This window comes from Lichenostomus cassidix, chromosome 1, assembly GCF_008360975.1.
Source record: "Lichenostomus cassidix isolate B80296 chromosome 1, HeHo_3.0, whole genome shotgun sequence".
NCBI lineage: Eukaryota > Metazoa > Chordata > Aves > Passeriformes > Meliphagidae > Lichenostomus > Lichenostomus cassidix.
Window position 1 is genome coordinate 100498377 of NC_139479.1, and position 144179 is coordinate 100642555.

General features: G+C 40.3%; 4 protein-coding genes across 7 annotated transcripts; 2 read left to right on the forward strand and 2 right to left on the reverse strand.

Annotated features, from left to right (window-relative positions):
- Nucleotides 1-385: 385 nt before the first annotated feature.
- Nucleotides 386-32952, reverse strand: GABPA (GA binding protein transcription factor subunit alpha). 3 transcript variants are annotated; one of them, XM_085074553.1, is made up of 10 exons: nt 32836-32952; nt 28010-28110; nt 19397-19541; nt 18457-18541; nt 13625-13870; nt 9919-10113; nt 9056-9112; nt 7894-8034; nt 6405-6597; nt 386-1764 (listed from the first exon to the last, which is right to left on the reverse strand). In XM_085074553.1, exons 2-10 carry the CDS (start codon nt 28084-28086, stop codon nt 1536-1538), a joined length of 1368 nt encoding a protein of 455 aa, XP_084930679.1. In that variant the 5' UTR covers nt 28087-28110; nt 32836-32952; the 3' UTR covers nt 386-1535. The 3 variants fall into 3 exon arrangements, with proteins under 3 accessions (XP_084930679.1, XP_084930663.1, XP_084930671.1); XM_085074537.1 differs by lacking the exon at nt 32836-32952 and adding an exon at nt 32562-32701; XM_085074545.1 differs by lacking the exon at nt 32836-32952 and adding an exon at nt 32314-32447.
- A 476-nt stretch (nt 32953-33428) lies between these two features.
- On the forward strand, nt 33429-36853 carry ATP5PF (ATP synthase peripheral stalk subunit F6). Its single transcript, XM_085074592.1, has 3 exons — nt 33429-33664; nt 34960-35084; nt 36730-36853. The coding sequence occupies exons 1-3, from the start codon at nt 33495-33497 to the stop codon at nt 36756-36758; spliced, it is 324 nt and encodes a 107-aa protein (XP_084930718.1). The 5' UTR covers nt 33429-33494; the 3' UTR covers nt 36759-36853.
- Nucleotides 36854-37461: 608 nt separating this feature from the next.
- On the reverse strand, nt 37462-87619 carry JAM2 (junctional adhesion molecule 2). Of its 2 annotated transcripts, XM_085074568.1 has the most exons (10): nt 87211-87619; nt 56668-56733; nt 52199-52312; nt 50599-50751; nt 48705-48910; nt 46438-46540; nt 44886-44993; nt 43525-43540; nt 42732-42765; nt 37462-41799 (listed from the first exon to the last, which is right to left on the reverse strand). In XM_085074568.1, exons 1-10 carry the CDS (start codon nt 87263-87265, stop codon nt 41767-41769), a joined length of 888 nt encoding a protein of 295 aa, XP_084930694.1. In that variant the 5' UTR covers nt 87266-87619; the 3' UTR covers nt 37462-41766. The 2 variants fall into 2 exon arrangements, with proteins under 2 accessions (XP_084930694.1, XP_084930704.1); XM_085074578.1 differs by lacking the exon at nt 56668-56733 and having other exon boundaries at nt 87211-87616.
- A 12155-nt stretch (nt 87620-99774) lies between these two features.
- Nucleotides 99775-110076, forward strand: MRPL39 (mitochondrial ribosomal protein L39). Its single transcript, XM_085074652.1, has 10 exons — nt 99775-99902; nt 101177-101383; nt 101613-101752; nt 102385-102484; nt 103761-103828; nt 105097-105209; nt 106774-106839; nt 108060-108213; nt 109218-109265; nt 109941-110076. The coding sequence occupies exons 1-10, from the start codon at nt 99860-99862 to the stop codon at nt 110025-110027; spliced, it is 1026 nt and encodes a 341-aa protein (XP_084930778.1). The 5' UTR covers nt 99775-99859; the 3' UTR covers nt 110028-110076.
- Nucleotides 110077-144179: the final 34103 nt, after the last annotated feature.

A 144179-nucleotide genomic window follows, 5' to 3' on the forward strand; every position in this document is an offset into this window, starting at 1 on the left:
TATCTGTGGATGAGCAGCCACCTAAAAAAGCTTTGTCCTCAACACATCTTTAGGATACACACAAGTGTTTGTATTCTCTGTCTTCTGCCTGCAAGTGTGACCATTCTGGCTCAGCTCAAGAGCAGCAGCCCAGTGCTCTCACTGCTCAGCACAAACACACTTTATGTTCAGAACTTCACTGTTCAAGAACTTTGGATTTAAGGTTTAAGAGTAGCTCAATCCCTTGCAGAATTAAAGGTCTTCCATTGTAATTGTTAAGTGTTACCAGAGCGGGTTTAATTTATAAAAAGTTGGAAATATCAATGGTATTGAAGGTATCCAACCTTCAAATTGCACCATTCTCAGACATCAAAAGAAGCAGTCTAACAAGCACCAATACAGAAGCTCAAAAGCTGCAGCCTACTTTTTATTGCATGTGTAAGTTTGCAAGAAGCACTGTGAGTAGCTCAGAATTCAGGATACATCCCAACTATTACTAACTCATCATCCAGACTTCAAGTTGAACCCACCTCTTATTTTTGGCTTAAGAAGCTTCAAAAATATCACTTGAAGTTCAAAGAGAAATTAATTTTAAATAAAAAATACCTCTATGTATTTAATATACATTAGACTGTACAATGATTGGGAAAATAAACTTCAGTTCTCCGTAAAACTATTTTCAATTTACTTTTTGTTCCTAACCAGGGACTACTGACTGTGATTAACTTAAGTCTTCGGGTACTAAGGTATATCATGCAGGTATAAGCACCTTGCAGAACACAGCATTAAAACTCCCCACCAAAACAAGCTACTCTTTCAGTGAGGGCTGTTTTTTCAAGTTTTAGAATCACCTGATGGGGGATGACAGTGGTGGAAGAAGTTCACCTTTTCTTTCTGCGAAATGGCTAATGTCAAGTACGTATTTCAAAACAGGTATTTGCCTCATATGTGCATATTATTTATATATTACAATGGAATACTCATAATTGGCTTCTCACCTAAGCCATATCTAAACCTGGATCTCCTTCTTCAGCACTGATCTCCAGTTAAGTCTAGTCTTAGTCTTCTTTGCTTATAAACACAGAAGCTATTTTAAGAACTTGATGCTTTGTAACATTGAACATGTCTTTCAGCTCTGCTTGATAAACTGAGAATAATGAACATATTTTAAACTTTGAAAGCATCAAATGCCATTTGGTAGTTCAGCAGAGAACAAAAGACTGGAAAAGGCTGCATTCACACAACTAATCAGCCTGGGGACTACAGGGACTTAATTTTTGTTTAAAGTGTTGCAGAAATTACTTTGCACAGCCATGGTCACAGCACTGAGTGGTTCCACCTCTCACTAGCTGCACAATTTGGGGTGATCCCTTAACATATATTAAAATATATGCTGCTAAAAGATCCAAATTTATGCAAGTCTCAGTTCATTATAGAAAGTCATGCTCTATATTGAATAGTCAAGAAGCAAAAGAAGTTTCCAAATCTGATAAGGAGCACCAACTGCTCTGGTTATAGAGGAAAGGCCTTAGGTTCCCACTTACAGGTCCCAGTGCTTAATTATCTTTCTCTGCTTGCAGGGACGCTGTAGCCAGTGCCACTGCTGTAACTGGCTGTGCAATGCCATGGAGCTGCATCTTGGCCAGTTTCTTCTGCTCGCACTCTGTGACCAAGCGGTTCAGCTCCGCTGCACTGTACCCAATCAGAGTCTTCAGGTCACACACAAATTTGTACACAAACCTCTTGCCTTGCACTTTGCAGATCATGTCTCCATCATAGTAATACCTGCAAAATGGAAAAGAAATCAGCAACAGACATTTTCAGCATCTGTAAGTTTCATATGCATCTGTCATTAACTTAAGGTCACTAGCGGCCAAAATATTATTTTTCTCGTCAAGATTTTCATAATTTCATATACCAAGATACTGTTTAGGCATTTTCTTAAATGAGAAAAGGGAAGTGTTGAAAATAGTCTCCCTACCTTAGTATGTTAAAGAGAAACAAAACATGGTAATTATTTTACAAGCCATTGGAAGCACCATTTCAGAAATAAGTCTTAGAGCAGTTTAAAAACAGCTTGGGGTCTTATATATGGTGCTGTGCCTTAGTAAGAAAATATTGTCTTTCCCCTTATTATTGTCCTTTACTTTGCCTTTCTGAAGAAAAAAATTAATGCTGGGAACACATTGAAAATTACCAAGCAGTTTCTGTGATATGAAAGCAGTCATTCTCTCCATACTGTCTTCAAAGATGGAAATAAAACTATAAAGACATGGGTTAGATTAGTGGGGTTTTGTCAGTTTGTTTTGGTTTGTTTGTTTTTGTTGTTGTTTGTTTTTTTTATACTTCATATGCTGGCAAAACGACATCTTTGCCTTTATTTACAACTAAAAGTGAGTTCTCTAACTAGAAATACTTTTGATATTGTGTGACAGAAGAATTATCAGACTGGGCAGAAATGTAGTGAGGTATCAAGGTCTACATGACACCATACCCCCCCCCCCGCCCCACCTCCAGAGATAGTTATAAAACTTTAGCTCACACCAATAAAACAGAAGTTAGAATCTTGCAGTTAGGTTGCTGATCTTCTCTCACTGCAAGCTTTAATAGAATGCATGTCACATTTCTCATTAAGCAAACTTAAAGTGACTGGGATGTAACTTGGATTTGATGAGCTTAACAAGCTTGTGATAAATATAAAAACTCAACCAATACAAATCACAGAATTTAATTTCCTCAAAACCATCACCCAAATGTAGCACAAATGAGCACAGATTTCTTGACTGCCTAAAACTCATTCCTGTGAGTGACACGTTCATAAAGCAAAGACAATTCTTGTTCACTAGCAAAATTAAGTCAATTAAAAGATGAACTCCTGACTCTGAGCTCTAGTGGAAAAGAGGTAAGTTACTAAGAATCCAAGAAAATTCTTCAGATGTCTCAAGTTCTGGAAGAAAAAGTCTTTTAATTTCTTACTTTTGAGGGGCAGGACCTAATAGCAGGACCAAAGAGAGATGAGACAGGCTATGCAGAGAACAATATTAGTAAGCCTGTTGGTTACTGAGATCATGCAAGAAGCCACAGAGGTCTGTCATGGAGTACAGGAAGTGTCAGAGGAGCTTATTATTGCTCTGTGGGTAAAGATATTGTGGTTTGTTTGCTAAAGCTCTACTTCAGCTTTCTCCTGAATGACATACAGTTCTAAAAAAGCTTCATTTTCAGTCCTTCTCCTCACTCTGCCCCTGAAACTACCACCTGCCTCCCTCAACTCCTCCATGTCTTTCTCCACATCTCTACATTTGCTCTTGGCTGCTACTACAGCTTCCACCCAGCAATTCTCCAGGTCAGCCCTGTCCTCCAAAACATCTCAGCACCAGCTGAAGGAACTGTTGTGGAATGGTGTCCACACTTTTAGCCTCTTACTTTTAGCCCTTACTTTTAGCCTCAAGGTTTATTTGCAGTGGGTTGGATGAGCTCTGCAACCATGAGGTTCAGATGTGAAGAATTCATGTTCAGAATTTATGTTCAGCTTTGAAGTAGAGTCTTGTAGTACTGGACAGCATTGGAGAAGAAGGAGCAATAAGCTTGTGTGTCCCTCGTGTGTGAAGTAGTGTGTTGTGGAACGGTGTGCAGACACTCATGCTAAATATGACAGGGTAGAGGACATAGAGAAACTGAGCTCTGCTAACTTGTGGCAATATGAAGCATCCACAGAAATGCAAAGTTTGTAAAATGTAGCCATGGCATATATCAAGTGGCACTGGCCATAATTTTTTAGAAGTTATTTAACTCTGTACTAGCCTTTACATTTATTGTACAATCCCATATAATCATTCCTGTCTCAAAAAAGGCTGTAGAACAATGCTTTAAAAAACCGAATATACTTCAAATGTTTAATCCACATTACTGATGTAATCAGTAATAATTAGGAAAGGAAAACGACCACAAGAAATTAGATCATGTTTATGCGAAGGCCCAAAACATGCAACATTCCCACATCTCATGCTTGAAACACTCAAGTTAAAATCAGCCAATGTGGCAAGAGGATATTTTCAATATTATGTTGAATGCATTTCTGATTACAGCATTTGCCTATTCAAAAATATAGAAAGCTAAAAATAAGTAAAATTAAATACCCACGCAAGATCACAAAGCCACTTAAATGTTCCAAGACACAAGGAAACTTTGTTTCAGAAGAATATAGGGCATGAATTATTTTTCTTCAAGTCTCACTTCCCTATTGGATAACTAAAAAGATCTGGATTTTTAGAATATTTACCAAGATACGTGTAACAAAAAAGCTGCTCTTCCCTTTCTGCCCCTCTGCCTCAGTTTCTTTATCACCCACTTTTCCTACAGCTGGGCAGAAGAGCCAACATATTTCTCAATAATATCAACATAATCTTCTCTATTAATCAATAACTGACACAGTGATTCCAATACATTGGTAAACAAAACACATCACCATTTAATAAACTTTAGCTTGGCAACAGTGTTTATCACAGGAGTAGTACGAGGTACCAAATACCCCTTCAGACACTGAAGTATTAGAAAACATGTCAATATTGGTGCAGCTGCCACAATAACACCACTGTGAGGAATGTGATTTCTGTAATTCTGTGACTAAAATATAAACGTGAAACTTCTCTACTAGTGATTTATGCAAATTGCTGTTTAATTCTCACTGATAAGAACATTATTCCAAAATTCTTCAGCTGCCTTTGATATCTTCTGTGGAGTTTGTTGCAAAACCCGAAAACATTAGCATGGTTCACATAATTTTTATGTTTCAGAAGGTTTTCACATATGCCTTTAGTACAAAGACTCACAGATACACAGGTTGGAAACATGGGAATGGTATTGGAACAACACAGGCTGGGGAAGAGCTGTACTGGAAAGGTCCTGCTTTGGGCAGGAGGTTGGACCAGAGACCTCCTGTGGCCCCTCCAACCCAAGGGATTCTGTGATTCTATGAAAAAAATAACATTCTAATTTAATATATAAACAATGCAAGAACAGCCATACAAGACCAGACTAAAGATCCATCTAGAACACGAACAGACTACAGCAGACTGAAACACAACACCTAAGGAAAAGCATGCGAGAAAGCATCTACCAATGCTCTTTCTTGCTTTCAGTGACCCAAGGCTCAGGAACTGTTAGAGGTTTCATCTTTCAATACATAATATCCTTCAAAATATTTCTTTTTCATTAATTTTTCCACTTGTCTGTCAAACACATAAAATAATTCTGGAATTCACAATATTGTGCCTAAAAAGTTCTAAGACAAAAAAATGGTATAGTTAAACTGTACTTACAATCATTTCTTACAGAGGTATTTTCAAACAGAAGTTGATTTTTTAAACAATGCTAGAGGAGTTTACTTAAAAAAAAAACAAACCAAAAAAACAAACAACCAAACAAGATGTAGCCAAAAGTGAAAATGCTAAAAAGTAAAACACAGATCTCAATCAATATGCAACTTCACTCATTCAAACAGAATTTCTAAACCTGCTGAAATAATTTGCAGGATTAGGCAAAAAACACCTTTCTTGAAAACAAGGCAAGAGAAATATATTTAACCATATCAGAATAAGAAATCAGTTCACTCTCAATGATTTCCGAGAATGTGCATGAATTTTCAAATGATTCCAGGGACTAAAATAATCAGGAAAAAGTAGTCTAAAATCCAGTTACATGCATTCTTCCCCCTTCTGAAGTACATCACCCACAATGATTCAGTAATACAAGTCTCTTTTACCAATGTCAAACTACAAAATCACAACAGAATGAAGATTCTGAAACACTTCCATTTCCTCAGATCACTGTGACGTTGGAATTTCAACTGTTGAAACTTAGCTGTCAACTGTATTTTTCAATTTAGGACCCACACAATAGGAACAATGAAATGGATCAATGAATATTTGAAGCTAGAAAAGGTTGTTACACACAGAAAACCACTAACAATTACAGAAAACTATCTGCTTTGTTCCATAACAAGAGCAATGGAACATGGACAGTAGAACATAAAAGTAAGTTAAAAATTCACATATTTCTGTATTTTCACCAATAATCAATATTGTTTGGCACGCTACTAAAAGCATAAATATTGAAGATAAATAAAAGAAGTGTATTTCTGAAAGTGATCTACTCAAATTAATGATCTTGCAAGAAAAAAAATCTACTTTCAAGAAGGTATCCTACTAGTTATTCCTTTTTTAATAATGTAATTTAAAAAAAAAAAAAAAGCAAAAACCATAACAAATACCTCACCCCTAAGACTAGCACGATCTCATGGCAAGGACCAGGTTCAGAAGATTTGGTTATGCGTTTACTAAAAAAGCTGTAAGTTGCATTATGATAATTAAAAAAGAGGTAGCCAAATGAAAGCAAACCACAACCAATGAGCTCCTGAAGTTTCTTACCTCAAAGCCCGACTAAGCTTCTCATAGTTCATTGTGGGCTTGTTCTTGCGCTGTCCCCATTTCTGAGCAACCAGTTCAGGTTGATTTAGTTTAAACTCTCCTTCATCACCAACCCAAGAAATACAGTCCCGAGCATCTTTGTCCGTCAGAAGTTCTAACAAAAACTGCCACAGTTGGATCTGGCCATTGTTTCCTGTTGAAATAAGAATAACAAGTTTGACTTACCCATTTATGTTCCACTCATACCTAAAAATTTTCAACCAACATATTAAAGCAGACCGATATAGAACATGCTGGAAGGAAAACTTCCGCTTAATTAATCTCTTCTAATGATTCATTTGTAAGCATTTTCCCGCAAAATTATCACTACCCATTTTTATTAAAAAAATTATGAACACAGGAAAGAAATGAATCAAGATTATGCATAAATCTTCCCCTAGAACTTCAAACCCCCAACATTATAATTTATACACATATCTATCTTTAAAGTAGAACAGATTTAGCAAGAGCTGCTTATTCCTCTTCACAGACACATGTATATATGTATAATAGAAGCTGTTTCTCAAAAAAAAATTGCTCTCCAATTTTCAACATGAAATACAAGGAATACAAAAGAAACTCCCAAATTTCAGCTTACATCAGTGTAGCATCTTTCATGTCCAATCACTGAGATTTCTTTCTAACTCAAGTACCGACAGTTAAATTCCTAAATTCTCAACGAGATACATAGAGCAGACCTGATGACTAAAGAGAGAAACACGAAGTATTTCTCACTAATGTCAGCCAATAAAACTTTGACCTAAAAATTCTAAATGACATCATTAGAGGCCTTTATAGAGTCTAAAACAAATAAAAACTCAAGGAGGAAGAAAGGATTTAAGAGAAAAATTCACAACAGTACAGACAAGCAAAACAAAAATGACCGCAAGAAAAAAAAAAGAAATTAATAATCAAAGAGTATGTAAAAACAACAGTAATTCCAAAATTCAACTATAAATTTAACGTTCAGACATGCATTCATTTAATTAAACAAGAAATATGAAACTTTGTAAATTCTGAAGTCACCAGATTGGGGGGAACCCAGGAGGAGGGCAACAGACATTGCAAGTGGCAGCTAGGCTACATTTTACAACATACAGTTTCTTTTCTTCCCTTTCCACAAATACGAAGAAGTTAAAAGCTTGAATAAATGCTATGCAGTGGTTTGAGAGGACAGATTGTTAAGGGACGGGGAAATTTATGCATTTCATTTCCTGCAGGATGGAAAAACTGCAGCACCATGTTGACGTGGTGCTTGTGTGAGGTGACCAATCTGCCAGGGCTGCAGGTGCGTGCCATGGATTTCTGTACCTAACAGCTCCCTTCATACCACACAGACTTCTACAAACCTCACATTTGGAGCTACAAAGACATGTTCTACCAAACCATAATTCAAATTAGAGAGTTAGTGTTCAGTGCATTGGCATGTAAAAAATAATGGAGGCAATACCTGTTCTGTTCCCAGGGGAACTCCTGTCTTCCCCAGAGATCCTTGGAGCTCTCTGTACTTTAGCTGCCTTTGCACTGCTGTTTATCACTTTGATGGTGGTTGGGGTAGCAGGCTGTACAGACGCTGGTATAATCTGCACAGCTGTAGAGCAGAGAATGTTGCAGAACATCAATTATAAATTGCTGGCACAGAAAGAGGCATAGTTTATTTATTACCTGTATTATCATAAAATCGAGAAGCTAGTCTTTTTCCTTTGCTAAGAAGGTACACTGCATTAAGTCACGATGCTAAGTATAATTTAAAGACTTTTTACCTCTCCTGTGAAAATTGTAGTTTTAGACTCATTGCAGAAGTGTCACTTTAGTTTATTATCATGTGTGCTACACACTCCCACAAAAAGAACCCAAACTCTCTCATGTCTTTGTTTTCATCTTCATGCTGTTCCCACATGATCTGCCCTAATGCACTTTTCACTATAATCATTGCACAACCTCTATACCTGATATTCAAACAGCAAACACCTTCTATTGCAATGGTGTAGGAGCATGCAGATGCCCCACTCAATCTGGCTTTAATTAGACACAACCATAGGACATAATAGTCTGTCTATTTAACATATAAGCTGCTTACAAGTCTTCTGAAAATTGATTCATTTTAATAATTGATGATGCTGCTTCAGCTGAAAGAATGATTTTCAAATAATTGGAAAGGTACTTCAATGTATTATTTCTAATACTGGTTTCTAAGTAAGTAATCTCTTTCACAGGCCCCTTCAGTTTTTGGCAACGCTTTTTAATTTGAAATCAGTATTTTAATAGATCCATTCATTAATGCAATATATAACCTAAAGCCCCGAAACAACTAAAAACCTCAAATACCTATCCTAGACAGCTTATTTCAAGAAAGTGGAAAATCCAATATCCAAAATGAAAGTTATAAACTTCCATAGTTCAGGTCAAACACTACTTTGCAGCCAATACCAAAATATAGAGAAACTCAACGTTATATTTTGAGGTTTAAAATATGTCCTCTTCTCCTCCCCAAGGAAAAATACTCTTTTAAATAATTTTTAAATGCTATACTATCATAGTGCTGAACCACAGTAGAGTGCTAAACCTGCAAACAGTGAATTGCGTGAATTAATGCTGACAGAAGTACTTACGCTGATCAATAGTAACGGTTGCTATTTCCCCAGAGTGTTCTTGGCTAGCCAACACATCTGCAAATTGGAAAATAACCCAGCAGGTTTATATTTAACCCGCAAATTTCAAGTCACCTGAAGATCAAAAACTTTCATATTTCATAGGGCAAAAAAATAAAAATTTTATATCAGTCTGCAAGAGACATGCACAGCTCATGGTCTTACCAGTGGAGACATTTTACATCTGCCATTCAATTTTTAGAAGGGAGTACATGGCAAATTTCCACTACCTTATCCATTCCTCATCCCCAAAAACTTTCAGCTGTATTATGTTAATGAAGATGGAAATAGTTATTAGTCTAGCAAGTTACATCCAAGCATGGTAAATCTGAAATCCACATATATGTTACTGTATTATGCACATACTATGCATCACTTAGCAGCTGTGTTGTGTACCATCCAAGAATTCCACTGTCTCTGCTTAATAATCTCCACTTCTTTATGACACAGAAATGTCTGTTTCGTAACTCACGATCAATATTTAATTATAGAACTAACAAATTCAGTAGATGCACAAAATACGAAGCTTTATAAAAAACAAAGGAGGAATAATCATTCACTATCTTCTACTAGTTATGAGATTTGATAGAAGACAGGCAGTGTTTAGTATGCAGACATGTTTCATGACAGCAGACATTCTAATATCTCCTGTTACCTTGTATTGATACCCTCATTTTTATCCCCAATATTAAGGGGAAAATGACTGCCTATAATTGGTTTCATATTTCAAGACAGAAGATTAAAAACTAGGAAAAAAAAAAAAAAGAGAAAGAGAAGCAGGGAAGGGGAACAAGTAAAATCAGTTACAGAAAAATCTGCCATACACTTTCGAAGAAGCTCCAGGTGGCTCCAGAGAATTTCTCCCCGTGGGACGCGCTGGAAGAAATCTTCTTGGCTGAGGCTGCAGAGCTCCCGCCCAGGAATGCTGAGTGTGTTGAGGTCAATGTCAGTCATGCTAAACTCCTTCATCACCCACACCACCCAGTGGAGCACCTGATCAGTCGACCACTGAATTGGGTCTGGAAAACAGGGATGAAACTGCAAATCGTCTCATCACATACTGCAAGGCTCTTCCTCAATTATATAATAACTTCCATAAGAATAAATGCATAACACCAGGAAGCAGTTACTTGTGACCAAATCCAACTGGAAAGTTGGTGACTGCTCTTAAAATGGTGATAGAGTGGTGTGGGTTGGTGGGGTGATGGAAAGAGCTAAAGAGGGATTTTCTTTAGTGAAAGTTTTTACATCAGAACTATGGCTGACATATCTCAAACACACAAAAAAAAAGATTTTTTTCTTTTTTCACAGGTCTTTAGCTTCAAAAAGAGTACTCTCTCTCACAAGATTGTCTTCTTTAAAAATGTTGATCAGTTTGCCATTGTGACAAAATATTACATTCTAAACTCATTCAAGTAATCTCAGTTTCTGCTGACAGAAAACACCACTGTACTGGATGTGTTTGGGATGGATTAATTTTCTTCCCAGAAGCCCCTATCATGTTGTGCTTTAGAATGTTAGCAAACCAGTGTTAATAACACACTGAGATGTTTTGGCTACTGCTGAGCAGTGCTTGCAGAGACATGCCAGGCCACAAAGATGTGGCTCAGCCCAACCCAGAGAACATAAACCACCCAACTAGAAAGACAATTTCGAAGAGACCAATGGGCTTGAATTGGTTGCAACCCATGTTCTCCTTCCTGGCCATTAGGGACACCCAACCTCTTGATGGTGAGGTATATTATAGACACCTGCACCAGGAATCCTGTTGAGATTGGGATTGTGCAGTGCTCTGTAATTGCTGTATTCATCTAAGTGTATCTTACCTTTGTACTCTGTTTTTAATGTAACTTGTATCACTCTGCTAAACCAGAAATCCCATGTAATATCAACCATTTTCAAGTAAATTTGATATTCAATATTACACCCTCCACACAGGGAATATCTAAAAGATATTAGTGGTTGGAGTATTGGACTCCAATGCAAGGGCTTCTCTGTTTCTCACTCAGCCATCCCAGCGAGTAGGCTGGGGGTGCACACAGAAGCTGAGGAGAGACAGCTGACCCCAGCTGACCAAAGGGATATTTCACCCTTCAGGGAAGGCTCAGCAATAAAACTGAGAACCAGTTTTTTTGAAGTAACCCTTACATACAGCCTGGCTGGGCATTGGCCTGCTGGAGGTGAGTGATTGCTTCTGCGTGACTTTTTCAAGCCAGAGCATCAAGTTTTGGTATGTTAACGTTGTATACAATATATTAAAATACAGTAACAAGTAAGAACTAGAAACTAAAGCAGCGATATTTACTTTTCACTGGAGCAGAGTGATTATGCATTTTTAAATTCTGATATCCCAAGCAGATATCACATTGACAAGTTTTTATTTTAAGATTTAAAATAAATAAAATTAAGAATTAAGGAAATTTAAGAAAACTAAGAACTAAAGAAAGCAAAATTTTCTAGGTCTATAAACACTTATCTAGGAGCTAAAAATTTAATTTTGTGGTTACATGGCATCATTTTTCACTGACGCTACCTAAAACAACGCAATATTGCAAAAGACAAACTGTGGCAAAACACACACCACAAGGGAGTTGGTCTTCCAAACATAAGCAGCAGTGAACTTTCATTAAAAAGCTGCGAATTTGTTCTCATTGACAGAACACAATCTGCAAGGAAACATAAATCAATACTTTCTCTAACCACTTCCGGGGTTTCCAAGCTTTCTGCTGCTCCCTTTTCTGCCTTTTTCTCATAACAATTAGTATTTTCCTTCCTTCTTGGTACCAAATATTTGGCTTCTAATTGCAGAAATACTTTTAACAGAAAAATATTTATAAACTCTAATGAAATGCACCCAAAACATAATGAGAAAGCCACAACATTTTAAAGACCTGCAAAAAGCTAATATTCCATTTGCAGCAAAGCAGAGAAGTCTGTAGGGATGAAGACACTGAACCACTACTTTTCTGAATGATTATTTACTCACGGGACTTTACTCTTAACATCAACATACCCTGTCTTCCGAAAAGACTCAAGAAATAATTTTGGATTATAATGTAGAACCTAGGGGCACCTTATTTCAGCCCAAGTCCCTGCAATGTCTACTCAGAAAGCATTTAAAATGTTATTCTTTCTAGGAGTGTAATTCAGCACATTTTTCTGATATCAAGAGAACACCATTATTTGTAATCACAGATCTCTGTCACAATGAACTAGTATGATTTTCCTGCAATCTGCAATCCTATGACCCAAAAATCACTTAATTTTTAAAGCCACAGTTGTGGGTTACAGGGTTTTCTTAAAGTATCAACATTATAAAAGTTTATTAAAATACTATTCAACACAACAATATTGGTTTAAGTAATTTTCTTCTGATATTAATGTGAGAGCATGATGAAAAGTATTAGTCTGCTTCCGATAGTCCCTCACTTTTTTTTTTTAAACATTGTGCATCAAATCCCTGATTATCAACATATGTAACATGATGACAACTATTTTTGAATTTTTGAAGCAGCCATGAAGAAGCCATTGCCTTAGTTATCAAAAATACACTTGAAATATTGGCAAACTACATGTCCTGCAAAGACCTGTGACTTGACTGGAATTCTTAAGCACTTCCAAATATCCCCCTTGCCAAATATATTCCAGTTTTACAGGTCTGCTCATATACAACAGCTCCATGAATATGCCAGACACAAGAAGCAATTCAGCTGGATAATCTCCCAAACATGACACAGGTCTAAATCCCACGGCTCCAGCTCAATCTTAAACAGACATTCAGAGATGTTTTTATAAGCTAACAGTAAAAGAGCAACCTGCCAAGTAATAACATTAACTCAAAGAAGAGGACCATCTAGCAGAATATTTATTTTCAGTTCTGAATCATCTTCCTCCAGTATCATTAAGTCCAGTACAGCTTTTCATGCAAAATCTGATTTAACAGAATATGCAGAATCCTGCAGTCCATGAACAATTTGTTTCAGCAACTTTTTAGGCAATGCCCACCAAATACTGAGTCTGTCCAATTCCACGCACACCTGAAGAGCTTTATCACTAACATACACATTTCTAACAAGGACAGGAAGAAAAGTGGTTTCTAAAAACTGCATTGACAAGGTAGTTATGGCGTGAAAGCACTCATTTAATGAAACTATTACGAGCATTCATTTTACTTCTCTTTGGTTTTTAGATTAGGTACTAGGAAAAAATTCTTCCCTGCGAGGGTGGTGAGGCACCGGCACAGTGCCCAGAGGAAACTGTGGCTGCTCCATCCCTGAATGTGTTCAAGGCCAAGCTAGATGTGCTTGGAGCAACCTGGTCTAGTGGAAGGTGTCCCTGCCCATGGCAGGGGATTGGACCAAGATGGTCTTTAACGTCCCTTCCAACCCAAACCATTCCATGACTCTACAATTCCCTCATGCAGATACTTGCATTGTACTTACCCATATCACAGGTTTCCTTCTCTCTCTTCCTTTCTGTTCTGAAGAGCCCAGCCCCCAGCTGAATACACCCATAACTATGCACTATTACCGTAAGGTATTCCAAGGCGCTCCTGCTCCTTCCGGTAGCCTTCCAGTGCTGCAGCCCATCGCGTCACTTGCTCAGATGTTTCATCTGAAATGGTTGCAATATGTTTTGTTCCGTCCAATGTTATCACTTGAGCTTCCTCAACAAGGTGAGCTTCAGCCTCTGCATGATGAGCATCTGGATCAATCACAACCTCCACGGTTTCCACAGGCTTCACGATTTCCAGGATGTTCAACTTGGGCTCTATCCCTAAGTACAGAAAGAACACAAAACTTAAAGACAGTAATGCAAATATAACAAAACCATTGTTTTTAAGCTTTCTGATTAAGAGGGTTAGCAAACTCAGGAAAGAAGCAGGATACAGAAGCGTAATCAAATTTCTACGAGTGTCCTAAATTAGAATGACATATTATATGTCATTATTATATGCTGTATAATGACTCTATTACACAGCATATACTTTAGTAAGGTAAATAACAAAGCTGTCCCTCTTTCTTCCCCTGCTATTACAGCTTCCTGTTCTATTTAACTGATCTATTTCACAGATCTTGAATGGAATGTTCAGCCTGTGGGCTGAACAAGTATTTTGGTCTATAAGGAATATACCAAATTAAAACCCCCAAAACAAAAAGAAAAAGCGACCTCCAAAAGGACCCTGAACAAGCGTCCAGCTTTACTCCAATGATGAGGCATTTCTTTCAGCCTTTACAATACTTCCCGATATCTCTGGGGTCTACACACAGTAGTTAACACTTCTTTTCAGTACTCTGCAGCAGGCAGTGTGTTAAACAGCAAGTTAAAAAAAAAACTAGAAAATTCTTCACATTTTAGGCTTCATCAGCTATTCATGTTTTGGCTTTATGTCTGTCATTTCAGATGTTAGATCATGGAGCTACAAGATACATGAGAATCTACTGTGCAGCAAGAAAGAACATGTTCACTAATGCTTTGTATCACCACTAGCTCTGTTGTCTTCTGAGGTGTTTTGTTCATCTGGTTCTTTACTACATTTCTGACATTGTACAGAAGATTTTTCAAAATTATTTCAACTTTTGTGACATATAATTTTAATTATAATGCAAACAACCACACTTGTATTAAGAGATTTTTATCAAACATATTTTCACATAAAAAACCCCAAACTTTACAATTCCATTTCATCATGAGGTGGAAAGCTTTGACTAAGGTTATGCTGATCAAAGTAGGATTCACAGAACATCATATGGCCAGAATAACTTCAGTATCTGTTGCAGAATAGAACTTGTGCAAAGTGAGCAAGACTTATGTTAGCTGAACATAGGCCTCAGTAAAGCCCTAGCAAGGTGCCATGAGAAAAATACCTAAGAGCCACAGCTGTGCCTCTTAGCTGTGGGAGAATTTCATAAGAATGGGGAGCGATCAAGGAAGATCTCTGAATGTGTGAGAATGGAATTGCAGTGTAGATTGTGGCCTGTGTAGCTATAAATAGAAACACTGTTAATAGTATATAAGTCTCTCATATTGGAAAATAAATGGAGCTTGCTTTATTTCTCATATTAAGACTGCCGCTTGCTCACTCTCGCTGCGATTTCTAACGTCAAGTATCTTATACCACAAAGATACTACTTTTACACTTCGTGTCTTTCCTGTCTAATCTATACTAAAGCTTAACATGAGATGGTTCTGCAGGTAACAGCCTTAAAACCTAAAGCCACAGCTCAGTCATAGTTTGTAAGGGAAAACAAATAGAGTAAGTACTCGTATTACAAGTAAGAAAAAACCAAGACTTTGTCAGACAAGTATTCCTCTAGATTTTAAAAGGCATTCAGCTTGAAAAAATTACTAGAAAGGGAACAAACAGTACAAAGACCGTAGAGTACAAAACTCAGCAATGTGAAATCAAGGATGTGAAAACAGATGTAGACAACCAGCAAACAGTTGATTAGATGAAGCAAACATGAAGAAAAAGCAAACAGGTATCTTACTCAGGAGAGTATTTTATCTAGGCCATCTAAATTAACACACACAACATAGGCTTCTTTCAAAATCAGTTAAAAATGCATAAGAGAAGCCACTAAGGGTTAAGATTCTATTTTTGATCTTCAAAAAAGAAAGTAAAGAAAAAATCTTCTAGAGAAGTACAGTTCATTATTGCTCAACAAAATAATTCACTGTGTGTCAAATAACTACATGTCAAAAGAACTTTGTGCTTTATCCACAATAAAAACATGGAGATCAAAGCAATGAGTCTGTAGAGGAAACAGCTTGGAAGTAAAAATGTGAATTAACAGTCTGCCACCTAACTTACTGCAACACTAGATCAACATTAATTCCCTGGGTTTGTCTGCATCCTTCCTCACATCTCTTCTCCCTTTACTTACTGCATAAGAGATGATCAGTCTTCCTTGGACAGCACCTAAGCTGTGGAACACAATGCCACACAGCCCAGAAGTATAAACTTTTACAAGCAGTACAAAGGTTCAATGATAGGAGCTACCAAGACACATGCAGATGTTGCCAGTACTGCCAACTGTCTGAAGGTAGGGAATATACTGGGGTGATGACTGACCTATAGGGAGCCTGCTTGGTTTTTCCATCCTGAAATACCTAGTATTAACCACAGTCAGAGACAAGACATTCGTCAAACAGCGTCTTTAATCTAAATGAGTGTCATTACACTTATGATTTGTTCCTTTACATACAAAAAATAACAACAGCCTACTCATTTCAGAAATTATTACAGAAAAATAAAACCCAAAATATTGTTTTGTGAAGGCCTTCAAAACCAATGTTTTTTTTCAAATTCTACAACATACAATGGAACACAGCTACTCATAGTTCCACAGATATGCAAGAGGCCCAGTTCACAGCAGTATAGAACTGGGCTGCACTCAAAGTTGCTGTTCTCACAGTGGCAGGAAAACCACACACATCACCATTCCTCTAATGAGAGGAAATGAGTTAGGGCAAGGCAGAGCACCAGAACAATCTTTCTACTAAAATGAAAAAACAGGAATGGTATTTTATCTGCTGTAGTATGAAATGCTATAACAGAACTACACTGAAGTTCAACTATAGAAGAACAACTGTATTTCACCTGGTATCTGAATTTAAGCCAGCTGATCAAAATTTGATAGAACATTTGAACAAGACATAGCAGCTTTTCTTTCAAGAACTAAGAGAGTCCAATCCACCACAATGATTAGCATCACTGATTACTCCTAGCTGAATTCTATACATTATACGAGTTCGGGAAAAATAAACGTAAGCGAATTGAGAATCTCTCAAAACCTCATCCATGCAAGTAAAATATGAGGATGGCATAAGAAGCTGTTTTTCCCTCTGGCTCAAAGGAGTACTGTGGTAAAGAGTAACAAGTCCATTTTCCTGTTAGTGATCCAAAGATCTTCCTTTTATTTATATTAATGCTATTTGTTTTCTGATATTCTGCCCTGCCATATTTTACATGCTTTCAACAGTCAGATTTCTTGTGAGTTGGGTAAGTATCAAGGCCTGAAAAACAACACTGAGGACTGTTTCAAAGTGATGCAGAAGTACTTAATATTCAAGTGTTTCTTTGAAGAAGAGGGGGAGGAAGGTGTGACATGGCACAGAGCAAGAAGCTCCTTGTGCTATGGTCATGAACCTCAGTTTTAGATTAAAGGGAAAAAAACAAAACACAGGAAGAAAATGGAAGATGATAGTAAAGATATTTATCACTCACATCCTTTTCAAAATGGAAGTCTAAACATTGAATACTAGAATTTACTGGGCTTGAATTAAGAGCAGTTATTCTAGTTCCTTGAAGGATATTTCTATTCTATTTTAAAAGCAGAAAGGGAATTACATATGGGGAACTGAGGACTCAACCTGACGCTGAGCATTAAATGCAAATTGTGTCTTGCTAAAGACTGCTAATGCAAAGCAGAAAATTTTTCTCTGTCTAATCTACAATGAAGCCAATGGAAACAAAATGGGCTCCCCAAATTTTGCTGATTTGCTTTCCTGATGTAACTCAAAATAGATAACTAATTTACTCCAGTCGGAACTTGTCCCTGTTTGAAAATATGGAAATAAACACCTGTAGCTGTTCCCATAGCCCAATATGAACATTGTCTTTAAAGAGTGGTAGCTGTCCTTCCATTCAAGACAAAGAGGGGGCAAAGCAGAAAAGTAGGACAAAAAGCAAAACATTGAAGCTGCTAGTTCCTGAGGATTTGACAAGGGGAAATCTTGTCATGCTAGATAATACAAATAAAAACTATGCCTCAACAAATCCCTACCTACCTGGTTAATGCTCCTGTCACAATGGTTTACTTCTGATCCAAAGAAAACAGACAACAGACAGGGATCCTGAACCTTGATAAGTGTTTTCAGTTAGCTACATTTACTTTCATGTGATTGTTCCTAAAGCACACAAACTCACTCATTTCACAGGGATTAAACTGTCACCTACCTATAAAAAATCTTTTGCATACTTCGATATTTGGTCTGATATGAGTAACTGCTCAACCTTGGATTGAGTACTCATACAGTAACTGACACTACTCGACAGAGAGTTGTGTGGGTTCTGGATTTAAGTTTGATTTTGTTACTTATAAAAATGGTATGAAATTCCTCTAAAAACATTTCAAATAGCATTAGTCCATTACATTTATTTTAATTTTACTACTTTTTAATTTATTTTAATTTAATACTTGTAACTACACTACACAATGAAAAAGACATTCTGAAGCTCTGTGACCATTCAGTGATTTTCTCAATTTTACAGCTAGGAATAGGAGGAGATTACATTTGCTCACAAGTATTCCTGCAGTATTACTTCACCTGTACAACAGGCAAATATAACTGCTTACCTTGCCTAGATATTACTTGCACACTGAGTTGCACTGTTCCATCTGTTTTCACTCCTTGATCAAAAAGGCTTCGATCTGGGTCCAGCTTGATAAAAGCATAAAAAAATTAAAAATATGTATTAGTCTCACAGTTACAATAAACTTATTCTCCTTTAAACTTTAGAAACACTTGGTGCCTGAAGCAGATTTTCTGAACAAGTGTGCAAATATTTTTAGTACTGTGTAGACATAGTACATAACAGAAAAAACTGATCATATTTGAAACTTGCCACTCTGTTCCATTTAAGGTATTTTTGCTTACAGGAACATTTTTTGACCTAAAAGAAGCAATGCAATACTGGGAAGTATCTTCATAACCTGAAAACTATCTACAGGTCTTTTTCTGAGTTTTTAACACCTTCATAAAAATTCTTATAACGACATTCTCCTGTTATATCTGGAAAAGCCACAGATGTCTGATTATAACTTGACATAAAATACATATCTAAATGGAATGCAAGGAAGTTATACTGTCTAACATATGGCAATGCCTGTCAAAACAGGGGGGGGACTTCTTGAGTAATGCTTTGCTACCTCTATACTTGAATAATATAGAAATCTCATTTAGATTCAAAACAAGATTAGACTTGTTCAGGCAGCAACAAATGATGTGGGCTACCTCACGACAAAATACTATGGTCATTGCCCTCATTCTTCTTTCACTTGCAAGGTGGTTTCTTCACCTCTCACCAGGAACTCAAAAAATATTTTGATTGTGTTGATATGGAACTAATGTGTATATATTAAATAGTCTGGTGATAATGAACCTGACATAAAATTAAACTCTTAATCATAATTATTATTCCACATGAAGCATGAACTCCACGGACAATGGAAGGAAGGGAAAAAGTACGTAAAACAATTCTCCATTAAGAGGTTAAATCATAGGCTTTCAATTTACCTGGATATCTTGCAGACAAATTTCATGTGCATCCAAGGAACACTGCAGTCTGGGTTCCAGCAACTTCTTAAGATTTCCAATGGGTTCATTGATGTCAAGAGCCTGACTCACAAATTCTGCTGTGGTGTAGGTTTGCTCGACAATGCTTAAATAGCAAATCAATATAATAAATCATTACCTACATGTTAATAGAGCAGACATAAGACAGCTTAATAAAAGTTAGAAGTAAACTAAATAAAAAGTAAAACTGACTCTGAAATGTTAATATCATGCAGTCTCAGTTTGAGTACCCTTCATTTGAGTAGAGAGTGAATTACTACATTTGGTCTCATTAATTTTACACTGGTGTAACTTTACTTTCACCCTGTTACTGCTAAAAAGCTGGGTTACATACCAAGATTCAAATCACATTTTCGAAGAGAGTAAGCTGTGGTTAGCATATTATATATTGTAACTTGCATGTACAGTAAACTAACTTTATTTGCTTTGCTTGGACAGTATTAAAAAGACATTCAAGTTAAAAGCAAACACAGAAACTTAACAGAGAGGGAAAACAGAAGAAAAAAATTGTTCACTCTTATGCATAGCAACTTTCCATATCCTTTTACCAGTCAGCACAAGAATAACAAGCTTAAGACACACAAGGGACAACCAGAAGGAAGTACAACAACATGGAGCCTTGAAGTTACATGTCATGGTTCTCCTGCACTACAACAATGACAGTATTGGCACAGGCATTCATAAATGTCATTGTTACGGGACTTGTTATAAAAATGACCTTTCACAGTTGGACTCTTCATGTACACAGAAGGAAATCAGAACATACACAGACATAGTCTGTAAGTACTAAAGATACACAACAAGCTCAGAATAATAAGAAGCTAGTAGGTGGCTTTGAATCAGTTCTCCAGAATAGGTTCTTAAAGGGTAATCTAACCAGCCTCAGTTCCTTCTATCCTACACATTAACTGACACTCTGAGCTTCCAAATAGTAGTGAAAATTAGAAGGGAAATATTGGGAACTAAAAATACAGTGTTACGGCCCAAGCAGCTGAGATAGAACTCAGTGCCCTTGAGAATGTGGAGGATTGGGATGAAATGGGAGAAGTGCCAGAAGAAAGTGAAGAAGAGATGGATTATCCCAGCAACCTCCCAGAAAAGTATTACAGATAGTATGAGCCGTTATCTCTCCCCAACCACTCGACGCCTGCATATCTCTGTGTTAGACATTGGTAAATTTAGACTGTAAATTACTTGTATTCACTTTTCTATTTGTTCTGAAAACTTGTAAACCCACCCAGTTATGTACCCTTATAACCTGTTGCAGAGCCTTTGTTCTGGGCTCTTCAGATGTCTCTCCAAACTCTCCTATCCCCTATGTAACACCCAATAAAGCTGAAGAGACCTCATCTCGTCCCCTCGCCTGAGTCGACTTCCAGAAGCCCAAATTCATCTCCTGTGTTGCTCAAAACAGCCCTTCTCCCCACTGAAAGAACTTTCCTGTGGCATTTAAAGCACTTCTGGTCATGACTTCAGAAGTAGCCGCCGCAGATGGTGCTCCCGTGTGAGGAAAACCACAGATCATCGTGTGAGGAACATCGTGGGAGAAGACGCTGAAACCGCGTGAAAAGAAGAAACCGGGAGAAACAGCAAAAAACCGGATTTCAAACCCCTCCGAAAAGCCGCGGCTGCAGCCTGCCGCCGAGCGCCGCCGCGCCGCCCCGCCGCCGAGCGGAGGAGGGGAAAGCCAAAACACCCGCAGCCACGCGTGAAATTTCCACCTGAGAGCAACACCAAAACTTTCCAGCTTTTGTGGGAGCCTACGCCCGATCGAAGCGAGCGTGGACGCCTGGAACGCGACCTCGTGACACCGACATTTCTTTGCCCCTGACCTCCTCACGGAAGAGGACCCACGAGTGGTGTAAGTCCCCCGTGACATTGTGGGAGTGGGAGAGGGAATTCCCCACCCAGTGCCCCTGCAGGGCAGAGAACGAGTCTCGCTGTAGGGGGAGGGTCAGAGGAACTGTTTTAGTTTTTGTTTTTTGTTTTTCGGCTTAGAAAAAGACCACCCCCCCCGCTTGGACAGCAATGGGCTGCTCTTTTTCTAAAGTCGCGAATCTGAGAGGCGAGATTGAGTCCAAATTAACCACACTTTTAGTTCAGAACGGAGTTTTCTTTAAGAAAAGCCATTTAACATCTTTAATACGTTTTATTTTAAAATATTGTCCCCCCGAACACCCACAAGACATCCTTTCAGGGGATTTCTGGGACGAACTGTCCGAAAAAATCTCCTTTCAATGCCGTTTACATGAAAAACTAGCCCTCCGATTGTACCCCCTGGTCTCCAAAACTCACAGTTTAGTAACTGCTGCTGAAAAGCTTTCTTTCCCCAGTTCCCCTTTATTATCCCAACACCCTTCTCCTTACCCCTCTATCCTAAAAGGAGCGAGAAATCCCCAGGTAAACCGTAAAAGTGCGCCCAGGAGCTGCCTGCGCTGGGACCCGCGGGTTTCTCTCTCCCGCCGAACCCCAGACAGAGACTGCAGCTCTGTTTCAACTCCTCCCTCAACCCCTCTTACCCCTAATCCGCGCTTTCCCCGATCTCGGAAAAATAAAACCAAGTCCGCGCCAAAAAACGCTGAAAAATCCACCCCAAACCGCGCGGAATCCACACAAAGGAATCATGGCCGCGACAATGCCTGCCTCCGTGGGCGTGCCCGACGTTCCCCTTCCCAGCATTCGTCGCGAGCATCTTCTTCCCAGCATTCCCCTTCCACCTCTCCTTCCGCCCAATCGCGTCTTGACTTCCTCCTATCTACTCCTCCATGTTTACCCGCAAAAGCCTCCCGCGGCTTTCGCCGCGGGAACAGAACCCACTCCTACCATGATCTCACTCCCTCCTCCCTCTCCCTAGATCCACCCCCTTCACTCCCTCTCCCAGCCCTGTCCACCGCCTCCTCCATGACGCCAGAGGGGCGGTCCGAACCCCGACAAAACACCTCCGGAGAAATTTCTCATGGACGCAGCCATTTTGACAGGAACTCCAGCATGTCAACATCCGGTGGTCAGACCCTCATAGCTGCGCCCGCCCGGAGGCAGAAAAAGCAGCCACCTCCTTCACCCCAGCACCCCTCTCAATCCCAACTCTCTCCTAATTCAAATCACAGTTCCCCCAGTCCCTCACCACCCCAGATGAGCATCCACAGAGGCAAAACACAAGCTGTCACTTGGTTTCCAATTCCACATTCAGTGAGAGAAAAAGTTTTAAAAGCTGCAAAAAATTTTGGCCAAAATTCAACCTATTTTAATTCATATTTAGATTCAATACTCCAATCAGAAACCCGTTGTCCAGTGGACATTCGAAGCATTATATCAGTGCTATTAACACCAGCACAAATGACACTCTGGGAATCACATTTTAAACGGAGAGTCCAATCTCTTTTAACAAATTATAAAACAAACCCTAACCTGCAGCACCTGACAATGTCAATTCTCATTGGATCAGAAGAAGGATTTAATAATCCAATTGAACAAGTGAAAATCATTACAAAATCAATTCAATTAGATTTAATAACAGCAGCACTTCATGCCTTAAAGGCTGTTCCTTCAAAACCAGAAACCTTAGTACCTTTCATGTATATCAAACAAAGCCAAACTGAATTATTTACTGATTTCATTGACAGGCTGACAGCAGCCATTGAAAAACAATTTAAAAATCCTGAACAGCAAGAAGAAGTCATAATTCAAACAGCCTCTGTGAATGCAAATCCCAGATGCAGACAAATCATCTCATCTTTACCCCCAAGCACAGAAATTACCTTATCATTACTGATCAAAGCCTGTTCACGTCCATCTTTAGAACCCCCTCTCCGAGTACCACAATTCCCTAAAGCCTATACTTCCCGACCTCGATCCCATTCCAATCCACAACCACAGTATACCTGCCACAAATGTGGCCAGCCCGGCCATTTGGCAAGAAACTGTCCCAATATTTCCCTCTCACGTTCTTCTCCTTTTCCTCCGAGAACACCTACGGAATCCCACACTGGAACCCCAAACACCTCGCGCCCTGCGTCACAACAATCTACACCTCAAATCACCAGAAAACCCTCCATTCGTTTTAATCCAGCCGCAAATGAGTCATCAAAAAACTAAATTATGAACGCGAACACTCACCGCGTGCAGAAAAAAATAGTGAGACCCGAGAACTGAACTGGACATCAGATTCAGACACCGATGATGACACGTTCCAGCATTTGCTGCCAACAGACCCTGACCAAGGACACACAACATCTATATTCTGGTCTGAAAACCTGGCAAAATCTCGTCCTTTGCTGACAGCATCCTTAACATTAAATGAAAAGACAATTACTCTTACTGGACTGGTGGACTCTGGAGCAGACATCACCATCATTGCACGCCGAGATTGGCCTTCCCAATGGCCTCTCACTGATTCCACCACACCCATTATGGGAGTGGGAGGAAATGCACAGGCACGTCGAAGTGCCCAAACAGTTGTTTGTGTAAATGTAGAAGGAGCAAAAGGCACTGTCCGTCCCTTTGTGGCGGACCTCTCATACAGTCTGTGGGGGAGAGATTTGCTCTGCCAATGGGGAGCAAAAATTATCATTCCATCTCCTAAAGAGCAGGTTTTTTCCACCGGGGCCGTGGTGGAGGGCGCTATCCCACGTCTTAATTGGCTGAAAGAAGAACCTGTGTGGATTGATCCATGGCCCCTGCCCCTTGAAAAATTGAAAGCCCTCAAAACCCTAGTGGCAGAGCAACTTGCAAAAGGACGAATTGTTCCTTCAACAAGCCCGTGGAACTCTCCAATCTTTGTTATCAGAAAACCTGGTAAGGACGAATGGAGACTTCTCCATGACCTTCGAGAAATTAACAAGGCCATGGAGGACATGGGATCTCTCCAACCCGGATTACCATCTCCGGCCCTTTTACCCTCAGACTGGAAATTGGCTGTCCTTGATCTGAAAGATGCTTTCTTTAGCATTCCACTCCACCCTGCAGATCAAGCCAAATTTGCATTTTCAGTGCCTTCTCTGAACAACTCAGAACCACTCCAAAGGTTTCAGTGGACTGTTCTCCCTCAGGGGATGAAAAACTCACCTGCAATTTGTCAGCAATATATTGCACGAGTTCTCGCCCCTGTGAGACGACAGTTTCCTGAAGTCCGCATTCTGCATTACATGGATGACATTCTGGTGTGTGCTCCAACAAGCCCAGAAGTTGAAAAAGTGCTCACAGTCGTTTCACATGTGTTCACAAAAGCAAGTTTTGATATAAGACCAGACAAAATCCAAAAAACAACACCAGTGAAATACCTGGGTTGTACCATCAATGATCGTACTATCCGTCCTCAATGTTTGAAAATTGGAAACCTCCCACGCACATTGCGTGATTTACATCAACTGTGTGGCTCCGTGAATTGGGTAAGGCCTCTCCTGGGTATCACAACTGAGGAAATGGCCCCCCTTTTCAACTGTTTAATCGGAGCGGGGGAGCTAGACTCCCCAAGAGAATTAACACCAGAGGCTGTGGATGCACTGGGAAAGGTGGAAAAGGCCATATCGGAAAGGCAAGCCCACCGATATGACCCAGACCTACCTTTTGAGCTTGTGGTCCTGGGGGAAGGCCGATACATCCACGGGTTAATTTACCAGTGGAGTGTAGACCGACCTGATCCACTGCTTATCATCGAGTGGATCTTCCTCCCCCACCAGTTGGCGAAAACGTTAACTACCCGAGATGAATTTGTATCCAAGGTGATCAAAAAGGGTAGGTTAAGGCTCCGTGCCTTAGCAGGTCAGGACTTTGTTTTCATACGTGTGCCTTACAAAGCTGAACAATTGGATTTTGAAATGCAATTCAATGAACCTTTGCAAATGGCTCTCGAAGGGTTCTCTGGCCAAATAACATCAAGCCATCAAAAACACAAACTTCTAAGTACAGCATTTAATTGGTTTGAAAAACCAAAACTGTCACAAAAACCAATTCCCAACGCCTTGACTGTATTTACAGATGGCTCAGGCACTTCCAAAAAGTCTGTTATGACTTGGAGGAACCCCGCCACAGGACAGTGGGAGTCCGATGTGCAAATAATCGAGGGGTCCCCACAAGTTGCCGAGCTTGCTGCAGTGGTGAGATTGTTTGAAAAATTTAAAGAACCTGTCAATGTTGTCACAGACTCTGCCTATGTGGCAGGAGTGACATTGAGAGCAGAAAAGTCGGTCCTAAAACAAATTGACAATCCGAAAATCTTTTCTTTACTCCTGAGGCTTGTGACAGCCTTGTCCCACCGGGAGCATCCCTATTTTGTGATGCATGTAAGGTCACACTCCGATCTGCCAGGACCCATCGCCGATGGAAACAGTAGGGCTGATCAATTGGCAGCTTCTGCCCTGAAACCGAATACGCCAGACCACTTCAGCCAGGCAAAGTTGAGCCATCAGTTTTTCCATCAAAATGCTCACGCCTTGGCCAGGCTATTCGGAATCTCTCGAGAACAAGCAAGAGCAATAACTAGGGCATGCCCTAACTGTGCCACCGACGATCTGCCCACTTACCCTATGGGTGTTAACCCTCGAGGAACTGAGAGTTGTCAGGTGTGGCAAACCGACGTCACACATGTTCCCGAATTTGGACGATTGAAATACGTCCATGTGTCAATGGACACATTTTCAGGAGCAATGTTTGCATCAGCCCACTCTGGGGAGAAAACAACAGACTGCATCAGGCATCTCACCCAAGCATTCGCCACACTGGGCATCCCGGGGCAAATCAAAACTGACAATGGCCCTGCATACTCATCCAAACGATTCAATCAATTCCTCGAAGAATGGGGGATCAGCCATGTCACCGGCATCCCTCACTCGCCGACAGGTCAAGCAATTGTCGAGAGGGCCCATTGGACCCTCAAAACAACACTTTACAGACAGCTGGGGACCACAACAGAAGTCACCACACCTCACCTCCGGTTGGCCAAGGCGCTCTATGTCATCAACTTTTTAAATGCCTCGGCCGAGGAGCCCATGCCGCCTATATTTAGGCACTTCATGAACGACAAGAGAGGAAAATTGAAAATACAACCACCTGTGTTAGTTCGGAATTTAGAAACTTTAAACATTGAAGGACCATTTCCCCTGGTAACCTGGGGACGTGGTTACGCGTGCGTATCCACGCCTACCGGGCCCAGGTGGGTTCCAGCAAAATGCGTCAAGCCGTACACAGCTGAAGATTTCAAACACCATCCCCCTCGAGTGAATTTCGCGAAACCAAAACAAAAATTCAAACCCAGTTGGGAACGACTTTCAATCCTCAACTGGAAACAACAAAAACAAATCAGACTCAAAGATCCCCCTTTAGTTAAAATACCTCTTGAATCATACATATATTCCTTAGCGAATTTTGAGTTCCCGAAACCAAAAATTCTTCAGTATTGGGAAGACCCTTCTAAGTTTAAAAATGTTATTTTTGTTTAATCATGTTTGTTTTGTAGGTTTCACGATGCTTCCCTCGTGAAAACCTTGGTGTCAGTTGTTCTCATTGTCACGTTTGTTCTTTGCTGTTTGTGTATATGTAAATCTATCATTGTAAAAGCAGTTTTATCCTTTTTATTTGAAAACAAACGGGGAGATGTTACGGCCCAAGCAGCTGAGATAGAACTCAGTGCCCTTGAGAATGTGGAGGATTGGGATGAAATGGGAGAAGTGCCAGAAGAAAGTGAAGAAGAGATGGATTATCCCAGCAACCTCCCAGAAAAGTATTACAGATAGTATGAGCCGTTATCTCTCCCCAACCACTCGACGCCTGCATATCTCAGTGTTAGACATTGGTAAATTTAGACTGTAAATTACTTGTATTCACTTTTCTATTTGTTCTGAAAACTTGTAAACCCACCCAGTTATGTACCCTTATAACCTGTTGCAGAGCCTTTGTTCTGGGCTCTTCAGATGTCTCTCCAAACTCTCCTATCCCCTATGTAACCCCCAATAAAGCTGAAGAGACCTCATCTCGTCCCCTCGCCTGAGTCGACTTCCAGAAGCCCAAATTCATCTCCTGTGTTGCTCAAAACAGCCCTTCTCCCCACTGAAAGAACTTTCCTGTGGCATTTAAAGCACTTCTGGTCATGACTTCAGAAGTAGCCGCCGCAATACAGGTTGAGGTAATTAAGTCAGAGGGTATCCTATGGTTTCAATGGCCCTAACAACAGTACAGTTGATACTGAGCGTACTTTCTGCTCTGTTATAAATAAATGATCCTGAATAAAAATAAAGCAAAGGACTAGAAAAATGGCAAAATTCATCTCACTTACAGAAGGATACACTGAAACTGAACAGTTTGCAGCACACACAAGGACCTACTACTACAGACATTCAAATAGGAAAAGTAAAATACTAGTAACGTAGCAAGAGATAACCAAAACAGTTTGAGATTTAAATAACTAAGACTGAGGAACATGACAGCACTATACTGATTTCCTATAGTGGCTACATTTCCACTTCTAGAAAACCACTGTTTAATTAGATAAGAAACAAAAAATCTAATTAGTTAATTAATTGCTGCCTAAGGACCCCAAAAAGCAAACACAGTACCTACCTTTCTTCAGTGCATTCCTGTTTCTCAGTTCCATCAATTTCAATTTCTATCAGCTCCTCTGCCTCTCTCTTAGTCATGGCTGCAATGTCTTAAGAACAGAGCTATGAACAGAAAAGAATTTTTTGTGAAAGACACAGATTAACAAGACTAGACAATGTTTTGTGTCCTATCAAACATTTTTAAAACCAAATATCAGAAAAGCCTTTTAAAGTGAAGAATTAATCTAAAAATAAACCCAAAAGCTAATACAGATTTCACAAAATATATTAGTATACCAGTCCTCACACAAATGTTCTAGAAGCAAACACCAGACTATTAAGACATTTGCACAGAGCCCAAAGCCTGAATCTCTTGGAGGCACCCGAATTTATGGATTTTTTTGTTACTACGGGCCACTTATAGCACAGCACGTCTGAAAATTCAAAATTACCTTCCTAGCATGGCTGAAAGATGCTTATAAATTTAAGCAGCATTTACATGAAATGCTGCAGGAGGAACTTAAAGGGAAGATCCATGATTTCTTCACAGCTAAATAAAGTCAACAACAAAGTGTTTGTTGACTATCCAATCTTTCCACTCATGCCTCCCACAGGTGAACAGCTGATGACATGAGCACAATGAATGTATCTTGCAAAGTCCCAAACCAAAGCAGGATGTTAGCAAAGAAGGGGAAGCTATTCTGTGACGACATTGTCACTAACACTGCAGATTTTCATGCCCTGTAGAACGCTGGAGTCTGCTGGGAACATAAGTGGGAAAGAAAGAATTACAGCATTTGGTCTGTAAAGACATAGTTTGTCTGGTATTACTGTGTTTCACAAATGAGCACATATACCATAACTATGAAATACATATGATAAAAACCCAGGCCCAATTATATTAACAGTTTACAATAAATAACATCAGGAACTCATAGCAAAACAAGCAGGAAGTAAAAGAACAGAGGAAGAAACAAACCACTGGAGAAAAAGCAGAACATGACTAATATTTAAATATCCAAAATAGAAGAGATCACCAAGATTTCTACCTTGGAATCATCCTTTCCCAGGGACTACTCTATGCCAAACTCAACTGTTAGGAAGAGTATCTACTGAAGGCAAGATAATAAGGATACTTATAATCTTTAAAGCTTCTCAAAAGGAATAGTAACCAACTATGTTTTACAGCTGCTACATTAACTGTCTAAAGAAATTCAAACTACTCATCATCTCCTTCAAAAACTTTTTTGTAAGATCAGTTGTGAAAAAATCAAGTCTGCATGTGGTTCATTCTGTAAGAAGCTACTAAGGTTAGGAAGTAAAAGATCACCTTGTCAGTATCTCACTGCTAGAAGCAAACCCAGAACCTGGTCACAGATCTGTCTCTGTGAAAATCTCCAAAGGGCCAGGGTAATGTCCAGTAAACAGGGCCCCAGGGGTCCAATTCCTGTATCATCTAATCTTGTGTATCATCCTCACAGTAAGTAAGAAAGACTAAAACACAACTTCTGAAGAATGCAGACAGGCTTAAATATCTGAATGCACCAATACCTGCATGGTTACAGGTGATCTGTCACACTGTTAAAAAATATTTCAAAACCAAGGTTTGAGCAACGCCCCTTACTGAAAACTCCCAAAGAAGCAAACTTCTTTGGTATGACAAAAAAGGGGTGAATGTCCATATTAGCAATCAGATTAAAAACACAAAACAAAGGTAAATTATCTTTTTTGTTTTGTTTTTTGTGATGAAGGGAGGTTACCAGTAAGGTCACAAAGGTGTTAGGCTGGGATTTCTGTTCCTTGATGTCTCAGTTTGAGATAAATTTGGCGGGGGGGCGAGGGGGGAGGGAAGGGGTGCAAATGCTCCCAAGTTCCAGTGAGCCCCTCCCCCACCTGGGCCTAGAAATTATTTCCTTAGAGGAAAGTGAAAATTGTTTCTTTAACAAAACAAAAAAGTGCTACAAGGCACAGGAAAAGGGAAAAGGACTTATTAAACCTGAGCAAACAGCTGATAAATCTCAGTATCCCTTTTTCCTTAGGCATAGTTTCCACCCTCCAGGGGTTCCTGGGGGCCAGGCAGGGTCGCTCTGGTGGCTTCCCAAAGGATTCCTGCCCACCGTCCTCTCAGGGCTCTTCCGACTCTCAGATGAGAAAGGAAGTTGAAAAAAAAGTCCAAGAAGAAGATGAAGAAGCAGTCCCAGGGAAACAGCTTCTCGCTAGCTAACAGCCCAAGCCAGCGAGCTGAGGCAAGCAACCTAGCTAGCAGCAGCTGGAAGCAGGATCCAGGAATGCTGCTCCTGCCACACACTCAAGCTGAGAAACCTGGGGGAGAGTTTCAAGACAACCTGCAGCCAGCAGAGCTTCTCTGGCTGCTGAACCTGGCTTAAAGGAACAGGGTCACATTTCTGGGCATAAAAGCCGACGATGAGGAATACAGGGTTATCATAACGTCACCCAAAGATACCTAACATATTCATATGCCATTTATTGAGAAAACAGTGTGGATTTACAGAAAAAACTCACCATTTTGATAGATTTCTGGCAGAAAATATTCAACATGGCTAAATGCAGAATGATGCAGAGTGAGAAAATATTACTGCCCATAGTAACAGTACAGAATTAAGGTAATTAAGGTAAGGCATTTGCAAGTCCCTATGGATTGGACTCTAAACTGGCAGCTGGACTAGTACCTATTCACTCCATCTTCAAATGCAGTTCATGGCTGAATCTCACAGGTTCTGCTATATTTTTGGATCTGTGGAGGGGTAGGAAAGGGGAACACAGGCACAAAGAGCAGATATACAAAGAGGAAGAAAGATGGTTCCACTGAGCACAGACACAAAGAAGGGACACAATGGGTGTACAGAAGAACAACATGATGAAAACGCATAAACTCATTAAAGTTCATAGAAGCCTAACAGGGAAAATTATTCAGTCTTTCCTATGCTAGCATAAAGAGACATCATATGATATAAATACTTCACATGAAGTCTAGCAGTTAGTTCCTACAGGATGCTACAGAGTTTGAAAGTGAACATAGGTTCAGATGGGACTGAGCTGCCTGACCCTTCCCTGAGGGCTACTGAGAGACAAGAATGCTCCAAGAGCCTGGCTTGCCTGGGAGGTTCGTGTGGCAAGAACACTACAGCAGCATTTGTTCAAAGGAGCACATAAAACTGTGATGGATTTGTGGAAGAAATCTGACCTCCACTAACATATGAGAAGGCACTTGTCAACAGAGCCTTTTTCCCTTGTATGACAGCCCAGTGCTACTCCAGTATCTTTTACAGTCAGGAGAGTAGTCCCTTTGCTCTGTTTAAGATTCGACTTTTCCCTAGAACACAGGGGGTTAAGCAAGGAATGAGCCCAGCATGATATGCACACATACAGTCTCTGAGAATTAATGTTTGTGAAATGGGGTCCAGTTCTGGAGCCCATACACATTATCAGCTGATACTGAAGCCCAGTCACTGGAGTTATCTGTACCCCAGAGAAGCTCTGGTGTGTGCAGCACATGGTTCCTATCCATCCATATTATCCAAATTGTAAATACCAACACAAAGCAGGTAACAAAGCAGACAACCTGTCCTTTACAGTTCAGATTTACAATTAAGATAGTGGAGCACTGAACAGGATGAGGGGAAATCACGCCAGATTTGATGTGTCTAACTTCTTTATCGACAGCCTGAAATGAGAAAATAAAGACAAACTGGGATCCATGGTTGTGCATGTACCTGGCCGAACAACAGGACGCAAATGATGCAAAATCATGGAATCAATTAGGTTGGAAAAGACCTTCAAGATTATCATGACTGAACACCACCATGTCAACTAGACCATGACACTAAGTGTCACATTCCGTCTTTCCTTTAACATCTCCAGGGATGGTGATTCCACCACCTTCCTGCTCTTCACCAGCTTCACCACGTGCCTGTTCCAATGCCTGATCACCCTTTCAGTGGAACGTCTTAGTGTCCAACCTAAACCTCCTCTGGCACAGCTTAAAACTCTTATCACTGGTTTGCCGAGGAGCAGAGCCCGATCTCCACCTGGCTGCAAACTCCTGTCAGGGAGTTGTAAAGAGTGACAGGGTTCCCCCCGAGCCTCTGTTTCCCCAGGATGACTCCTCATCAGACTTATGCTCCAGACCCTTCACAAATCTGGGCTCCGCTGCCCTTCTCTTCACTCCCTCCAGCCCGTCTACGTCCTTCTGGAAGTGAGAGGCCCAGAACTAGACACATCACTCGAAGTACTTCGCACCAGTACAAGGGGAAAGCCACAAGACGCCACATCCTGTTACGGTTTCACCCAAAACAAGGTTTTTACCAGCGGGGATAAGTCTTTGCCCGCTGGGGAGGCCTCGCGAACCCATGTCCGTGCTGCCCGAGCCCCGTGGCGAGGGCACTCCCTCCTTGATGCCGGGGGCCCTTCCCCGCGACCGCCGAGGCCCCATCTCCCCGCAGGCCCCGCTTCCCGCGGCGCCCCCGTGTCGTTGTTTGAACCCGAAACGGAAATAGGATCGCGGAGCCGCCGGGGGAGAAACGGAAACAAAACACGGGCCGGGCCGCGCTTACCCGCCGCCACCGTCCCTCCGTCCGTCCGCCCGCCGCACCAACACGTCCCGCTGCCCGTCCGCGACCGGCAACTCCCGCGGCTCCGGGTCCAGGTATGGCTCCGGGAACAGGTCCGGGAGAGGGTCCCGCCAGGACCGGGGCGGCGTGCGGGCCCTACGCGGGGAAGGCGCGCGACACCGCCGCGCCTCCGCGCGAACTACGGCTCCCGGCGACCCCCGCGCGGTACTACGTCTCCCGGCGGCTCCCGGCGGCTCCGGAAGGTTCCAAGCCTTACCTGGAAGCAGTTCTGTGAGCCACGGTGCGTGCTGGGCTTTCCCCGCTGTGGCCCAGGTCCCGGGGGGCACCGAGCAGGGCCGAGCGATGTGTGGGGATGAGGAGGGGGGAGCCCCGGGTGTGGGTGTGGGCGCGATGGGGGGGGGGGTGGTTCCCGGCGTGCACCGCGCGGGTCCGAGCGGAGGCGGTGGTTGCGGTGGTTTGGCCAAGGTGACTCTGGCCAAGGTGACTCTGGGAGAGCTGTGCTGGCTTAAAATTGTCACTTTTTTTTCTACTTAAACAATGCTAACAGCGGAATTCCCAATTTGTCTGGGTTGTTTGGTCGCGTTTCCATACAGAACGGGCCGTGGAGCTGCGCTCGTGGTGTCACAGTGCCCTCGGGTTTAATGGCTGATGGGATTTCACACCATCACCCACTCCCTATGCTGTTTTAAATAACCTTTGAATACCTTTCTGCTTTGAAGTTCAACTCCAAAGTACATTTTTTCTTCTTTATGCGTTTGTCTTAATAATATCTTAGTAAAGGAAATACCCCTTAATTACTTTGCTGGCTTCAGCTCCAAGCTATATTTTTCGTTCTTTTTTATGCATTTATATAACAATGGTTAATTCTTTTTTCCTGTTTTAGTGTTTTTTAATGGTTAAAGGAGCAGTGTCATCATGATCCTGCGACAGATCCTGCGGCTTTCCTCCCTTTTCCACTCCACTGTGTCTGTTCACCTGCGCAGGAACATTGGGCTCTCTGCGATTGTCTTCAATAAAACAAAAGAGCTCGATCCAGTTCAGAAGCTCTTCTTGGACAAGATCAGAGAGTACAACACGAAGAGCAAGTAAGTAAAGGAAACTATCATAAGGAGGGGGCTGATGGCAAAAGGGGTAGATGTGTTGATTTTGACATAAAAACATCGGGCATGAAGTGTTTGACTTTTGACTACGGTTTGATAGTTTTGTAGGCTGGTGTCTAAGTATTTAGTGTGTTAAACATAAAGTGCGTTTTCCTGCAACACTTTATTGATGGTGTCACTAGTGAGAAAGCTTGTTCTTGCATACCTAATAGAAAATATCAGGGTTTTTTTCCCTTAAAAAAGAAAAAATCTGATGTCATTCTTCTTGGGCAGTTAAGGCACTCAGTTAAGGTCTCTTGCACACTACATTAATATACTGGTCTGTTAATTTTTACCCATATGCATGCTCTACAAATAGGGGAAGAAAAAACCCAAACAAGCTCTTTCTTCTTTTTGGCTGGGGAAAACAGTTATTCTCTAGTCTTGTTTCCAGAAGCTGAATGGAAATAGCCTCCAAAAGCAATCGAGAATTAATGGATCTATCTGGATGGTTCATTTAACATCTTCAGTTAATAAGCAGTTCCTTCAAATGGAATCTTAGATTCTTGTAATGTTTGAATGAGCTACTGACCAGGAAGCTAAAACTATAGGAATTGTGTCATTTATTCTTGTGAACTACTACTGGGAAGGAAGTAAGACACTTCTTAGCTCTACTGGTGGAAGATGTGTTTTTCCTTACCTACAAACCAGTCTGTGGAGGGAGGCAGATTTTTGGTGATTTTATCAATTCTTAGTATGGATTCTGTGCTGATACAATTGAGTGCTGGTAATCTAAAGAGTTACTATTTTAGTTATCTAGTATTTGTATCCCAAGAAGTTCCCACTGTGGTGGGATTTTTTTGCTTCTTTAGTGTTCAAAACATGTTCTCTTTGCAAGAACGGTTAAGCTTTATTAACCAAGATGACTGATTCAGAGATAGCAGAGGTGCAAATCACAATTTTGTTAGGAATTTATATCTGGAACAAGCAAAACTAATAGCCCTGAGAGCCTGCATACTTATCAGTGTAGGGTTTTTTTGCCTCATAAGACCACCTTTTGTCTGAAAAGGCTTGGATTTTTATCACTGATAGTAGAAAGCTTTTACTTTGCCCTGAGAATCTTGTTTATGTGTAAGGAGGCCCTAAGGTGTCATGTCTTGAGTTTTGGAAATATTTTAAATTATTTCATTTGACTGGTTTTTGAAAAGATTTTTAATTCATAAATGGGCTTGAAAATGTAGGATTTTCCACATGAAATGTTAGAACTGAGCTGTTAATCACAACTTTTAATGTTTTTTTAGGCAGGCTGGAGGGCCTGTTGATGCAGGACCTGACTTTCAGAAGGAGATGAATGAATCCCTTGCAAGACTCCAGCGGGCGTATGGTGAGGGAGATCTCACCAAGTTTCCAGAATTTAAATTTGAGGGTGAGTTAACTATCTTACTGATTTCAAATTGCAAGTAGAGACATGTTTATTCAAAGGTTTTCTTAATTCCCATTTAGTTTGTATTTGTACCATTAATTTCATGTAAAATGCCCCCTGGGAATCTTACTGCTTTTGCACAGTTCACATCTGATTCCATGTGACTCCTATTTTGATTATTTGTCTTTTCTAGCAGAGATGTGGTCTTCCTTATACTGATGATTAATAAAACTTGCAGTCAGATCAGACTATCTTAATTGTCCTTCACAGACCCTAAAGAAAGAGCTCAAATAGAAATAGCTCACGGCATGTATTTTTCTCATTCTGATAAAGAGTTCAGCAGACTATAATGTGAATATTAGTCTTCTATCATCCAAAAAGACTTATTTGATTTTGTAAGCTCCTCTGGAAAGCCAGTGATTTCAGAAAATGAACATAGGACTTAACCTTCTTACTTATGAATATTTGGTGGCTAAATTATATTAAACCTTTTTCTTCAGCTGTTTGAATATGAATTCTTGTTTAACTGCTCTAAGCTCGTTTTAGCATGGAAGGGAAAGAGCCGACACCATGAGGCTTGTTGGGTATCTTGCAGCCAGCCAAGGCCAAGCCACCATAGTCAGTGACTTGTAATTCTGACCAGATTATCTGGAAATTCTAATTTAGACTAGGAACACACCTGAAATGTTTCGCATTTTGGTAGTACTTTTGTTGGGTAAAGTTGGTGTGAGGTTGTTACTGGTGCAGATAAAACAGAGTACCTTTAAAGTAGTATCTATGGTTCTTCTTTTTATATTTTTCCACAATTTTAGGGATGTTGTTTCTCTATGTTCAGTTTCATTTCTGTGTCATATGTGAAACTATGCATATTAAAATTTCACTTGTTTTTCTAAGGAAAAAGAATTTGTGTGACCATAGGAACAGAACAACACACACACATGCATATGACTATGTTCTTTTACCACTGTTGCCTATCCTTGATGTAACTTCAATAAGATTTCAAATCCGAGTAATTATATGGGTAGGAACTTCAATTTTTTGTCTTAGTGATGATTACTATAAGCTGAGCTTTGCCTCTCAGACTTTGTATTAAGGAGAACAGGCATTAGTAGCCCAGGTCTCCAAAGCCCTAACCTCTGTGAGTTTGTACTTTTGACGTCAAGAACTCCTTGGTCAGTATTTGCATGTGGAGAGTATCTTGCTGAGTGGAGTTGAAATTGTGTGCTCCTCTCTGTTAATATACACTGATAATACATTAATCAAAGGGAGAGAAGAGCTTGGTTACTTGTTCTTGTATCAGAACTATGTTGGAAATACTCATCCGGTAATGTTCTGGTTGACTTCTTCCATTTCCCTGCTGTCTTCTCCCCTGTCCCGGGGTGTTGCTGAAAGCTGTTTTGGCAGAATGTTACTAAGGTGTAGCCTTTATACATCACTCCCACAAGGTGGAAAATACCTGTCTCCAGCATAGTTACTGTTTACTGCTGCCCACATTTAATCAGTAAGTGGGGGTGTAGGCTGCAAGGTACTGCTTTAGCTTGCCAACTTAATGGTTAATTTTCTTTGAATTACAAATTAATTGTGGTGTTTGAAGATGGAATAAAAAGAGACTAATAGGAATTTTCTCTCTTTCCCATTCCTCCTGTAGAGCCCAAGTTTGAGGAGACTCCGAAGTAACCTCTGCAGCTTATATACTGAACAACAGTGTACGGGCGTGGAGTTGCTGAACATGGCACCAGTTGTAATTTAATAAATGTAGTGCTTCAGTTTGATTTCAGTGGTGTGAAGAAGCTCTTTACTGCATGATGAGTATTGTTAGCTGTGATCATCAACTCTTCCATGACAGAGGCAGCTGAGTAGTGCTGCTCAGTATTAACTGCAAAACTCCTTTGTGAGCTATGTTTTAATGCTGAGATATTGTAACACTCATAATGATACACTATGAAGGAACTATTTGTTGGGTTTGTCACATCCAAAAAACTTCTGCAGAAAAAAAACTCCATGAACCTTAAGACTGTAGCAAAGCCCTACAGTAGTGATGGAGCTGCACAGCCAAAAGCGTTGGCACAAATGCCCTAATTCTACACTGCATCAATGAACACAAAGGTGACGAAGTGTTAATCTTCCAGAAGAAACTGAAATCTGCTAATGAGGTTGTAAGGTGTGAATTTCTGTGACTGAACTATTGACATGAACACTTCAGCTTTTGAGGAGCTGTTCATTTATAATAATTATCTGAGAAACTACATTAAACAAACACTTCAACAAGTAGGGTCTAGATACTACAGTTTGAATTGTACTGACACGATTTTTTTCAGAATGATATTATATATGCAGCCTATAGACAGAGAGACTTCCACATTAGACACTGAAACACTGCTTGAGCTTTAATTACAGGAAGATTTATTTTGTCAGCATAGTTTGTTTACTTCTGCACAGCTACACACTTAGACATGGCTTTGGCAAATCTAATACAGTTTCAAAGTCCTAGTAAATCAGAATTGCAGGAGATCTTGAGCCTTTGACAATGGTGAAGACACAAGTAGTGAGGTCATCTATGAAAGTTATCTGAATAGATTGCTCCAAGCTGCAAGAGTGAATCTTGTATTGCTGCATGTACATATGAACAAAATGAGAAGCCTTCACACAGAACTAAATTGAATATACAAGTTAATTTATCTTTAAGATTTTTGGGGTTTGTTTTTTTTTTTTGAAATGCCATCATAGCTAGGTTGGCTAAATATTGGCAGTTTTTATTTTCAGCATGTAATGCAACATTTACAGAGCAGAGGTCAAAAGATCCGTTGGTGTTGTGGTTTAACCCCCGCTGGCAACTAAGCACCCACAGCCACTGGCTCACTCCCTGTCTCCTCCCCCTCCTGTGGGGAAGGGAATTGGAAACAAAACTCATGGGTTGAGATAAGCCAGTTAAAATAATTGAACCTAAGTAATAATAAGGGAGAGAGATAAAACCTGAGAAGCACAAGTGATGCACAGCACAAGTGTTCATCACCACTTGCTGACTGATGCCCAGCCCATCCCCAGCAGCGACTGGCCCCTCAGCCAACTCCCCCCAGTTTATATACTGGGCATGATGTTCTATAACCCTTAGGTCACGTCAGGGTCCTGGCCCTATTCCCTCATGGCTTGAGCACCTCACTGGCAGAGCATCTGACATTGAAAAGTCTTTGCTAATGAGTGTAAGTACAGTGTAAGTACTGCTGAACAACAACTGAAACACTAGCGTCTTACTGACATTATTCTTATACTAATTTAAAAAAACAGCTCTACCAGGTACTAGGAAAAAAAGAATTCCCAGCTGAAACCAGAATTTTATCAGCTGCTTAGTTCATACCATTTATGTCATGCCAGGTCCCACACTTCGCAATACACCACCAGCTTTCCCATCTTTTTATAGATGCATATACAGATACAATTTTCTTAGTCTGTAGACAATCTCTATAGAAGTCTATTGAGTTCATTTAGTCTGTGACTTTTGGCTCCATCTGTCATGAACAGTCTTTCAGGGCAAGAAAGAGGAGTGTTGCGTGTTGAAGCCAGTTCTAATTCCACCACTGTTGTGCTTGTCTGATTTCATCAAAATTCATTCTTAATACAGCAATTGAAGGGGAGTTGGGTTCAGATCCCTAAAGCTGGAGGGGTGGAGATAGGTACCATAAGGTGCCCAGTGCAATGGTGGGCACACAGCTGACATAGACGTGTTAATACACAGCATTATACAGCAATTAACATCACACAATTCACTGGCTATTTTCACCCCAAATCAAATCCACTCAGTGCACAAACCAGACTCGCCCATCCTCCCGCCTTACCAAGTGTACCCACATCCTTGGGTAAAAATAATCCCACAGATAAATTTGCCTTTGCCCAAGGAAGGAATAACCCAGACTTTCTTCCCCAGCACATTCTTCATGTGCATGGCAGGAACTTTATTCTCTTCTACATTAAAAGCTTTGATTGGGCAGGGCCAGCCCACTTGGCAGATCCTCTAGTGCTGACTCACGAGGTGGCCTTTCCCAGTGTGCATCCCAATGTCTCCCTGCCCATTGCTCTCAGTGTAGTCTTTAATGGTCCATTGGATCATTTGGTTTTCTTGGCTGGTGCATGATACAATATACCCACTTAATGCCATGTTCTTTGGCCCAAGTGTCTATGGGTGTTTTCCAAGTATTTCTAGTTTAATTTATTCAAAGGCTGGGTGTTGCTAAGGGTGCCATGTGAAAGTATTCTTCTTCTGAGTCACTTGATAAAGAGGGCTTACAATCAGACTGTAGTTTGGAATATGCATTCTCCAAAACCCCACAACATCTAAGAGAGCTTACTTTTTGAAGAAATGGATTAGAATTTCTTTCCATAGGATCATGAGAAAAATCAACCCTTCCACTCTGCCTGGGTAACCATCCACTGGAGATGGGAGTAGCAGCTTTCCTGGAAGAACCCCCATTTGGGATTGTTTTCCCTTGCAATTCATGTGTCCACATCTCTAGGGTCAAGGTAGGTGTTCCATCCCAATTCTTCATGCCCGCTCTGTGGTCTCTCAGCTAAACTCACAGGATATCCCATGGTGTGTACCTTTTATAGCCTCCCTCTTGAGCCGACTCTTACTGTCATTAGCTGAGACATGGGTCTGTACAGGTGGGGAATGGAACATATCCTCTTTGAACTGCTGGAACTCTTGGAACAGTTTGTCTGATAGTTTTTCCACAGATGAGATGAGATGAGATGAGATGAGATGAGATGAGATGAGATGAGATGAGATTGAGATGAGATGAGATGAGATGAGATGAGATGAGATGAGATGAGATGAGATGAGATACAAGATGAGGAAGAGAGGTTGTCTTCATATTCCCAGAGATGGCAAGCCACTGCATCCGCAGATGGTGGTGTGGTGTCTTTGCAGATTGATGTTGCCAGTGGGGTTGCTGCGTGCTTTTGGTACACTCTACAAATTTCCACCACATGGGTCATGTGCAGAGGAATTGGTCTGGATCTGTGGAGAACCTTGTATTGTTCAGGTCAAAATGAATAATCTTTAACACTGCTATTTTCCTCAGGTATTAGGTATCTTTCCACTTGTGGATATGTAACACCTTTCTTGTAAGGATGCCTTTCCTTCATGCTTGACAGGAGTAGTCACTTCTAGAGGCTTAGGACTCGTGTCCCTTGTCCAATCACCTTTTCAATGCCCACTTTCCTAGAAAGGGATCCCTACCCTGTAATTCCAATCTGCTAGCCCTGTTACCTCAGCATCAGGGCAGCCAGGTGGTAATGTGCTCATCAGGACAACAGCTGAAATATTTATGTATATCCTACAGCACACTCAGGAATAAGGATTGAGTGGCTGCCTCTTTTTGGCCTGTTTGTGTAGCCATAGTATGTGTCACCAGGGTTTTGGTAACCATAGATCATTGCTTAACCCTAAAGAAGGCCTGAACCATATGCAACAACATACTGGTTGTTAGCAAAAGGACCAGGTCAGTTTCAAGGGTAGTCACAGGATATGGAAAGTCGTTAAAATTTTCAATTGCTACTGTAATCATCCTGGAGGGGAAGGAAGGTGTTTTTCCCATGGGATGGCTCCCTGAGGGTAAAAGGCAGTAGATGTAATTGTGGATGGTTCCCACCAGATGGCTCCCAAAGGACAGAGGGGACACACACCAGGCAGGCTCACAACCAGCCATTTTATCATATCATAAGCCAGTACAACACAGAACAACAATGATAGCCTTAACCCAGGCCCAGAGCAAATGAATCAATATTGTTACCAGCAACTACTGAACCAATACAATAAATGCTTATAACGAATTTGTTTTAACATGCTCTAGTGAGATCTGTTTTAATCTCAGCCTGCTGAGGCCCATGTTGGGTGCCAAAAAGGACTGTCAGGGTTTAACTACAGCCAACAGCTCAGCCATACGCGGCTGCTTTCTCACTGCCCCCACCCCAGCTGTAGTGGGAGAACTGGGGAAAAAAGTAAAACTGGTGGGTTGAGAGAACAGCTTAATAATTGAAACAAAGTAAAATAGGATGCTGCTAATGATAATAATAACAACAATAATATTAATTGCAATGAAAAGGAGAGAGAGGAGTAAAGCCCAAGAAAGACAAGTCATGTACAACAGTTTCTCCCACCCGCTGACCAATGCCCAGCCCGGCCCAGCCCCCAGCAGGGATCAGCTCCTCCTGGCCAACTTCCCCAGTTTATATACTGGGCATGACATTTTGGTGTGGAGGTGGTCACCAAGCACCAAGCCTGTCTGAGTTCAAGAAGTATTTGGACAATGTTCTCAGGCACAGCATGTGATTCTTGGGGTGCAGGACTGTACTTGATGATCCTGATGCGTCCCTTCCAACTCAGCTTATTCTATGATTCCGTGATTCTATGAATATCCTTTGGAAAGCTCAGATCAGCTGTCCCAGCTGTGTTCTGTCCCTGCTTCTTGTGCACCTCCTCATTGGCAGACCATGGAAATCTGAGTACTCCTTGGACTTGGAGTAAGCATTACTCAACAACAACTACAATGTCAGTGTGTTACCAACTTTATTCTCATACTAAATCCAAAACACAGCTACTATGAAGTATATTATCCCAGATGAAATGAAGACACTGATACTTTTGTATAACAAGAAGTCATTTGATGTCCCTCACAGAGGCTGAAATCTTCTAAATAACAAAGGACTTGGTATGCTTGAAATCCTAAATGAAGCAAACAAGGTTATCTAAATAACAGTTCAAAGATTTTAAAATTTAGTGTACATTTCAGAAGAAACTAAGACATCAAGATTGACAATAAATGTGTCTGAGGCACTGTTAGTTAATGTTTATTCTTTTCTGGGATGGGAGTGTAAAATGCACTCTACACAGAACAGAAGTAGTAAGCTTTTCATAAATACAGGTATCAAACAGCTCTGCTCGGCATCTGATATTTAAATGCATTAACACTGATAAACAGATACCATAGCTCTTCAAAGTATTATCCTTTTGATTTAGAGCAGGTAGTTGGTCTCAATAAGTTTCTTATATACATACAAAGCTTATAAAATTTGGTATGTTTTATTTTGATTAAGGAAATGGGTGGTGTTCAGGGATCTTTTAAAGTTACATTAGTATTACTAATGCTGCTTAAACTACTAATGCCCTTAAACTGTAGACAGTGATATTAAGTAACTCCTAGATGAAGTTTAGTTAGAACTCCATTCCTTTTGCACCAATCTGAAAAGCTGGAACAATGTACATGTAGTTAAAGCTCTTGAGCCCACTCAAGAAAGTGTGGGTGGAAGTAGTAAATTCAGCTTCCACATTTGGTCAAGTCCTTTGATCCACATTTTTAAAAGAGTTAGGGCCCAATCTTTCTCTCACTGCTGTCTTGGACTGTGTCTCAGTTAGTTAATCAATATATACAAGAAGGTGCAAAGTATGGAGCAAGGTGCTGTAGTTGTGTGGCACTAGAGACTGTGCAATAGGAAGCTGTAAATACAGATGGAGATGAAGTATCTCCAGGTACTGGTGACAGGTATGGCATGGCAGGTGTGAGGAGTTTATGTACATGTGCAAAGACATTACAGCTCTAAGGAATTTTAAAGATATCTAAAGCTTTTTAAACACGTTAGTGAACGCAAAAGACTTGCCTTTTCACTTGTAGATTGATAATTTGTCTTCTTTCTGTTAACAGAGAAGGAAAGGAATACAGGTTAAATAGTGACTTTTCTAGTGTTGGTTTTACCCCTTTGGTAACCTTATACATGCATGCATTTTCCTGGATTTCCAGCAATCCTCAGGGATTTTTTTCCCCCTCTTAGAAAAAAGTTACAATAACAAATCCATTGAATGCTTTCAGATATCAGTCATTATCTCATAAACCACTGGCAATCACCAGCTTGTCTTTTCAAGTCTTCCAGTTACACTTTTTGTCTAGCTCATGGCCAGAACTAAAATAGCTTGAGGAATTCTGACTTGCTATTAAGAAATTTGAGTGAAATAAATCCACATGAAAGGGATAGACCAGGCACTGTCAGAATGTTTCCAAGCGCCATATTTTTACAAAATGCTTCCTGAAATAACCTGTAGACATAAATATGGGAGCAGTTAATTTTGGTTCTGATTGTCTTTTGTCTAGTTTGAAGACACATGAATGCCAATAGCTGTGTTAGGGGTGTAAGCTGTAACGTTAGTGGTGTGTGTAAAAAGACACATCTCTGCATATTTACCACAGTAATGTAATGACTCACTTTTTGATCAGCACACCGGTTTCTAATAAGGAAACCAGCTAGTGTGTAGGATTAGGTTTAACTCAGTGTCAAAGAAAGCTACTGCACAAGAATCATGTTGGAAAGGCTGTAAAAATCATTATAGTTATGAAATCATCTGAAATGTAAATGAAGTTTGCAGTGACTTATGTACTACTGGCATCAAGATACTTACTGCGAAGAGCTTTCCTCTGAAAAACAAAGAAAAAAAAAAGAATTACACAAGAAGAGTTTCCTTAGCTGATTTAGTTCTTTGAGATAGTTATTCCTAAAGTATTCAGCTTTTCAGTTTCTAGGAGTTTCTGAACCTAATACCTCTTTTTGGCATAGTGAGTTTAAGCAAAAGAAAGATTAGGTTGCTTTCAGGGGTAAATGAAGCTTCGAGTGAACTCTTAACCAGCAGCTCTGCAGCCTCTGGTTGTAGCGAATGAGGCATACATTCTCTTGATTCCAGCAAAGAGAATTGTTTATGACAATTATGCAAGGCCTTTTATACTGTACAACTATGCAAGGCGTTTTATACTGTGCTAAAAATATTCTGGCTAAAAATGTTCTTAGCATTCTTTTTAACTAAACAAAACACACACTGGCCACATGCCACATCCCTTATCACCTCCTGTGTTGCTGTTCACGTGCTCCCTTGACCAATTAGCACTTCTATCAGGCGCTGTTCACTCGAAGCTTACATAACTTGTTCTTGTCTGCATGTCAGCTGTACATTCCCCAAAGTGCTTTCAGCGAGCAAAAGTGAGCAAAGGCCCTTTACTTATTCTAGAAGACTTTTCTTGTCTCCTACATCTGGTACTTTCAGGCAGCTGACCTTTTCAGACTCTGATGCATCTGTTCTTGCCATGCTCAACCCGACAAGTACCAATGTAAAGGCTACAGAGAGGGTTGCTGGGTGCCAAGCTTTTTGCAGAAATCCTTAAAAGCAAACTTTTTTCATGACCCAGAGGAAGGAGACAGTTAATTTAGTTTCCCTTTCTTCAGAACTCAGCTAGTCAGGCCTTGTAGACTAAAACTGGCTTATTTTTATGTTGCCTTTCTTAGGTATTCCCTATCAAAACTAGGGTGGAGTTGTTCCAGGAACCAGGGTCTGGCTCATTGTTTTCTCTACATTGTTGTTTGGTAGCCATAAGCACCTACACAAACATCTCCATGTCATTCTAAAGTACCTTTTGCAATAGATGTTGGCAGAATAAAAACGTCTGCACAAAATGTTGCTGTTTTCATGCCCTCCAGCTTTAGTACCATGGAGTTCGAACCTTCACGGAAAGGAGGACGTCATCAGAATCATAAAATTATACAACGGTTTGGGTTGGAAGGGACCTTGAAGGTCATCTAGTTCCAACCCTCTGCCATAAGCAGGGACACCTTCCACTAGACCAGGTTGCTCAGGACTCCTTCCAACCTGTCCTTGAACCTTTCCAGGGATGGGGCATCCACAGCTTGTCTGGGTAAGAGAGAGCCTCATGGAAACTCTGCTAAATATAGACATTTTTTGACACAAGCAATGAGTGATTTTATTCTACTTACTTGCAAAGTAGCCCTTTTTTTGGGCATAAAATACTCCAAGGCCACACAGTGCCATCACCACAGCCACAAATACTACAGCTGCAATGATACCGCTTACATTAAGGTCATCTGTAATTATAAAACAGAAGTTCAATGTTCTAAATTCTAAAAATTTCCTCTGGCTGGATTTTTCCCTAATTACTGGAGGCATCTTTTGTATCTACAGGTGGTCTTTGGCCCAAGAGGTGTAACTTAATTAGTAACGCTTATGTATTTAAGCAACAAAAAAGGACACATGTATTTAAGCAAAAAAAAAGCACTACTATGTCCCAGCCACTTTAACAGAAGTGCTTGGTACACATCAGCTGCTTAGTTTGGGTCAAAAAATAAGGACAGAATAAGAAGGATCAAAAGATACATACTCCTCATTGTATCTACCCCAGATAAGTCTTACCCAGAGAAAATATCCTGAAATCCTTCTAAGTCTTAAAGCAAGTTTTTTCATTTAGTTAATTTGCTTAACACAACTGGAACAGCTGATGGCAGTTGGGCTCTACTTCTAAAGAACTCTTCAAATGAGCTATTTGAAATTCAATGATTTCTAAATTTTTAAATAGCAAGGCTTTTAAAATCCAACACAATAAAGCCAAGTTGCCTGAAGTTAAACTCTACATCAGGCTACTGAAACATCTGGCCATTTTTATTTTGAAGGTGATGGCTTGAGTTCAACCAGGACAAGGACCATGCCTATATCCTGATGTAATGACTAAGGGCTTCAGACAATCATCCATTTTAAAAAAACTAAAAACATCAACAAGCAGGACATTTCCATAGGCTTTTTGTTAAGTTTCCAATTACTTATTTGGATTCTGACTTTGGGCATATGCTAATATATGGTTGAGATTTTTACCCCAAAACGTACCAATTTTTTGTACAATTCAGGCTGACAGCAATTTAGGACTTAGGTTCTTATTTTCACAGAGTGATTCTGTCTCAGTAGCTTGAGGAACACTTGCTCATAATCCACCAGGAATGCATAAAAAGCCATGATACAGTGCTTTTCAGTAAAGTTCTGAGAAAGCACTGTATAGAACTTTGCAGTTCCATGTGCTGCTTTATGGAACACTTGGACAGGATCTTCTCTGCAGTAGTTACTAGGATTTGTTACCATTTGCTTTCCTATGATATCTGCAAGAACTAGTTGTATATTTTGCAAAAACCTTCATACATTTTGGGTTGTTATAGACTATTATATTAAGATCTCCCATGAATGCATCCCAAAAGGGAGGCTTTATATACAGAAAACACCCCATTGGACTGGCACACTCTTCCACAAAAACATTCATAAATATTAATGTCCTCATATGGCTGCGGCTTTTCTGTGAAGTTCACTGTTTAGGGAATCTAAAAGCTAATTACTGTGATAAGGAACTTATTATTTCCGCTCCCCCAAAATGCCATAACCAAATAAAAATATTTAATTCAATCTGGTCTTAGCTTCTTAGTTGTACCATGCAATTACATAAATCCTACTGCACGACTGTTTTTCACCCTTATTTTCTTTAACACATACCAACTTGCATTCGCTTCACTGAACATTTCTGAGATAATCCAATCCCATTGGAGGCTTCACAGAAATACTCTCCAGTGTCATTCTTTGTAACTGTATTAAACAGCTGTTAGGAAAGAGTCCAAAACCATTATGCGAACAGAAAAAAAATCCTGCAGGATAGAAATTTTGACATGTCAATGCGTGGGTTTGTTTGTTTCAAACAAATAAAACCCAAAAACCCATGAAGGACAATAAGAAATTCTGGTCCATTTCAACCTTATAACAGCTCCCTAGTCACATTCCCTGGTTCTTGAACTTCTGCTTGTTGCCCAAGAAGCTCCTTTAGATGGACATTTAACTAAGTAGAGTGTATCTACAAAGAAATTATTTTTCAGTGAATCAGAACTTTCCAATAATATCCACTTTTTTAGATATGATCTAATTTTAGAATACCTGAAATCAGAACAGTTTGTTCATTTTATCAAAACAACAACCCCATTGATTGATCCTTCAAAAAAACTTGACACATACTACTTACGATGCATTGTCAGCCAAAATTTTTCAGAAATAGAGTTTTTTGGGTGGCTCTCAACCCTCCAAAAATGCACATTATGTCTTCTTCCAACACAGAAATGCTAAACCACACTATTTATCAAATACTACTTCTGTAGAAATGAAAATGTGGAAGCAAGACTATAACAGGACTTCTCCCCCCACCACAGAAAAGCCTATCTGTTGCTTGTTCGCTGGTGCAATAACTCAGGGCATCTTGCTCTCTCATGAGCCTCACCTGAGCCTTGGTGAAGTAACTCAGGACAGTTTGTTTTGTGGTGAGTTATTTCAACACTGTGGGACTGATGCTTTCAGCTGACAGTAAACATCTTCCTGTGGAAGCAGATGTGGAAAGACAAGCTGGAATTTCTGACTGACAGACCCTTCACTTTACAAACTATAAAAGCCACACCATACTTTCACAAAGCAGAAGTCTTCTGCACATTTCCTGGAAATGTGTGGGGTCTTCTCCCCAAAGTCGGGACACTGCTTTGTGGTTACTCTCTCAAGAGCTGAGTGAAAGGACTCTGTGTACACTATCCGCAATTTAGTAGTAAGTTACATTGACTCCTAATCTGTACTATTTCTTTGCTAGCTCTAATATAGGTACCTTAATGTTGCATTGGTTTATGTGATTTACTAGTAGTTATTTTGTTTTATACTGTGTAGAAAGTTTCTCTGTTTAAGGCGTCTTGTCTGTTACCTTCTGTCTATTCAATAAATAACTAATTTTATAATAGACCTAATTGTTCAATCTTAAGAACTTGCAAGCTAGAGTGATTAGGTGCAGGTCACCTAGTAGAGCTGCTGCCAAAAATCCAAGCCTAAGGCAGGGCTTGTCTAAAGCTCTCACTTAATCCATAACAAAGAGATGAATGGAGACTGACCTCATGCCAATTTAATCATTAGACTTGTTAACTGTTTCTTTTTAATGTATGCCATACTTCGATATTTTCAGAAGTGATTAGTAGGTTTGAGTGGTCCACCTGATTTCCACAGTGTGCTGGAGGATCCTCAGAACATCTGAATGCCTAGTCATACTTCAGTTTCCATGTTTGATTTTGCACAAAAGTAGTGTATTCTTAGAACAACTCTTTACTTCTGAAAATATCAGCATTCTAAGTATCATCAAGTTTTTTTGAAGGATCAGCTAATGGGGGAAGAGTGATAGAGAGACAGCCTGTTCTGAAGGAAAAAAAACCCAGCACCACAACCCACAAAACAAACTACAACTAAAATAAAGAACCCACTAAGCTTATTTACAGTCTCAAGTGGCTTCACAGGTCCTGGATGGGAACTTGTAAACGGCACTGTATTGCAGAGATTCTGTACTGCCCTGAGTTCTGCACTCCCCCTGAAATGTGTGAAGCTACTATTCCAGATTTTAAGATTCTGTCAAATATAGCTCTGTTGCCATACTGAGAGCTCATTCTAACCTGGCACAAGTTTACCAACTGACAAGGTAAAATTTGTCATGTATTTTTAGATTCTCAGTTTTCACTACTGCAGCCTTGAACCTTACCCAGTTTGTGTGTATCACTCAAGGTCTATAGCTTGTCACTGGTTTGAGGCAGAAACTACCTTCTACATTTCTCAGCACATATTTCAGCATGACATTGACCTCCAGCAAAGACCTTGTGAATTTTTGGATTACTACCCCTGTGCATCATTTTACTGAACAGTAAAATCTGGTCTCCTTGATAGCTGTCTATGACAAAGTTGGTTATTACACTTACCAGAGTGCCAGACTTTTTATTCATGGTGTAAGTTGTGTTTGCTGCTCTAGAACTGCCTGTTCCTGTCTTCTCCATCAAGGCAACACCATTCTTGTACCACTGGTACTCAGATGGAGGGGATCCCTCAGTCTCCTTACAGCTCAGCTGCACGACCGTTCCTGTCATTGCAGAGCTGGGTACCTCACACACCGGAGTAGTTGGAGCAACTGGACAGTGAAATTGCACTTATTATACATGTACTTGTACTGTCCACGTGACAACAGGTTGACAGTCAGGGTGAGGAGGTGAGCACTTGTGCACATTTGATAACTACCACGTCAAAGAAATGAGGTGCAGGAGAAGGGCTAGAAGGCAGAATCCTGCTATTGTGAGCACAGTAAAATTTATGAGTTGCTAAAAATGAAAGAGGTTCTTACTGCCAGCCTCCCCCACTATATGCTGTGTCATCCTGTCTCCAATCTGTGCACTCTCATCCAACCCCAGAGAGTTTGTTTCACTCAATTTCTTGTATGGATCATCTTGTTCACAGACAGAGATGGGATAATTCAGAGAATCTGTAGTCCAGCAATTGCCCCCTTCCCTGCCCTAGTATTTAAAAAAATGAGGAAGAGGAAAAAGACGTTTTGTATTAAAAGGAGTAAACTTTTGAAAAGTGATTGTCAGAAAGAATTACCAAGACTGGCAGTCATCACAGGCACTGTGTAAACCCCAGTCTGAGGACCAAAACAAATTGGTTACTACATTTCAGTTTAAAATAGAAACAAATATTCCTCCACACAGATGCAGGAGAACTGTTTGTTCCTTCTCCTATGAAGATGAATGTCTCTTTTTGATTTTTAAAATGAATGGAAAAGAAACTTAATTTTTTAATTTTTTGTACTTAACATTATAGAGAAGAAAAATAATCATGAAGAGGCATCCATGGAACATTAAAAGATCAACTGACACCTTAACAAGTATTGATAGTGTTTTCTTGGTTGATTTTAAGATAACAAGCAGAAATAAAGAAAACCAAGTGAAATACTAACTAACTCACATTAACTTTCAAAAAGCTTTGAAAGCAACACACCCTCCCTCCCTTTCTCCTTTGGCCCTGAAGATTTCAACTTTAAATTAAGAAGCCATTTAACAGAGGAAAGCTGTTGAGAAAGTAGAAGAAGGAGTAAGTGGGGTTACTTCATTGTTGGCACTAATCAGAAGTTCATGCATTTATCATCCTTTATGAAGAACTTAGAGATTTTACATACAATTTTAAAAGATCAATTATTATTTTTTTTAATAGGAGAAATGGAGAATCTACAAAAGCAAGTATTTTCTTTTGTCCCTGTACAGGAAAAAAAGGAAAACTATCAGCCTCTACCACTCATCCAGTGGGAAAAATACCAGAAACAATGTGAGAATAATGTGCTCAGTATTCACTTTTCCATCTGTTTCCTAACCGGAAGAGAAAACAAAGACCCACAATTAACAACTGCCCCCCAGTAGGGGGGCACCATCTCTCCTGTAAATAAAGTCCACAGATTTCCAGCTCTCTGGCTGTCACTGCACAAAAACTCTCTCCTTCCAAAACCAGAAGGAGACTTTAGCATATTTGATAAGTGAATAAAATATTTGATAAGTGTTGACAGATGCTGACTTTCCAGTGCCAAACACCATGATCATCTTATCCAGATTCTCTGTCACTGAGTGATTTCAGTTTGGAGAACTGAAACTCACTTTTAAGTAACTAAATCCTAGTTATGTCTTTTTCTAATGCAAGCATGACTTTTGCCAAGCTGTTTTGGGATGCTGTAGAATGTTCATGTGCAAGTGTGTTTATAAACCCAGCCTGAAAAAGACCCAAAAACCCCATCATCCAGTTTCTTTACAGAAGCTTAAGTAATAAAGTTTGTACCCAATACTGTGAGAGTAATAGTAGCCTCTCCCAGGCGTTGCCCCTCTTCACTCTTGGCACTGATTTCACAGCGGTAGGTCCCAGAATCCCTTCTAGACACATTCCTAATTCGAATTCCTGTATTCAGCATCTCTGCTCGGCCTCGAAGATCACCTTTAGGGAGAACAGACAGAGAGGTTTCTGCTCTTTGCTTGTAGAATCACGGAATCACAGAATGGTCTGGATTGGAAGGGACCTTGAAGATCATCTTGTTCCACCCACCCTGCCATGGGCAGGGACACCTTCCACTAGAGCAGGTTGTTCCAAGCCCCGTCCAACCTGGCCTTGAACACTCCTGGGAATGGGGCAGCTTCTCTGGGCAACCTGTGCCAGTGCCTCACCACCCTCACAGGGAAAAATTTCCTGTGTATATTTCGTCTGTATATCTAACCTAAATTTCTACCCTTTCAGTTTGAAAGCAAATGTCTATGGCTCATTGGCTTATTCTGAAATCGGTACAACTTATTTTACGTCATATTGTACATGAAACTATTGCTCATTCATTCAGTGTTAGTCACCTATCAGCAAAGAGCAATATGTAATCCCCTTCACAAGACAGTATGAACCTTTCCTTTAGTCAAAAAAACCACCCTCAATTCGAAAAACCCCCATCTGCCATTTATTTTCCAGTTAGAAGATTGAATGCATTTTTGTGCATGTATTTCAAGAAAATACATGTAGCAGTAGTGAGGTGACTGAAAGACATCAGTTTCCACATGAGATATGGCAATCACTAACTTAATTACCTTAAAGAAAAAGTTGTGAGTGAGACCACAGCAGAGTATTTGACTTTTAAACCTGGCAAGAAAAACTTGGTGGATTTAGCAAAGATATTGCCATCAGACTTCTTAAAATAAATTTGGGGATTTTTAAAATTCTACAGGTTATTATGAAATTCAAGAAATTAAATATATGCAGAAAAAACCCAAGTTCATCAACAAGGGCAGCACATCTGCAAGTTCTATAAACTAATAAAATTGCTGTGCTTTTATTTTACTTCTCAACCTTCATTTATTGTGTGCAAGGTAACCTGTGTTTTCTCCAACACAAAAAGCTGAGATAAGTCCTTTTCAGAACATACAAAGAGAAATTTTGCTTCTGAAAAGAATACAAATAATTTAAAATAAACAGCTGGCCTTATATTTTATGTATATAAAAAATGCTGAATTTTTCATATCTAAGCTTCCTGCTTTACAGGAAGCTTCAGAAACCTCTTTTTAGCATATGAGTAAAGAGTCCACATTAGTTTAGGGGAGTTTACATCGGTATGTAATTTCATTGTTGAAAAATGCCAAGGAATCTGCAGTGCCATTTTTCTTAGTCTTGAGTTTTATTATATTTAACTTCCTTAAAAAGGTAATTAATAATTCATTATTTTACAAAGAAATTCCTTTTTTTTCCCCCAGGAAAGAATTCTTTTTCTCAAAAGGACAACTCTTCTATATGAACAGTCAAGAGTCTTCTCATTCAGTCATTTTCCAGGTGCTGTTCCCCAAGAAACAGTCAATAGCTATGCTAGGGAATGACATGTTAAATCATCTGTCTATTTGTAGTACTGTACCTGTAAATTCACCATTGTAGTAGACAAATGAGACTCCTTGAGGCTGGATTTTCTTCCACTCTATTCTTAAACTCATCCCTTTTGAAAATTTATGTTTGCAACTAAGAATAGCCTCTAGAGGGAAGAAAAAAATAAAGACAAAAGGGAAAATTAGACTTTAGTATTGTGTTGGTACACATTCAGACTCCACGAAATTAATGTTCCCCCTTCAAAAGAAGCCAGTAATTTTCCTATACTTCAGTGGCCTTTGGATCAAACTTCATATGCTGGGGACCAGACATTCCCATGCTGGATGGGGATTATTACTTTCCCCATGCAACAGGGGAATATCTAGTTTATCAATTACATGATTACCACCCTCATTTTAGTTTACATACTTTTGAGCAGATCACCACTAAAAAAGGGACTCTGATCCTGTTATTAACAATACTTTGTGAACTGCCATTCTGAATTCAGCATCAATAATTTTACTGTTTAAATGTACAACTTAATGCAGACGGAAAACATTCCAATAAAATGGTTAAAGAAACAAATGCAACATACACATTGCTACCTGTAAGATACCCATCTTCCAATACAGGCCACAGAATCAAGGAGCAAAAGACTTTTCAGTTTTGGCAAGGCCTGTCTAGCTTTCATTACGCAAACATGCACAGCTCAAACATAATAAACCATCATTCTCCTTTCCAGTCTCAGCAAATAAGTCTGGAAGGCAATTAAGAGCTACTGATAGATCTACTCACTTGCCCTTCGGAGTCTGATTTCCTAGGTCTGCTCTGAGAGGAAACAAAAAGCCAGACTGGTAGCCTTGGTGATATCTCACAGGGGAAAAAAATGTCCAGACTTGAAAGAAAAATAGAGGCAGGAGGACATTCCTTGCCAGAAACATGTTATACATGCACTGACTGCTTCAAAAAACATACAGTGCACTCAGGAAGTCTGAGGTTCCTGACTTCAGGTTGAGCAGATGGGTGGAGGCTTCCTGAATCTTAAGATTTGCTAATTTCCTTTCAATTTTGTTTCTGTATCCTTCTAACAAAGAAAAACCATCATTCAAGCTCAGCTTGCTTTTGCTACTGACCTTGTGAGAGTTGGCTGGTCTAATGAGCTGGCCTCTGTTAGCTGACACAGACAGTTCAGCTGAAGTGTTCTCAGCTGAACAAGTCACCTCTGTCTCGAATGAGCTTCCCCTTTCTTGCATACCACATGTTTTTGTTTCAGGGAAAAAACCTAGTATTGACGCCCACCCACTAATCTTTTTCAGAGAAAAGGAATGGATGGAAGATAGGGAGCATGCACAGAAAAGAAACAACACAATAAAATCCTCCTTAGTTATAGCTCCCCTCTCATGCTTTTTCCCATAGTAATGGAGTTAGGGAAAGGTATTTCCCAGAGCAGGTGTACTTGACTTGCACTAGGGTAGGTCCACAAGATGCTGTGCATCAGCACTGGTACTGCTAAGCCTGCAAAAGCCCTCTGGAATCTTGGAGAGATCTGCACAATATTTAATTCAGACTTACATCTGGTCTGGAGGCTATGATTGGTGATAGAATTATAGAATATCTCAAACTGGAAGGAACCCTAAAGATAAGTAAGCCCAAATCCCTGCTCCTTACAGAACTACCTAAAACTAAACCATGACTGAGAGTGTCACCTAGATGCGCCTTGAGCTCTGTCAGGCTTAGTGCCAATCCCTGGGGAGCCTGTTCCAATGCCTGACCATCCTCCTCTACAGTAACAGGATTTAGAGGAGAAAAAGAAGATGCATTTCAGACCAGCTACACTCAGTGGAATAACCACATCTATCAGCCCTACCATCCTTTAGTGCTGCTACACATGGACAACTTGGCTTGGTATCTGGGCTGTGCTAAATTGATTTCATTCAGTGTACAAATAATAAAAGAACAAAATGCTAGCCATTATACCATGTAAAAAGATAGAACCTAATCAAGCCTTAATATTATCTGAAGAGTTCCTCTCTTCTTTTGCCTGCCTTGAGCTCTAAAGTTATTTTGTCAAGAGAAGAATACTTAACAGAAGTCCAGATGACAGCTTTAGAGACCTCTAAAATATTTGATTATTACCTTGAACAGCTGAATAAGATTTAAAGCTCAGACAATGATTTTTTCAATCCCAAATTCCCACCTCTCTCTATTCCAACCAAACTCGTAAAACATACAAACCCACATAACCCACAAACCTCACACTACACTACACCACTTTCTTAGGTTACATGGAAGGTGGAAGCAAAAAGTGTGTCTTCTATTACCGTCTTTATAAGCTGTTAAAAGCAGGTGGGGCAGTGGCCTTTATCTTCAGCATGACTCAGCCCTGATAACACCCTGCAGGGGGCTATCTCTCATAATGGGCCATCAAGGTCTGTGGGAATGACTCATAGAATTATATCATCCCATTGTGAGATGCCCTGCCCAGAGGGGAAGAACTGAACATTCATACCTGCATACAAGCTGAGGCTCTTTAACACTACAACACTATTTCCACTGGACCCCCAGAGAAGGACTAGACCTTTCTTCAGGATGACCACTTCAACAAGACCACATCCATCCAGTGGGACTACAGCCACCATTTAACGGGACTACTACCACCACCCTGACCAACAGGGTGTCAGGTTGTATTCTGACTTTGGCAGTTTAAATAGTTGTTTCTGTATTATTGCATTCTTATAAATGCAAGTAAAAAACTGTTACTCCTTTCCCCATATCTTTTGCCTGAAAGCCCCTTGAATTCAAAGTTATACTAATTTGGAGGGGAAGGAGGGTGTCCATATTTTCTATTCTAAGGGAGGTTCCCGTCTTCCTTGGCAGACACCTATCTTTCAAACCAAGAAATCCCTTTTCTCATCCACCCAGCAAACAGGTTTTTCTCTTTGCCTCTGTAAGTTCTCCACCCCATTACTGGAAGTAATTTCCACTTAATACATGACACATACATATATAACTGTATAAATATCTGTTTTGGGAATGTCTTTTTATCCCGTCCCATCTTTGGTTTTTTTGTTATTTTTGTTTTGTGTCTGGGATGGTCGCTGTCTGCCCCTCACCCCAGCTCAAGAATCTCGAAGTAGGTGGGAGTCAGCCAGCGATTTCCTATTAAGAGTTGAGGGAGAGAGAAAAGGGAAGCTCGGCCCTTTCCAGCTGCGGGGTTGACTGGACTAGCCAGGCAGAAGGGTCCCTCTAGCAGAGATATTGTTACATGTGGATTTTGCCTGTTTCTTTTTGTTTCTTTCTCTTTCAGCACTTTGACTGGGCTTACCGGCTCCTTTTCTCTGCCCCTCTGCTGTTTGGGAGCCCAGAGCTGCTGCATGCTGCACTGAGACCTGGAACGGGAGTACCCTGTCTCCTGCCAGGAGCTGCCCTGCCTTTGCACAGCCTGACCCAGGGACCAGCCATCGCTGGTGAGCTACCAAGGGGAGCAATTTCCTGCTCAACGTCCACCGTTTTTTTCTGCTACTGCTTCGGTTTTTTTGCTACATTGTAACCCAATACCCTGTGCCTGCTGGGACGCCTATGGCTCTTGCTACAGTTGTGGAGTTCCTGCTACCTCTTGCTTGCTAGCCCAGGTGAGCCAGCCCTGCTGTTCCACCTTGCTGCTCCGAGGTTCCTGCTGCAGCCTATTTCGCCATCCAGCCCGCCCGCCATTATCCAAGTGGAGAATGAACTCGCGCCACAGCGCCCCCTGCAGCCGCGGGGGAATCATCGTACCCGCCTTGCCTGGTTGGGAGCCCACAGCGCCTCTGCCGGCTGTGACCGTAACTGCACCACAGGAGAAGGTGCCTCACAGCCCAGAGAAGGCTGTTACTGGGTTTCTGGATTCGTTTGTTGTCGCTGCTGTTGTTGTTGTTTGTTTACCTTGTTATAAATACTAACAAAGAACTGTTATTCCTTTTCTCATATCTTTGCCTGAAAGCCCTTAATTTCAAAGTTACAATAATTTGGAAGGAAGGGGAGTAATATTCTCTTTTCCAAGCGAGTCTCCTGCCTTCCTCAGCAGACACCTGTCTTTCAAACCGAGACAACAGCCATTATAGCTAGTAAACAAGTAAAAATAACCATTAAATTATTTTTACTTATAATTAGCTAAATTATAGCTGTTCTCTCTTGTCACTCATTCTTCTGTCTTGTAGGATATTTAATTCTTCTCCTTTCCATCAGCTCTTATAATTTTGTGTGGAAGGAAACCAGGTAGAAGTTACAAGACTGACAAACAAGTCATAGAACCACAGAACAGTTGAGGTTGAAAAGGATCTCTATGGAGCACCTAGTTAAATCCCATACTGAGACAGAGAAAGTGGGGACGAGACTAAGATAACACAGAGTCAGTGGAGAGAGTAGGCAGAAGACCCCTCAGGTAAGAGGAAGACAACCTCAAGAGTTGCACAGCTTCTGTATACATAGTTTGCATTTATTGTGTATGTATTAAAAATTATCAGAACAATGCCCATACTGTACCCTTAAACTCCTCTGCTTTTACATTTTTGTTATCTGTTTCAATGGAGATTCCAGACACTTCAGGATCTGCAAGGGGACAGCAAAAAAAGACAATTCAGCAATAAACATTTGTTATTTCATACATGCTTCAGCAGCTACAAGCAATATTTTTGAGATCTCCTCACATTGTACAAATCAGACATTGCCTACTAGAAAGAGTACAAACTAAGAGCTAGACCAGGGCGGGCCCTGAACAATTAATCTTTTCTCTAGGCTCTGGCACCTGTAAAAAACAAGCAATATTTCTTTTTTACAAAAGCATAGTAATATTTATGTGTAAGAAGTTCTATATAAACAGTAAATGTTTTATACTGGGGTAATGGCTCAGTCTGTTTTTAACTGGGGAAACTTCTATTAATCCATAAGCATTATTTTCCATTATATTCTTATTACAAGGCATGCATGTTTGCTGTAGAATACAACTTACAGCTTCTACAGGGTAAAAAATACATGCAGTAATTGGCAATTACCTCAAATTCTTGTTGAAATGGGAAGAAAAACATTATTTATCTATATATATATAGATAATATATATATATATATATATATCTAACAATATTTATCTAGCTTTAATTCAAAGAGAGAGAAAAATCTCCATACATTCTTAGATGTCTCATTGTCACATTTCACTAAAGCGGAACTGCAGGGTGTTCTTTTAAAACAGATGATCTAGGATGGAATTAAGCCAAATGAGGCAAGTATTATATCTGAGAACTGTTTATTGATAGCGAAAAGGATGTTATTCTACTAAAGATGAATAGAAAAACCAAAAAGGAAGAAGGAGAAGGAAAAAGAATAGGGAGAGGGAGAGAGAGTGGAGACAGACAGAAAAACTGGGCATTACTACCAGAATTTCAGAGTGTGCTGCAGACATCCAACCGGCTGGTGGTGTGTGCACTTTCCCTGCCAGGGGGAGCCTGTGCAGCTCTTGGAGCAAAGGCACAGCTACCTTTGACGGGTAGCCAGACACGAGGTGAGTGGGTGCTCAGGCACGAAGTGCAGAACCCTGGACCGGGTCATGGTGGGCATCATGGCAATGGGCTGGATTGGTGATGCAGGTTTGGAAGCAGGTGGCTCAGGCAGGGACAAGAGAGGCAGGGACAAAGCAGGTAGGGCACTGGGCAAGAATTCAGGGAGGCAGGACAGGTGATGGCTGGAGAAGGCAAGGGAACCAAAGTGGTAGGGCAGTACACAGGAAGTGGTCAGCAGGTGTCCAGCCAGCAAGAGGGAGAGCGAGCAAGCAACGACAAGCAAGGGCCAGTGAGGGCAAAAACGGAAGCAAAAGAGCCAGGGCAAAAAGACCCCAGAGCTTGTGATGCAGAAATTCCAGAGAGAACAAGCAAAATAACCACTAGATCTACATCAACCCCTACCCAACTACCTTCTATCCCACTGGATCTATGCATCCTCTCTTAAGGGCTGCTCGGGAGGGAAGGAGTCCACTGTGTTCCCTCACAATTCAGAGCCATCCCTGCAAGGCCCAGGAGTTGGTCATAGGTATTACAATTACTCCACGTCAGGCTAGTAAGTGCTTAACAACAGCTGAACACAGTTCTTTACATAGCTCTACTTATTTCTTTTCCAAAAGCATCTCAACTTCCCTGGGTTTAGGACTAGTTTTGAAGACAGCATGGATACTCCTAATGCAGTCCATTTCCTCTGTCTGCATCAGCAAACTCAAAAATTGCTATATGGGGTATAGACAAGAACTAAGAACTTCTTTCCATCAACAGTGTTTAGAAACTTGAGTAGGTAAATAGCAACATTAGACTTTCTCAAGCACACAGATGTCCTTCATTCATCATTAAAGAAATAATTTTCCTTCCCCCTGCATAATGGGGGAAGAGTTGCAGATGGATATGTAGACTTGACCTGAAGACACAAACAAATTAAGAATATCTTGCTTCTTATGGCTTTCTTTTAACAGCTTGGCTTGGGGATGTTCTTTTATCCCATACTATATTTGGGTTTTTTTCTTTTTGTTTTGAGTCCAGAATGGTAGCTGCCCACCCCCTTCCCCCCACGGTTCGAGGATTATTGTAATGGTTGAGAGCCAGCCTGAGATTTCCTGTGAGAGTTGGGGTGGGGGCAAGGAGCAGCTTCTCCCTTTTCTGCCAGGCGGGTGATTCGGCTGGCCATGCTGGATGGTCTCTCTAATCAGAGATACTATTGCTTCGTGGGTTTTGACTGGGCTTATTGGCTTGCTTCTCTGCTTCTCCTGCTGTCTGGGAGCCCAGAGCCAGTGCGTGCCATGCGAGGACTGGGAGCATCCCCTCCCTTGCTGGGGGGCCACCCTCCCCTCTGCACAGTCCAGACCCAGGAACCAGCCATCGCGGGTGAGCTGTCCAGAGGAGTGATTCCCCACTCAGCCCCCGCCCTTTTTCTGCCACTGCTGTGGGCTTTCAGTACACTGTAACCTAACACCCCATGCCTGCGGGGCACCCCATGGCTCCTGCTACAACTACTGAGTTTCTGCTGCCTTTTCCTGGCTACCCCCTCATGAGCCCACCCTGCAGTTCAAGCTTGCTTCTCCAAGATTCCTTCTACAGCTCATCTCGCCATCTGGAGGGGCACCGGGATTGGCTGCTCCTGTGAAGTTTTCCATCTTTCTTCCGCTGGCTGTGCCCGTCATTACCCACGTGAGAGAGACACGACTGAGCTCGCGCCACAGCACCCCCTGCAGCAGCCAGGGAATCACCTGCCCTCCCCAGTCGGGAGCCAACAGCGCCCCTGCTGGCTGTGACAGTAACTGCACCAAACAGGAGGGTGCCTGACAGCCCAGAGAAGGCTGTTACTGGATTTCTGGTTTTGTTTGTTTGTTTGTTTCTGGTTTTGTTTGTTTGTTCGTTGTTGGTTGTTTGCCTTGTTATAAATACTAATAAAGAACTGTTATTACTTTTCTCATATCTTTGCCTGAAGGTCCTTTAATTCCAAAGTTATAATAATTCGGAGGGAAGGGGGGGTAATATTCTCTATTCCAAGGGAGGTTCCCACCTTCTTTGACCGACACCTGTCTTTCAAACCAAGACACAGCTGATTACTTCTGTTGAAGTGTGTGCTTCACTTCTGCCTTGAGTGAGCCCATTTGGGCTTTCAGCTATGGATTCTCAGTGCTCGAAGTAAACATGCTGTTTTCTTTGTTTGAAGGTAGCATCACAGAATCTTAGAATAGTTTGTGTTGGAAGAGATCTTTAAAGATCATCAAGTTGAAGCCCCCTGCAATGGGCAGGACTATCTTCAACATAAGTAGGTTGCTCAGAGCCCCATCCAGCCTGACCCTGAATGTTTCCAGGGATGGGGCATCCGCTATCTTTTTGGGTAATGCGTGCCAGTGTTTCACCACCCTTACTGTAAAAACTTTCTTCTTTGTATCTAGTCTGAATCAACCCTCTTTTAGTTTAAGCCATTACCCCTTGTCCTAACACACAACAGGCCCTACTAAAAATTTTGTCCCCATCTTTCTTATAAGTCCCCTTTAAGCAATGAAAGGCTGCAATAAGGTCTTCCGAGAGCTTACTCTTTCACAGAGTGAACAACCCCAACTGTCTCAGACTATTTTCATAGGAGAGGTGTCACATTCCCGTGATAATTTTTGTGGCCCTCCTCTGGACTCACTCCAACAGGTCCATGTGCTTCCTGTGCTGGGAGCCCAGAGCTGATGCAGCACTGCAGGTGGGGTCTCACCAGAGCAGGGCACCGGGGCAGAATCCCCTCCCTCCCCTGCTGTCCATGGGGCTTTGGATGCAGCCCAGCACATGACAGGTTTCTGGGCTCCCACTGAACATGGCTGGGGCATGTCCAGCCTCTTACCCACCAACATCCCCAAGTCCTTCTTGTAGGGCTTCTCTGGATCTGCTCATCCCCAGCCTGGATTGATATGGGGGGTTGCCCTGACCCAGGTGCAGCACCTTGAACTCGGTCTTGCTAAACCTCATGAGATTCCCAAGGGCCACTTCTTGAGCTAGTCCAGGTCCTTCTGGATGACATCCCATCCTTCAAGTGTGGCAACAGCACCACTCAACTTGGTGTCATCTGCAAATCTGCTGACAGTGCACTCCATCCCTTTCTCTGTATCATTAATGGAAACATTAAACAGCACTGATCCCATACACCCATACACCATCCCATTCCTTATGGTTTAAGTCTGGCACAACAGAGGGAATTCTTCGTTCATTCTGTTTCTATGGCTTTTTCCTCCTTAATTTTCTAGGGTTTTTTCAGCATCCTTTAAAAATACAAATTGCAGTTCTACTGGTATCTATAACCACTGTCTCTGAGACATGGAGCAACACTCAGAATAGGTATCTGAGTCCCTGGCACTGTAGTAAGTTATTCATTCACTGTATGCTGTGGTGGGTTGACCTTGGGTGGCTGCTGGACAACCACATACCTGCTCTCTCACTCCTTCTCCTCAACATGACCAGAGAGAAAATAAGATTAAAAAGCTCATGGGTCAAGAGAAAGGGAGTTTAGTTCGCAGGTACCATCACAGGCAAAACAGACTCAATTTAGGAAAAAAGAAATTAAATTTATTGTCAATTTAAAATAGAGTAAATGCAGTAGTTGTGGGAATGAGCTCCTCTCTGCTGCTCCTCTCTCTGTACGCTCTCCCCTGCTTCAGCATGGGCTGCTCTCTATGGGTCACAGATACTGCCAGGAGCCTGCTCAAACATGAATTCTCTGTGCTGCTTTCTAGCTATCTCACATCCCCTTCCAAATACATGTCCAACAATTCTTGTATCTAAAAGAATATAGCCTCACACATGACAATATAAAGTTAATTTTCTTGTGTGCACATTACCAAAAGATCCAAATAGTGTGTAACTATCCAGTCTATAATGTGTTTTAATTTTAACATCAACTTTATATTAGCCAAAAAGCTATATATCAGAAGTTTATATTATGAAAATAAATAAGACTTGAAGAATTATAGCAATGCCATTTATTTGCTCCTAGAATACTGAAATAGCAAAAAAAAATTTGCACAACAAATAGCACTTGGAAATTTTTTCCATCCCTCCAAGAAAGAAAATTTTCCTACTGAACTTTAAAGGAAGAAATTTAAAAAATCCTCTATATAAGCCCTCATATACCCTGTTGAAACCAGAGGTGGGAACCATTTCTCCAGCCCCTCTGTCTTGTGGTGATTTATGATGATAGTCTATTCCCTGATCCTCTGCTTTACACTCAAAACTGGTTGTTGTATGTTTAGGGTGGGTCCGGGGGAGGGGGAGGCCTTGAGTTCTTTGGCAGGTTTTTTCAAAGTGTCACTTCCTAGGCGTCTGGGGTGCAGTGCTGTCTGGTTTTGCTTGGCTAGCTTGGTTTTGTTGGCCCAGGCAAGAAGTTTTACCTTTCCCTGGCATTGGGGAAGCTGCAGCAGCAATCCTTGGGCAATTTTTTGAGGTGAACTTGTCACCAAAGCTGCAGGAAAAACAAAAACCCTCCAACAACATTTTTAATGTTAGAGAGTCAAGGCATTACTTTATTATCCGGCCAGGATGTACCACAGAAATCATCTCATCCACACATAGCCCGGGTGTGCAGAGAGAATGATTCCATGACACATGATTTCACTAGACTTTTCAGGTATTTTATACAGTCAAAATACATAGAAATGTATTGGGTCAGTGTTCATTGGTCCGAAGTGGAGCAAACCCTCAGTATTCAGTTTCCCATTGGATCCGAATCTCCTTGCCTCTGATGTTAATTACAAAATTTTTAAACTGGTATATTTTCCAACAAACTGGACAGCTTGTTAGTCTGAAGCCAGAGAAAATGGGACCTGTGGGAGAGGGGCCACCCGGGATTGGCCGTTCAGCTGCTCTTTTTGAGCCCCAAACCTTGGGAAAGCCAAGCTGGGGAGAGAAAGCACACTGAGAGTCTCTAGCCCAGCTGCTTCATTTGGAATGGAGTGGGGATTGATGCCAGAGTCCCCAGCTTTTCATCTCTTTGCCCGAACTGCTGCATGAAGCTCCTGTTTTGTTGTTTTCCTGAGACCAACGCCAGTGCCATCTTCTACCACGTGGTGTGAGCTGGTATTTTTTTCCCTGGCATTTTGTGGTTTTGTTCTGGGGGGAGGGGGGGCAGTAAGGTCTGACAGTTTAATCTAGCGTTTATTTATGTTTTTTTCCTTACCTTGTGGGCATTCTCTTTGTTAATACACTGTTGGTTTGGTTTTTTTTTCCAGTTTCATCCACTAGTATTCATTTCCTATTGGTAGAATGGGATTGATGGAACGCTTTTGGTGAGTTGAGGAGGCGACTCATTCCAGTGTCTTCTCCTAAATTTGTCTCTAAACTAAGACACCCTTTCAAAGCAATCATTACTCCCTCAAGTCCACACACAGCCCAGATCCTTGATTTTGTTCAGGCTTGGTCTAGAATAAAGCTTGGTCTAGAATTACGTCCTATTTAGATTTATGGGAAAAAAGTATCAACCTGTGATTTTTACCCAAACCATGTTTCTGGAACAATACCCTCTTTCCCCTCTTCCCCCATATTCTAGATGCCAATAGATAACAAATCACACTTAACTATTGGCATAACGTATTCCTTCATGATGGGGAAGAATGTTTTTTTTTCTGAGACTGACAGCAGCTAGCACTTGATAACACTTCAAAAGGAAGCATTTCTAGTCTCCAATGTGTGGATAAAACCATTCATAAATTATTGGTACATCAACCTTTCCTGTCTAGACACAAAACAGCTCAAATACATGCAATTCACCACTGTATTACATTCACTGTTTCATGGGCCTGGAAATTTCTCTCTTCCTCATTAATACATATGTCATGAAGCTTACTGTCATGATCAAAATATTCACACACTAAGAAGCTACAAAAGGAAAACACATTTTAGGACTTCTAGGACAGGACCATGGTATTTACTTTTCACTATGGAAGTAATTACAGAATTACCTCACGTGCTTTGTATCGGGAACTTGCAATTGCATAAAGTCTCCATACATACCCTAATGTCAAGGGATTTTTAGAATACATGAAGATTCTATTATGCAATGCAATTAAGTACAGAATATGAGAAAGAGGAGGAGAAAGGGAGAGAAAGAAGTTCAACACACACACAGCCCCCCTCCTCAAACACACAAACCCCACATATACATGACCCTCTTAAAGGAGCTGTGGAGTCCAAACAGTAATGTAAGGTGGTGCAGAGACAGCTGACTAAATCAAAACTATTATATATTCTCATCAAACAGAAAGATAGGAGAGGTCCTTAAAGATAGAGCATCTCTTCCTTTAGATGTCCTTCAAGAAATGCCTCTGCCAAATATTCAGAATCCAAGTCTTCAGCTTTGGATTTTAATTCACCATATAAAGAGCAATAGTGAAAAGATGACATATTACTGTACGGGTAAACCTTTTATTCAGACTGCTTTTTAAAGACTGGAAAATAAAAAACAGCTTTTACATGTCAGTAACTCCACTTGTTTAGAAGTAAACTCCAAAAATACACACTTCCCATGTGATAAACACTCACACAGCTGTAAACTTAAACTACTAGCTGGAGGAATCATTAACGAAAAGTGTATCAGTCAAATCAAATCAAAGGAAACTGTGCCTGGAGGAAATTACATAAGAACAGAATCAAAACAGTTACAAGTACAAGAGAAAAAGCAGTCTTGTATTTGTTTTACCAAGTTCTAAATAGCAGGTGGTCTAGAGCAAAGCTTTACAAAGAGCTTCCAAGGATACTCTTAGTTTAGAAGTCCAACATCTCAAGAATAAAGTCAGCTCTCTTACTGAAGTCCCGGAAAGAGAATAGCAAACCAGACATCTGTTTGGTGTTAGCATCCTTAAGGTATGTGACCACTTCAGGGTAAAGCCTCAGCAACATGATTAGGTGCTGATGCAAACTCTTCAGCCATGGAACTACCTACCATGAGGCACTCAAATGGCACCTGGAGTTTTGCCACTGTCATGTCATTTAGACACATCTGTTTTGGCTCTGATTTTGCCATACTTCCTCCTAGCAGTAGTTCACAGACTACACAGTCCATAAATGAGGAAGGGAAAGGAAAAGCTGCCTACCTTAGGACAGGATTAGTTGTGAATTACCAAAAAAACCCCCGAATTAGTAACTCCCATTCTTCTTAGTAGTCCAAGATGTGGCTGCTACAACCTAAAGGCTACCAACCCTGCCTAAGGTGGCATCAGCAAGCTGGACCACGTTAACTCTGACAGTTGACAACAGGCACCAGGGCTGAGACCCACCACTCTTCTCACTTGCATTCCTGTCATGATCCATGTAAAGCAGCCGTCCCCTTCTGTCAGTTCTGCTTGGTGAACGCCAACCTCCAGCAGGCACGCTGGAGAGAGACTGGGAGTATTCACAGCCTCTGCTGGAGTCTCCTGAGCTACCCAAAGCCTTTAACCCATCTCTGAAATTGCTGATTTAGGCACCAAAACATAGCCTGAAATAACTGGAATAAACTCAACTTCATTGGGTGAAGTCAATCACGTGAGTATGATCAACCATGTCCAGGGCTGCACACAAAGCCCCATGGGCAGCAAGGGAGAGAGGGGATTCTACCTCTCTGTCCCACTCTGGTGAGACCACAACTCCAGTGCTGCCTCCAGCTCTGGGGTCCCTAGCACGGGAAGGACATGGACCTGTTGGAGCCAGGTCAGAGGAGGCCACCAAGTGGATCAGAGGAATGGAACACCTCTACTGTGAGAAAAGGCTGAGAGAATTTGGATTATTCAGCCTGGAAAAGAGCTTTACTACAGCCTTTCAGTACCTAAAGGGGCTACAAGATACCTGGAATAGGGCTTTTTACTAGGGTATGTAGTGACAGGACAAGGAGGAATGGCTCTGAACTGAAAGAGGGCAGGTTTAGATCAGATATTGGGAACAAATTCTTCCCTGTGAGGATGGTGAGGCACTGGAATGGGTTGTCCAGAGAAGTTTTGGATGCCCCATCCCTGGAATCATTTAAGGCCAGGCTGGATGTAGCTCTAAGCAACCTGGTCTAGTGGAAGATGTCCCTGTCCATGGCAAAGGGATTGGAAGTAGATGAGCTTTAAGGTCTGTTGCGATTCACTCTAAGCACAAAAAAGCAAAGGGAACTAACTCTCTGTGAATAAAACAGATCAAATCCTGAAAGGTTTGAATATATCCAAAAAATGTGATTAAAACAAAATGAGGTTAAATGTTGACACCAAAAAAATTGATGTATTTTATTTAATAGTAAAAGAGGCAAAGAGAGAGAGAGATAAAGAGAGAGAAAGACAGAGAAAGAGAGAAAGAGAAAGAAGGGAAAAAAAGAAAAAAAAGGATATAAACAAAAGAAAGAAAAGAAAGACAAAAACCAAAGAGGTGTGTGGGTTGGGACAGGGAGAGTGACAGAGACAGACTAAGTAGAAACATATGACCCCTCCATGGGTCCCAACTGACATCTCGCTGTTCCACTCCCATCTGGTCTTCCCAGTGGTGAGGGTCCCCCACCAAAAAGTGTAGAATCCAATGGATTAATATATGTTTGGGCAGGTGGGAACACCCAGGTATCTCCCTGAGGAGGGCCAGTTTGACACTGTCTTTGAAAGACTCTATCTGTTGCATCATATAGCATCACGTGCAGTGCTCTGTTGCAGGGTCTGGGGACCTCTCCGGGAGGGCTTTTGATGGGCCATGACACCCCCTCAACTGCACCCCATGTGGATGTCCTGTAGATGCAGCTTTCCCAGGGTGGGGGTCCCTGCAGCTGGGCTAGTTTGCACAGTGGAAGATGGGCATTAACTGCCTCTGACCAGAGGCTTTTTTGCCACACACCCAAAACCTCTCCTTCTCCCTTTGTTGTCGGGGTCTGTGCAAGCCTGGCAGCACATAAACCTGGCGCTATAGCCTCCATCCTGAAGGTGCTGGGCTGGGCCCTGCTGTGTATGCTCTTCCAGATGCTTTTCACATTAGGGTCACTTTTCTTATCTCTATCCCTTAGGCAGTTGTCAGAGACTGAAATAGCTCATGCCTTAAACATTGTTATGAAGGAGTTTTGCCCATTATAGCAAAAACTGTATACAGAAGCTACAACTACAGAAGGCTACCCCTCCTTGAAGATGCCTGACTGGAACTTTGGACCGTGAGTTAAGCCGCCTAGATAAGATAAAGGGGATGCTACTGTCCAATCATCTCAGGTCTAGGGATAAGCAAACAAAGCTGAGGGAAAGGAATGCATCCACAAGAAAGCCAAATGCAGCAGAAAATAATCTCTGGCTAGGTATGGGGTGGGGGAGACTACAGCCCACAGAGGCCAAGTTTACACAGAGTCCCTCGAAACAAGGGGGCAGGAGGTGGTTTTGGCTGTGTGGTGTAACCTCTAATCAGAGGCACTGGACACCCCTCCTCCCTTACACAAACTGGCCCAGCTGTGAAACCCCCCACACTACAGGCCACATCCATGGGACATTCACATGGGGAGGCAGCTGAGGGGGTGTCATAGTACATCAAAGACACCCCCAAAACGCTCTCCAGACTCATTGCTGAGGCCTTGCACCACAGGATTGCACATGATGCAAAGTGATGCCACAGATTCAGGGTCTGCTGCAAGGGACTGTGTCAAACTGACCTCCCCTCTCCCCCCTGCGGGAGGTACCTGGGCATTCCCACCTGGCCGGAGCAATAGAATCCATTGGATTCTATGCTTTTCAGGGGACCCACATCACCAAGAGGACCAGCTAGAGAGGATCATCAGGATGCCTGTGGGGTCCACAGAGTGGTGATACTTTCTTTAATCTCACTTTCTGTCCCCCCACCTCTTTTCTACTTCTTTCTCTTCCTTTTTCTCTCTCTCTCATATTTGCTATTAACTAAAACATAGTACTATTGACTTTGGCATATGGTCTCATTTGCACCTTAATTCAGGTAGAGGCATTACTAATAATTTTAAAAACTGGACTGTAACAGCAGTTTAACTCACAGTTCAGGGTTTTAGTCAGGAGGCCCATCCAGGGTGGACTCTGGTGGTGCAGCAGTGTCATTATACACTTTTGCTGTAATAGGCAAAAGTCCTTCATAAAGATATTTAAGCCATAAACCATAACATTTCAGTCTCTGACAAGGCCACTTCAGTCCAAACCGTTCTGTGACTCTGTGATTAAGTAAACAACATAAACATGGCATTAAGACTTCAAATTTAAATGATAGCTAGAGGAAGTTATCCCATGTCATTTCAGGGGACAAAATGGGCAAAAGAAACTCAATTTCAGTCAGTCACCTTAAGTTATAAAATTTCTTGAATCTTAAAGAATAAGAACAGAACAAGATTTACTTTGGGCAGATGTTATCTGATTCACAAATTGCATATCTTTGGCCACATAAAACAAATTAAGGAACAGTGTGAATGGAGGGTCTGCAGTGTGGGAACAATAAGACCGCCTAAAGCCAGATGTGAGGAGCAAGTTTGTATTTAATAAGCATAATGTACTGCATAAAGGATGGTTGCGTAAGACAGAATGCACATTTTCTGGCCAGACAGCTAAAGAGGTCTAAACCACAAAAGGAACTTGAAGAATTTCTCAGCCATACCATTACTTATGGGACAGCTGTCAGCAGCACTTCTGTCATGTTTTCAAAACTGCATGACTTAAAAATGGCAAGTTTTGCTAGCTTTCCCTCCCCTTATTTTATATAAGCCCTCACTTAATTCCTGACAGATTTTTTTTATTCATGGTGAAATGGACTAGGTGTTTGGAGGAAGGAAAGAGCAGGGGCAGAAGGATGCAAACAGTTAAATCCAATATTTGCTTTGGCTTCTCTTTTGGAAGAGCAGCTATTATAAAATTAAAATTCCATCTTTACATCTGAGTATCTGACACACACAAAACTGACCTTCCCCCAGCCCCAGCAAAACCAAAAGAAATTCCCCAAAAGCGTTTTTCCTACTTACAGGGCTCAGAACCATACAGAATGGAGTGAATCATAGAATGGTTGGGATTGGAAGGGACATCTGGAGATCATCTAGTCCAACCCCGCTGCTATCTCAGTCACCTAGAGAAAGTTGCATAGTCCGGAATATCTCCAGAGAAGGAGACTCCACGGCTTCTCTGGGCAATCTGTTCTAGTGTTCTGTCACCCTCCCAGTAAACATGTTTTCCTTCATTCAGATGGAGCTCCTTGTTTTTCAGTTTGTGTCCACTGTCCTTTGTTCTGTCTCTGGACATCACTGAAAAGAGTCCCTTGCCCTTGACACCTGCCCTTAAGATATTTGTATATTTGCGTGCACGCATTCACAGCATTACAGAATGGTCAGTGTCTTGGGGTGATTTTATGATGATACTCTATTCCTGATCTTCTGCTTTAAGCCCAGAAACAGGTGCTGTGACTCTAACGTGGGTCCGAGGGAGTCTTGGGGCTCTTGCACAGGCTTTGTTCAAAGTCTCACTCCTCTGTGCTCAGTTTTGTCTAGCAGATTGTAGGCTACATTGTTGCTTTGGCTAGCTTGGTGGGTTTTTTTTTTGTTAGCTCAGGCAAGAAGTTTCTTTTTTTCCCTTTTCCCTGGGCTGCAGCAACAATTCTTCAGTGGCTTTGGTTGGATTTTTTTTTTTTTTTTTTTCAATTGGACTGTTTGACTTGGTTTTGGTTTGAGATCAGACAATCCCCGGGAGCTGCTGGAGCAACTCTGCCTGGCCCCAGACCTTAGGAAATGCTGAACCAATAAAAGAAAGGACTCTAAATCCACCAGCTTCATGTGCTGTGAGGAGGAGACCAATGTCAGAAGTTCCCCAGTTTCCCACCTGTTTTCTTCCTCCCCAAGCCACTGTGTGGACTTTCTTCTTCCTTGCCTGAGACAAAGGCCGTCCGCCATTTTGTTCTTCCCTACCATGCTTTTTTTTTATCCCTGGATTGCATCCAAATGGTTCTGGAACGTCTCCAGTGAGGAAGACTCTACACCCTCTCTTGCTGATCTGTTCCAGTGCTCGGTCACTATACAGGAAAGTTCTTCCTCATGTTCAGATGAAACCTCCTGTGCACCAGTTCCTTCCCCTTACCCCTTGTCCTATTGCTGGGCACCACCAAGCAGAGCCTTGTCCATGCTCTGACCTCTCCCTGCAGACACTGACAGACATTGATGAGTTCCCCTCTCAGTCATCTCTTCTTGACGCTGAACAGGCTCAGCTCCCTCAGCCTTTCCTCGTAAGAGAGATGCTCCATCCCTTCATCATCTCTGTAACCCTCCACAGGACCTGTTCCAGGAGCTCCATTTCTCTCTGGTCCTTAGGAGCCCTGACTCAACCCAGCACTCCAGATGTGCCTCACCAGGGCTGAGCGGAGGGGCAGGATCACCTCTCTCCACCTGCTGGCAATGCTCTTCCTAATACACCCCAGGATCTCATTGGCCTTCTGTGAGAAAACAACTTAGTTTTTATTTATGCCTCAATATTGTCCAGGTTTTATGTTATAAATCCATTTTCTGACATGGGATGAAAAAGTACCGCAGAGGTGCACACATGCAGGGAGCCTTAACACGTGCCACGTGCAGGAGACAGCTAGGACACGTGAGAGGGGGCGGAGACGGCCAAAACGACAGTCTCTAAGCAGGCAAACCCTCTAGAAAATGGAGGGAAGTTCTGTCTATGGGGCGACTTTGCCTGACAGCCAATTAGGGGAGAGAAAATTTCCACCACGGGCTGCAAGAACCCTGCTGCCCAGGAAAAACTCCCCATAAAAGCAGTTAACTGCGCCATGACCAGGTTCCCGCCGTTTCGGCTTCTTGGAGGGAGAGGGGGCTCACCTGGAGGTTCAGCTCGTTCGGCTCTCTCCGGTCACCTCTTCTCCATGTGGTCCCATTTCTTCCCTGTCTTTCCTGCCTGCACCTGTCCGTCTGCCCCGCTTCGCTGCTTTCCGGAGACAGCCCGTCCCCGCGACAACCTGTCCCGCTGTCTCCCTACCACTCGCAGCCTACCCGCTGCTTTTCTCACGTTGCCCAGCAGCCAGCCCGCAGCCGTCCTTCGGCGACAGGGGAGACACGCCGCCAGTCGCCAATTGGAAGTCGCGCCCAGGCGGCCACAAGGGCCGCACAGACTCGCCGTAGGTTGCAGCACACACGCTCCACCTACCGAGCAGATGCCGATGGAACGCCCCGAGGTATAGCGGTAACTGTCTTCTGCTTCTCTCTCAATCTCTCTTTCCCCCTCTCTGCTCCCTTTCCTATCCCTGTTCGGTAGGAACACTTACCTTTCTTTATCAATAAACAGTTCTCAGATATAATATTTGCCACATTTGTGCTTTATTTTGTCCGATAAATCTGTTAAAAAGAATCCCTCCGCGATTCCCTTACATTGGACTGTGACACCTTCTTGGTCACAAGCACACCACTGGGTCCTGTCCACCAGGTCTTTCCCACACAGCTACTTCCCAGCAGATCAACCTCTACTGGTATGTGGGACTCTACACTTGCTTTTTTTTGAACCTCACTAGGTTCCTTTCTGCCCAACTCTCTGCCCTGTCTGATCTTCCACTCCATCTGTTCTCCCACACAGAGGTATACATTTGAGGCTGTTAACAAGGCCAGCAGCCAGAGATGGTATGTCAGTTAGGTATATAAGACAGACATTAAATGTTTCGCTGGGAAGTCAGCAGACACTCTTCACCTCTTAAATAAAAGATGTCATGAACAAAAGTAGTCAAATTATTAAAATATGTATCTACAGATGCGCAAGTTAGACAAACTGGTCAAGTTTTAAGGTCTCCTGCCTGCAGGACTTCTACTGCAGCAAAGCAAAGTATCACCCTAAAATGTACTTTAGGGATGTTCCTCCCCTGACAAGTACTAAGCTGTTTCAGAGGAAAAAAAAAAAACAAACCCAAAACCCTGAAGCAAACCAACAAACAAAACCCCCAACCACAACCAACCAAAACTTAAGCTAAAATGAAAGATTTTAAATGGCTGATCAGGTTCAAAAAACTTTTCTCTATTGCAACATGATGCAGTAGATAATTATTCCCGTTTTCAGATGATTAGTCCCATTCCAAAATTGAAGATGTTTAAGTTACTAACATATCTATACCAGACATACTATTTTAAATAGTGTTTCTGGAAATAGGGTTAACTCAGGAAAAATGTTCTGCACCTGAAAGTCTGTACATACAAGAAAAACTAGCTGTTCTCCTCATCTTTCTCTGTTCACATAACTTTCAAAAACTTTGAACAAACTTTTAATATATTTAAATGCTAATAGAGATCACTTTTCTCACAAAAATCAGTGCATTCTCACAACTGCTATTTATATTAGAATGCCATTGCCCTCTTTGATAACTGGGCAAAGCCTTTGTTGAACTGTTTTCCTTCCCTTCTCCCCCTTAAAAAAAGCAGCCAAGAATCTGGACACAACTAGAAAATGAACAAACTATGTGTGGATTTACTAATTACATGTCCAGAGTTCCAGAGCCTAATATAAAAAGTATTGTTTTATTTAGATGTAGCATAAACCCAAAACCAATCCTTCTCACTCATCTTTACAGAAAGTAGGTTTTAAGCAGCTTCAGTAACTATCTTTATAGTGGAAATCACATGAGAAACAGAATGCAGAATGGCATTTTCATTCAGCCAGGAGTTATTTAACAGGGAAGAGAAGCTTTTCCAGAAAGTGACTAAGAGCAGGATTTCTACCTGTAGTAAAAGCTGGTGTTGGATGCTTTGAGGAACACTCAGTCTCACAGGGAAAATAAGTTCTGTGTTAAATGCCACAGCTACAGATCAGACCAGCCAAGAGATTTTTATTTACAATTCCAACCTAAGAATGACTTAATCCTCAGTTTTGTGGGCACGGTTTAGTGAAATCCGCAAAGCCAGCACAGCAGTCATGGTGCCTTTATTTTTAACTTCAAAGTTAAGAAACAAAAAAAATTTTGAAAGTAAAAGTAACAAAAGACTGAAGTTTTCAGAGCCAAATATCTAAAGTTATCAGTAGGAGTCCTAAGAATTTAAGATCATGTTAATGATTTGTTTCAGAGCAGACTCCCAAGGACAGTTTGCTCTGGAAACACAAAACTTGAAGTGCTTATAGAGGAGGGAGTGGAAAGGAAAAAAAAAAGCAGGTGGCACAGGGCAAGAAAGCAAGAGATTATTTAGGTCAGCCTTTCTGAAGAAACTAAACACAAAAGTACAACAATTTCAGACAAACTCAACAGCCTCCTAAGTGCTTTCTGTAGCAATTGTTTTATAATTAATAATCAAAATGTAAAATTTAATTCCTTTCAAAGTTTATATTGCCTCCTTTTTTTCTACTCACACATAATAGAGGAAGGGTTTGAATGCACAGAATGCACAACTTGTAAAGGTTCAGTGTAGCATGGAATTTATTCCAACAGCGAGACATCACAGAAAGCACATGCTGTTAGACAAATAAATACTTATAGCTCACATTTTTACAAGTCTCAAAACGTCACTACTCCTCATGTCTCCATGGCAATTCAGAGGAAGCTTCTGCAAATGGGGGATGGGGGTTTAAACTAACCAGGCTCTCAAAAAAGCCTATTTTCCAGCCATCTTCTGGTCCTGCTCAGCAATGGTTTCCACAGCAACTCATCAGCAGCTCAAAGACAGCTTGTAAATGCAGTGAAGCAGCATATAGCTGCTTCAGCTGTTGCTTATTTTAAGATGCATGGAGATGCTAAAGACAGATGTTTAGCTAGTACCATCGTGTTTCAAAAGACCACGCAAATAGTCAATTGGTCAAGAAGCCCCTTGCTACTGCTCTCCCGCCCCGCCTCGTATCACACACTACAGAGTTGAACAAACAGATTTCCCTTTGGATTTCTAGGGGTAACAATCCAGCAGAAACACTTACTGTGCAAACATTTAGAGAAACTGCATAATGTTATTAAATTTTCAAAACAAAGCTCAGTACCCAGTGCAACCTGGGGTGTTCCACATAAGTCATTAGTACCAAGACTGATTTACATCAACTGTAAAATTAGCTCTGAAACACAAGAGAGTTGGGAAACCAGAAGAAACAAACAATGCCCCACCACTCCTCGAATGAACACAACCATTCTGGCCACAATTTGAGATGAAGATCCCTGAAGTCTCCTACAACCTTTAAGTGACTTTTGCTGGAATTGCCTAACAGTTTCCAATTCTTATTGGAAAGAATAAACACTTTCATGAAGTATACTTATAAACCTATAAATATACCCATTATTTATCTTCAAATCCTTAAAAAAGATTTAGTTTACTTTCAAACTGTACCAACCAATATTAGTTACAATTCTGGTAAACATCGTATGAAATGGGAGTCCCTGCTCATTCAGAACCAGTGAAGTCAGACAAGTTCCTGTAGTGTTGGAGTATGTTTCCAGACATTTAGGAAGAACATCTTGACATTACAATTTAAAATTCTTCTAAGTAAATACATTGGTATAGTGAAGAGGTGTCTCATCCTGTAGTTAGTCCTATTAATTTAAGCTGGAACCAAATTTCTTGTGTATTACTGAATCAGATAATGATTTGTATTGAAAAAAAAACCTTAAAGATCATCCAGTTTCAACCCATCTGCCATCCTCAGTCCCTTTCAAGTTCATAGCAGTTTTTCCCTAGTGGGTCTTCTCAACACTTTTTTGATTAATCTCAATATTTCTACAAAACACTTTTACTGCAGAGGATGAGTACATATGACACTGTATTAAGTTCTGGCTTCTAAAGCTATAGGTTAGCTAACTAACCAGAATTGTGCATTGCAAACAGTTCTCAAATAGCACGCAGGATAGCTAATTTGGCCAACTACAGACATATGTCCTATTTGCAGCAAAGTATAATGATCAAAACTAAGTCAGCATTGCCACTTCACATCCCACTATATCCCCCCACTGAAGGAGATAAAGCATCTGAAATACTTTAAATTTTTTTAAGAACCCATTCTTTCTGAAGTAAACATTGACCTAGAATATACTTCTGTATGCAATGCATGTAACTCCTTGTGGTGAGATTTTAAAAAGGGCTTCACATACACTTTTTCCCATTCAAATTTTGTTGACTTTGGGACACACTACCATGACTTCATTCTATTTAGCATGCCCATTAAAAAAAAAAACAAACACTCCTTCCAACACTGGTAGGATGCGCTTTAAATATTCAGCTAGAGCCTTGTGCAATGCTCTGTGAATTTAGGATTTCTGAGATGTTTCCAGTAACTGGGGGTGGTGGTAGTGGTTTCACTTGTGGAAGAGTCACTTGAACAAAAAAAGCCACTCTAATTCCATTAAGGCTAACACATGCCAAGAGAAGCTAGAACAAACAGAAGATGTTTGTTTTCACACTCAAAGGAGAAGGTCGATTAGAAGAAATCCTCCGGAAGGTAGAGCTGGAACAATAGGTCACAGTATAAGAGGTGCCAAGTTTTCCTTAAAGGAGACAAAGAAAATAAAAAAAAAAACCAACTACAAAACAGTACAGTCTTCATCACAGTAAAAGCTGCGCAAGTAAAACAATATACAAGTATTCAGATTAGAAAATATTAAAACAACACTGGAAAGTTACACAGGAAACAGGAATAAACAAACTCTATGCCTTCTTTATCTATTTTTATATCCAGCATAAATTTCAACTCGGTGACCATCACAGCTTTCCATAGGAGCTACATCCTCAAGAGTATTTCCCTGATGAAACACATTGCTGCTTTCCGTCAGAAGAAGGGAAAGCTCAGTATGTGAGACAGTATTCGCAATTAAGTGGTTTGCTTCTTCATGTAATGGGATTTGATGATCTTGCCTGTAGATACTTACATTTAGACAGCACAGCTGTTTCACTGTCACAAAAATTGTCTTGGAGTAGTTTATTATGATAGTGTATTCCATGATCCTCTGCTCTGTGCCCAAAAATGACTAGTGTATCTTCAAGACCCTGTAGCCCTGGACCTGGTGTGTGTGGGACCAGGCAGATGAAGAGTTTTGGTTTTGCACTGGCATTTTTAAAAGCTACCCTCCCAGGTTTTTTGTGGCTCCCTGTGGCGTGGCTTTTGCTGAGATAGCTTGGGTTTTGGCCCAGGCAGAATGCTTTTCATTTCCTTGGCTCAGAGAAGCTGCAGTAGCAATCTTTGGGCTGCTTTCAGGCAAACTGCGCAGCTGCTTGTCTGAAACTGGGGACATTGTACCTGCAAGAGCAGAGCTGCCCTGCTCTGACCCAAGCAACAGTAAACCATGCCAAGCTGGGAAGAAAACACACTGAGAGGCTCCAGTGCAGCTGCTTTGCCTGCCGTGATCTGCTGTACTTTGCCATGGGGAGACGGTTGATGCCAGTCGAGCCACTGGGCTTTTGCCTGCAGCTGGAACTGCTCCGTGAAAGCTCCTGCCTTCCTGAGACGGAAGCCGACACCATCTTGTATTGCGTGTTGAGAACAGGTAATTTCCAGCATTTCAGGTCTTTGTTCCAGTGGAAGTGGGGCGGGGGTGGTGAGGTCTAACAGTTTGATATCTAGCAATTATTTACCTTTGTCCCGCCTTGTGGGGGTTCTGTTTGTTAATTAACTGTTGTGGGTTTTTTTTCATTTTCATCTATTAACATTAATTTCCTATTGGTGGAAAGGGATTGCTGGAACCCTTTAGCAGAGACAACTCATTCCAGAGTGTCATCTCCAGTGCAACTCTATGCTTAGAAGTCTGGTGGTTAAAATGGCTATCTGCAATACTCTACAGCACACATAATATCATCAAACCCATATGTTACATTTCTAGAATGTTTGTTGGAGTCAATAGATCAGCACATTTTATGAAGCCATGGCTGCCATATAAGCATATATGCTGTTTTAAACTACTGTGTTGATACCTACTTTGCTTACTTCTGCCTGTATTCCTTTAAAACCAACTGCTCATGACATATTGATGCTCAAGAAACTTATGTGACACTTACTGCTTAAAGTTTCCTTTAGAAGTCACAGAATCACAGAATCATTAAGGTTGGAAAAGACCTCCAAGACCATGAAGTCCAACCTGTGACCAATCCCCACCTTGTCTCTCAGACCAGTGCACTGAGTGCTATGCCTAGCCATTCCTTGGACACTTCCAGGGACGGAGACTCCATGACCTCCCTGCGTACCCCATTCCAATGCTTGGCAACCCTTTTCAAGAAGAATTTCTTCTGGATGTCCAACCTGAATGTTCCCTGACAACACTTGAGACCATTTCCTGTTGTCCTGTCACTTGCTCCCAGAGAAAAGATCCTGACCCCACCTGGCTACACCCTCCTGTCAGGGAGTTATAGAGAGTGAGACGGTCTCCCTTGAGCCTCCTTTTCTCCGGGCTAAACATTCCCAGTTCCCTCAGCTGCTCCTCAGCACAGACTTGTGCTCCAGACCCTTCCCCAGCTCTGTTGCCCTTCTCTGGGCGCACTCCAGCACCTCCACATCTTTCTTGCAATGAGGGCCCAGATTTGAGGTGTGGCCTCACCAGTGCTCAGCACAAGGGGACAGTCATTACCCTCATCCTGTTTATAATAGGACTAAATAATACCACTTTGACTGAAGAACAGTCCAATGACTTTACTGGCAAACAGCTTATTCAGGCAGATGTGCATCAGCATAAGCACTATGATAACAAGGAACACAAACACAAAATAAGGTCTTCAGAGTTCAGCTCCAAATTCACAGAACAATTTAATTTTAATACAAAAATGATCGAGGTATATTTACACATGTATTCCCATGGTTGTTGCAGGGCTGGACTTCTTGCAATGAGCCTGGATGGTACAGAGCATCAGCAGAACCATGAGTGGCCAAGAAATCAAGAAAGGGAACAAGATGGCTTGTTGAATAATACATTGCTACCAGTATTTCTCTTCTCAAAGATAAACTCATCACCAACTCAGTTCAACAATTTTGCTGAAAGAACCTTTGAAAAATAAGCCTGTAAGTTTTTATGATTTATGTTTATGAGTGCCAGGTGTTGTTTCAGGGTAGAAAAGGTATAGGTTCCTTACAGAACAAAATTATATGGGAAAGATTATCCACTTCAGAGCTTACAGATATGTAATGCAACTCTTCATAGCCAAGTCTACACATATCTTCTACTTAAACAGTCTAACTTTGTAACAAAACCTCTTGTCTCATTTAGCCGTAGAAGCTTCCTTGGATACTATCTGTTCACCCAGCACATGTATCCTATCCCACAGCAGAGGCAGCTTAAGAATGAGCTGTCTACCCTTCAGTCACAACAACTGGCATTCTAAAATAATCAGATTCTTTTTTACATGCAGGATTTCAGCAGGGCTCCATAAAGGTACAAGGGATTCAAACACAGCATACAGATGTAGGACTGCAATCTTAACAGCAATACAATGCGGAAGATAATTTTTCCCACTCCAAAACTGACGATTAGTCCCATTCCAAAACCGAGGGTGTCTAAGTTACTAATATATCTACACTGGACATATATTTAAAATAGAGTGCCTTAAGATAGGGTTAGCTCAGGAAATATGGTCTGCACGTGAAAGTCTGTACATACAAGAACTGGCTCCTCTTTCTCTGTTTACATTGCTTTCAAAAGCTTTGAATAAACTTTGTATGTGTAAATGCTTAGAGAGGCATCACTTCATTCTTCTCACAAAAAACAATCATGCTAACAGTTATTTATGTTAGAAAGCCACTGCACTCTTTCAGCAACTGGGCAAAGCCTCTGAGCACTCTTTTCCCTCCCTTCTTACTCCTAAGAAAGGTGACTAAGAATTTAAACACAACTGGAAAGCAAGTAGTAACTGTGTGTAGATTGCTCCTCTTTTGAGGATTCAGCTAGAGGTACAACTGGAACATAAATGAAATAAGAAACACTGTGTAGTGGCAGGAAAAAAGCAGAGCTGAAAAATATTTTTAGTCAGTCTCTACAAATATTGCTGATTCCCTGTTGACAGAGCTTCCCCAGATGACTTTTTAGCCCCCAAAACCATTATTTATTGAAAGGGTCTGAAGACAAGTGCTATATTAACTTCTACAAATACCCCTGAGCCATCAATTCAGCAGCACTTCAGTGAACACATAGAAAATAATTCCATTTACTCTTTATGCCTAACACATTTCAGAAAACCTCTGTATCATGTGATTCCAACAGCACTAGCTGATGTCCAGGATGTAGGTCTTATTTAGAAAACGGGGAAAAAAAAAAAAGCGGCAATTGACTTATGAGCAGAATTATATGAAGGCTTCTTCCCTACTTTTCTCTACCTCTTCTTCCAGGCACCAATGTGGATGTTACTAGAAAATTTGAAGTGCCTCAATGTCTTTACTTTACTAGTCATTCCAATATTACAACAGCATCATCAAAATCCTATGAGTCCTTGCTACTACCTGTCTGTCCCAACCCTCCCTCTTTTTTACATTTTCAGGTGCTGTATTGCTCTATTCCAAAAATGAAATACTGGTTTTCATTTTAGAAGCTTCTCAAATGATGATAACTTTCTCATGATTCAGTGACTCACATTACACCAGGGGGGCCATTATGTTGGTAAACAGAAGGCCACAGCAGCATTCATTGCAAGATACAAAGAATAATCAAATACTGACTAAAAATCTAACATTTACCTTTCACATGAAAATATTTACTGGCATTTAAATGGAAAGCTACTAAGACTTCTTGCACAAACCCTTCCACCATCTAAGCATTGCTATTAATGGACGTTTAATTGGGCTTTATGTGGACGTTAGAGAATAAAGAAAGAAAATACGGAAAAGTAAAAAGAGAGATCTTTCATACCTTTCAAGGGAAACCCTGTGATACATGTTTGTTCTTAAAAACAAACAAACAAATAAAAAAAAACAAAACAGGAAGAGTGGATAGACACAACCCCCCCAACAAACCAATAACACAGAAGAAAAGAACTCAATCCAGCAACACAACCCACTAATCACATTTTTTTTGTTTCTGAACAGCACTGAGAAGATATCAGAGATGTCTCCCTTTGATGTTGTAATACTTAAAGTTTAGAGATAATCCTCTTCTATTTAATCATTCCTACAGTTGTTGCAAACATCTGAAACAAGATGGAATTTTCATGTGCAGTATAAATTCCTAACTGGAAACTTCCAAGTTTCAAGTAATGAAACAATATACATTTATCTTGTAGAAGTTACTAAGAATATACCTTTTTCCAAATCTCCTTCCAACCCTCCTGCCATGGGCAGGGACACCTTCTACTAGACCAGGTTACTGCAAGCCCCCTCCGACCTGGCCTTGGACACTTCCAGGGATGGGGTAGCCACAGCTTCTCTGGGAAACCTGTCCCAGAGCCTCACCACCCTTACAGGGAAGAACTGCAGGGATTCCTGGCCAGCAGTTCTCCTAGGTCCTGGCCACCAAAGCCATCACTTCTCATCCCCACCCAGACTTTTCTCTGTTTAGGCAGGGAATCAGACTACCCAAATACAGAAGTATTGCCTTTCATTATTAAATGCCCTTCATTATTAAATGCCTTGTTTGAATCCCAGTTTCAGAAGTGCTCAGCACCACCATTTTGGACAGTGTCAGAGCTGCATCAAAGTCCAAATCCCAGTCAATCTGACTCATGGGTACATTAAACAAGAGACACAAACAACAAACCAGGAGCTTAAGAGAGAATTTCTCTCCTTTGTAGGTGATCTCCTAAAAGACTGGAGAAGGGGTAGAAAAATCATCTTAGGTGGCCCAATAATCTAAAGTGCAAAGAACCAATATTTACTTCTAAGGCCATTTTATGGAAACAGTAAGGGTACTAGAGCACAAAAGTTAGTCCAACCATGCACCTAAATACACCAATGCATTCTACATATATAATTTCAGAGATTTTTTTTCACTCATTTTTGCCAGTACAACTACTAGAAGGCTTCCGTTATGAGCCAGGGCCTCCAGAGATAAGTACTGTCTATACATTCCAGTGGCAACTGCTGTCTGACTTACATAATATGCATTCAAATGCTGGTTTTCTGCACATAAGTTCCTCATACAAATATGCCAAGCACAAACACTTGTCTAACTCTCACAAACATACAAAAGTCCTTAGCATAACACCCCCAAGATTGTCTCCCACTTCATACTGGGCACTTTCTGCCGGTTGAGATACAATAATTTGGTTTCTATATTATGTTAATATAAGCAAAGTAATTTCTCAGGAATTTTCCACCATTACCTTCAAGTAATATGTTAGAATTTTGTTAACAACAAGTATAGCCCATTTTGTTAAAATTGTCTGGTATCAAAACAACCCTATAATACGTTTCCCTTTGAATCTGATCCAGTGGTTAGGACAGGGTCAAAAGCAAGTTCAATCCTTAAGATGTTAATCCACCTAAGACCTGTGAAATACATCTGAAATTTTATAGTAATAGGGTCTGTTCTTTCCAGCTCAAATCTGACCATTTCATACCTCTTTTAACAATCAGAATCAAACTGTAGCTATTTCAATCCAAGTTTGATCTTCCCATCTCTTACTGAAAAATACTAAGTTTTGAACTTTTAAAAAGCAATCATTCAAAAAGGTTTATTATCAGATTTTTTTTTTTTTATGTTTTCCCCTGCAAATAATGTCTGGGAGAAACTGGATGCCTGCTTTAATGTCTATTAACCAGAAAGGTTTACAGACTTACTACAGGTTCAACAACTACTACTGTTATATTACCTGCTGTTGCTCAGAAATGGCCATTTTTTCCTTCTTCTTTCTTCAAAAGCTCCTTCATCTCCCACTGTGTTAGAAACTAACAAGTGAACAGGACAAGATGTTCAGTTGCCATGCTTACCTTCTGCCTGGTTTAAGAAATTTTATGTGAGCACTTGAGTGCTTGATGATGTATTGTGAACACAGAGGAGACACAACTCCTTGGAGTCCTCCAGGAAAAAGTGACTTTGGAAATACAGGTGAGCACAAGCACTGGCAATCATCCAAATGCTGCTCCAGACTCATCTGCTGTCTCATTCTTTGAAATACATATTCCATGCTCTAAAAAATCTCAGCATTAAGATGACAGAAACAAATAATTTGTCTTGATTACAAGACACCATAATATTTGCTTTAAGCTTCCTGAAGTGGAATTACAGCACAATCACAGTGCTTTGAGGATGACATGACAGGCTTTTCAGCAGAAATGTTTTGCTAAAACTGATGGTTCTTTCAAAAGTACTGGGGATGGGAGAAAACATGCCAGAAACTAGAACTGTAACAAAGTTAGCTTAACAAAATTGGGGGTGGGTGTGGCAGTAGAGCGGGTGAACTAACCAGAATAGAATGAATTACTTGTAAACAAACAGCTTCCACATAACATTTACCTCAGTTTCCATTAGAGTGCTCACCCCGTGGTATTGAACTAGATCTGAGCTAACCACGGAACTAGACAGTAAGAATTTGTAAACCATCTTTTTTCCCACATATATGCAATACTGCCACTAAGTTATCATGTTAGATTAAAAAACCCCAGCAAAACAAGAAAAACCAGCAATAAGAAAACTTGTTGTATATATCCACAAGGACACTATTTTATGCAAATTTTGTTTTGCTTGATATAATTATATAACTTCAAGGGAACTTAGCCATTCCATATGGTCCTGGCAAATAGTCTGCAAGGACAAATACAAATATCTACCTCGTGCTTCAATTCGTTTAATATACAAAATCTTTATATTGCAATGTGGACATTTCTGGCTGTGTGCACATTTCTGAGTAACCTTCTTTTACATAAGCATTTGCACTGGAGTCACCTCTAGCATTGCTAAAGGAAAGTATGACACCAAGCCTTACTTTAAGACAAGTGTTCCTAAAAGGCATTGCCAGATGCAGGGAGCCAGTGTCTTCAGAAGTGCTCCAACAGAAAGATTAAATTTTGAGTGTTGAGGGACTCTAAGTAGATCATACCAGATGTAAACTTTTACATCCACATTGCAGAACTAAATTACTAGCTGTTCCTGATCCTCCAAAAGCACCACCAACCCAAATCTACTCCCCCTCAAACAAAGGAAGCTTGCTTACTGCTACTGCAGAAGGTTCACATACATGTCACTGTCTATCGCCAGTGAAGAAATACTGCTGATTTACTCACATGAATTTATGAGGAAACTGAATTTTCTTAATATCAGTTGTACAAGAAGATTCTCCCATACTTCACAAGAGAACTTCTCCCTGGTGACCATCAGCACTTGAGAAGAAACTAAGCACCTGGGGTACCCTTTGAGGAAGGGTAAGTGCCTGCTCTAATATTTTTAGTTCACTTCTTTATGAACAGGTCTGCACACACCCCAAATAACATTTGGACTTAGTGAACACAGACAAGTTTGGTAGCTCAGGTCATGAAAAATGAAACCAAGTGTTTTGTTAAATCTATCAGCTGAACAGAAAAGGTGATGTCAAAGTTCACCTGCTTCTGTATTCTCACCAAAGCATTTGCGCTGGTATCAGCCAGTGTCTGAAGCAGAACCTGGCAGCTACCAAGCAGTAGGAATTATAGGTGTAATACAGGAAACAATCACAAAAATATCTTTGTGTAATTCAGTTAAAAAGCCAATGGGAAGACCTCATCCAGGTTCAGTTAGATCTGCTAATCACAGTCATGACTTTAACTCTCATTATTAATGCCAGATGCCCTATGATATTCACAATAACCAGAAATACATACAACATGAACAAAGAATTTTTGCAACTTCAAAGCTGAGAAAACAGGACCTCAGAGGCCAAGCAATAACAAAAGTCCTCCTTTTGCATACATCCACCTCAAAAAAGAAATGAGGAATTGTGACTGTCTTGATGTGACATTTCCAGGCATGTTTCTTGTCTCCTCTATGCAGTGAGGGAAGACAGCCACCCTCATTTTCTCTTTTGCACATCCAATAGTAGGCTGTTGGGCCAGCAACCTAAAAGAATGGTACCATGGAGCCAGCCAAGGAAGATGTCTCTGTCCCTCCTCTCTGCTGGAGAGAGACAGGGAGACAGAACAGCAACACATCTGGCTGAGTCCTCTGAGGAACACAGAGTCCCTACCAAAACAGCATGCCCAGCTTTAGGGAAAAAAACACGACTTGCTGAAATGCAGCAAAACCCATGATTTCTGTGAGATGTGCCAGTAACTCACAGCCAGTTTCTTATGAGTCCTGAGGATCTAAGCAAAAGGGTGAAATTGTGAAGGTTATAAAATAAGCTAGAGAGTAGCATGTCTCCCTCTGAAAGACAGAAATAGCCTTCCCACCATGTCAATTTGTATCAGTTTTAGAAGCATCTGAGTATCTTGCCCAGTGTCACCACAGTCATAAATGAAAAATATTAGGCTGAAGACTAGAAACAAACATTGGTTTTTTGTACTTAGTTTTCATCTGTTTGTTTATGTATTAGCAGCTAATTCTCTTCTTACAGCTTACTTTGGAGTGTCTAAGAGTCTGTGCATGTTTCTAAACCTTGAGCAGCCCATAGTGAAGAAATACTGCATCTCACCTAAACCAGCAAGAGATGAATGCCTCTTCCCCCACTCCCTCTCCAAAACCAGGCAGTCTGCTTTATAGCATTATGTTGAACAGATATTACTAGGTATTACAGATATTACTAGAGAAGTATGCGGTCTTATAAATTTAAGAAATCCCACCTCACCTGAATATGGTCTGATTTAGAAATCAGACCTACCAAGCTAATCCAGCAAACAAAGAGGGTTTAACAAAAGACTGAGGGTTCACAACAGTCTCAAATTTGAGTACTCAAATCGTTTGTGTATCACATATAGTCAAGAAAGCATAGTTAAAACACTTCCACTGTCAATTCCTAAAGCAATGTAGTCATGCTTTATGATTTCTTGTCAGGGTTGGGGGGGAAAGGAAGAAAAGGCTTTTTAGGTCTAGAACCTCTTTATCTGAGTGAAAGACTTCTGAGGAAATCTGAGTGAGGATTTATGAAAGAGTGGAGTTTTTTGAAGCCAAAATAAACAAATAAGCAACATATAACTTTATTTATTGTTCAAACTACCTCAGTGAGCTGCATCAAATATTTATGTAAGACTACTATTTATTGTCTCTGCATTGTCCTCACACAGACACACTGTATTGGATTTGCTTCCAGCACCACCAGCTGAAGTTTAATTTCAATGTGCACTAATGCTAAGAAAAATCACACCCAGATGCTTCACAGAAAGGCCAGTTGGTCAGTACATACTATCTCCTCCAGAGAAGCCATGATGGTTAATAAAAATAATTTCTGTCATATTCTGACATATTCTGTCTTGCCAACAGATCTCACAAGTCTTATGCTGTGGCACCTTTTAAAACTTTCAGATGTCAGTTCCAGAAGCTCATGCTGAGAGAGAACATGACTAAAGACCCCCAGCTCCCTTACTTTACCCTAAATTAAAGGTGAAAGGGAAGATTAGCTCACAGAAACTATGATTTCTGCGGGTCATATTTCTTAGCAGGTTCTTAATGTAAAGCGATCCAAACCTCATCTACCTCAGCTATGCTGATGTCCCGTGACCAACTTGTACAGCTTTTAATTTCTACAGCTCAACTACCAAGAAAGTTCTCTACACCTGCTCCACAATATAACCACAGAATTGCAGAATCATCTAGGTTGGAAAAGACCTCCAAGATCCTTCAGTCCAACCTTTGACCAATCACCACTTTCTCAACTAGACCAGGGCACTGCGTGCCACGTCCAGTCATTTCTTGAACACTTCCAGGGATGGTGACTCTACCACCTACCTAAGAGCCTGTTCCAATGCTTTACAACCCTTCCCATGCTCTTCCTGATGTCCGGCTTGAACCTCCCCTGACTCAACCTGAGGCTGTGTCCTCTTGTGATGTTGCTGGTTTCCTGGGAGAAGAGGCTGACCCCCATGCTGCTTGTGAGGTATTAATCACTACTTTCTTTTTCTCACTAGTTTCTGCCCATTCCCCACCATCTCCAGAGCAGATGGGTCCCACATAAGAGACCGCTCAGCTCATGTGCCTCATTTTGGACTCAGCCTCATTGTTCATGTAAACACACTCCAGCCACAGCAGCAGACTCCTAGTTGCCTGGATTTCTGCTTGGGTTTCCTCTGGCTCCCACAAACAATAAGCATTTGCACACCCACACACCTACAGTTGCTTTCTTGAAGAAAAGAATTCTTATCAGCACCTTCCTTGTAAACTTGCTTCCCACCTGGTGTTTCTTTGGAACTGGGACAGGCAGGGGGAAAAAAAAAAACCCCACCAACAAGAAACTCCCAAGTCTGATAAGAATGTAGGCACCAGATTTTGATGCACTGTACTGCACCCTCTATCATTTCCTTAGCAGTCAAAGCCAGCACTCCCAACAGACACAACTAACCAGAAGGCTGAGCAGCCTGAACACACTGAAACCTGTCACCAGAAAAACCCACAGAAGCCTCACCTGCAGATACCTCATGCAATTAAGAAGAAATGAAGCAAAAAAACCCCCACAAATACCCACCCCCCAAACCTAATGATTTTTATTATTATTTACTACAGGAAAGATAATTTCTGCACTAGCTGTTCACCTAACAGCCCAACATTTCCATAAGGACTCGTAGGAGCAAAAATAGAGGAAAAGAAAAATTTCCACCAAGCCAAAGATCTATCAGATATGCATCAGTTCAAATCTTTCCACTGCAGGACTTCAAAAAAAGTGTACACACACCCACACACACACACACACACAGAGGTTTCTGTTATGTGAGGAGGAATGAAAGGTAAACCTCAAAATATAGCCAGCATCAGTACTATGGATGTTCCACACCTAGAGTGGGTTGAGAACACATCCTGGGCTGGTCCCAGGTGGGTAATTTCATTGCAAAACTGTGCTACATAATTATTTTTGAAAAGCTATTTCCATGTGCAGCCCTTTCCTCAAAACACCAGTAAGACTCCAGAAGCATAGAACAGGAGCATTATGACATGTGATCTGAAAGTGACAGCCTTACCATGACTAGCACTACTAACACTGTGTTAATTCACTGGTTCTCTGCAGGTATGTGGCCCCACGATCTGGTTTTTGCTATTATTTACACGTGCTTTCTGGCTGGGAAACCTTTGTCCAGCTTATTCTAACCTTACCCTTTTGTTTTAAAGGAATTAGGACCATAAAAATACTGGAAACACAAGTCTGTTCTGGAGCTGCAGCAATCCAGGGCTGGCAGCAGAAAACACGCTCCCGCCCTTTGTTCATTCACCTTTGTAAAGGCTATCAGAAAAGCAAACTACGCAGCCTGCATCCTAAAGTTTCCACGGCGGCGGACAGCCGCTGACTTGTACTCAACTGGCCTAAAAGAGGTTACCTTTTGTCTTGCGCAAAACAAGAGACACATGGAAAGAATCAGCTCGTACCGCCCCGGCTGCGGCGGGGGAAGCGATCGCTCGCGTTTCGCTCTTGGAGAGGCGCCTTGGCTCCTCTTTCTCCAGGGTGAGGGAGGGGAAGAGACACCTCCAGAAGCCTTACCCTTCAACACACACACAGAGACTTCAGGGGAACTGTCCCCACACAGCCCAGCGCCGAAGCGGGGCGGGGAGCCCGGGGCGCCCCGCAAGGCGGCAGTTTGCGATAGCCCCGCGGGGCAAGGACGCGAGCACTTACAGCTCAAGACCCCCACGTAAACGAGGAGGAGCAGGCGGAGACTGCGGCTCTCCATCTTCCCGCGGCGGCGGTGGCGGCGCGGGGCGGTGCCCGGTGGGCTGGGGGCTCAGCGCCCAAGTTGTTGCCGTAACCGAGACGCAGCAGCCTCACCGCCTGTGCTCTGCCTCCTCCGAGCCTGGAGCCGCCCCAAACTTTTAACGTGTCGGAGGAAGCGCCTCCCCGCTCCGAGCGCAGAAAGCCGGGGCTTGACGGAGGGATGTGCCCTGGCCGCCTGCCCGCTCGACCTAGAGCGGGGAGCCGCGGCGGGCAGCGGCTCCGCGAGCATCCCTCTCCTCTACCGCCCCCACAATGCCCCCGCGCATCCCGGGGGCTGTGTTGAGTTGTATCCAGCAGCTCTTCTCTCCGTTTTGTTCGTTTATTTGTTTATTTTTAAGCTGGGGTCATCTTCATAAGCTCAAGGACATTTGTTGCAACAGAATAAACTTTTCGTTAGGAAAAGCTTAAGCTTCCCAAAGAAGAGCGTTGTCCCTGTTGGTGCGTTTCCTTCGGGCAAGCCCACCCAGAGTGGAAGTAGGGATAACGGGGTGAAATCACGGAACAAACATTTGGATATTCCGGCTAACAAAAAAGTGATGTGAGGGCGTGGCGCCGAAAGTGTTTTAAGCCGAAAGTAGTCACATTGACTCCTTGTGTCTGTCTGTACATCTGGACTGGACAGAATCCCACCTACAGCAGGACATGGGTCACACAGTGACCTTCAAAACATTTTATATTATTATTTTATACCAGACTTGGAGATTTTTGGTTAAATAGACAGGAGGTGTAATGGCCCTTTAAATTTATGAATCAAGGAAAATTACTTATCGTGACAGTTAATAGTGCATCTGAGTTTCCAATGACATCTTAAAATACATTACCACTGATGTAAAGTTCTATAACAAGAAAAGTATCCCAAGTTTTTGTTTCGGGTTTTTGTTTCGTGTTTTTTTTTTTTTTTTGTAATCAGAACAGCAATGTCGGCTATATTTTGTTAGAGGGCAGCAAAATGAAGAAGGTCATTTATAAATAAAATCTCTAGCAGCTATTTTAATGGAGAGCAAGGAAGTTGGATGCCATGATGCTCTTCATGCCAAAATCTTCTTAGTTTATTTCTCACATGGAAAAAAATATATACAGAATACAATTCACGCTTCTTTAAAAAATCTGCATGTATATATATATATATATATATGCATATATGTCCTGTATATATTACTGGTAGGATGACATGCATTTAATAAAATCAAAACTGGGCATTGAAAACAGAAACTTTTTTATTTTGTGTGTCCCAGCACATCATAGCTTTAGGCATGTAGAAAGGTTCATTGATTTCACTAGGACTGCTTTACTATTGTCTTGGTTTGAAAGACAGGTGTCTGCCAAGAGAGGTTGAACCCTCCCTTAGGACAGAGAATGTGATTTTTTCCCCTCCCTCCGAATTATTTAATTTTGTAAATCACGGGCTTTCATGCAAAGGTATGGGAAAAAAGGAATATCAGTTCTTTACTAGTATCTATAAACAAGCAATAACAATAATAGCAACCACAACTAGAACCAGAAAACCAATAGCAGATGACGTGATCTGCCGAGCCTTTTCCCGTGTGGTGTAATCACAGTTGCAGGCAGCATGGGCGCTGTTGAGCTCCCGGCCGGGCAGGGCAGGTGCGATGACTGCCGAGCGGCTGCAGGTGGCGCTGTGGCGCAGGGTCAGGTCAGCCTCAGGCAGCTAGTAATGGCGGAGGGCTGAGAAGTGCAGAGGGCAGTGAAGTGGCTCGGAGCAGCAAGAAAGCAGGGCAGCAGGGATAGGAGATGGCTTTCTCTCCCAGCTAGCCAGCGAGGTAGCAAGGATTTCTGCAGTCACAGCAGATGCCGCGGTCTCGTGCGGCAGAGGGTGGGGGCAGGCAGCAGAGGCAGCCGGACTCTCCCGGCAGCAGCTGCGGGAAAAACGCAGCCCGGGGAAATGTGCCCTTCCCAGTGGGAAGAAAAAAAGGTTGAATCAAAAACTCACCCAGCCAGGAGAAGAGAAAAACAGGGCACAGTTGGATTTCCTCCGGTGGCAGCCGAAAAGCAAAGAGCAGCCTCTCCTCTCAGTGTCTGAACCACCAGAGAGCGTTCCAAGGGCCAGCTCTTCCCTCACCCTGCCCTGCCCAAGCCCAGCTTTTGTCTTTAACAAAAGACTTGATGGCTGTAAACATACAACTATTTGTTGCTTAGTAACAGGAATGGGAAGAAATTCTAAATGTACTCAACCCCCGACAACTATTTAAAGTCAGACATTGATAGAAATGTTGTTTTGATATAACATTTAAATATACGGCAAGTGCCTTGTGGAAAAGGTATAGATGTGGGGAATGTGAAGAAATGGCAGAATGGAATTAAATTAAAGGACAGGCTATCAGATGTCATTAATACTGATCACTGATGAAAAACTCAACATGCCCCAGTCATGTGTGCTGGGAAGCCATAAATCCCCCATGTACTGGGCTGCAGCCAAAGCCCTGTGGGCAGCAGGGCAGGGAGGAGATTCTGCCCCGGTGCCCTGCTCTGGTGAGACCCCACCTGCAGTGCTGCATCAGCTCTGGGCTCCCAGCACAGGAAGCACATGGACCTATGAGAGCCAGGCCAGGGGAGGCCATCAAGGTGATCAGAGGGATGGAGCACCTCCCTTATGAAGACAGGCTGAGAGAATTGGGGCTGTTCAGCCTGGAAAAGAGAAGGTTGCATGGAGACCTCACAGCACCTTTCCAGTATATGACGAGAGGCAGAAGAGGGGCTCTTCATCAGAAAATGTAGTGATAGGACAAGGAGTAATGGGTTCAAACTGAAAGAGAGGAAATTTAGGTTACACATACGGAAAAAATTCTTTACAGTGAGTGTGATGGCATGGGCTGTGCAGAGCAGCTGAGGTTGCCTCATCCCTAGAAGTGTTCAAGGCCAGGTTGGATGGGGCTCTGAGTGACCCGGTCTAGTGACAGGTGTCCCTGCCCATGGCAGGGGGTGGAATGAGATAGACTTTAAGGCCCCCTCCAACCTAAAGCATTCTGTGATTCTATGATTCATTAATATGGCTCTTGTACCATTTACTTTACCATAGTAAATAATAATAGTACATCCATTTAAAAGCAAAGGTTTTTTACAAGCATGAGGTTAAAGTTCCTTTTTTCTATTCACTGTTTCATTTCTCTTGCAAGTGAAGCAAATTCTTAGTGCACATGATTGTTTCCCCCACATTTCTCTGACTTTTTCTAGTATGGTTCATATTTTCTTTCCATTCCCTCCTTTTATTTCATCAATGAATAGAACATGGTTTCTCCACTTGCTTTATACAACTGCAGCAGACACCAGCAATGAAATGTGAGTATGCTGAATGCATATACAGAATTATTGGAAAAGTGGTTGTAATGCATATCGTTAATTTAACATATATGCTTTTCCTTTATGTACTTTGCTAAATAATGATATTTGTAAAAATACTGTTAAGTACTTTGTTAGAAGAGCACAAGACTGCTAGCCATATTTTTAATCTTTTAAAGTTGAATGTAGTAGAAATACTTTCATTAAATAGCATATAGAGCCCAACATGGATTTGTATGAGTTGCTCAGTTTAACAGTTATTCTTGGAGAACTTTCCATAGACACATCTTTCTGGAATAGTAAAAATAGTCTATAATTAACATCTGCAAACAAAATGCCAGTCAAGATTAGCTTTCTTACTTTGTGATAGCTGTTATAGTCTAGTTCTTTGTGTAGAAAAGCCCTGAAGAATTGAGTGAAGATGCAACATGATTTCAAGATTTGGATGTTGTGTAACAAGCTCAGGAATTAATGAAACAAAAGACTGCTGTTATTACACAATATTTCAGATAAATTTACATTCTTACATTGCAATGGAATTCTTTCTCTTTTTAATGAAACTTTCTACTGCAAATGTGAAGAGCTGATGATAATCTGTTCTAATAAGAATTTACCTCTTTTATTATGGCACCACGGTCAAAGAGTTCTGTTCTCCTCACCTATCAGAAAAAAACTGTTTTGAAAAATAATTTGTAAGAATTCTGTGAAACACTATAAGCCTCTGACTCTTTACCTGGGAAACATTTTATCTTTCCTAGCTATAGGATGAAAAAAAAAGAATAATGATAAATTAAGCTATATTAAGAAAATCCTCCTTTGGTGATTTCTCCACTCAAAATATGTTTTATTTTTCAGGGGGAACAAAATATCTCTAGATTTATTCTTCAATTTGCATGCTGATTTCTAGAATAGCTTTGATGTAAAATAAAAAAAAAAAATCAGAACAAAAAATTAGAACTGCTAATTTTGGTTGCAAAGTTGTTGCAACATAGATATTCAAACCCTATCCCAGATATATTAGCAAGGAATATGACTGTGATTCCTCTTCTCAAAAACATGCATAGAATAGGGGCAAAAGCAGTGCAGTACACGAAGAGAACTGGCTATTTAATTAGCACCTTGAAGTGTAAGATGTTAATTTCTATGTAACCCCTTCTCTGTTATGGTTTATACATGCCAAACTAGAAGATAATTACACGAGAAATGAATATCCATCCTTGCAATGCCATTAAAAATAATTTTTAAAATGTTTAATTTAAGACAGTTGTATTGGTCTGAAAACAAACCAGTGGGAGATCACAAGTCAGCATTAAAATTAACAGGAAAAATTAAAAATAAGTGGAATAATACAAGGAAAAGCACTGACAAAGTCAGATACAACCTGACACCCAGTTAGGGTGGTGGTAGCAGTCCAAATGAAGTAGTTCAGTTGAAGCAGTGATCCTGGGAAAGGTCTGGTCTCCAGCTGATGGTCCAGTGGTGGCTCTTGTCCTCTGGAAACTCAGTAGACAGGGCTCATTTAGGCAGTTCTAAGGCCAGGTTATATCCAAGCGGGAATGCTTGGCTCCTCCCTCCGGAGTGGAGCATCTCACAATAGGATAAGTCCATGAGTCATGTGGTGGTTTCTTGATGGCCCATTGTCTGTTATCCGGGGTGGGTTATTAGCAGGTGATAACAGCTAACGGCCCACAGCTGGCCGTTACAATACATGTTACAATACATCTATATTGTAACCTAGGACAACAGTGTTTCCCTAGTATGTCACATTCATGCATATCTCAAGTTTACTCATTGAATTTAAGTCCATTAAGTAATGTAACCCTCATTCCATGTAAGAAAGCACATATTTTTTTATCCCATTGATAAGCAAGTAGTATGTATGTGTGATGATCTGGGAGCGGCCATTCTCTGGTTTGCGGAGTGAAATGCCATTGAAAGCATAAAAGATTACAGTTCTGTGCTACTTTTCCTTTTTCTTCCTGTGCTTTCCTACCATGATTCCTCTTTAAATATTTTAGTGTCTCTTGGTTCATCTATAATAGCAGGTAACCCAGCAAGCTTGCTGATAACTGTGTCTGATAATGATAAGAATAGCAGGGGGAAAGGTGTAAAATATGGAGCCACCAAGGCAGAAAATAAAAGACATAGGAAAAAAAAACCCCATTCCTGTGCATAAGCATGCCTATATAATTCTTTATATGGACAGTTGAAGGCATACTGTTATTGGAATTTACACGGCTCAGACTTTGATCAGGAAGACACCTTTGAATACTTTTCCATATTTAAAGAAGAAGAAACAGATTTTTTCATATTTCTAAAAAGAGAAATGTTATGTTTGAAGTGGTCAGAAATGACATTTGAAATTTGGTGCCATAGCCTGTGCACTAAATCTCCATACACATCTTTTTTCTAAAGACATTAAATTGTTGTCACATATATTTGCCCTAGTAGGTGCTGAATACAAGCTGTAAAGTGACCATTCTGATATGATTCTAGGTACAGCTATGGGACAAGTTGATGGAAAACTATTTTGTAAAACTGCTAAAATAGATTCAATTTAATTTAGTTTAATTGCCAATATGCATATTTTATAATCCATGTCACAAATCTTTTTTCTAAAACCCATTGATTGATGTTCTATGTATTTTTTGTGCTGCTTTGACTGCCAGCCTGCAGTACATTGAATCTATCTTGCCCTTTAGTGTAAAGAATAATCAGCAGCCATGCGTAACTGTGTGGGCAGGCTGATATTTCAGATTTAAGGGATACTTTTTTCTTTTGCAATTTTAGTTACCACAATATTAGTTTATTTTGTTTTTTACAATGTTCTGGGATTTAATGGCTGTCCACTCCCCTGGTTACAGAAGGCCTTGTCTCCTTTTGACTTGTGTGGCATTGTGTTATTTTTTACAACTGCTTCATGTTAATTGTTTTAACTCCCATCTGGGAAAAAAAATCTGATTTATCTGACAGCTTATCTGCTTTTCTTGTACTTTGAAACTGAAAAGAGTGAGCAAGTATAGTTTTGAGAAAAGAAGCAAAAAATATTTTCAGATATGTTTTTTTTTCTTCCTCCAAGGTATCATTGATGGCTGTTTAAAGATAGAGCAGGCCAAGGATTAGTTGCCTGGCTGTAATGCAATGGACTAGAGTGCTGTGATAGAACACTGTATCGCTATTAGACTGTTAAAATATTTAATATCTAATACGTCTGCCAAACTCAAACAAAGAAGGCCACAAAATGTGAGGGTAGAACAAGATAAGAATAATACAAATTACTTGTTCTCAGTACCTTTTTCTGTGAAACTCCCCACATACCACCTCCATTTTCTGGAATGTCTTGTCAGATTTTATCTTTGGCTTGCAAAGTACAGAATCAATGCCTTTTTCTTTTTTTTTCAACTGAAATTGCAAGATTACTGCCACTGAGTAGGCAGCTCAGTAGCAATCAAAGGTACGTTTCTAAAATAGATCCATCACATTGGATGGCATTGTAGGACACAATTCAACCTAAGCAGCAGTGGACAATGCATTAGCCACAATGCTGCTGGTGGTGAATTCAGAATTATTTTGCCACAGTGTTTATAATGCTTTACTGCTCACTAGGTTAAAAAAGCCACCTGAATGGCAGAACCCAGAGAGTTATGCTGAGTGGTGTTAAATCCAGTTGGCAACTTGTCACAAGTGGTGTCCCCAGGTCTCAATATTGGGGACAACCATGTTTCATATCTTTATAATGACATGGACCAGGGTATTGAGTGCATCCCCAGTGAGTTGCAGATAACACCAAGCTGGATAAAAATGTTGATCTGGTGGAGGGTAGGAATGCTGTGCAGAGGGATCAGGACAGGCTGGATCAATGGGCTGAGGCCAGTGGTCTGAGGTTCAACAAGGCCAAGTACGGGGTCCTGCCCTTATGTAACAACAACCCCCTGCAGTGCTACAGGCTGGGGCAGTGTGGCAGGACCTCCCCCCCTCCCCCTTCTCTCTCTCCCTGATCGCTGGCTAGAGATGAATGGCTCAGATTAAGTTGATAAACTTAATCCTAGCTATCTAGTCCTGGCGCCTGGAAGGCCAAGGTGAGACACTGAGAGAATGTGAAGAATTTGTGAGTGACCGCAAATCCACATACTCTTTTCCTATAAAAAAACACCACGAAACCTCAGAAAGGTAGAAGCTTTCTACATGGACGTTGGAGCAAGAAGTAAAGTCTTCTCCCCAGGGTTTGGACGCAGCCCTGTGGCTACTTCCCTGGGATTGGGTAAGGAATTCCAATGTATTCCAGCTCTAAAATTAGATTTGGTAAGATCATTGAGTTCCTAGATTGTATTATTCCGGCTAACTTATAGGTACCTTTCTTAACTTGCATTTCAGCTAGCTCAAGCAAGCATTTCTTAACTTGCATTTTTAACTATTTTTATAGTTCAAGCAAGGTTTTACCCCATAATTGCATTTTTAGCTATTATAGTGTTGCAATTATGTATTCATTGTGTGTTTATGTGTGTCAATCTGTTCTATGTTTGTATGTTTGTTATTTTCTGTGTCTAATAAATGGTATTTTTAGACTAATCAGCCAAATATCAAAGAATCTTGCGAACGGGACTAAGTCTTGGGGAACTAGCTATCTTAAAGTCTGTCAAACTGCAAAACCACATAAAACTCCTGTCTCCCATGCAAGACAGGCAGAATGGCTGAAAAGCTGGAGAAGGACTTGGGGATGCTGTTACAGTAGTTGAACATGAGTCAGCACATCCCTAGGTGGCCAAGAAGGCCAATGGTACCTGGCTTGTGTCAAAAACAGTGTGGCAGCAGGACCACGGCAATGACCGACCCCTGCACTCAGCACTGGTGAGGCCACACCTTGGATACCGTGTTCAGTTTTGGGCCCGTTAATTCAGGAAGGACACTGCAGTGTTGGAACGTGTCCAGAGAAGGGCAGCTGAAGCTGGGGAAGGGTCTGGAATGCAAGTCTAATGAGGAGCGTCTGACGGAGCTGGAGTTGCTTGGCCTGGAGAAAAGAATCACTCACTACAACTACCTGACAGGAGGGTGTAGCCAGGTTGGTCTCTACTCCCAAGTAACAAATGATAGGACAAGAGGAAATGGTCTCAAGTTTTGCCTAATACCAAGCTGGATATTAGGAAAAATTTATTCACAGAAAGGGTTGTAAAGCATTGGAACAAGCTGCACAGTGAAGTGGTGAAGTGTTAAAAAAATGAGGTAGATGTGGCACTTTGCAATATAGTTTAGTGGATGTGGTGGTATTAAGTCAAAGATTGGACTTGATGGTCTTGGAGATCTTTTCCAACTTTAATGATTCCATGATTGTATAATTCTATGGTGTTATGAAAAATACACCTCTTAAGATGTAGTTACACTGCATGTTGTCTTAAAAGGGTGTTGCTGCTTCTGGCCATGGACTACTGTTCTCACTTTGCTTGTGCACAGAAATGAGTATAAGAAATAATGTGAATCATGTGAATAAAACATTATGGTTCAGCAGTATCGATGCTGCAATTTGTATCACTTCAGTGGCCTTGTGTTCAGTGCCTTGTATAATGCTGCTACAGTTGTTTACCTAGAGGATAAGCAGTGAGAAACAGCCAAGAATGGCAAAGAGAGGAGCAGGAATTTTTAAGCCAGTTTTACTTTTGAAGCAATCTGTAAGTCAGCTCAGAGCTGGTTTTGGGACCACGAGGGTGATAAATGGTCACGGTTTGTTACTTACACACTCCCGTTGGGTCGCATACCATGGCATAAGAGCAGGGTTCCTGTTGCTTCAGAGGGCAACCTCTTATTTTCTGACCATTATAAAATAATAGACACGGTTTTCCTGAAAGTTAAAGGGCTTTATAAAGGCTGATAGGTTGTAATTATTCTTGGACAGTTTTGTTACCCATCTCTTCTCTGTACCACAAATGTGCTCAGTGTTGTGACATGTCAAAAGCCACTGGACTTCAGTCAAACCCTTCCCAGAGTACTTGTCAGTTGGAAGGTGTTTTTCTTTGGGCATTGAGGGATCAGTAACTGGGCTGCCTACGCTCCTTTGGATGCAGCCCAGGACGCAATTGGCTTTCTGAGCTTTGAGCACTCACTGCTGGCTTGTGTTGAGCTTTTCATCAACCATGACCTCTAAGTCCTTGGCGTCAAAGCTGTTCACAATGAACCCTGGGAGAAATTTCTGGCGCCTTTGGATGTATTTTGATTTTCTCTGGGGGGTACAGCTTTGCACTGTCATTCTGTTGGCCGAGGGTTACCAAAGGGCAGATGACCTTGCTCCTCCTGTAGTCTTTAGTGTGTTACAAATCTCAATTTTTTTAAAATCTGCATTGTGCTTCCAAAGCACCAAACAAGTAAAAGGAGGAAGCAGATATCCTACCATCATTTTTTTTCTGAAGATTCAGCTGAATAAAAAGTTGCAAATACTTGTGCAGAAGAAGGTTTAGAGATTAGGAAGTGCCAGTTCAAAACAGACAGATAGGTATGATAAAGTGTGTAGTACCACTCCTGTAGTTCAAAACTCCCTCAGAATGACAGAACAGGATTTGTTTCTGTCTCGCATTCTCTGAACATTCTGCATTTATCTACTTGTAGAAGTGTTCTTTTTATACCCTACACTAGTAACCTTATTTTGCTTGCTTTTTTAACAATTTAAACCAAAGTGATTATGTCATGTGATCATTGACTGCATATGATTCCTTGAGTTAATAGGAGAAATGCTGTAGTTGAGCCATAATTACATAATATTAGCAGCATCATTCTAAGTAACTTGTATTTAACTTGTTTTAAAAATGAGAAAGCAGGATGACTGACTTGCTGAAATTTTTAAACTATCAAATAATGTAATGAAATAGCTACTGTACTCACACACCTGGTTTTCTGGATGAGAGCCCAGGTGAACAGAGAAGCCAGTGTGAGGTACCAAACCAAGTAGACCCAACTGTCTTCACAGATGTGTTTCCACAGTGGCAAATTCCATGTCTTTTATTTTTTTGATGCTAAGTTTAATTACACGCTTTAGCTCTTAATGGCACTAATTCAGTGTAACTGTCTGACGCTGGCTTCGTGAAGGCCACTGTTATATCATGGCCAACTTTGAGGATTGCGATGAAGACCATCATCAGCTAAATTGAAAAGCATCAAAATGAACTGTTGAGTTATTTCACAAATTTTACTAAGTTTTAATGTGAGCTGTGGTTTTCCTACATGGGCAGCAGCTGGTTTCTGCTTGGGTTCAATCTTTTGGGGAGGAAGGACAGTTGGAAGGTGTGATGGGTTGGCCCTGGCTGGACACTGAGTGCTCCCCAAAACCACTCTATCACTCCCCTCCTCAACTGGACAGGAAAGAGAAAATATAGTGAAAGGCTTGTGGTTTGAGAGATCACTCATGAATTATCATCACAGGCAAACCAGATTAAACTGAGGAAAATTAATTTAATTTACTGACAAATCAGAATAGGGTAGTGAGAAATAAAAAGTCTTCCCCCATCTCTCCCTTCTTCCTCAGTTCAACTTCACTCCTGATTTCTCCACCTCCTCTCCCCTTAATGGCGCAGGAGGATGGGGGATGAGGGCTGCAGTCAGTTTGTCATGTTGTCTCTGCTGCTGCTTGCTCCTCATGTGGAGAACTCCTCACACTCTTCCAGTGTGGGCAGGTTAACCTCTGCTCTGGTGCCTGGAGCACCTCCTCCCTCTCCATCTGCTCTGACCTTGGTGGTTCCTCTCACTCATTCTTATTCCTCCCTTATCTGCCTACAATTGCTGCCAAACAGTAATTTTTCACTTCTTAAGTCTGTTATCCCTGAGCACTACCACTATTGCTGATGGCTTGGCCTTGGCCAGCCCTGGGTCTGCTAGAACCAGCTGGCATTGGCTCTGTTGGACACCAGGAAAGCTTCAGGCAGCTTATCACATAAAAATACAAGGGTGCTCCCCTTTAGGCACCACCCCTCCCAAAGCCTAGCCATGCAAACCCAATGCAGGTGGGCAGTGTTAGCAAAGGGGAGCAGGCAGCGAGTGGTGGAGGTCTAGCATTCTGGGATGATGTTCTTGCCCAGAGGAATGCACAGAATTGCTCCCCAGGGCACTGGTCACAGCACCAAGACTGCCAGAGCTCATGCAGCGTTTGGACAACATTCTCAGAACCACAGAATTACAGAGTGGGTCAGGCTGGAAGGGACTACCTGGCCCAACCTCCCTGCTCAAGCAGGGTCATCCCAGAGCACATGGCACAGTATTGTGTCCAGATGGAATATGTCCAGTGAGGGAGACTCCACAACTTCTCTGGGCAAACATGGTGTGATTCCACAACCTCTGTCTCAGGCACATGTTAGTGGGATTCTTGAGGTTGTCCTGTGCAGGCCAGGAGCTGGACTGGAGTCACAGAGTCATAGATTCACAGAATAGTTTGGGTGCAGGGAACCTTAAAGATCATCTCATTCCAGCCCCTTGCCATGGACAGGGACACCTTTCACTAGACCAGGTTGCTCCAAGCCCTCTCTGACCTGGCTGTAAACACTTTGAGGAATGAGGCAGCCACAGCTTCTCTGGGCAACCTGTGCCAGGGCCTCAGCACCCTCACAAGGAAGAATTTCTTCTTTATATCTAATCTAAACCTACTCTCTTTCAATTGAGGCCATTTTTCCTTGTTCTGTCACTACAAGCTCTGGTAAACAGTCTTCCCCCTCTTTTCTATAAGTTTTCTTCAGGTGCTGGAAAGCTACAATTAGGGCACCCCGAAGCTTTCTTTTCCAGGCTGAACAGCCCCAGTTCTCCCAGCCTTTCTTCCCAGCAGAGCTGCTCCATCCCTCCGATCACCTAGGTTCCTCCTCTGGCCTGGCTCCAGCAGCTCCCTGTCCTTGCTGTGCTGGGAGCCCAGAGCTGATGCAGCACTGCAGGTGGGGTCTCAGAAGAGCAGGGCAGAGGGGCAGAATCTCCTCCCTGCCTTGCTGCCCACGGGGCTTTGGCTGCAGCCCACCACACGGGGGGTTCTAAGCTCCCAGTGCACATGACTGGGGCACGTCCAGCCTCTCACCCACCAGGATGAGATACTCCGATGATCGTTGTGGGTCCCTTCCAACGCAGAATACATTCTGTGGCTCTGCGTTGTGCCGGGGCTGCTGAGGGGAATGGCGATAGCCGCGCCTCGGGCAGCTCCTGCCGCCCGGCGGCAGCGCGCGGAGCGGCGGCGGAACTCCGCGGCCATTGCCGGTGTTTCCGGCGGAGCCTGGGGAGGAGGCACCGGGGCGGTGGGAGCATGGCGGGGCTGTGGTCGGCCCGCGGGCTGCGGGCTGGAAGCCGTGAGTGAAGAAGGGAGTCGGGAGGGAACTGGTACTGCGGGAGGGAGCAGTGAGCCGTGAGTGCGGGCCGGGCTGGGCTCGGTCTTGTAATGCGGCGGTGTCTTCAGGGCCTGAGGTGCTCTGATTAGGCTGCAGGGGAGTTGGCCTGTCTGAGGGGAGGGCCTTTGCGGCCAGGGAGCGACATTAACCTTTTCACAGAACCACAGAATAGCTGGGGAAGGGACCTCTGGAGGTCATCCAGTCCAACGCCCTTGTCAAGGCAGGGTCACCTCGAGCAGGTGACACAGGAACGTGTCCAGGTGGATTTGCGATGTCTCCAGAGAGAGACTCCACACCCTCCCAGGGGAGCCTATTCCAGTACTCTGCCCCTCTCCACGGAAAGAAGTTCTTCCTCATGTTGAAGTGAAACTTCTTATGTTGTGGTTTACAGCCATTGCTTCTCATCCTGTTGCTGGTCATCACTGAAAGCAGTCTGGCAGCAACCTCTTGGCACCTGCCTTTGAGATATTTATATGCATTTGTGAGATCCCCTCTGAGTCTTCTGTTCTCCAGACGAATCAGGCTCAGCTCCTGTGGTCTCTCCTCGTAAGAGAGATGCTCCATACCCCTCTTCATCTTTTTGATCCCTTTTGTTGCCTTGGAGTCTCCTATTGTGACTTTGTGCAGGCACTGCAGGGGCCCAGTGTGGTCACTTGGTTGGAGCTGCAGAAGTGCTCGCCTTGTACATATTGAGACAGACAGGTGGGTGGTCAGCAGTGTTGTACAAACCAACCCCTTATGAAGAGGCTTTGAAAAACTCAGAATGGGTCATAGAATGGTTGAGGTTGGAAGGGAGTACAGTGGGTCATCTGGTCCAACCTGTCTGCTCAAGTAGGATTATCCCAGAGCACATGGCACAGGATTGCATCCAGATGGTTCTGGAATGTTTCCAGTGAGGGAGACCCCACACTCTCTTTGGGCAATCTGTTCCTGTGCTCAGTCACTGCACAGTAAACTTCTTCCTCATGTTCAGGTGGAAGTTCCTGTGCATCAATTTCTGCCCGTTGATCCTTGTCCTGTTGCTGGGCACCACCGAACAGAGCCTTGTCCATGCTCTGATCTCTCCCTGCAGACACTGACAGACATTGATGAGGTCCCCTCTCAGTCATCTCTTCTCGTGGCTGAGCAGGCCCAGCTCCCTCAGCCTTTCCTCATAAGAGGGATACTCTGCTGAACCTACCCCAGGATTGCTTACTCCAGGATTATTGCTTACTCTGGATCTCTCCTGTCACCAGGGTACATCTCCACATCAGCTGTCTCTCAGCTGACACCTGATGAGGTGGTTCACATGCGTAATGAACTCTTCACCAAAGAGAAAGAGAGACAGTTGTCTCTTTATCCACGGATTGAGAAAATCAAAGTGAAATACACTGGGAAGTCACACCCTGGCAGTGTGTTTGTCATGAACAAGGCTCTGTCCACACCATACAACTGTGCCATGCGTAAGTGAATGGACTCCTGAACTAGCCCCTCGTGGTGAAAGTTGTGCTTCTAATTGAAGTTGAGACTGAGTTAATTTTTTAAGGGTTTTTTAACAGTTCATCCTTCCAAGTAATTTACAAATATGAAACTTGCAGTTTTTTGTTACAAATGCAGCAGTCTGAACTGCTTAGCCTGAGAAATATGGTTAAAAACTGTCTAATACTTCTGGGTTTTTTAAATTTTCTTTAGATTTAAGTGAATGGCATTGCAAGAAATCTGTTCTGGCTCTTGTGGATGGTGAAATCTGGGACATGTACAGACCCTTGACCAAATCATGTGAAATTCAGTTCCTTACCTTCAAAGATGAAGATCCAGACGAAGTAAACAAGGTAAGTCAATATCTTATTCCATTGTAAGTGACCCTGGTTCTCTGTGCCTTGTCTCGTTGCAGGTGGCCCCGATTATGACCACTTGATTCCATGTACATGTTTCAGTTCCGTGCCTGTCTGCTTTCTTGAACTTTGTTGTCATTAAAGTTCAGATATTTTTAATGTGTTTTTAATGGTTCATCATGACTGTCATTAGCTGGACCAGTGTGCGGCCTAAGTGATGTGTTGACATTCCTTTCAATTGTATTATTCTATGATTTCAGATTTAAATATCTCCAGGGTTACATCTGGCTTGCATTCTAAGTGCAGTTTTGATTTTTTAAATTTGTTTCTGTTTGGAGAATCATCTCTGAATAGAAGTTTAAATACTAAAGTAATCATAGAATCATGGAAAAGCTTGTGTTGGAAGGGACCTTAAAAGCTCATCCAGTTTCACTCCCTGCCATGGGCAGGGACACCTTCTGCTAGACCAGGTTGCTCATAGTCTTGTCCAGCCTGGCCTTGAACACTTCCAGAGATGGAATACTTGGGTTGGCAGCTAAGTTTGTGCATCATCCAGTTAAATTTTGGGGTGTTTTTTGGAATAATTAGCTTCCAGGCGATAAATCCATGTTCTGAAATTTGCTTTGCAGGCATATTGGCGTTCCTGTGCCATGATCATGGCATGTGTGCTACAGCGAGCGTTCAAGGATGAATACTCAGTCAGCCTAGTTAAAGCTCCAGAAGTGCCAGGTGATAAAACTGTTTTGTATTGATTGTCTTTTGCTGCTTCTTAGGTGAGTGTTTAATACTTAGAAAAAGATCAGAGGCTCTTTTCCCAGTGGTTGATGGTACTTAGCATTGATATGTGTATTAGATGCTGAAGTGGTTGGCTTTAATTTATGATAATCACACTGAAAACATTTTTGTTATCGACATGCAGAAAATTGGTCTGTGCGGCCACTGGGTTTCAGACTACTTAGGATTTCATAGCTGAAATTGGTAACTAAACCTCTGTATTGTGAAATGACATGAGTACGGTTTCTAGATGAGATGTGATGTGTTTCTGTGAAGTTTCCTCCAATAACTTCCTAATCTTGTCCAGCACTTGAGTTACTAAAAATGACAATGTCTACACCAAACTGGAAGATGATTGAGTTACAAACAAGCTTAGTAAGAACCTCCACTCATCTGTGACCTGATTTAAGATTTAGAAAAGTTAGAAAATGCACAAGAGAGGACGTTGCTTCAGTAAAAAAGCATATTTAGTATATGAGAAAGTTGGCTGCTGATCATGTGGAGTACTATAACTGCTTCTCTTTCTAGCAATTTCAGCATTTGTTGTTATTAGTAAGTACAGGTAAATATTTCATTTCTATCAGAATTAGGAATAATCTTGGATATGCTTAGCTATATCATTACATTGTATGTATAGAAATAATGTGAGCTTACTGCATTCATAGATTTGATTTCTAAATAGCCATAACTGAATACACACAAAAGAGTGTTCTAACAGCTATCAGAGAAATTTGTGTTGCCTTTACCAGAAATTTATGCCATGCTTATGTCATAGATAAACATTTTACTTCAGCTCTAATATTGTCTGATTTCTATATGCAATAAATTCCTGTTTATAATTTAATGGTTCAGATATATTGTATGAGGTGTACAATGGGAAAACTATGAAGTATTTTTAAAGTGAGTGGTTTTGTTTTTTTCCTGCAGTGTTAGATGCAGTTTTGTGAGGCAGTGTATTTTTTCTCCTCTTTACTGGGGTGCTGTTATACTGACACTGCATTAAAACTCATTTCAAATTACTTTCTCCTTCAGTGAAATGAAATTAAGATGACACAAGTTCAATCTGCCATTTTATTGTATAATCAGAGCTGAAAACGCTTGTTTTATGATTAATTTCTAGAGATAATTCTGTTTTCCTTTTCATTCATTTTGCTGTAAGAATATAATATGACGGCAAAATATATACTTTGTTACAAACCTGAATATTTTTCTCTTTGGATTGGAATTGCAGCGATCTCTGGAGCTTTCTGTTCTGATGTAGTTTTGGACAATAAATTGAATGACTGGAAACCAACAAATGTAAGCACTTTTATTGCCCAAAAAGTTGTATAGCTTGTGTCCTTGTCCAGTTGTTCTTTTTTAGTGGGGGAGAAGGGACAGAGCTTTTTTTTCTCTTTTTGTTAGTGCACATCAGGAGTACTCCTTGGGAAATGATCTCTGCATTTACCACATACTGGTTCTATGGCAGGGTACTCTCTGAGTTCCTTTCAGATGAAAGTAAGCCTTGACCTGTCATCCACATGCTTACAGGCTTTAGGTCTGTGGGACTAGAAAAAATTCTAATCTGAAATACAGTTTCAGAAACAGTTGATGGCCCGTATGGTCCCTATGTTGGGACTGCTGTGTCATCTTTGTTACAGATATGCTCCTCCTCAGCTGCTCTTGCATGGTAATGTAGATGCATCCACAGTCTTTGTGTGAGTAGAGCCTCTGAAAATGAAAGTGTGTATAATACACATATTTTCTGGTGGGTTACAGCAGAATCAATTTATTGTTGAATAAAAACTGTGAGCACATTCTGCTGCAGCTCTCCTTAATAGCTTGCTTATAATTCATGCTCTGCAGTAAATCTAATACAATAATCTGAATACTCTAAATCTGAGAACCATTTGTGATCACAAATGTTTTACCTGTCTGGTGCCCATTCTTGTTCTTGTGCCCAAAAATGAGCAGAGGTATGTATCGCTAGCAAAGCAATATTGGTGCAATGCAGAATTTTTCTTCAATGTGATTTTGTAGCTGAAGGAATTTAGTTAGAAATATTTTCTGTGTGACATTTTAAACGTAATTTCTCCTTGTAACAATTTCTTATTTACTAGTAAATCTGAGTTAGGTAGACCTTCAAATTCTGGTCCAAGGTGAGCAATTTTTATTTATTAAATATTCAGTACTCTTTTTCCCATTTGATCAATCACAATAGAGCTTATTTGTAAGTGAAGACACCACTCTGGGAAACAAGATATATAGATGAGTATTTAACAGTAGCAAGACTGTGTCTGTAGTACCATCTAGGGAAAACCTGGGCAGTTTTACTCTAATTAATATATATTGTTTCCAATGGAAAAATGCCTGTTGATTTGACTGGGTATTGAATCTGTCCATTAAAACAGTGATGACCTGTAGTGATCCTATGATAATAGTAAGACAGTCCTACGGCAAAATTCCTGTACTTGGGGTTTATCGTACATGATCTTTGTTGTTTTGACTAATATTTAGTGTTTGCTGTGCTTTATCTGTTCACTACAGCTGTGAAAAGGTGGTTACAGTTTTTATGTCCTTTTGTTTAGGACAACTTCCGTTCTTTTACAAGGGATGCCAAAAAGCTAATCTATCAAGACCTGCCCTTTGAAACACTGCATGTTGAAGCAAAAGTAGCACGTGAAATGTTTCGGCATAACATGTGAGTGTCTCAATTGGCCTTTGTTTCAAAAAGGCAATAAGAAATCAATTCAAATCTCTGCTTGGTTTTATAAATCTAAAATAAGATGTGACAGATGAAGCGAGAAGGTACTTCTCCCACTGCTCTGAATGAAACTGCCTCCATTTTCTTTCCACCAACTTATTCACACCAACTTTCTTAGTTCTTATTGTTCTCTCCAGAGGCCATTTCCAGGCACCTTTACTCGATGTAGTTTTGTGACAAAATGAAAGACTGACTTCTTTTGTTCACTAGTGAGCTTTAAGATTCCAGTATTATTAAATTCAAACTTGTGGTTAGCCTTGGCATGGTAGTTACTTTTCGCCTTTGCTGAAAGGCTTCCATATTAAAAAAAAATGCACAGTTTTCATGTCCTTCTATCTTCAAATGATGATTTGATGAAATGCAGTTTTTGAACTCTGCAGGGGGCAAATGGGTAAAATACTTTGGTCTGTGCCATAAAAAAAAGGTTTGTTCAAAACCTCCTGTCTTCTTCACTGAACAAAATACCTTAACAATGTTTTGGGAAAAGAATTCTCTGATTCACAGCTTTTTGGCAGTTGGAGAGATGTAGGGGGAAAATGATAAACAGTTTATTATTTTGTGAACCAAAAGTAAACTACAATGAAGCTAAAGTTGCAAAATAGCAAGTTCTTTAGCATAAGGCTGAAGGTGACATATGGATCATAATCTCCACTGTGTTGGCTGCACTGACAGCAGGTGGGAACTGAATTTTAATCGTACCTTTAGATAGTGTGTGTATAGAAAGCATAGGGAACACTTTGCTGCATTTCAGGTGACCAACTCTTGAGGGCTACACATTGCATAAAACCAGTTTAGGTGGTCTAATGGTGTCTTCTAGCCTTACATGTGACTTGAAAAACTCCTATTTGTAGTATTAGGTTTGTAGTATCTTTATGAATAAAACTGCTGAGGGAGCATGGTCCTATAACATATGCACAGAATAGTGCATATGTTATAGGAGGGATAGGAGTCCATGTAGGAATGGATGTTCCAATAGGAAGGGACTTATAGCAACCACCTAGTTCAGCTGCCTGACTGATGTGGGGCTGACAAGTTACAGCAAGTTATTAAAGACATTGTCCAGATGCCTCTTAATCGGTGACATGCTTGGGGCATCAACCACCTCTCCAAGAAGCCTCTTCAGTGTTTGAGCACCATCTTCTAGGGAAATGCTTCCTAATGTCCAGTCTCAACTGCCCCCTGAGACAGCACTGAACCATTCCCAAACATCCCGTCTCAGGATCCCATGTTGACTGTGCCTGATGATTGCATTATTTTTAAAATGCCCTTCAGTAGTGCTCAGTATAATCTCTGTAATTTTTCCACAAACTGAGGTAAACTATAACAGCTCTGTTATGAATCATGTCAGTATACGTTGTCATTAGGATTTTAAACCAGTCTCAAAACTCACATAAGCATGATTTTTAGGAATTTGAAATTAATTACATTTATTTTTGAAGTATTTTTATAAGAGCTAGGTGTTAAAGGTGAGGATTTTTTAAATAATTTTTTTCTTGTCCAGATACAAAATGGAGATGATAGAAAGAAAAGCTTCTCAGAATATGGAAGGAATTGTAACACTACATAGGTAAGCAAAACTGAACTCCCATTCTGTAATGATTCACTGAAACATTTGACTGTATTGCAAGTACTCTGTACAAGCGAGAAGAGCAAGTTACTTGTGATGGCTTTAAATTTAAAGATCACTTGTATTTACTGCTGTCTGTGGTCTGTCTTAAGTTGTTTGGGCTGGTTTGTTTGCTTTGCTTTATTTATTTATTTATTTATTTATTATTTTGTGATACTTTGTCATACTACATTTCTGTTTCTTGTTATGTTAAAGGTGGTATGTGCTAGAGACGTCTTACTGCTTTCAGTGCTTTTAGAAGAAATCTCTATCTCTAGAGCTTGACAGGTTAAATAAAATACAAACCAAATACTTGTTTGAAAACAAGAGTTAGCCTTACATAATGGATTTTTCTTCCAAAGTTGTCTAGATCTAGCTAACTGGCAAGCTACTGCTTTGTAGTTGTGGAGATGAGACTAGAACAGCCTGCTGGGATACCATGTAAGATACAGAGTTCTTAGTCTTAGGAGGCAGGAAGCTTGTATTGTATCTCAGGCAATTGAAAGAATTTCTCTCTAGCTTAGGCTGTTGTAGGATATTCAGTTTTCTAGATGTCTAAAGAGTTCCTCATTTGTTTTTGTGGTCCACATATGTCTAAAGGAGCAGATGCCTTTGCAGTGATGGTTCTTGATATTTTAGAGTAATGTTGTGTCATTCTTTCCTTCCTCCCACTCTGGTTTGCTCAATAATGGGGAAAATGGGCTTACGTATTGGCTTCTGGGAAAGATTTGTTCTGAGTATTTATTTGCTGTACTATGCTGTTTCTCACTTTTCTTAATTGATTTGCAGTTTTCCAAGAACTGAAAGGGAAATGACTGTGCAGGTTGTAAACATAATACTGTGAAAAATAGATGATCTTGGAGACAAATCTTTTTCTGGTGAATGACAGTTATCCCAGTTTTAGAGCCAACATGGCAACAAAGGTTTTTTAAACCTAAGATCCTTTCTTAGACTTGAGGTTTAAATTTCATAAGTTCATTTAAGGAAATTGTGTGACCTGTACTTTTGGTTTAGGAAACTTAGAAATGCTGAACTGGTGATTTGTTTAGATTTGGTTTGGGATTTGTGTGGATTTTTTTTCTGTTGGTTGGACTTTACTGATCAAAAATAAAACCTAACCTCTTTGTGCTTTCCTCCGAATATATTTGACATATAGGCTGGGTCTTTTTTCCTCCCCCCAGGTTTGGTGACTTTGTAGATGTTACTGAAGGTCCTCATATTCCAAGGACAAGTTTCTGTTTCCAGTATGAGATAACGGCAGCCCATAATCTTCAGACTGACCAGTCTGAATTGATAAGGAGGTTCCAGGGTGTGTCCTTGCCAGTCCATTTGAAGGTAAGTAAGCCATTTTGCATAGGTTTTCGTTCTTTAAGTTAGAGCATTTTGCCTATGCCCATCTTTTTTAGGTGGTGTGTTGGTCGCTCAACAGAATTCAGAGTTGAGAGCAGGAGAAAGGGAGGGCCCCTGATGATGACTGTGTTGGATATTTGGGGTTCATTTTCCTGAAATTGTTGTGAAGGTGCAGTCAGAACTAAAAAAGATGCATCAAAGGGCCCTTGATGTTATTTCTCAGTATGCAAAGTATTGTTTCAGTTGTGTAATTTTGGCATGGATATTTCATTCTGCTTGCCTAAGTTGTGCATGCCAGTCTTCTGAGATCAAGGCTGCTGACAGTGCTTAAAATAGCATAATTTTGTATTTATACTCATGATAAATATAGCATTCAAAGAATTTTGTGACACCGAAGTAAAATGTAACAACAGCAACAAAAAGTCCTAGCTCTAGGGAGTCTTAAAGGCTTTGCACAACTGAAGGTGGAGGCAGGAGCCTTTATTCCCATTCCTGTTGACTTACATGATTTTGACATTGGGGTCTAGGACATGTGCTATTTTCTTAGTTGGGGAAGTTTTCAAGGGTTCCTCAGCTCATCTCTGTGTTCCCTTCCTAAGAATAATTCCCATTTTTGCCAATTTATCCCTCAAGGATTCCACACAGTGGATGAACTACAGAACCATAGAATCATTTGGGTTAGAAGGGACCTTTAAGTTGATCCAGTTTCAATTCCCTTGGAAGGGGCACCTTCCACTAGACTGGGTTGCTCAGAGCCCCATCCAACCTGGCCTTGAACACATGCAGGGTTGGGGCATGTGATGGGCAGACATATATTCAAGTACCCCAAAGGAATATGGGCAAATTGGACACTGAAATTGTAAGCTGTGGCATTTTAATTGGGCATTATTATGGTTTTGTGCCATCAATTCTACATATTTATCAGAATCTATTCTATGATAAGATTATTTTTTACCTCTGCTAACATCATTTAATGACATTTCACACAGGCTCACCACACTGTGTGGCACAAACTGCTGGAAAGATCAAAGAGGCTGGTAAGTCTCACCAGTGGTCAAGTACAGGTTACCAAATAAAAAGATGTGCTCTGATAGAGGACAATTTGAATGGTTAGAGGTAGGTAGTGTACTCAAGAGCATATCTTTAGGAATGGAAATACTTACAGGTGAATGGAAATCAGAAATCTTAGTGCTTGTTTAGTAGAGGACATGGTAGCACTGTTTCTGAGGTCTGTTTTTAAAATGCATTGTGCCATTTATAAAAAAGCCCAAATGCTATTTGATTGGTATGATTTGTACAATTAAAAATACTTTAAGATAAATGGAACTATAAAATATCATAAGCCACATATAACCAAAAAACCACTATCAAAGCATGTTTAAAGATAGGAAGTCTTTGTAAGTATTAAACAGCAGCTGTTTTAGAGCCTTCAGATCAAAAATCTTACTTACTTGTTTGGCAAGAGACAGAAAGGAAAGTACTTTGTCTTCTGAAACTTGTTAGCCAGGGATATGTTCTGAGCCTGCCCCATGGCATCTTTCCTGAACTTAGTTTGAATATTCTTGTCCTTCAGGTTGTTTAATTTTGGAGAAGATAATTGTCTTTGTAGGTTGTCCTTTCTTGTTTCAGTGACAGTATGAGAGGAGGATTGTCAGGATCATGGAGAGTGAAATAATTTTTTAAAATATAACAAAATTGGTATCTTTCTGCAGGTCACTGAAGAAGAATATTTGGAAGCAGCAACAGAATGTCTTGAGGCAAAAGATGGAACTGAAGAGGGAAAAACTGTATCAATTTAAATTAGGTTGCACCTCTAAATGTACATAATAAAAAGTGTATTTTAACATAGCTTGTTTATGCCTCATACAAAATGTCTTGGGTAATTAATTTGAATTCTGTGGCCTAAATCATAGATAAGTAAGACACAGGTATGCATGAGATGTTTCAGTCCACTTCAAAGATTTCCTTGAAGAAAAAAAGGGCGGGGGAGGGAAGATAATGTTTTATCTGCAATAACTTGCAAGTTGCCCCAGTCCTTATTTTGACAATAGTAATTGCATGTGTCCATCCGTAATGGACTACAGTTGCCACTGCAACTGAAAGTTTAGACCCATAATATCTTAAAAAGATACCCTTAAAGGTACATAAAGGTGTAATTGCCATTGCTTTAGCAATGCAAAAATAGCAGAATGTAAAAGCCAGAAAGTTGTTGGAGTTTAATGATTTCTTTCTGCTGCACAAGTGCAGTTAAAGATCATTTTCCAGAATAATACCAAGAATGTAGTTCATTACTTGCATCCCCAGTGTAGTAAGATTTATTATGTATTTTTTTTCTTTCATATTTATATATGGTGACTTCAATTAAATTTCACAAAGGGGTTTTATTAGATGATGTTTTCTGACATTTTGTATTTTCATCCCTACCTCATTAGAGCTGTACTCATTATATCAGTGGAGATTTTTATTACTTTTTGAAGTGCAAATATTTTCTCTGAATTTCATCCCAATTATTATTTTTACCATTAACTGCATCACTTGATTGCTAATCAGTTGGCACCACAGTTTTGTGGGAGCAGGGTAGTAGTTCGGTAGAATATATTTAGGTATAACCCATGTCTTCTCAGGATACCTGAAAAACTGATTTTTTTTTCCACTCTTCATTAATGTTGCAGAAGACTTTTTATAATGGTATCAGATGCTTATTTTTTTAAATAAAAATTGTTCATTCAAAGTTTACCTTCAAAATACACACAGACATTTACACATTCTATATATTTTCATTAAATCTAACTTGCCAGAGTATATTTTGGCATTGAACCTTTTGTTCTGGTGCTGTTGAAGAAGCAGGCATTGGTTCTTGTCTTGAGAAATGCAAAAATTTGCTGTTTGGATTGGTTTTTGGGGTTTTGTTGGGGGTTGCTTGTTTTTTTTTTTAGTTTTGTTTGTTTGGTTTTTGTTTGTATTTAAAGGCAGTACTTGTCATCTCTGATTAACTCAAGACTGGTGAAATTTTGCCATCTGGATTCTGCGATCCAATCTAGGTGGTCTGTTTTGAATCTTAAGCTTGTTCTATTACATCACAGAATCTCCTGATGCCTGCTCTGTTGGGTATCCAGTTCAGGATTCCTCCTGGATTCCAGTACTTGTAGAGAAAGGTGAGAATGCTGCTATCCCTTAGGAATATACCTTTTTTAACTTTAGCTGGAATGTCAGAGCTTTTCTGGTATGTTCTTTTTTTGGCAGGGGGTAGTGGGGTTGGTTGTTTATTATGTTTCGGTTTATTATGTTTGGGTTTTTTTGGTTGGTTGGTTATTTTTGGTTTGGTGTTTGGTTTTTTTGGTGTGGGAGGGAGCTCAGCTTTTATAGTATGCAGTACAAGGAATGTTTTGAAAGGTGTATAACTGGACTGAAAAGTGTGGAGAGGGAATTTCCCTTTCCTGACCTTTGCTGGATCTATGACCAGCAAGTGGATGTATTACTGGCAGGAAGCGGAATTTGCAGCAGAGCATGGGGAACTGGCAGAATGCTGAGGAGGAGCAGGGAAGTCACCCCATAGGCGAATCACCAAGGGAGTTTTGCAAGTGCAGGACTACAATACTGAAAATGCTGTTGAGGCCTGTAGCAGACCCTTCTCTGGAGGTCTGTGCATGAAAAGGTGTAAGCTCAAACTTCTGCAGAACTTGGCACTGTCTCACACTTTGACTTTCATGATCTCCAGAAGGTAGGTCTTCCTTATGGAGAGATGTAGCTGGAGGATGCCTTTGAAAAGCACAAGGATTCTCACAGAGGACTGTAGCAGTTAAGAGAACTGGACAATAGTGTTAATTTCTTTATCACCACAGCACATTTTGAAATAGGAATGTAGATTCAAATCTGTTGTGCCAAAATGGGTTTCAGAGCCACATGGGCAGGTGAAAACATCTGTGTTTTTTGTGGGGGATGGCTCACTCTCTACCTGATCTGCATTAAATGATGGCACTACTAGAAAAGTCCTGAACATTTCTTGGATGAGCATGACAACCAATGGAAGCAGTTCCCAGTGCCCACGGCAGTCACAGAGCAGCAAGGAGATACAACTCGGAGCCATTTCTCTATTTTACCATTGATTGTAGGTGTGTAAAATACTGTAGTAGTCTGCTGAGAGGGCTGTTGCAGCAGCTGGGTTAGAGTAATGCTTCTTTTCTCTTTTTGACTTAGGTTTTCTGAACTTCAGCTGAACTGCAAGGTGGTACCAGCCCAGCTGGCTGTTGGGGGCTGTGCTCCAACACACACTTCCAGCTATCACTGTATACCAAACTTAAAGCTATGGGGTTATATAAAATACCAAAATGGGTATGGCAAAGCCCTGGCTCAGTGTGGATTTTGGATGTTTGTGCACTGTCCTGCCTATGCTGGGGCCTGGCCCAATCTTCTCCATTGGAAATAGAAGACACCATCATTGAGCATTTCAAAAAGACAAGAAAGTAGATGCTGTTTTTTTCTATACTGAACACTACAGGAAAGTGCAGGGATTAGGGGTGGGTAGATGGGCAAAAAACACTGCTGAATTTAGCCAATTCCCCTTCTTGGCTATTTCTTTTTATTAATTTTTTTTTCTGGGGGTAAAGAGGCAATTTTTACTCAGCAAAAGACCTGCAGAGCCAGCTAAAGGTAAGGAAGAATCTAGGAGGACACAATGCTGCAAAGTAGAGAAAGGGGATGACAGGGTCACTTAGGCCAACATACTTGAACAGAAGATGATACTGGCCAGATTCTTATAAGGAATAAATAAGAAGTTGTTTATAATGAAAGTGGTGAGACACTGGAACATGTTGTTCAGAGAATTTGTGAGTATCTCAGCCTTGGAAATGTTCAAGGCCAGATTGGATGGGGCTTGGTGCAACCTCGTCTAGTGGAAGGTGTCCCTGCCCATGGCAGGGGGGTTGGAACAAGATCAACTTTAAGGTCCCTCTGAACCCAACCCATTCCAGGATTTTTTGATGACAGGGGAAAAGGCAGGAACTGAAGCTTTCTGCCTTGTTGCACATTCTCGTAGTAGCTCCATGGCTTCTCACATTCAAGTTTTTCCTCCTCCTGTGTCTTGTTTGAAAGAGTTGAAACTTTTGATTCTTCCCTTTTGTTTACTGGTTTTATGTATTTAAAAAAAAGAAAAAAAAAAGAAACTGTGTTAAGGTTAAAGCTACATGGCATCTTGATTAAGAGATGGCAGTAGGAAGGTTGAGCAGTTCCAGCTGACACATATGACCAACTGAGAATTTTTTTTCCAAAGAAATATTCTGTATTTCATGTTGGCATGGATTTTGGAGATAGAAAAGGCAATTAGGATACACTCTGACTTATTTCATAACAGAAGGAATTAAATACCAAGAAAGAGCTATTTTTTTCTTACCAAGGCAGTAAAGCTCTTCCTTGGGAAATTGAACAAATGCAAGTGATGAAAACACTTCATCATCAGTAGACGTCAAGTCCTTTCATGACACCAGCCAGAACAAGATTCCCTTTCTATTTTAACCTCTGACAAGGAGTAATCTCTTATCTGCTCTTATCTACCAAAATCTGCTTTTTGGTAACTTATCTAGCACTATGCCACTCAGTGTAATACTGTGTTATATTTGAAGCCAGTGATCTTGCTACATTTATTTTATTCAGTTTCAATGAATCTAGACACAGGAACTAGGTAACGTAGAGACATTCAATGGGAAGAGTTGGCAGTGGATATTTCCTAAAGAACACCAACCATCTGATAATGGTAATGCTATCATGCTGTGGTTTTTCATGAGACTTACCAGTCATGCACAGCATTAACATTTTTTCAGAGTAAAAAGAAACCTATTATTTCAGTATCTACTAATATAATATAATATAATATAAACCACAAACGAATTATGTTTGCTTTTCTGGGGAATCAACCAGAAAGAATGCATATAATTGGTCTAATATTGGGCCATATTTATAATTGGTATCTATTTCTTAAGTTTGCAAGTTACTCAACTTACATTTTAAAGAGAGATAATATGAGGGAACAAACACTTGATTGTTATGTCATGGGTTTGAATCAGGATGGTGAGTGGAAAAATCTGTTTCCTTCCTTAAGACACCTTCTATTGGCATGTGTCTATACAGGATAGAGGCTCTAGGATCATCTTTGCTTCAGCAAACCGATTCTGCTGACCATTGCCTCAAAATGGACAGGGAAATCAAGCTGACCTTCATTTTCACCCAAGAAATGAGATTTTCTCTCAACTCTCCTCTCTTTTGCCACAATTTTCTTCCCACTTTCAAAGCCATTTTCCCTGGAAAGTTAATAGGAGTATGCTTTTCTTTAACAAAATATGCTGCACCACTTCAAGAATTCCCTCTCATAGCTACAGCTCTGATTTGGAAAGGATGAAGGTGGCTTTTCCTTTTTGGTGGTTATGGCCCCCTAGCTGTATGCATCTTGGGGGAGCCACTAAACTTACAGCCTGATTTGGAAAACATTTATGCCCTGCAGCAGTTCTGTCTGAGTGTAAAAATCACATTCAGTGAGACTCTTTGTATGGGACACTTCTTATGAGACCATAGATTCGTAAGTGTCTGTGGCCTCAAGTGCTCTGTGATCATTCCTTGTGCTGGGGATTCACAGGCAGAACTCTGATAACAGAAAGAGATATTCATATTGATACAGCACAAACTAATTAATGGTGAGTACTTTGAGTTTTTTAGTTTCCCCTTTTGTTCTCCCATCAAATTAATGTTTCATAGCTAAACTATTCTTTAAGTAGATTTAAGTAGAGCGTTAAGAGTGTGTTTTAAAGACAATCTCTCTCACTCAGGTTTTGTGACTGCGAATATTCAGGAACTGTTTTGACCTTGCAGAAAATAAATATAACAGTACTCTCCAATTTCTCTACAATTTTCTAAATCTTCTAAAAGTTTGAAATGCACTATTAATCCTAAACTAAATTAAAGATATTTTCATTTTCTTCTAATGACCTATTGACCCATTTGTCATAAAGAACCGACAATGGAATCTCAAAGAAACATTTTCAGTTTTTCTCTTACATAATAAAATTTTATAGAAATGAGTACAATCCACAGTTGTGTATGCCAAAAGTTTATTTCATTATTTTTGTTTCCTAAATAAAAATGAAGAAATGAAATTTGTGTAGGAAGTAAAGTCAGAAGAGCTAAAAAGTGATAACACAAAGTAAAAACCAGGTTGTTGCACTCAAAACATTACACATTCAACATGCTAGTAAGGACTTTCTAGTACAGAAAGCTGCTTTTCCCCTTGCCTTTTCAGACTCTATACCTACCAAGCATTCTAGCAAGCATGCCTGTATGCAGAACAACTTGGCTTTTTACATGTACAGCAGAGGTTTTTCCCAGCATAGCACTGACTGATTCATGATTTCTGTTCTCCTCCCACAGCAACAGTTTGTTCCATGTGAATTCTGGTAAGAGGCATGGTACAGTATTAATGCTAACATGTAGGAGTCAGTCATAGGTAAAAACCCCTATCACAATTAGCATTAACAACGTACAGCCTACAGAAGGACTCCAGAGACTGGAGTATGAGACATAAAGAACTCAAAGCACTGGGTTTTCCCCTTGATGATATACCTAAAAACAAACAAACAAACAAACAAACAAAAAACCCCAGAAATACGTATTACAAAATTATGGAAGAGAATGGAGAGATGTCAGAGAGGGAATTCTTGTAGTTAAATACACAGGAGCCATCTGATGTACATATAAACCCAGTCAAACCTGCAATTGTTTTAGTTACTTTTATAAGAGAATGAGAGTACTTTGAGCAGTGAGTGCGTTGTGCTTGCTGTGAGCAGGAAGAATACAGACTACAGCATGGTCTGCATAATTTTGTATCCCTTTAACTATCAGTTAATGAAGACTTCTAATATAAACCTCATTGCTCAAAATGTTTTAAACCCCCCCCCAAAAAAAAACAAAAGCAAAAATGACTTGATTTATTTTGATTTAACTAAGACAAAACACATCTCAGGAGAGCTGACTCTTAAACAGGATATGAGAAACAGCTAAAACACAATCATAGTTTATCACTATGCAATGTTGATGATTAGGCAACAAATATTCCTTTGGATGCTGGTATAAATGAGCAGAGTAAACACCTGTTGGACAGATTTGCTTGCTGGTCTAAAATCCATATGCAGGACTCCTACACCCTTGTTCCAGTAGGTTAGAATGAGATTAATTAATATAATTGTCTGTCTTGAAAAGTTTGCTAATTGCTTCATAATATTAACCAGTCCATTAACTGATGCTTTGACCATAAAATTAATATGTTGAATTTTTTTGACCAAAGTTGAACACTTTTTTTACTGCTTTCAGCCTATTATGAGTTCTCCACTGGAAACTAAAAAGGAGATACAGTTTTAGAAATTATCAATTTCAAAAATCTGCAAAGAAATCACATAATGAAATAGAAATACACTCAGTAAAAGAAAGGGTAGAGAAACATCACTATATATTAAGTTACCTGATTTATTTTTGCAATTTTCAGTTACTTACATTAGTAATAAGGATGGAATTGCTGAGACAGTCTTTCCAAGCAGTTTTAAAAAGGCCTAAGTAATGCCCAGTTAGTTCTCTGCTAAATATGTCTTGACTGAAATACATTTTTCTTTATCCATCCTTCTGAAATAAAGTATCAGCTCCTCGGCAGAGGTCATAAATAGTTGAATCTTGTTTGTTTTCTGTTTGGTCTCCCTGTAACCACTTAAAAAAAAAAAAAAAACAACAACCACCTTTCTGTTGTTTAATCAAAAAGTAACAAGAAAGCCTGTACGAGAAATGAGACATTATATATAAGAGGCAGTTTTGGAGACCTTTTTTTGGTATGTAAATTTAAAGAAACGTATGTATTTTTATAACTTCCCTACTGTTACTAACACATGTTTTAAGAGGAAGTTAAAATGTCATAGTAAGACTGTGATCTAATTTAGAGGTTTTAGGGAAATTACCTTTCATTCTGTGCCACTCTAAATGAAACCAGCCTAGTACATGGCTGCAATATGTGAGTGGCAAACAAAAATTCCAAGGTGAATATAAAATTTTGGAAGGCAGAAAGAAAGCCTTTTAGAAATTTCCAAACCTCAGTTTTAAAGTGATGATTCAGAGCTCTGGTGAGTGTTTAGAGTAAACTCCTGCTTAAAGTTGGACACTGAGAGCTGTGGTGTAAGACTGCATTTGTGGGCAATGAAGTGAACAATTTCTAAACCTGTGATAAAATGTTGTTTTCTGTTCGTGGCATGTGTATGTAGGGTGAGGGACACAGGCCAGGGGAGGAGGAGGATAAGAGATCCAAGTTAAGGTATTAATTTTTTTTTTTGTTTGTTTGTTTTTGGTTTAGGAAGAAAGCAAACAAATAATTTCTGTCAATAAAAGGCTATTGTCTTATCTGAATTTGTTCTGCATTGAAGCTTCCTTGAGCAAGGCTTTGACTTTGATGATCTTCAGAGATTCTTTCCAACCTAAATTATTCACTAATTGAATTATTGTGCTTTTAATGTCTCCAAGTCCTTAAATCCTTATTCACTTGATGTCACCCAGTGGGCATATGTATATATGAGGGACTCAATGCAAAACATCTATTCCTCTGGTGGAAACACTAAATTTGTCTTTGTTAAGCTTTGGATAAGGATCACACTAGGCAGTAGGACAAGAGCTTTCATACCAGAAGCTTCTGTCACTTCAAAGTCTACTGCCCCAAGAATATTAGTAGAATCTATTTGTAAATTTGCACTCTCTTAAATATATTCTGGGTTTCTATTCTTTACACCATACTTCCAAACTCTAATTATTTCATGTTCTTCATGGGGTTTTCTAAAAAGGCAGATATTTTTATTTGTGGTTTGCAGCAGCCATTTGTGCTTGACAGTAATTTCCTCTTCAGTCTGCCTGCGTTCAGACTTGGTGAAGAGATGGTTTCCCAAACTGTTCACTTGAACAATTTAATAATTGTGTCTCTAAAGAAGCTGAATGAGTGCTGTACTTGCCTGTGCCAACTTCCAGGAATACTATTGAGCAGTGAGAGGAGGGAGACTTTGGGTAGCACTTGGTCTCTACAGCTCTACTCCAGAGCCAGGCCTTCCAGGCAAAAGCACATGGCCACAACCATAGATGAGAATTTACTTTGGGGCTTTTTTATTGCCATGATCTTGGATTTATGTAATGGAATAGTTTTGCCTAGGCTGCTATACTTGCATTTTAGTTTTGGGTTTAAAAGCTGCATAGCATCTCCAACACTGCAAACAGTTTGCCTTCTGTGCACTAAAGGCAAAAATACGGATCATGCTTTATCAGGAAGTGGTGAGAAATGACACGTGCTTCCTCTTGCTGAACCTTTTTAACAGCCTTTTGTACAGCTGTCAGGTTTCCATTACATGAACAAATACCTGTATTACTCTCTGCTGTCTTCTCAAACAGCTCTAAAAATGTGGCCTTGCCATCAGCGGAAACAGTGACCATCTACTCAGGTTTAAATATAATGAAATAAAATCCCCTGTTATATCCCTTGAAACACTAATAAATAAAAAGCTCATAAGATCTGGTGTGATTTCTCTCTTCCTCTTTCAAGCACTGTCTTGCTTCCCTCAAAATCAGAATAAAACATGTATCCTTACTATCTTATCTTCTGACCTCTGGTCATTAGGTTCCATCCACTCATCTGCTCCTCTGTTCTTTCATCCATTGCAGTGACCTCACATAGGTGTGTGTTTTATTTTCATTTTCAGACTTCATATCTGCTTTCTTTGCTACTGCCTCCCCAAAAGGTGTCCAATTAAAAAGTCAGATTCCCTTCAGAAGGATTATTACAAGTGTAGTTCCTAAAGTACCTAGTTAAACTGTGACAAGTGCTTCTTTCGCCACCTGTGTATTTGGACATCATTGTAGTGTACCTCATGGTTCTGAGTGGACTTACGCTGGTCCACTGAAGGACTAGAAGCATGTAGTTCATTAGTCTTGTTATGTGATTTTGAGCCAGTTTTGCCTCTCCAGTCCCAATGACCAAATTCTTATTTACTTATTGCTTAGCTAGAAGGGATCCTTTGTCACAAAATATGGAATAAACCTCAACCTTTCGTCTCTGGATTGGTAGCAAGAGGACATGTAAGCTTTGGTAGTGCTTCCCAATATAATTTTTTTTATGAAAAGCACGTACAGTAATTCCACCTCTGAAAAATTTGGTAGCCAATTTAGAAAGATAAAAGGTGTTCTCCAAACAGCAAAAGGAATTTAGAACTTGCCTTTTGGGAAGCCTCATCTGATGGTGCTTAGCATTGTGCTGTCACCTCTACAAAGACCTTTTCTGGTGGGAGAAAAGGGAGTTCTCCAAAGCCAGAAATCTGGAGTGCTCCTACATGAATATGTAAACTCACAGCGATGTTGGAGGAATCAGACTGTGATAGACCCCAAGCCTGATGCTTTGATAGTGTGAGAGAGTGTCTTTTGAATCTGTATTTTTCTGCAGTCATGAAAAACTTCTTTTTTTTTGGTGAAAAATAAGACCAAAATGTAATATAGCAGTTTCAGACATGTTTTTAGCTTTGAATAGCAGAAATGTAATTTTGACTGAAACAGAATTAGAATTAATACAATTAACAATTCTATGTATGTTTTAATAACCTACAAAAGGCTGTTACGTATAAACAATACACCAACCATCCATTTTCAGACACCCTATTAACATTTTCAGGAGGTTTTAAAGTCTTGTCTAATTTCTCAGAAATTAAAGCTATTCTTTTTAAAACATTTGGAAAAATTTTGAATTCAGGTCTTTAAGATACTGGGAGAGCTCCAAAAATGTGTATGTAGATAGAAGAGGCTTTTCTCGGCTGAGAACTTCCCTGTATAATAAAACATGCTGGCTGAAGTAGCTGGATAATCTTTTTTAAAATACTAAATTTCATCTATTTGCTTGTTCCTTTGTAAATTAAAAATTGCTGTATTGAAAAGCTAATAGAATAGATTATTAATCTTAAATAATGCCTGCCAAAATTTGAGTCCAGAGTAAATTTTTATCATCAAATAAAACTTTGCAGTTTTTTCCAGATAGGTATTAATGCTGAGCATGGAACTCCTGTTTTGTTGATATGATTATGGATTTCAAGAAAGTTATGTTTAGTTCTTATATGGGCATTTGAATCACATTCATTTTAAAATGAATTAAAACTAATCATTGCAAATGATGCAAGTCTAATGGGTATATTGTAAAGAAGGAATTTCTCTGCTGCTTATTTATGAAACGAGGACCAAAACTTGACACATTATCCGAAACTACTTACATGGCCAAAATTAAATAAGTCACACTGGTCTGTACAGTTAATTTTCCAGACCTCAAAATGCTTCTGGCAAGCTGTAGGCAAGACAATAACTGCAGATGAAACTCTTCCAAGTAGGCAACTGAAATGCTGTACAAATTCTATTCCATGTTTTACAGCCTTCTAAACTCTTGACCTCAGAACAAAAGGAGGGGAGCATGAGCTAACAAGCAGCATGCAGACACCTCTCCTCTGTGTGCTGTCCCACCACGTAAATGACACCACAATGAAGGTGAATTGAAAGACAGCAAGAGGACTGCCTTTGCATTCCCTGGAGACTGTGTGAGTCTGGATGGCAGGAGGCATATCGGTAAGGATGCCTGCTAGAGTATTTCTCCATGTTTGCGAAAGTTTGAAGTTCAGCCTCCCTGTCTCTTGAAGCTTCTAAGCCCTGCCCTTGGGCTCCCTCCCTTGGCCTGGTCCCGTCTCCTTTAGCACACAAACTTCTCATTTTAAAACAGAGCGCATGCAAAAATAAAGAAAAAAACACCAACAAACCAAACTCAAAAACCTACCTTTTATGAGCCACTGTCTTTACACAGAGATGCAAGCAAAACCAATGCAGCAAGAAGGCCACAGACTTCCTTTGTTCCATCTCAAAGGTTAACCATGATCACTCAGCTTGGCTTTTTTGTTTGGTTTTTTTCTGTTTGTTTGTTTTTTGGTTTGCTTTAAGAGAGAGAGAGCAAGAGACAGAGAGAGAGAGAAAGAAGGTATATGAAAAATCAGGCAGGAGTAGTTGTCACAGAGGTGTGTTGTTCTGGCTGGTCTCCTGATATCCCTGCAGCATGAGTTAGGTGAAGAAAGCCCGCTTCAAACAACTTGAGACCCTTTATAAGTCATGAAGGTGACTCATAACTAACCGACTTGCCTTGCCTTTAGTAAATCCCCTGCTTTTCTTTTCTTAGAACAGAGCATAAAAAAAAAAAAGAAAAAAAAAGAAAAAAGGAAAGAAAACTCAAGGAAAGGAGAAAACTCCAGTCAAATTGAGGATTTTAAAAAATGTGCCATGTACTTTCCTTCCCTCAGACATCTTGACATCAGCCTTTGAACTGAGTAAAAATAATAATAATAAATGCAAATGACTGTTTAGTGTGCTGGCACACTTAAACAGGTTGCGGGTATGTCATGAGAGAGAGAGAGTTCATGCGAGTTTTTTCAGAGAACTGACTGAAGAGGGAGTTCACTGTGGTGAGCTGTTTCTTGATTTTCACTGTATTACTTTTTCATCCAGGGCTGTCCTGCATGGACTTATTGTGTTACAGTTAACCATGGCAGATCCAGGCAGACAAAAATAAACCTAAAGAAATGTTCAGAAACACAGGACAGCTGTAGCTGGAACAGCTGCAAAACCTCTAAAACCAGGGACATGCTTTGGTAAAATTAGGATGTATGTGGAAGACTGTAAATCAGTGAGTTGTGGAAGCCTGTTACTAAAATGATATAGCATTATTTAACACTATTGAAAGACCACTGTAAATGACTGGAAAGATGGGTTGGTCTAAATGGACAGGAGATACAATATTATACAGTCCTTAGGTTCTGAACATATTCCCAGAAAAATCCAATTTATTTTCATTTCCAGCACAGAAAATTGTGGCTGATACTGCCTGATTTTTCTCAGATGCTGAGGGTTGCATTTTTTCAAAATAATACATTTTCACTATGAATACAGGATCATTTTTGCCTTGAGCTTTGGAAGTTCTGTGATGTTTCAAAACATATTTTCATTCAGAGCTCACTAAGATGGCTGAAATACAATAGTTTTGTTTGCCAACCACTGAAATACAAGGCAAAAATTCTGTGAAATCCCATCTTAAACATACTATTGTTCTCTTTGTTTTAGGTGTGTAATTATAAATATCTTCCTTTTCCCCAGAGAGTTCCAGGTGTTTTGTCCTCAGATCTGCAATTCCATGCTTCCATGAGACCCTCACGGCTCAATTAACAATGGAATAGGGTTTGGCTTCTGTACTTATAGGGATGAGTTTGAAGCTGTGGCTGGAGCAGTGATATTTCCCTCACACATCCCAGGCAAAGCAGCTCTTGGAAATACAAAAGATTTTGTCTCCAAGCTCCCCTATTCTGGAGACACTGCCACCACCCACACTGCTGGAGGAGAGGAGGGCAGTCAGCTGGGCTGAGCTCTAATGCTTGTGCCTCTGGATATGTGGGGAGGCTATGGGAGACACCTCTCTGTGTTCTTCCTGCACCTGTGGCTTGAAACAAGTCTGGGTTTCTCTTGGGCACTTACTGAGGAAAAAAACCGAAACGCTGAACTACTTGGTCCTCTTCCATAAATATCTTCTCCTATGTGGTACTTAATGTAGGGCCAAAACTTGGGGCCAGATTTTATGGGAAGGACAAGGGAAGTTCCATTTCAGTGAGATTAGACCCTGAGGTTATTTCCAGCCTGGTCATATTACAAGACAATTCCTTTACTTTTACCTCAAATTATTTTTAACTTGCATATTTGCTTGATTTCAGTATAAATTGGTGTCGCTGTTGAGCAGCTAGCAGAGTAATGAAGGCACCAGTTCTCAGTGGCAAGAAGGAATGCCCTTTATTGTTTTGATTTCATCACATATATAGAGTTCTCAAAAGTCACCCAGATTGGTCAGTCAGAAGCCTTCCCCCAGGCCTGATTGGCCAGGCCTGCACTGTCCAAGTTCTGGGACACTGTTCCAACAACATCCAAACTTTATCTTTATTTATAAAACACAAGAAAATTTCTCATGGGAAAAACCTGTGCTAGCCACAAATTGGAAACCTATATTTCTAGGGAGGTGGGACTTAAGGAAATACTGTGTATGTCTGTGTGCGTATCTGTTGGTCTCCTCTCTAAATAACTTGAAAGAATAACTTACCAGAGACAGAAGCAAATCACAATTTAGGCTCTATTAGAAAATAAACAATGGAGAAGGTGGAAATGCTAGGTTTAATTAAAGTTGCTTAATGACAGAAGAACCATTTTCAAATAGTTTGTTCATGAGTAACTGCAGAGCTTTAAAATATGGGTCACCAGCAAAGGTAATAAAAATCTAGATGTAGCAAGCTTCTCTTTTAATTAACTGCAATTTTCTTCAGACTGTCCAAACTTATCTTCTTCTCCCTTTTGAAATAAGTTGTTTTGTTCCTTAAAGAGATTTTTTCATTGAAAATTCCAAAGATGCTAAAACTTGTCTTTGCAATAAAAGCTGCTTGTAAATTTTTATTTTCAGTACACTTTTAATACCTTTATGGAAATTTTGACATTTATTAGACAAGATATTTTTGAACAAAAGTTCCTTAAAGGTTACCATTTCAGTTAGCAAAGAACATTCTATATGGTTAATCAGTCCCTGTCACACTGCCTAGTCTAAAGCATCATTTGAGATGGATGTTTGAAGCCTTTTCAAATAATCTCTCCCCATTCTCTTCTATTCCTTTGCCACAGCTCCTGGCAGTTCAACTTGTGCAATCCTTTTAAAGAAAACTGAGTTGCTTTTACAGGAAAACATTTTATCTTGTGGACACCAAAATTCTGCCCAAGTTACTCTTTAGGTGCCTATTACTGTGATAGTGAAATTGTATTGATGAGCCGGAGAGGAGCCAGAACATAATTGTTAAGATCTACCTTCTTTTCTGGCACAGCTTTAAAATTGATGAACAGTGCCTTCCCTTTCTTGTCCATCTTCTTGTCCTTGAGATGGAGATGCTGCTTTCCAAAGCTGCCACAGAAGCAAGATGATCTGCAGGACCTACTTGGAACTTGAGGTCTTTTCTGAGGACCTAGAGCTAGAGCCAGTGCCCCAGGAAGTAGAGGCTCAGGAAAACCTTGTTGTCCTCCTCTACTTGTGTCAAAATGGACAGTAAGAAATCCAGGAGGACATACCAGAACAGTAAGTAGGTGTGCAGATGCTGAAGTGCAGCTTGGAGGGTGTTCCAGTGAAAAAACTGGAGATCAGAATTTGAACAGGAACTCCCGACTGCCCATGCTCAAGCCCTAGAATGACACAGCAGTGATGGAGAAAACTGCTTGAAATGCTGCATCCTAGAGAAAACAGGTTCCTTCTACTTCTTTGAAGGAAAGACTCAGTCCCAGAAAGCAATGGAAACTGGAACTAGTAAGGCGTTTTTAATACAGGAAGGGAATGAATGCTAATGTGAATTGCCTATGAGATTAACTTTACATGGCAGAATGGGCTGTGCTCATAAAATACACATTTTAATGCACCCTGCCTAAGTCTAAATGTGACTGAATAGAATTCAGGTATAATTTAACAGCTGTTTTGTAATGCCTAAAATACTGTGTGTAATTTTTAGGTGCTTTGAGTTGTATCCAGACTTCAAAGAATGATGTTTGCATTTATTTCGTAATGTCATTTTTCCTAACAGAGTACTCGTCTTACAGTTGGAGCTTGCATAGTTTCTGGATATTTTCTTTATTGCAGCCTTTTATTCTTAAGGGAGAGCCAGGGTTTCAGTAATTTTTTTTCTAACAGACTGCGAGGCAGTCCTTTATTTTTCATTATGTTTAGCATCCATGCTTTTTCCACTTTGTTTCTAGGAGAGAAGGGACAATATACGACAGGTAGAAGAGAAGTCCCTGCTGGGTTTGTTAGGAGGAAAAAGGAGCAAAGAGAGCAAAATGCTCTCTAAATAATGAAATAGCAAAAGACATTTTTGTAGCAGATTTCAGAAAAGTTGAATTGCGTGTGTCTCCTCATGAAGAATGTATTGGAACTTTCCTGTTCAGCTGTGTAATGTAGTCTACAATTGCAATAGGCAATGAAAATATGACTAAGGAAGTTAATCAACCCAAAAGTATATTTAGTCTAAGCTGGGACCACAAAAATGTGTATGTGACTTTAAGCAGGGAAGTTTTATGTTTCTACTGTTTTTTTACCCTCAGTTTTGGTAGGCACAGGACAACATGACCACAGCTTGAAGAAATGACCTTCAGAAACCCCTTAGGTCCCTCACTAAGCTAAAACATCCTGTAGGTTTCTTAGCTGGGATCACAGCTAAGCTTTGACCCAAAAATAAAAGAGAATTTTTTTTCTCATCCCAGCCCAACTATTGCACTTTTATTTTCACAGAGAAGGGGAAACCAGAAAACTCTGACTGCCTTCAGTGTTGTGGAACCTCCTTCTACCTGCAAGCTATTTCCTGTATGCCTTCCTTGCATGACATTTAAGTACCCTGAATAGTCAGGACAGTATTTGTATGACTTTTATACAAATTACTCAGAAAAAAATGTGTAGGTCACACATAAATGCCCCAAAGTGCAGGCCAGGTATCAAATCCTTCTGTTCTTACTTCCTTCTGAAAAGTCAGAATTACATTTTTGGGAATCAGAAGAACATTTCTATAGATTATTGGTAAGTTAAGTTGAAGAAAACTGCAAGTCCATGGACTTTATTATTTCCAAAGTTTTACTGTACTTCAGAGGGTTGTAAGCATGGGCTTTTTTTTACATAAGCCAGGTCAGTACTGTGAAAGATACTGTGTATTCTCTAGTTCCTACCTTTCCCCAAATCAGTAGTTTTAGATGTGAAATTGGACCAAGGGACACCTGACTTCAAAAATACTCATTAACTGTTTGAACTTGCTGGAATATTATGATTATATTCCAAAAGTACATGGTGACAAATCTTCAGCAAGAGAGTGGGAAGTAGAACAACAGTTCAGAAGTTATGAGAATGTAAGAAAAAGCAAAAGAATGGCAAGCCTCTTGTTTCCTCACAAGAGAAGCACTGTCAATATTTTAGGGGCTATCTGCAACTTTTTCTGAGTGCTACTGGAAGGTGAAAAATCCTTTACCTGAAATATGACATATTTTGCCTTTGAAGATGATTCTCATGCTGTTCCTCCCTGAGCTGCATCTGTGTTCTCTTTGGTGGTTGTGTTTACTTGCTTTGCCCTATGGACAGATGCAGCTAGATAAGGTTGGTCTTGTAATTGAATTTCCTTCCAACCTGGTGTTATTGAGTGGTTCCAACAGCAGAGTTCAGGTAGAATATAGCACAGATAAAGGATTTCTTGGAGAAGAATGTGAAATTCATAGGTAGTAGACAAAACATTCTAATAGATTAAGTTAATGGTACATATTTTGGGTTTTGAATCTTGAGTTTATGACCTCTGCTCACTTCTTATTATGGTTTAAGCTAAGTACCTCTGTGCTGTCTTCTCCCATTTGTATTGCAAATTTTATCCACGTGGAATATTAAGATACTTCTAAGTGGGTGTCTATTTTGACAAGCCATTATCTGCAGAACATTAAGAGTTATTAAGAATTCCACAGTGCAAGACAGCCCCAGAATTTCTCTTTATCTGGATGTGTAGGGAAATTTAGATAAGGATTATGAATTTGCACTGTTTTATTCACAGCTTCTAATCTCTTGCAGTCTCCCTATCTTTAGCCATCCAACAAGAGACTTCAGCAAGAGCTAAATCCAAAATATCTACCATACATTGATAATTTAGAGCTGTGTCTGAGCTCACAGCAAAATTCTGTTTCAACAACATACTAGGCTGCCAAATGAAGAAGAAAAACAGATGTTGATTTTCCAGGCTGAGATAATATGCTAATGTTAAGTATGAAAAAAAATGTAGTTAGACAAAGCAATGTTGTTAAGAACATGAAAACACCCACAAATATATTTTGTGGATAAATAAATTACCCAATGAGTAGAAAAAAAGGTTCATAAAGAAAAAAACCCCTCCCCACAGCCACTGCTGTTTACCACAGAGACTGTTTTCCCTTGTTCCAAGACATGCAAGGTTACAAGTGTGTAAATATATTGTGTAATGAAAGGGTTAATGGAGTTTATCTGCTTCTTTTATACTCACAGGAAAATGACTTAGGTCGATTTCCTGTAAGACAGAGAGCTGTATCACAACATGAAACACTCAGCTGACAGTTTTGTGGCAAGAAATGGAAGGAGCAGCTCTGTGAAAGCTTCAAAGAGAATAATGTGGGTGGGGAATTTTTACAAGCTACACACAAGTTCAAAAATTTCTGAAGAAGCTAGTCTTCAATCAATGATCTTTATTTCTGTAAAGTACATGGGATTTTGTGCTTTTTTTCAGTGATGAATATTTCTTTCCCAGAATACCCTTAATGACAACATTGGTTGGTTATACTACAGAGACATGAGATTTATAAAAGAAAAAAAAATTGGCTGGTAATATGGAAGTATTTTTGAGTCAGAGAGAGAGAAGGATGTTGAATGAAAAATCACATTTGGATGTATTCTATGCTCTTGGGTGTTCCTAGGCAAACTGAATAACTTTATAAACTGTTCCACAATTGCATTTTCTCTTTAAATGTTAGTAAGGTGTATTAATAAACAGATATAAATGTTATTAAGATGTATTAATTAATAGCAGTAGCAATAGTAAGAACAATACCAAATAATTTAATGCGTAACTCATTTGCTGAATCACAGTCCTTAAAAATTCTCATCAGTTACAAGTACTCTGTGTTCAAGAAATGGGTGAATAGGCAAGTAAAACAAAAGTAATATATAAAAAAGTGGTAAGGGCGGGTTTCAGGGAGGTAACACACCTCTGAGAAAGATCTTTAGGCAGGACAGTGTCACACTTAAACTTGTAGCTGGGGGCACAAACTCATAGGGTAGAGATCTCACTATAACCAGTATCACTACAACCAATATCACTATAATTATACTTCTATTTAGCTTTTAGAAGAAAGGGAAAATGGGGTCTACCTTTTCTAGGCTGTCACCCTGAAAGCTCATGGCTGCAGGGAGGGCAGGGTGTTTCCCATGTGAGAGTGTTTCAGTGCTATGAGGAGCTCTACGGCTCCTACTCACAGCCTTCTGTAAGTGGCAGTGGCAGAACTAGAGTAATCGAGTCTTGAGGGTCAAACAGCACATGGCACCAGCATCAGGTTGTCTTGGGAAACCAACTAGTAATTATGTACCTAAAAATGACATTATTAAGTCACATCTAACGTGGCCTTCAAAGGAGAGGTTGTGGTCTTCAGTGGGGCCATCAGTTTTACTTTGAGTCACAGCCTCAACAGATTTCTCCTCTGTTGGAGGGAGGGTTGAAGGAATATGTCTGACTTGTTCGAAAGACAGCAACAAAACCCTGCACTGAGAAAAGTTACAGCTGAATGTACCAGCATGGACTTTTTTAGAAGAAGGCCATCGTAACACTGAGGACTGTGAGGTGAGGAGCCCTTTCTCACATGGCCAGTCCTGTGTTGGGTTAAATAGCATCACACGTGTGTCTGTTAATGGTAGCATCTGGATCATCTACATTTCTGGACCTGGAGAAAAACAAAGAAAAGTACCCCAGACCAGAGCCTGCCTCAACAGCAAACACATGAGCAGGGAAGTAGCATTATACCTAATAAACTGGCTGATAGTGTGACAGTGTAGCAGAGTATATCTATCTATCTATCTATCTATCTATCTATCTATCTATCATCTATCTATCTATCTATCTATCTATCTATCTATCTATATCTATCTATCATCTATCTATCTATCTATCTATCTATCTATCTATCTATCTATATCTATCTATCTATCTATATCTATCTATCTATCTATATCTATCTATCTATCTATCTATCTATCTATATCTATCTATCTATCTATCTATCTATCATCTATCTAGCTCTATAATCTCTATCTCTACCTCTGGCTATGTATATATACCTGAATCCACGTAGGTCGTGGTTCTGTGAATGTTCCAGTATTTCAAGCCACCTCAGCCTGAGAATGGCTAACCTGGGCACACAGGATTCCCTGCTGGAATGTGAAGTGGAAGTGAGATTCTTCAAGCGTGATGCAGTTGAAGGTCTGGGCTAATCAGTGGATGCTTCTGGGAGCCATCAAACTGTGGATAGGTATTTCAATCCAGAGAATCCCTGGCACACAGGAGTGGTTGGAAAGCCCCCCATGGCACATCCCTGCTATGAAGTGTGAAGTCCATGAAAGTCTGGCTTCAGCAAATACTCCATAAAAATAGCGGGGCACAGCAGGGACCAAGGTTCCAGCTCCTCCAGAACTGCTGGAATTTTTGCTGAGGCATCTTAAAAGTCTGACTTTAATTTGGGGCAGTTTGGTCCTGAGGCTTTAATGCAGGGCAGTTTGGTTCTGAGGCAGTCCTACTGGTGGGGAAGTGATGTTCTGAGGCCAGAAGCCTCAGTGAGCAGGAACTTACAGGGAGACATGAGGTGGCAGTAAACCAGGGGAAATGCTGCTCCCTACTTAGTGAAAGTCTTTTAAACCACAAATATTTCCATGGGGCCTATGGTCATCATAAAATTGCACAATGTTGCTGGATTCTTGACCAACTCTATGTGATGTCTCCAAGTGCAAAAAACTTTAGTCAGAAGCAAAATGCCAGCACATTGATTTAGAAGTGGTAAAACAATTTTTTTCCTATACCTGCATGTGTTTGCCATTTTAGGTTCATTTTTTCAGTTTGTTTGTGTGCAGCTGTGAGGGCTTGCAAGCTTCCCTGAGTGAAAACTGTAACTATGAAGTTACTGCAGAATTCTTGAGCCCGAGTTTGCTAAGGAAAACACCCAACACTTCAGTGCTGTGCTCTGCCCAGAAAAATGTAGCACAGCTTCATTTTTTAAACTCGTATTCCCTTTCCCGGCATTCTCCTATCCTGCAGGAAGAACAGGCGATAGAGTAGAACAAGGAAGATCTGGTATCAGCCAGAACATTTCCCTCTGTCATTTCAGCTCCATGCAGTAGCTGATAACTGAGCAGAAGTGAAACTTAGTGGGAGATAGTCCCTTGTAATAATTTAAAACATCAGACAAATGTGTTGCTGTGCATTTGATGTTACAAAGATATAAATTGCTATGAATTTCCAGTTTTCAGCATACAAAATGGCACTCACTTGGTCAGAAAGTTTGCTGCCAAAGCAGAGCTGGTGAGACAGAAAGGGATGATCTAGTTGGGAGACATGAGACAGTTCAGTAACTGTAAAACCCCCCACCTGAGGGAAGACAGTTTGAGATAAGGCAGCTGGTTGCGAACAGGTCCATTCCTCCTAGGACATCTAAAAACCTTGCTCATTCTGCCCTTGAAGGTTGAATGTCATCATTGTAAGTGTGTACATGCACATGGATCTATCCATTCACTCTTCACCCCAGCCCATGATGGTCTTTGCTGTAGATCCCCAGATGACTGTGGGGTGGTCTTTGCTGTAGGTCCCCCAGAAGTGGGCACTTCTCAGAATGCTAAATGTATCTATGAATGATTTTCAGGAAAAATAACACAACGTCAGCTGGAGGATCAGCAGATCTGTAAATTACGATTCCAGAAAATGTACAAGGTTACAACTCACAGACACACAGACACAGACACAGATACACACGCACATGCGCGCGCACACACACACACACACACACACACACAAAATTTCCCAAGACCCTAAAATTCCTTTATATAGGGTGTACCTACACTCTAGCATAAGATGAAAACCTTCAGGTATTAAATGTTATCTGTTTCTCTGAAATTTTAGCTTTTGAAACATGAGCATTTATAAAGCACAGCCCAAAACTAATAACAAGAAATGTGTCTAGTATTTTCTTGCCCTCCACATAGACATCATATCCTCTCATGAAATGCATGCAGGCTCTTTTTGTGATTTCTTCACCTTCTTAACAAAGAGTGCCAAACCACTGAATGTTAGGAAGCATTCCCGCTTCATTTCTTAGAAGTTTTTGCTGTTCCCCTTTCTAATGAAGCCTGCCGTTACAGTCGCATGTCAAGAATGATTCATATAACACAAGATAAGTTTACATATGCCTAACTTTGTGTACTTTCACTTATTCATAAACTTACACACTCATTCTTGTTTTGGATTCTATTTAATTCATGTACAAGGATGTGTGTTCATTTACTTACAGTCACATAATTTACCATATTTTGTAGACTTTTGTGCATAACATATGTTGCCTGGGCACTTGGATGCTTTATCTTAGAAAAAACCAGACTTTTAAAAAATAATTCTAAAAACCAGCTTGTTCAGGTATATGTATTTTTATCTCCCATTTGTCATACTGCAGGTGGATGGCTTTATTTTACATTTGCTGCCGTCCTAATTTTACTGGCTTAAGCAATTGATAGTAATTTGTATAGTAATTTATTTGCCCTGCTGCAGCAGATGGTGACCTCACAGATTTCCAGATGTTTGCCAGCACAGGTTACTGGATATTTCAAAATCCCAACAAGAGATGCCTAGGGCAGAGTTTAACTATTTAGTGTGAAAACTAGAACTGAGGAGGTCTTGATGCATGGGAAAGGTAAGTCCTTGCTCAAGATTTACTGCACAGGCAGGTGAACAAGTATGTTAATGGAATGCTTTTTTTGCCAGGGATGTTCCAGGGACAATCATTTTAATGGATTTGGGACTTTATACAGGAGCAGGGCAATTCTGAAGTCCCTTTGGGCTTGACTGCAAGCAGGTTTAGGTCTTTGACAAGGGATTAATCTCATATGAGATGGACTTTAATGATATTGATATCTGTGTGTGTGATAGTTGGATTGTTACAGTCTGTAAATAACATACTTTTTTGGACACAATTCATCTGGCCTAGTTTAGATTTCTACTTTAGATGGAGATGATTCCTAATCTAATCCATGACTATACAGAAAATGTATACATTTATCTCAGATGCTCAGGTCTACTTATGCTAGACACTACATTTTTTCAGGTGAATCCTATTCCCGGAGCCCAGGCCAAGTCATAGGTTAACCAGAAAAGCCCAACAAAGTGCACTAATATCAGCATCCTCCTGAAGCACAGGGCTATATAGGTAATTGAGATCCAATGCTGATTACCAACTTCAGCAACATGAACACAATTCCAAATTTTTTGTGGAGTTATTCTACAAGATTTCAAGTGTGTATCTCTTTACAAAATTGATTTATTTTAAACATATGATGTTTCAGATGAATACTTGAATTTACTGTGACATGATCCAAATAAGTAAGATACCACAGTTAAAAAGTAAAGAAAAAAATCCATTTATGAAAGCTACTACACAAAATGTATCAATTTGCAGTTTTATTTACAGCTGGCTCAAATGCATCATCTGAGTAAGTGTACCTGTAAAGATCTCTATGTGCCAAAGGCTGTAAATAGGGAGAGAGGCTGGACATCTTCTGGCATGTTGAGGGCATTCTTGGCAGGCAGTGATTGCAGTTAACTGATTAGTTTCTTAGTTATGGAGTGCAATGCAAGAACATTTATCTTGATTTAAACATCAAAACTTTCTGTTGATATTTATATGCAGAAGTCCAAATTATGATAATCGTATTTGAGCCCTGAAAGACTTGTTATATTCAGATTATCAGCTTTGTTTAGAGTTAGTTGACTGGATTTACTGCCCACTTGTCTGCTGCCATAATCTAGCAAAGCCAAAGGCATGGAAGGGTGTGTAGGGAAGGAATTTCCTCACAGCTTTGCAGAATCACACGTTATACCTTTATTTAGATGTGCATCTAAGGACCTGCTCTGATGTAGCATTCCTACCACCTGGTAAATAAGTAAGATAATACACATGTGTATTGAGTCCAGGGAATACTCTTTCTTACATTCTGAGCTGTAGACAAAGGTTATCCCATACTCCACAGCTCAGAGCACTGTGCTATGAAAGCAGTTGCACCACTTGGATATTTCTGATATTGCATGCTCTTGAAAGATTCTGTTGCTCTCCTCTTTCAAACAGGAGATAAAATGCCACTACATTTTATCAGATTTTTAAAAACAGGACTGTGTTTAAGCCGCATTTGTTCTATGAAACAATTACTATTCTATGTAATTACTATTTTCAATTACTATGAAAAAATTACTATATTCTGACTGACTTCTGAGACATGAACATGCACAGGTGATTTAGGGGGGCTAGAATTTACTAATTTAGGGGAACTAGAAGCTGGATAATAATTTTTTGAACTGATTTAGAAGGCCAGAGGTTGGATAATGATTTACTAGGATTTGCCTTCCTGAAGACAACGTATTATTTGCTTAATGATTTTGTGCCTACCTAGTAACAGAGAGGATATAGAGAAGAAAGCCAAATAATTGAGAAAAATTACTGAGTGTGACTGAACATCCTGCCCTCGGACCCCAGAACTGGTACAAGTTAGTTCTAAGGCTTGGACTTGGACCTAGAACCAAGGGAGCATGCACAAGGGAACAGGGTGAAGAGTTCATCCTGAGGAAGACTACTAACTTCATGTTTGGGACCCTTGCCCACAATTAATCTGTGACACTGCATTTGCAGGAACATATTTAAATAAACTTTGAACTCATTATAATATGAAGCAGGGATAGGTAATGAATATGTATAGGAGCATTGTGTAACTTCATGCACATGTAACCTGTAACCTAATATAAACCAAGTGAAGTGCTGCTGACGGTGTGCATGCTTTTGGAGGGGTACACCCCATACACCCCAGCTGGAATAAAAAGCATACCTACTTCATAACTTTCTGAGTTGTGGAGTCAATCCGCACCTCACACGGAAAAAAAAAGTAACTATTTTTTAAAGAAAAGTCTAATTTGGATTTCAGCAAAACTTAGAATTGAAGAGTCATAGAATATACTGAGTTGGACAAGACCCATCAGGATCATTGAGTCTAACTCCTGGCTCTGCACAGGACCCCCAAGAATCATTTGGATTATGTGCCTGAGAGCATTGTCTAAATGCTTCTTGAACTCTGTCAGGTTTGGTGCTGTGACCACCTCCCCGGGGAGCCTGTTCCAGCACCCAGCCACCCTTTGGGTGAAGGACCTTTTCCTCATACTCAGCCTCAACCTTCCCTGACTCAGCTCCAGCCATTTCCTTGAGACCTGCCACTGGTCACAAGAGTGAAGAGATTAGCTTGTGGAGTGGGGTGACCTAGAAGGACTTGGAAAGATGCTTCATTCCAGTCAATTACATCACTGGAAATCAGGGATGCTCAATTCCTTCTGTGGGGCAGGCAATGGGTAAAGTAATTTGTCCATTAAATACCAAGCACAGGTGTGATATTTAACTTAAAACCACAACAATAAAACTTTCTAGTTGGTAGACATGCTCCCACTAACTTTTTAAAAACAGTATGAGTTTTCCAGACTTCTCCTTTGGAATAGATTTGCTAAGAAACTATAAAAAATAAAGCTAAATAGAAAGAAATATATTATCATCTGGAATATATTAGAAGATGCAACACTGATAGACTAGGAAGCCAATTTTCTTGCAGGGTATAATGATGCATTAACAACAAACAATGCTTAGTTCATTAGTTGAGTGGATTCCTAAAAATAGTTATTCAAACACATATTAAGAAATGTCTTGTACTCTTAATACTGAAGCCCATGGGACATGTACCATAAAAATAGCAGTTTTTATTTTGTGTGAATATTATGAAAAATTATTGAAGATTGGCTGGAGAGAATGAATGGATTTATTGATGCTACATATATATCATAATGTTGAATCTGTTGAAGACTCACACTTGCTTCAATGTGAATTTGGTAAATGCTTGATCCAAATATATGAAGACAGAAAACATGAACCATTTCTAAGAGTAAGGAAATATATATCATATATATACACCTTGGTATGATACATGCACTTACTCAGAGATACTGTGAAAACATACTGATAAACTCAACAGAAAATCTCATGTAATCTTATTTTTTGTTGCATGCAGCTATTACTGATTTTTGATTTGCCAATGACTCAGCAGTTAGAGAAATGACATGGAGACAGATTTCTCTGTTTGAAGTAGAACATCTCATCTGGTATTTTAAAGTTTTTTTAAAAAAAAATTTAATTAAATGTGCAACTCAAGTAATATATTTTATTCAAAATTAAAAATCAGGTCCCAGAATGACAAACCTAGTCTAAACTGAAAGAATATGGAGTCTTACAAATGCCACTTCTCCACTTCAAGAAATTAATCTGATTTTGATAGTGGTCTGCAGTCATTTTAAGCTGAGAATCTCATTAAACAAACTGGTCTGGGTTTGGTTTGAAAATTCTTTTGGGAATGTTACAAGGAAAATCTAAAACCTCTTGCTTTTACACCTTTCATCCTGAAACTTTATGTGTTACTATGAAATTAGTCAGGGTTCTTACCAGCCACAGGGCAACAGTGAGCTCCCAAACTTGTCTTCTGCTCCGAGAGAGGACAAAATGACGCCTTCCCTTCATTTCTCCTGGTCTACAGGCCCACAGTAGTGGCTGTGCACGCAGAAATGGGAACTGCTCTGTTCCACATGTCAGAAGACAGTGCATCTACTCTCTTTTTGTGAAGTATTAAGTGTAGAAAAGTAATGATACCTGTTGTCACTACCTTTTTTTTAGTTCACTAATAATTTCTTGAATACGTTTCAAATTATTTTATTCCAGGAGCATGTCCAGATAAAATATGAGGTATTTCAACAATATTCAGTGTGTGTGGAATTCTACTCAATATGACGTAAAGAGTTCTACATCTCACTTTCATTCCTAGGGCCCTATTGAGCAACCTGCTCATTTGAAAAATATTTTAATGAGCTGTGGCACCTTCCCTGTAGTCATAGAAATCCTGATAACTGTGCTTGGCTACAAATGAAAGAGGAATTTCAGTAAACCTAATGGGACTATTCAAAAGCTTAATGTAAAGTAAATCTGTTTGCAGGATCAGAGACTAAATTTCTGGAGGAACCATGGGGATCACTGTGATTCACAGAAGACAATTTATTTTTTAGATCCCCTGTAACAAACACTTGAGAAATGCCATTAGCTAAAAGAACATTTACATCTTATTTTTGGCTGGTAATCTTCTTGGGACCTACATCTGTAATGAGTAATTTTTTTAGTATTTTAAGGCCACTAAATCTCAAAGGGAGAGAGAAGGTGGTGAGAGAACCACCTTCTTATTTCTTCTGGATAACTTCATGACACTACATTCCCTAATTCCAGCTGTTTCTTGTGTCCCAGAGTGGAATTGTTTTATTGTGTGATATATATGAATAATGTTCAGTGATCATTCTGACTCACTATATTTTTTCATCTCTTGAAATCTGCTTATGTTAATTTTTGTGGATCTTCATGCTTTTGCCACAGAGAAAAAAAATCTGGTTTGCCACCAAACTACAGGTAACAATTTAAAACAAATTATTAATTTTGTACCTATTTATGAATAAATGTATCCCTTTGCTATTATTCCAGTCTCAGAGCTATGATGAAGCAACATGGCTTACACAGAGTGGACTTAAAATACGTAAAGAAATAATGGCAAATTATAGCTTTGACTTAAAAAGCAACATATTTTTTAGTGATTTTAAGACCAAGGTGTCCGTAACAACATCTCTGGTTTTGGCTAGGGTAAGCTGGACCACTGCTATGATTCATCCTGGCAATTCTCAGTTGATTTTATACATTAAATGGGGATTCCCACTGAACAAGGGCAATTCTAAAAGAGTGCTTGAAAGTGAATTTCTGCATCTCAGCAGATTTCTGATCTCAGTCTCGTTGTGAAGATCAGAACTTTATCATCCTACATGTGCATCTGCTGATGTGTTCACTCTGACAGGAAGGAAAGTATTTCAGTGATCTCAATGAATACAATAGGGAAGATGACTGACTTCCTTTAACTTGTTCTTGAAGACAGTGGATGAGATAGTTCTGACAGCAGCTGCTGGATCTGCCACACCTGACTGTGTTGGAAAAGAGTCAAACAGGAATGAGATAATAACACACAAAAATACTTCGTGTACAGCTTCTGTAGTAACAAGCGTTAACTCCTACTGTTTTAAGGGCCCTGTTCTTTAGGAAAAGTTGCCTTGTCTTCTGACAATTATCCATGGGATTTAATATCAGGGGAAATGCCACTACATGGTCTATAGGACAATCATGCATGGGGTCACCTCTTACTCCACACCCCTGAAAGTGCAAACGGTGGCAAAAGGGAATGATGGGGTTTATAGGCAGGTTTTGAAGGAGCTGATTTGAGCCTGGGGCAGCCATCCCAAATGAGAGAACAAGCTTGATGTGGTCTTAAAGTCATTCAGTTCTCCTTGTAAACCCTTAGGAAAGAGGTGATACTCAAAAAGTCTGTCGGAGGGTAGGCACATCACAAAGGGAATCTAGAGAGTTATAGACTTATCTTTTAGCACCAAAATATACTGAAACAAATAATGAAACAAGGAATTTATAAACACCTACAAGTACAGATTCCTTAAGGAAAAATTGTGTCAAGCAGTTCATTCATGAAGGTCAACTTGGTTTTGTGCTAGAAAAGATGCTTGATTTTACATCTTTTGACACTTTCTTACATGACATTGTCATAAGTAAACTGTAGAAAAATGGTTTGGATTAAACTGCCGTAGAGTGCAAAACTGGTTGGAAAACTATTCTTACAGAGTATTAATTAGTGATTCTTTGCCAAAGAAGAGATTACATTTTCACTAGCGTCCAAGATAAAGAAATAGGGAGTATGAATTAACTTTACAAATAACACCAACTACACTAAAAGACAGCATTACAATGCAAAGTGTTCGTGGCAAACTTCAGAAAAGAATCTGCAATAAAGACAAATCTGCAATAAAGACAAATGCCAGGTCGTGCCTTGAAAGTCAGCTTTCTGGTATATTTACTTTATGTTCATCAACCAGAGTATTTCTTTCAATCCTCATGTTACACAAACAATACAGAACAATTGGAGAAAATTTAGAAATGAACAGCAAGAGTAGTCTACCTCCTAAAATATGTGACCTGCAAGGAAAGTTTGAAGGATCTGGGGTTGTTTAGTCAGGAAGGAAATGATAGAGGTAGCAGTTCATCAGTTATGAAAACCAGAAGAAACTAACAGAAAGACGAAAAAAGTTCTGTTATCTGCATTTCTGATTGTCAGGATAAGAAAGAATAGACTCTGAGGTAGAAGAAATAATAAATGTAATGTAAACTCTTTAAGAAGCCTACACAAAGCCCTATATATTTTCCAGCAGGGCATGTATCTTAGACTTATGCCTTATATAAAGCCATTACTCAAAATTTTTAAGATCAGCTCTTAGGAATAATAGAGCAGCAGTTCTACAGCATTTGGGGCACGTGAATAGAATAGACGGTGTCTTTAAAACTATTCCTCTCCTGGTTTCTGGTTCTGTGATACAGCTTTTGATAGAGAAATCAGAAGTTGCTGCTTATAGAAGTATTAGTCTTGGATTCAAGAACGGTGAGTGCTCCCTGTGAGTGTCTCTTTGGTTAGAAATGACTATTTCTGTTTTGCTCTATTTGGGGAAAGTCATGCCAATAGTTAGCTTGTATTTATGTACTGGCAAACCCAAGAACTGGTAGCCTGGATGGTTGTGTTCCTTCTGATTCACCATTATCAGGGCCTTATGTGCACTAAAAAGCCATAAAACCCCTGACCAGCCTCACTTGGGACTTCCACCCACACCTGTGGCTCCAGGACCTCTCTATAAGCTCAGCTGCAGGCCTTCTCTCCCTGGCTGAACTACGCTAGAGAAGTGCTGATTCCCCAGGTGTGGTGCAGCCTTGCCTTCGCTCTCTATAGAGCCTTATGAGCTGGGGGACCGCATTCTGTGGAAGGCAAATTTTTCACACCACAAATAAATACTGTGGATGAATATCAGGACAGCAATAATTTCTGTTTAGACAGGCAATGCACATGTGTGGTTTTGATTCACCTCTCCTAAGTGTAAACCTCTGAAGTGCTAATTTTTATATGACAATTTTGACCTTTTGCTTATGCCATGCCTGTCATCAGGGTCCTCAAGTATTTCACAGAATGAAGAGGGCAAAAAGGGACAGATAGAAAAAAAGCTTAACATGAAGGATGTATTTTAGATTATAAATTTCCCAATCATGTCAGGACTTAAAAAATGTGTATTTTTCTACAAATGACATCAGCTTGGAAATAACCTATGACTTCTCTGAATAGAAGAGATTAGTACACACTCCTGATAGTAGTATTAATCAGATTTTTCACTTCTGTTATGCACATCCTTGGTAGTACAGACAAAGTGAAAAACTTTGAACTACATGATTAAATAACAGGTTACATATATATGGGAGAGACCTACATTCTCATTTAAAAGCATAACGCATTAAATTCCTGAGGGAAAACAGAAAAACTGCAGATGGCAAAGGAAGCAATGTAGTTGTATTGTGAATTTTAGTGTAGTATTTTTCAAGGTCCCTATTTGACTTGGAAGTACATGCTTGCTAATTTCACTCTTTAAATCTTGTTCATGCTGAAATGAAAACAATTAACACTGGCTTATAGTAGACATGTAACATTTATATATAATTTTTTTTTTTAAAGTCTTGAAGAAACTGAAAACAGAAATTATGAAAAACCCCTAACCCTATCTATACCCACATGTTCCCTTTCCCCGCCAGTCTTGGAAAATATTACTTGAGTTGTTTTCCTCCTCTTCATAAGTTTTGGGTTTTTTTCATTTTTAACATCCTGACTGTAAAAGAAACCAGATACTCACAGGAACTGAAAAAAAAAAAACCCTTTGAGATTTACTAGCACTACTTCAAAGAATGAGGAAACAATGGAGAAGCCAGGAAAAAACCTGTTTTTAAGGGTTTTCAAAGGAAAGTTATATCAATCTTCATCAAGACAAAACCAGGCAATATTTGGATTTTCAGGTACATTTTAGTGCTGAAATACTTATTAGTGTTTGTTGAATTTTTGATCATCCTGGAATGGCTAAAAGTATTGAATTAAGAAGCATCTGACACTTGTCAGAGCTCTGCCTCCAGGGAAATCTGGCATCTTGTATCAAACTGCTCATTTACAATCCATTTATAGTAAAAGGTTGCAGATACTTTTTTGATATTGCAGAAAGAATAAAATTGTAAAATGTCCTACAAAATTTCAATACTACAGTAGAAATTATGTTCAAGAAGATGACACTGATCACTGAGGAACAGTAACAAACAAATGGGAAATTCTGATCAGTGAAGAAATATATTAATTTTTATCAAGTGTGGCTGTCTAACAGATATCAGGTTGCACTGAGTAAGACTTCTTTTACCTAATTTATTACTGTGATAGTTTTTTTTCCTAAAAATAATAGGTAAAGATAGTTCCTATCAGTTGTTGATTCAGCCTTATTTTCCTACTGACCTATTTTAAGATTCAATTAATTACCCTGTGGGTGTGACTGTATGACAGACAAATTTTCTATCAACAAATGCTCATTGGGCTCTTGGACAGCTATCACTGCACAATTTTTCATTTGCATTGCTTCCCTTCTCTTTTAAGAGAATAAAGAAAAGAAACTTGGTCCAACTATGGATTTCTATTTGGCAGCCTGAATAAGATGCCAGGCCCTGCTGAGTGCCCGGTGTTATAACTGTGGAAGTGATTTCACACATATGATATTCACACTTCTGCAGTAAGGGGAAGTGTGGCTAAAGGAGGCACAGGAAGGTCTCTTGAAGCTGGAAAATGAACTATCAATGCTTCCACTGGGGATTTCCAAGCACCTTGCATCTCATATGACATGGTTTGAGCAATGCATCCAGATCTAGTAGCCACAGTGAACCTATTTTCTGCACCATCAAATCTGTAATGTTGTGGCCTGCATCCCTAACATTCAGTATTCCTATATTCTCTAAAACCCAAGGATTTGATTTTCTCCTTATCTAACCTCCTTTTCTCCTAATCTAACTGGTACCAAGCAGTAGTTTTCATCTGTATAAACTACTGATAATTTTGCAAGTACAATTAGCTAAATTACTTTAAAACATTTTGAGTATAAAAGTCCCCTGCAGAACTACACGTGTTCATAGCTCTGCTCCATACACTAAAGCAGAATAATTTGGGGGCAGCTCTGATTAAAGTTTTTGGGGAGAAAAAGTAGCCTTGTACCAAAGTGTCAGGAAGATTGCCCCTAGAATATAATTTTTAAAAAAACAGAAGCTGCTGCTTCTTGCCTTTGAAGGGTCATTTTCCAACCCCTCTTATGATGCTCTTTTCCACATACTATGATTTATCTTCTTCCTCATCTTTTAATATTTAAACAGTACCTTTTCTTTTCAAGCTTAGCATTCCTCTTTACTGTAGGGCGATTAAAACAGAATTCTCTTGCTAAGGTGCTTCTCTGTTGAAAGTCACTGGTATATCCTCTCCTCAAAATTTTTAAATAGGTTCAGTTTTGATGATTTTTCTTACTGAAAAATCCATCAAGTAGAAAAATATTACTTTTTCAGAATTTAAAAATGGAACCTTCCATTTTGCAAAAAAACTTTTCATGTTGGCAGTTTTGTTCCATATAGTAAGTCAACACCTTATTATCAAAAAATCCTTGCAATTTTAATCATAAAACCTTGGTTTATTTTCTTATCATTTTGCCAGTCTATAATCAGTAAAAACAAAATTTTGCAAGTTGGCCATCTTCCCTCAAAACTTTTCCCAAAAGTTTTGTTTTAGTTATTTAAGGTAATAAGTGACCATGAAGATGTATCTGTTTTATTTGAGGACAGCTTTAACAGCTGAACCCATGATAGCTGGTCTGAAAGTTTACATTTGGATCATAGGGCTAGATTAGCCTTGGAATTAGATGGATATTTCTGGTTAGTCCTCCACTGTTCTTTTGTACATTCAGTAATCAGTGTATGAACAATTTTCCCTATAATAATTAGTAATTTGAAAAAATAAAAAAGTGTCTGAAACACAGGAGCAACCTTTTCAATAAAGTTTCCTTTTAAATGTTAAACAGTCTGTACAACAAGTGAATAAAGGCTTAATCATGAGTACAGTGTCATTAAAAGGCAGCTTGGGGAGCTGGATTGGAGCCAAGCTACCATAGTAAAGCACAGAACAAATAATTCTGGTCTATGAAAGATTATTTTTGAACTTGACAGTCTTTTACCTTTTTCATAAGCTGATGAAAATTCAGTCTCTTAAAAAAATCTTCTAGTGTTATTAGTGCACAAAAGTTCTATTTACCACAAAGCTACAGGCTTTCTTGGTGCTCAATATAGACACGGTCACGTAAATACAAATTTGTATCTTCAGTTTACCTACTGCAATTGGATTTGAGTGATTACTTTTGTCTGCTTAAATACACATTAACAACAGCCAAGTTGCCATGAAAAAAACCCCATACACTTTGTTTTTTTTGCTAATTGATGTCTGTAGTCTATCCCAGTGATAGGAGCTTTAAAAAGTAACATTCTTGTAAGACAAAAAATGCTGAACCAAATCAAGTGATTTATTTGGAACTCTTATAGTTATGAGGTGTTACTGATAAGCTGCAATTGTGAGTTTGTTCTATTCTAGAGCTGAAGAAAAAAAAGTTTCAAATTTGATGGCAATATCACAGGATAAATATGCTGATTATTGCAAAGCTGTTGAAATGATCCTGTATTTGTAATTCAATCAGTGACTAGATTAAAGTGGATTACCTGAGATTTAAATACTAAAACTTTAATATCTCTTGTGTAAAAAGGAATCTGCTGCAAGATCAAGTATCTTGAGCATAAAGAAAGCAAAAATTAAGATTTTCTCTGTGTGTGAAATCTCACTGCTTAACAAGACCCTTATGCATACATTCTTTGAGGTATTCTGTTTATTTTTTATTGTTCCCAATTTATGCTTACTTAGTGAGAAGCTATTTAACGTTTCATTAATACCATGGTGTGATTCACTGCAATATTTACTCTAATTTGCCTTCTTTGAAGAAAGAATATTAACCCATGTGATCTTGATTATAGGACAATGATAAATTTATTTGTTTAATATATTGCATGTCTAGAAATGTAAAAATATAAGATTGTTTTTACAGAGGGGAAACTGAGGTACGGTATGATTTTAGATCTAAAGTGTTTCTGTCTTGCATGCCAGTCTTCAGATTGGAGCTTGATTTTTATCCTGGCATTTAATGAGAAACTCATGATTAGGAGACACCTGAGAAAATAATTTAAAAGCTGTTCTGCTCAGCTGATGAGTCTCTGTGACAGAAGCAGGAATAAAATGTGATTCACTGGGATAGATTTCAGCTGTCTTACTCAGAAGACCATCTTGATTCCTATTTCAGTTTACATCTCCCAGTGTCAATGACAAATCAAACCAACGTGTTATGAGCAAGTGCTTCCTTTGCTATGAATCAGTGATGTGTTCCAAGATGATTTGCACTATATACTGAGAGAGGTAGAAATCTGTACAACATGTGATGGTATAATTAAGACTTTTACAATGCGTTCAAGCAGTAGTATGAAATAAATGTGACAGATACCACTTTAATCCTCCCATTTATTAGTTTTAGCATAATTAATTTTACCAGAGTCACATTAAAATAATCCAATTATGTATAATTTTCAAGGCCTTAAAACACAGGACAAGAGCTTAGAAAGGAAATTAGGGCTTATAGCAACACACAAGTATTAGGCCACTTGCTACTCTTCAATAACTCTTACTTCTGGCATTTAAGTTAAAAGCAAATGATAAAACTGACATTTATTCTCTGTGTAGTGGCACTAAAGTGGTCTTAAAACTTTCATTTGGCCAGTGGATTTCACACTTTCTCTCTAATATCAGAGGAACTTGACCTTGGAAATTTCAGTCACTGATAGAGGACCTAGAGTATTTTAATACGTTACTA

Bases quoted from the DNA above. Each gene is read 5' to 3' on its own strand.
- GABPA (XM_085074553.1), bottom strand. From the start codon at position 28,086: ATGACTAAGAGAGAGGCAGAGGAGCTGATAGAAATTGAAATTGATGGA. The intron at 19,542-28,009 runs GTAGGTACTGTG...TTGCTATTTAAG, and splicing joins CAGGAATGCACTGAAGAAAG to CATTGTCGAGCAAACCTACA. The intron at 8,035-9,055 runs GTAAGTACTTCT...TCTGCTCTACAG, and splicing joins AACCGTTACTATTGATCAGC to CTGTGCAGATTATACCAGCG.
- ATP5PF (XM_085074592.1), top strand. From the start codon at position 33,495: ATGATCCTGCGACAGATCCTGCGGCTTTCCTCCCTTTTCCACTCCACT. The intron at 33,665-34,959 runs GTAAGTAAAGGA...ATGTTTTTTTAG, and splicing joins GAGTACAACACGAAGAGCAA to GCAGGCTGGAGGGCCTGTTG. The intron at 35,085-36,729 runs GTGAGTTAACTA...TTCCTCCTGTAG, and splicing joins TCCAGAATTTAAATTTGAGG to AGCCCAAGTTTGAGGAGACT.
- JAM2 (XM_085074568.1), bottom strand. From the start codon at position 87,265: ATGGAGAGCCGCAGTCTCCGCCTGCTCCTCCTCGTTTACGTGGGGGTC. The intron at 48,911-50,598 runs GTACAAACTTTA...TTCACTGTCCAG, and splicing joins TATTACTCTCACAGTATTGG to TTGCTCCAACTACTCCGGTG. The intron at 41,800-42,731 runs GCAAGTCTTTTG...TGCTTCATTTAG, and splicing joins ATCAATCTACAAGTGAAAAG to GATTTCAAGCATACCAAGTC.
- MRPL39 (XM_085074652.1), top strand. From the start codon at position 99,860: ATGGCGGGGCTGTGGTCGGCCCGCGGGCTGCGGGCTGGAAGCC. The intron at 99,903-101,176 runs GTGAGTGAAGAA...TCCTGTCACCAG, and splicing joins CGGGCTGCGGGCTGGAAGCC to GGTACATCTCCACATCAGCT. The intron at 106,840-108,059 runs GTAAGCAAAACT...TCCTCCCCCCAG, and splicing joins GGAATTGTAACACTACATAG to GTTTGGTGACTTTGTAGATG.